General features: G+C 44.6%; 2 protein-coding genes and 1 non-coding gene across 5 annotated transcripts; 1 reads left to right on the top strand and 2 right to left on the bottom strand.

Moving 5' to 3' along the window:
- Nucleotides 1–27,360: 27,360 nt before the first annotated feature.
- GVQW3 (GVQW motif containing 3) lies at nt 27,361–53,965 on the bottom strand. 3 transcript variants are annotated; one of them, XM_026010450.2, is made up of 3 exons: nt 52,369–53,965; nt 50,700–50,806; nt 46,722–47,965 (listed from the first exon to the last, which is right to left on the bottom strand). In XM_026010450.2, the coding sequence occupies exon 1, from the start codon at nt 53,414–53,416 to the stop codon at nt 52,790–52,792; it is 627 nt and encodes a 208-aa protein (XP_025866235.1). In that variant the 5' UTR covers nt 53,417–53,965; the 3' UTR covers nt 46,722–47,965; nt 50,700–50,806; nt 52,369–52,789. The 3 variants fall into 3 exon arrangements, with proteins under 3 accessions (XP_072582064.1, XP_025866235.1, XP_072582062.1); XM_072725961.1 differs by having other exon boundaries at nt 46,722–47,916; nt 52,369–53,416; XM_072725963.1 differs by lacking the exons at nt 46,722–47,965; nt 50,700–50,806 and adding an exon at nt 27,361–27,649 and having other exon boundaries at nt 52,948–53,416.
- A 215-nt stretch (nt 53,966–54,180) lies between these two features.
- On the top strand, nt 54,181–77,887 carry THAP12 (THAP domain containing 12). The gene is made up of 5 exons (XM_072725952.1): nt 54,181–54,521; nt 65,518–65,638; nt 69,056–69,163; nt 73,397–73,433; nt 74,959–77,887. Exons 1-5 carry the CDS (start codon nt 54,433–54,435, stop codon nt 76,893–76,895), a joined length of 2,292 nt encoding a protein of 763 aa, XP_072582053.1. The 5' UTR covers nt 54,181–54,432; the 3' UTR covers nt 76,896–77,887.
- Nucleotides 77,888–92,585: 14,698 nt separating this feature from the next.
- On the bottom strand, nt 92,586–92,688 carry LOC112928773 (U6 spliceosomal RNA). The gene has a single exon (XR_003236782.1). It is a non-coding gene; the product is annotated as a U6 spliceosomal RNA (small nuclear RNA).
- Nucleotides 92,689–142,411: the final 49,723 nt, after the last annotated feature.

Genomic DNA, 142,411 nt, shown 5'->3' with positions numbered 1-142,411 from the left:
ATTCCCCACCCCCTCCCTGCCAACTCACACACACTATGAACGTGGAAAACACAAATTGAAGAACTCACCCAGTTTCACAAAGCTAGGAAATGAAGGGAGCTGGACTTTATAACCCCAGGTCTTGTAGCTTCCAAGTGTCTTCCTCTACAACAGATGTTAAGGTGACAGGCAATGGAGTAGAAATGGAAAGACAAGCTGCTTATAAAACTGACCCTGAACATAATAAGTAGTATGTAAGTCAAGAATTATAGCTTACTCTGCTTACCTGGAGCCAAGTATTATAAGCATCTCACATATTAATTCATTCAGTCCTTAAAATTTTATGAGGTAGAAACTTATTATGTCTAATTAAAAATGAGAAAACCAAGGCATGGGAAGGAGGTTAAATAGCTTGCCTAGAGTCACACATTATAAATAAATGGTAAAGCCAGGACTTAAACCTAAGCAGCTTGATGCTCTAGGCCAGTGGTTCTCAAACTTTCATGTTCAGTAGGAACTGAGGATCTTGTTAAAAATGCAAATTTTGGGATCCCTGGGTGGCGCAGCGGTTTGGCGCCTGCCTTTGGCCCAGGGCGCAATCTTGGAGACCCGGGATCGAATCCCACATCGGGCTCCCGGTGCATGGAGCCTGCTTCTCCCTCTGCCTATGTCTCTGCCTCTCTCTCTCTCTGTGACTATCATAAAAAAAAAAATTAAAAAAAAAAAATAAAAAAATTAAAAAAAAGGGGATCCCTGGGTGGCGCAGCGGTTTGGCGCCTGCCTTTGGCCCAGGGCGCGATCCTGGAGACCCGGGATCGAATCCCACATCAGGCTCCCGGTGAATGGAGCCTGCTTCTCCCTCCGCCTGTGTCTCTGCCTCTCTCTCTCTCTCTCTGTGACTATCATAAATAAATAAATAAATAAATAAATAAATAAATAAATAAAATTTTTAAAAAATGCAAATTTTGATTGAGTACATCGGAGTCGGACCTAAAATTCTGTATTTCTAAAAAGCTCTCGGGCAGCCTGGGTGACTCAGTGGTTTAGAGCCTTCAGCCCAGGGCGTGATCCTGAAGACCCCGGATTGAGTCCCATGTCAGGCTCCCTGCGTAGAGCCTGCTTCTCCCTCTGCCTGTGTCTCTGCCTCTCTCTCTCTCTCTCTCTCTGTATCTCTCATGAATAAATAAATAAATCTTTAAAAAAAAAAAAAAAAAACTTTACCCTCAAGAACTTCTCCTACCCTTGACTTTCCCTCTAGCATAAGACAGGTACTCCTGCCTCTACTTCTACACATTTTATGACAGAATTCAGAACATTTAGGTTTTGGTCATTTGTTCAAAAATCTTCCTGACTAGACAAAGCTCTTACACTCCAGTGACTAGTACATAAAAATAATAGTTAACACTCATCGAGGGCTTTCTCTATTCCAGGTGCTGCTTTATACATTAGTGTGTTTAATCTCCACAATAGCTTTATGAGATATACTATTCCCATTTTATGGATGGAGAAACTGAGGCACAGAGAGATTAGGTAGTTTACCTAAGGTAACAAGCTACTGAGTATCAGTGCCATGATTTTAGGTAAGGCACTTTGAGTCCAGGAAACGTGTGATAAATGAGAGCCATCTTCCACTTTCAAAAAAGAAAAACTAAGACTTACTGTCCTACTAGACATAAGTATAACTGCCTATACTCTGGAAAAATGTATTGGAGTATGATATTTGTCTCAAACTTTATTCCTCTATTGACCAACCAGGTTAAGCAGGTTTCTGGAAACAGACTTCTTCAAGATGCCTACCATCCACCATTCTAATTTTGTGGTGCTGTGTTGTAGACGGTGAATTTCACAATTATCATGAAAACATCTGTTAAATTCTCTATAATATTGTACAGGTAGGAAAGTCAAGGTGGATAATACCTTAGATATTTCTTTTCAACATGAAAAAACAGATATAAAGATGTCAAATGAATTAACTGGAATCATACAGGAACTTCACGGCAGGACTGGGACTGGCAACCAGCCCTTTTGATTTACAGGCTCTTTCCACTGTACCACACTGCCCTTAGATTCTTACCTTCGGAAAGTTGTATTACCACAATGGTATAGCCAAGGTATATACTAAAAATGAGAATAGCAAAACCAAAAAAATAAATTAGTAATATAAGTAGAATATAAAATAATAGATCAAGATAAGTAGATTTGGGGGACAGAAAAGAAAGAAGGAAAATAAACGGGGGGAGAGGTACTGGCAATTACATATCAAGATTTCATAGAGGATCCAAAATGCTTTGAACAATCTGGAATAGCTTCAGAAAGGAGATGAAATATCTGGACGCTGCCTTGTCAACTGTGATAACTCCTCTCCCTCACTACCCATTAAATTCTGTAGTTTCTTGCTTCCTGAATAGCCAGCCCCATTGTTTCAGTGGGCTGATGATGAGGCCTTGTCACCTGTGTGGAGTTGACCTTTTCCCCAACCCTCTTCCTCCAATAGAACTTTTCTACACTCCTTGCCTCGTACATCTACCGTGCTTCTACTGCTGTGAGGGTGAGCTTTCTAAAATACAAAGCTCACAATGCCAGTAACCTGCATAAAACTTTTCAGTGGTTCCCAGTTGCCAACAGAATAAAGTTCCAACTTTTTTACAAGCAAACTCATGACAACACAAAGAAATTTCCTTCCCATATCTAATATTTTCCCAGAGCACTGCCAGCACTTCTTTATCTTGCCTAAAATCCGATATTGTTCTAAAGTAAACTGCTTCACTTGAAGCCCTTTCCAATGAAGTTCTGTCTCCATTTTCTGTATCTTGAACCAGAAGTAAAGGCTGACATTCTCTTCACCTTGTTAACTACAACTTCCAGACCAGCTGCCTCTGCATTGAGGCTTTTACTATCAAGCTATGCAAACTCCATTCCAACTTCATTCCATCTCTCTGGGGATGATGGGATCTTAGAAGCTTTTTAACTGCCTGCTATCATCAGTTTATGTTATATCCCCTCTGCCTTTGTCCTCAACAAAAAGGTAAAACAAAATAAAACGTTCCCCAGCACTGCCCTTCTACCACCCATTTCTTTGATCATATCCTGTACTTTGTTCTCCAGAACTGTTCCACCTCTGAAATCAGTAACCAAGGTATTCCACCTTCTAAACAAGACCTCCTTTTATTCCAGTTTTTTTTTTTTTACTCCTTTATCCTCACCAAACCTGTTCTTCAACTTCAGTGAAATCTGTAGTTTATAGTCTACCAGTCCCAGGTTTATTCCCCTCCTCCAGCTTTACACTCTTCCCTTTCTAAGTTGGGCCCTGTGATCATTTATTTCAAACTCAGTCTCATTGGCAGTTCAGCCATCTCTGTCCTTCCATACAGACCCTAAAACAGCCCTCAACCTTGGATCAGTTCCTCTCCTACATCCCTTCCCATGTTGATATAGCTATTAGTTAAGTATTGGTGCATAATAAATTATCCCAAACCTTGGCTTAAAACAATAATAAGGGTTTGTTTTATCTTTTTTTTTTTCATTTCATACAGGTTTTGCAGTTGTTTTTTTTTTTTGTTGTTGTTGTTGTTGTTTTATGATAGTCACACACAGAGAGAGAGAGGCAGAGACATAGGCAGAGGGAGAAGCAGGCTCCATGCACCGGGAGCCCAACGTGGGATTCAATCCCAGGTCTCCAGGATCGCACCCTGGGCCAAAGGCAGGCCACCCAGGGATCCCGGTTTTGCAGTTTCTAATTGGAATCAAGTTAGCTGGGTGCTTCTGGCTAGGAATCTAAGTGGTTGCAGGCATGATGTCAGCTGGGGCAGCTGTCATCTGAAGACCAACTAGGGCTAAAGGATTGGCTTACCAGGTAGTTTCTTCACATGATTGGCACCTTAGCAAGGGAAGAGGTCTGTTTCTCAGTGGACTCTCTATAATGCTGCTTGAGCATCCTCACAACGTGGTAGGTGACTCCCTTAAAGAAAGTGAGGGGTTAGAGCAGTTGTGCCTGCCCATTTGTGTGTGGACAAAAATCAGGTTTTAGGGGTTTGTACAAAGCAGCAAATCTAGGACAACTTGATGGAAGTAAGCTGAAATACTACTAAGTAGCATTTATAAAAAGAGCACCTTGTGTGTATTACCTCATTTAAACCTCCCAACATTCCCATGAGATAGTAATCATTATCCATTTCATAGCTGAGGAAACTAGGACCTTGAGAGAAAAGTAATTTGTACAATGTCAGCTATCACTACAAGACTTCCCAAGAACACACAAATATTACAGAGTTCTGGTTATCTGTGGTTGCATAACAAACCATTCTGTAACTTAAACAATTTATTTCACTCCCATATCTTCATTTTGGTAAGACTTAGTGGAGACAGTTCATCTCCACTCCTTTGGCATCTACTGGGGCAGCTTGACACCTAAGATCTAGAATCACTTGAGGTCTCATTCATCTGACCAGCAATAGATGTAGCCTGGAATCTTTGTTGGGATTATCAGAAGAACCATCTGTATGTGGCATCTGCATGTGGCCTAGGCTTCCTTGCAACATGTGGCCAAATTCCAAGGGCAAGTGACTGGAAAGAAAGTGACAAAAGAAAACAATGGAAATTTTAATGATCAAAAATTTTATTTTTGACTTTATAGAAGTCAAAATTGAATGACTTTGTGGAAGTCACATCATTATTTCTGCCATACTCTTGGAACAGTCAAGCCTACCCAGGCTCAAGGGGACGGTAAATAGATTCCATTTCCTAATGGAAGAGTGGTAGAGTTTTGAAAGAACACCTAGAGCCGGAAATACTGTTGTGGCCATTTTTTAAAAACCTCATCTGCCATAGTCAGCCCTCTGTTCACAACAGTTTATATCCTCACATGCAAAACACACTCATTCCTCCCCTGCCCACTCCAGGCCCCAAAGTCTCTTCGTATTGCCACAGCAGCATTGGGTTGTTAAGAGGCTAAGTGGTTGCAGTCCTACTGTGAGATTCCTTTTATATATAAAGTTCAAAAGCAACTTTATTTTATGAAACAACTAAGTTTTATGAACTAAGCAACTAAGTTTTCTAAAAGAAGTCTAAATAGTAAATAACTTTAGAGGAGCAACTACTTGGATAGAACATGTAGGAACCATGGAACTATGAATGTTCTATATCCTGATCTGGGGAAGGGCTATATGAATAAATATGCCTAGGTAGAAGTTTTTCAAGATTACATATCCTTCATGTAGTTTATACCTCAGTAAAATTAAAATCATTATATGGTAATATGTGTCATTACACATCTGTCAAAACCTGTAGAATGTACACTACCAGGAGTGAACACTTAGGTAACCTATGAACTTTGGTTGGTAATGACACCTCAGTGTAGGTTCATCAATTGTAACAAAGGTACTACTCTGGTGTGGGATGTTGATAGGGAAATTATGGCGGGGGAGGGTGAGTGGAGGGGCCAGGGTAGGGCTGAAGGTGTGTTAGGACTTTTTATACAGTTTCACTGTGAACCTAAAAGTGCTCTAAAAAATAAAGTTTATTACTTAATAAAAACATAAGTAAAAAGGATTTTTTTAAAAAAGATTTTATTTGTTAGAAAGCACAAGCAGGGGGAGCAAGAGAAGGAGAGAAGGGAACCCGATTCAGGGCTCGATCCCAGGACCCTGGGATCATGACCTGAGCCAGAGGCAGACACTTAACCAACTAAGCCACCCAGACACCCCCGGAAAAAAACAACTAAAAGTGTGTGTCGAATGAAAGAATGGATAGATAAAATGTTTAAGGAACAGTAAAAACGTTTGGTTCACTTTACTTAAAACTAAGTCTTAGAGTAGTTCTGGCTATAGGTATTACTGAATCTAGAGTATCTCCAGCCCTCAGCTTTCTCTTCTACTGTGTTGGCCTCATTCTCAGGTTCCATGTGTTGAATCTTAGTGGTTCCAGGCTTTTATCCTCCCTGCTTGTAGCCTCCGCAGAAAATCACATGCCATCTCTTCCAACAATCTTAAAAGTCTTGGTCTGTTGCTGTTGATTCCATCCTGGTCACATGCCCACCCCTAAAATATGGCCAGGGAAATGTAATGCCCTAACTTGCCAGGCGCTATCCACATGTTAATCTCTGGAAAGGAAGAAGCTGGGTGATAGTTATTTCAAAGTACATGGAGTAGGGTGGGGGTGGGCTTGGTTTCCCTTAGGAAAAATAGGGTACTGCACGGCAAAATCACAGATGCTTACTAAAATAAGGCAGAGCACTGTGTGAGTCATAAAACTGTTTATACCCTTTGATACAAGATTACCATTTGTGGGAATAACCCAAAATATGAGAAAAGTTATATTTACAGAGATTTTAATTTCAATGCTATCAAAAAATTGACAACCTAATTATCTTACAATAGAAGAGTACTTGTATATCCCACTTACCTACTCAGTATGTGGTCATTTAAAATGAAAATTACAAATAGTTAATATCAAGAAATATGCTTATGATAAATGGAAAAGGCATGTACTTACATGTATATACATATACTTATGTAAAAAGACACATGTAAATACGAAAAAAAATGGAAGAAAACATGCCAAACAATAACTTAGAGTGTAGTACTATGGTTGATTCTTTTTCCTTTATTTTTCAAGTTTCCTCTTAGGTCATTTATGTCATTGTTAGGATTTAATAATGGATTTTGTAAAATTTCTTAGCCTCTTAATAGGAATACCCCATTCTCCTAAATGCTATGGAGTAGAACCAAAATAAAGAAACTGCTACGTCAGTTTACTGATGATTCTGATTAAGGTCATAGACCCTTAGAGTAGAAACCTCAGAGATACTCAGTTTAATGCCCCATTTTATTTTATTTAATTTTTAATTTTTATTTATTTATGATAGGCACACAGTGAGAGAGAGAGAGAGAGAGGCAGAGACACAGGCAGAGGGAGAAGCAGGCTCCATGCACCGGGAGCCCGACGTGGGATTCAATCCCAGGTCTCCAGGATCGCACCCTGGGCCAAAGGCAGGCGCTAAACCCGCTGCGCCACCCAGGGATCCCTTAATGCCCCATTTTAAAGAAGAGATACCAGACCCAGACAAAGTAACTTACATAAAGTCACACAGGAACCAAGGACAGGTCTCATGATTTTCAAGACATTTCCTACACTGATTGAACCAATCAGTAAAGATACGGATTTTTGTGAGATTGTTTTCCTGAAAACAGATCCTCAAGTTCAAGTTGATATCTGGCCTTACATTATTAATTCAAAGTAAAGGAGCAATTACCACTTTTTTGGGAAAGTGATGTTCTTTAAAAGGATGTTAAAAACTAATATCAGGGCCTTTTAGGTCCTTGCCTTGCGGATCCTTGCACATCTTTTTTTGGAAGCAACTCAGTCAACAAATAACTGAGGAAGTCCAGATCTGACTAAATTAAATGGACCAATGTCCATACTTTTGGATATCAACCTCTTCATTTATTCATTGAATGAGTGTTGGGCCCCATGCCAGGCCTTGGAGATAGGAAGATATGAAGATGAGTAAGATAACATGGTTATCATCCTAGAGCTCACAGTTGAATGGGGAGGTTGGACACCTGCAGATAGCCCTGTATATCATAGAAGAACACGAAAAGACAGAATGTTCATAAAGGTGTTTAGGAAGTGCTGTAGGATCAGGGAGAAAAATATTTTATGTTTTCATCACAGAAGGCTTCATAGCAGAAGTAGCATTTGGGTTGGGCCTCTTGAGTGGGCAGGATTTTACCAGGCAGAGAAGTGGGGAGGGAGTATCAAGAGTACCACAGCAGAGGAAATAAGAAGCAAAGATTGGAAGCTTAAAGGGACACACAGAGTGGCAACATCAAGGAGTCAAATGAAGGATGCTGGACTCTTAGTGGTCCTCAACTGGAAGTACTTAGCCTAATTTAGGGAGCTCTATCAAATTTCCGAAGATTATAATATATACCTTTGGCTAAAAAACCTTAGATGGCTCCTGAGACCTTGTGAATACCCTCAAGGTTTTTTGGTCTGTGATTACCACAGTAATGAGAGAGCACCAGACTGAGTAACACAAGTTACTGCCATTTAATCCTTATTGGAACCCAAATGGCAAAAATACTGTCTGTGCTCTGGATGGTGTTTGACACTGATTAATGACTTGATCATTTGAAAACCAAAGGGAATTGCAAATGAAAATAGAAATAAAGACATAATATCACATACTGAGTTTTCTCTAGTACGTATTTTTGAAAAAAGAATTTCAGGTTCACCCAAATGCTAAGGCGCCTCAGGTGAGGAGCTGTTGATAATCAGTAATTATCCAAGGTGAGATCCAAGATATTTCATAAAGATGGAAATAATAAGCCTGTCGGAAATAGAAATCAGCTATCATGGAGGAGGGGGCTATAAATCCAAACATAATATCCAACTTGTCTTCACCTCAGAGAGTTTCCAGCTGTTTATGACGTTTTGCGGTGATTTGCCAGAGATGAAATGCATTTTTTTTAAACTATACTCCAGCCAGATGAGCAAAAGGCTTGGGAACCATATTCTCTTTCAAGAAGTGTTGAAGTCTGTGAAGTCTGCAGAGAAATGGTACAAGGTGTCCACTTTCTTGTCAGTTCCAATGAAGATCTTTTCCTTGCAACCCTAGGATGGATCATTATTTTCTAAGGGAGCTCGTGGAAGAGCAGATGAAGTCTCTCAGGTTGAAAGGACACTTGCTGAGACGCTATGAGCTTTAAACTTGTCACGTCAAGGCCAGTAGTTCAAATCCAAGCCTTGCTAAAGGCAGAGGTAATAAAGGAACGCTGCTTATGGAAAGCCTGGGAAATGTATTTGTTGAGAAATTGTGGGAAAGAAATGGTCCAAATAATACTGCTGTGAGGATGTGCCCCCCCCACACACACACCTAAGCTGGAGCATACAAGGCCATCTCCAATCATCTTACCAGACTGATTGTGGACACTTTCAAGAACAGAGATTGAGTTCCAAATCTCCAGTACTATTGAGTGAACTAACTACTGGATGACATGTGGAACTTGAAAAGACAGTGGTATGGGCATGTGGCAGTGTCTTTCCACAGTCACTCCAGATGGCCTAAGCTTCTCCAGACAAACCTTGCACCTTCATGTCCTGCTCTGAGACTGTTCTCCCATCCTTCCTTTGGAATGCTTTTATGCCATCCCTTCTTGCACCCTCTGGCCTTTTGAAGCCTATTAAAATCTTCATTCTTTACAGTCCATCTCAAATGTCTTTTGAAAATAATTCAGCCACAGATCAGAGAAGGGAATGTTCTTGGAAGTCAAATAGATCTGGGTTTGAATCCCAGTTCTACCTCTTTCAAGTTCTTGAGCAAGTTACCTCAGTTCTTTGTACCTCAGTTTTCTCCAGATGAGTTTTGGAAAAGGTTAATGTGATAACATAAGTACAGTCTTAGCTCAGTGAGCAGCACAGGATAGGTAATCAGAGACTGTTAGCCCTCTCCCCTCCTTCCCCTTCTCCCATGAAACCCAGGTCTGTGCTATTTTTTTAGGATTTTATTTATTCATGAGAGACACACAGGCAGAGACATAGGCAGAGGGAGAAGCAGGCTCCCTGCAGGGGGCCTGATGCTGCATTCAAACCCAGGACTCTGGAATCACAACCTGAGCCAAAGGCAGACACTCCACCACTGAGCCACCCAGGTGCCCCCAGGTCTGTGCTTAAAATATGTTGTTTCCCAGGGCACCTGGGTGGCTCAGTCAGTTGGGCAGCTGACACTTGGTTTTGGCCCAGGTCATGATCTTAGGGTCATGGGATCCAGCCCGTGTCAGGCGCACTGAGTGTGGAGTCTGCTTATCCTTCTCCCTCCCCCTTTACCCCCTTTTCTCTCTCTAAAATAAATAAATAACATCTTTTTAAAAAATGTTGCTTCCCTCTGCCTATACATTCTGTAACACTTCTTTCCCCCTTCCCACCACCAGTTATATGCTCAGATATAATTGCTCCCTCCTCTGTTCCATAGTGCTTTGCTCATGTCTCTTTTCTAGCACTTATTATAGGTTGACTTGTGCTATAACTCGTGTTTCCCTCCCACTTTGGCTGAAAACACCTCAGCAATATTTCCAGCAATTAGCAGAGGGACTAGTTTAGGGCAGACATTCCATAAATGGTTGTCTAATTGAAACAACATTTAACCCAGCTTTCCAGGAGGCAAAGTGAGCGTGTAACATGTCTTCTCCCAACAAGTGCTGAATGGTCTAAGTAGCAAGGAGGAAATTCCCCTGCAATTAAGTGGTTCAAAGTTGATTGCTGTCTGTCTTCCACTTCCAGATGTCTTTGTTTCTCCCACTTCCAACCCAGCCAGGCCAGAAGAGCATTCCCCTAAGGGTAACCCAATATATCTTTGTTGGCTGATTTGATTAGAGTGTGAAATACTTCCTTTGGAGAAAATCCACAGGAGTGAAGTTTTTCTCTGTTTTTGCAAGGGACAGAAGGTGAGGGAGAGAGAGGGCAATTGAAGCCAGAGGAAAATCTCTTATACCCCTGGAGATGAAGAACACACAGCCAACACAACAGATAATGTCCTGGGCTAGACTTTCAGAGCCTGAGCCATAAGTGACTCCATATCCTTGCATTAATCTTAGGGAACAAATGAAAGAAGCAAGAACAAAAAACAACAGAAAACTCTTCCCCAGAAACTATTCTATGCAATGATATTTGTATCAATGAAGAACCAGAAGGAACCTAAAAATTCAACAAAGTTTACTGAACTTCTAAGTGCAGGGGCATTAGAGTTACGGAGATACTGGTAAAGCTACACTTCTAAACTTAATCTATTCTTCTCTCCACTCAATTATTTTCATCTTTGGGAAAAGCACAGTATTTAGTCAGCATTAAGCTAAGGAAGTAGAATTGCTATGAGTTGTGGGATAAGGGATTTATTAGAGAAATTAGGACTTATACAATTGTGGGAGGGCCTGAAAGGGGGGCAGTTAGGGGAGTCACCAACCAGTCAATTCCTAAATCAGGCACACCCAGCTGGCAGGGTGGCTGTGAAGGGGAAGCTGACAGAGAAGTCTACAGGAGAGAGCTGTGGTCCACAGCCAGGGTCTGGTGGTGGGCTTAGAGCTTCTATTGACAAGCAGAGTTAGCAGTTAGGAAGAGTTGGGTGTGGAGTGGAAGATAGTGAAGACAAGCTGGAACTTGCTGGAATCTCCACATCTTTCCATGACTTCAGTGATCAATGGCTGCTGATTTATTTCTGCTTCCCAGATCTCAACTATCTTTTTAAACCAACTGTAACCTAAAACCATGCAGTTTGCCGTGTAACCAAGCCGGCACATGTAAATTTCCCCCATCACCATAAAGTCATTTCTGTCTTCTTCCAATTTCTACAATGGAAAAATAATGGGCTTTTAAGTATGACAGGCCTGAGTTTCTTTCTTTCTTTCTTTCTTTCTTTCTTTCTTTCTTTCTTTCTTTCTTTCTTTCTTTCTTTCTTTCTATTTTACTCATGAGAGACACACAGAGAGAGAGGCAGAGAGAGGCAGAGACAAAGGCAGAGGGAGAAGCAGGCTCCATGTAGGGAGCCCGACATGGGACTTGATTCCAGGTCCCCAGGATCACACCCTTGGTTGAAGGAAGCACTAAACTGCTGAGCCACCCAGGCTGCCCCAGGCCTGGGTTCTAATCCTGCCTCTGCCCTCTCCTCTAAATGTATGACCTCAGGTAAATTACCATTTCCAGACCTTAATGGATCAGGAATCCTTCCCCTGTGTTACTGTAGAGCCCCCTGTGCTTATCTCAGTTGTAGCATCTACTTTGTTTTTTTGTCATTATCTACTTATGTGTCCATTTCCTGCACCAGACCACAGGCTTAAGCACAAGGATTATATCTGATTCTGTTCTATAGTTAGGGTGTCTCATGGTGCCTGACACAGAATAAGATGCTCAATAAACGCTGGTTGAGGATGAATCCTTGAAATGGAGAAGAGAAACTCACCAGACTATCAAACTAACAACAGTGGAGCCCAATGCTAAGATATTAAGGCAGTGAGACACTCCTCTGTCCCTATCACATTCAGTGAGCTCTATAAACAGGCTCCAGACACCCTGACTTCATCCATAGCTTCTATCTTAAATCAGTCCACTTACCAACCTGTTTTAATCATCCTGAATCTTGGCTCTTGGGCTTGTCTTATGTTTATCACCTGCTACCACCTCTTGGACCTATCACTTTAAATGTTCAGGCCCCTGGCTTTCTGTCTTTTTGAATTTTTAATTTCCCCTTTGATTAAACTACTTTCCTTTTCTGGGCATATTTCCCACCATCCTACCTGAGATTCTCAGGTCAGAGACCATGAAAGTTCCTGATCTTGGGGAGTTCTCCAGCTGGTGAAAAACAGACAAGGAAACCAGCAATTCTAGGACAGGGTGGTAAGAGGTCTGCTGAGGTATGTTCAGGGTACTGTGGGAGCATAGAAAGAATGAAGAGCACCTAATCTTACAAAGAGAAGGAAGTATACATTGATCCAAGTCTTGAGAAATTGCTTAAGAGATTCCCAGGTAGAGAAAGGGAGGGACATGTATTGAAGACAGAACCCAGCAATGCAGAGGTGTGAAGAAAGGAGAGACAGGGTCTGGGAGGCTACAGGTGCACTGATGTGGTAGGAAAAGCATGTAAGCACAATTGAGAAGTGGAGGGAGAGGAACCAACATTGTAAAATTGGGAGATTTCACATGAAATTCTAGATTTCCAGTGTCTATTAAAAAAAATCAGAAGAGGGCAGCCCGGGTGGCTCAGTGGTTTAGCGCCGCCTTCGGCCCAGGGCCTGATCCTGGAGGCTTGGGATCAAGTCCCATGTCAGGCTCCCTGCATGGAGCCTGCATCTCCCTCTGCCTGTGTCTCTGCCTCTCTCTCTGTGTGTGTCTCTCATGAATAAATAAATAAAATCTTAAAAAAAAAAATCAGAAGATCTGGCCATACTGGGCTCTCACTCTCATATGAGCTGAGAGTTGTTCATCCTTATTAGATGCCATGCATGCTTTGTTTTATTTTGTTGTTGTTTTTTAAAGAGTGGATATTTTAGGGACCTGATTGGCTTAGTCGGTAGAACATGTAACTCTTGGTCTCAGGGTTATAGGTTCAAGCCCCACACTGGGTATAGAGATTGCTTAAAAAATAAATCATTTTTTAAAAGTTTACTTTTTAAAAAGTAACTCTAGGCCCAATGTGGAGGTTGAACCCACAACCTGGAGATCAAGAATTGCATGTGCTACCAACTGAGCCAGCCAAGGACCCCACCATATGTGCTTTGTAACTGGCTTGTCTCCACCACACTATTTGGTTATCATACTTGCACTCTTGGCTCTGTGAAAAGTGGGGGAAGTGGAGTTTAGACACAAGAGCCAGGCATTCCAAAAATTGGGACTAGCATGTTTCTTATGGAAGCAAAGTAACAAATGTATCTGTCTGAGGACTGCAACTTTCACTTAAACTCAGTCCTCTTCACTGATTTATTAGTTACCTACAAGGTTTGCTACATAGAATGATGACTTCATGGGGCCCTTGTACTTTTCATAAAACCTTGCAGTGTTTCACAGACCATCAAGAAGGAATGTGCCAATAGTGTTAGTCTTAAAGAGGGTGTTGTAGGAGACATGTACATATCTGGCTAGAGCTTGTCAAAGAGACGCCAGTGCTGACTCTCAGAGCCTCAATGAGGTGATGAATCAAGTAGAAAGAAATTGAGGGGACTCAGAAAAAAGTTTGTCTATGGTCCAAAAGCAGCTAATGGCAGGAGTTGTCTGCAGCCAGTGACAACATGGAGGAAATGCAGTGCAACTCTCCCTTCCAGGTCCAGAGCCAAAAGACTAAGGTGCTTCCAATAATCATGCAGAACTGGCCCAGCTTCTTAGAAGGTTACTTTAGAATCCCCCCCCCCCCCCCCCTTGGTCCTCACATTCTACGTAACTGCACTGCACTCCCATGTAGGTACAGCCTCTAGCCTTCTGAGAACCTGGAACTCCTGCTCTGAGTTCTGAGTTCCTTGCAGCTGGCTGAGTGAGAAGAGACTGCCTTAGGCTCCTTTGGGGCCTCTTGTTTTCAGTGATGATTCTCTGTAGCTCGGCTCTGGCAGTCTTACCTCGTCTCCCTGTGTAACTGATCCCCGTCCTCTGGCTCTGTCAGCACCTCTGCTGTGTACACCATGACATGTGTGAGTTTCAAGCCAGGCAGGAACCCTCAGAGTGAGGTGTGAGTTTCTTTGCAAGCCATTGAAGCTGCCTTTTTGTACTATGCCAGACATTTGGGCTCTGCTAGTTGGCAAGCAGTGCCTTCATGAGGTGGTCAGGGAGAAGGGACTCCCAGAGTCTTCAAATTGAACTCTCCATTCCCATCTTTTCCCACATAAGTTCTGCTCGTACCTGCTGCATTAATTAATATATATTGAAGCATAATGCTAAGTATGTTATACTTCTGATGAAAAGCTTTCATTGGCGCCTCATTTCCCACCAAATTCAAACTAAGTCACCTGCCCTGGCATTTTGGACCTTTCCCAGGAAGACCTCAAATGCTTTTTCTAGGCCTGTCTCCCACTAGAAACTCCAAATACTCCAGCCAGAATGATAATTGCCATTCTCTGCAGACATGGAGTTGTTTTGCCTTGGTTCTTCTCTTCCTTCCTCCCTGATCATTTCCACCTGTCCAAAGCCTACCCATTCTACAGATCTCATCTCAAGGCCACCTTCCATGTTCCTAATGGCTCCAGTCACATGTCACCTCTTCTTGCTTGAAGTTCCTGCCACCCATTGTGCTTTTCTTGTTAAACTCCAGGCATAGTCTCTTCATTTTAATTATATGCCTCAGCCTTCTTGCTAGACTGAGATTAGATGTGAGGGATCATGTATGTTCCTCTATATCACCATGTCCTAGGCAGGGCCTAGTACATGTGATATGCTCAGAAGTACTTCTTTGAATTGTGTTCCTCCTTCCCACTATATATATATATATATATATATATATATATATATATATATATATATATATATATATATATATATATTGTAGATTCAAAAAAGAGCTTCCTGATACCTCTCATGGAATCCTAGACCCTTCAGCAAAGGAATAGATCTTAGCTGTCATTTTGTCCAGCCCTGCATTTGGTGATAGGAATCTCTTCTTGACATCCTTGCCAGAGGCTAGTGCCAAGCAATTTTCCATTGGTGCAGTTGAAAAAGTGATTAGGTCCATTCAGGTGGAACTAAATACCTAGGGCAAGAGAGGAATTTCATGTACAGAAGCACCAGTTGTGTCTCATTGGGGAGCCAGGCTGTCCATTTCAACAGATGTTCTCAAGCCCCAATGGCAAGAAAGGTCCAGTCCACTGGTAACAAGGGGACCCAGGTCGAGCCAACTCATGAGTCTGTACCCTTCTCACTTGCAACCGCCCTGCCCTTCATCCTGTGGCTGCCCCTCCTCATTCTAATGAGGGCCATCATATTTTAAATGCCATACATTATGGAGTCAAGTTTCTGAGAATTTCTTTCCAGAAACTGGAAAGCTTTGTACTGTGGAGGAAAAGCATGGCCTTTGGAGCCAGCCAGACCAGATTCTGTTTTCATTATCTTGTTTGTTTGTTTAGGATTTTATTTATTCATTCATGAGACAGAGAGAGAGAGGGAGAGAGGCAGAGACACAGGAGAGGGAGAAGCAGGCTCCAAGCAGGGAGCCTGATGTGAGACTAGATCCCTGGTCTCCAGGATCAGGCCCCAGGCTGAAGGCGGCGCTAAACCGCTAAGCCACTGGGGCTGCCCCATTGTCTTGTTTAATATGACCTAATTAAGAACTCTGGCTCTGGAGTTATAACCAGGTTCAAATACTATTCTGCCATTTCCTATTTCTGTGACTTGAGATAAATTATCCAACTTCTCTATGAGTTCACTTTCTTATATGTAAAATAGGGACAATAACACCATTCACATTGATTTTGGTGACAATTAAGTGGCAAAGTACATGGGTATCAGCTAGAATGTCTTCAGTTGCAAATAACAAATAATAATTCAAAATGTTGAAATAATAAGGAAAATTTATTATCTCATGTAACAAGAAGTCCAGAAGTAGGGAAGCTTCAGGATTGGTTCTTTCAGTAAGTATCTAAATTTATTCTATCTTTATACTCTTCTAACCTTAGTTTGTAGGCTCTCCTAAGTTAGATTTCCTTATAGTCATAAGATGACTGCCACAGTTCCAGGCATCACATCCACACACTATAATATGCAACAGATGTTGCATATTATGCAACATAATATGCAAAGGGTCATCTCTTTTGTATTTATTAAAAGTAGGGCAGCCCAGGTGGCTCAGCGGTTTAGTGCCACCTTCAGCCCAGGGTGTGATGCTGGAGACCTGGGATCCAGTCCCACGTCGGGCTCCCTGCATGAGGCCTGCTTCTCCCTCTGTCTGTGTCTCTGCCTCTCTTTCTCTCCATGTCTCTCATGAATAAATAAATAAAATTAAAAAAAAAAAAAAAGCAGGCTCCATGCCCAGGGTGGAGGCCAGTGCAGAGCTTGAACTCACATTCTGAGATCAAGATCTGAGCAGAGATCAAGAGTTGGTCTTTTAACTGAGCCACTCAGGCACCCCTTTTTCATGTTTTTTTTAAGAGTGAGAAAACATTTCCCTTGTCTCTCTCCTCAAAGTCTTCACATATGCTACTTTCTCACTGGTGGCCCTCCCATATCTTTGGCTGGAGCTGAGTCGCAAGCCCAGCTCCATAAGCCTGCTGGAGCTGGGTCTCAAATGTTTTAATCTAATCACAGACAAGAGGGAATAGATCACAACGATTGGCTTGCACAGTCACATTGGAGATAGAGACCCTTTTCATGAAGGACGGATATCTGAACAAAATTAGGAGTCTGTGAGCAGAAAGATGGGATGGTTGTTGGGTGGGTAACCAACAGTCTACTGCAACATGGAATCTGGCACATGGTAAGTAAGCATTAAATATATGTTAGCTATTGTTATTAATTCTTACTGTGTGAACTTACTCAAATCATGTATCTCCTAGAGCCTCAATTCCTCATCTGTAAAATGGGAATAGGATTATCTCATTTGTTGGACAGTTATACAATTAAATGAGGTGACATATGTAAAGCCTTAGGTGCTTAGAAATAGATGACTATTTATTATAATTGTATATAATTATTGCCAGAGTACTGGGCAGCAGTCTGAGGTCTCCAACAAAGAGCAGAGATTCCTAGGGTTAACCTCAGTCCGAAAAGGCCAAAAGCATGAGTACTAGAAGCAGTTAATATTTAATGTTCCATACTTGTGGTTATGAATATCAATCTGTGATCCTAAACTGTCACAGATTCGGAATGGTTGCCCCCGTCCAATAGTTCCTTGGTTTCAAGAAACCTAGTAATCAACAATTCCTGCTAAAGTGCCTACTCTCTTGGTGCTCTTGCCCTTAGAGGGCACTAAGGCAATCCTGCCTTCCCTACTACAAGGATTTGATGGCCTAGAACCAACAATTCATCCAAAAGTAGATGTCACTTCTTGGCCTTTGAGTCCTCAACTTAGGATGGGAGATTGATGGTCAGGAACCATCTATAGTCTCCTTTGCATTTCCACAGCACCTAGGACTATAGCTTTGTCGGATCCTGGTTCCCATCCCAGCTCTACCACTTACTAGCAGTGTGACCTTAGGCAAATCTCTTTATCTCTCTTGGAATATCATTTTCCTCACCTATAAAATAGAGATGATAATATATCTATTTCATAGAGTTTTGGTAAGGGTTTAATTAGATGATAGCTATGTACAATGGTTAATGGTGGCTGTGTTCCTGTAGTTACTCAACAACTATTTGCCAATTGACTATAGAAGGTGAATTTGTGCACACAGCACTTCAAGACACTGTTAATTAACATAGATCCAAAGCTTACACTTTTACAAATTAAGTTTTCCCAGTAGAGGTAGAAATTAGCCGTATCCTAATTTTTACACATGATAATACTGAAGTTCAGAGAATAAGAACTTGGTCCAAATCACACAGCAAATTAGTGACAGAGCAGAGATTTAAACCCATGTATCTCTGGTTCCAAAGCCCCATACTCTTCCACTGGCTCATCTTTCTCTCTTAAACCACACATTTAATCTCCTCTCTGAAGTCAGAGACCCTCACTGATCACACCTCCCACATCCCTCCCAGCTGGTCTCTGTAGCCTCCGAGCTTCTAGAGCACTTGCCTGAACCTCTCATTGGTTCATACTTAGGAGTACCTCCAGCTAGCCAGCCATATACTTGAGCTCACTCTTGACTCTTCCCTCTCCCTCACTCGTCATATCTAATAGGTTAATAAGGTCTGTCAACTCTACCTTTTAAATTACCCTAAAATTGTTATAGGGTTCTCTCTTCCTACTATCACCATCCTGTTTTAGAACCCCCCCCCCCCCAAACATCTCTTGGAGTAATGCAGCAGCCTCCTGACTAGTTTCTGTGTCCCAAGGTCACCCTCCAGAATGACATTTCTGATAGAGAAAGCTGACCATGTCATTTATGCACTTAAACTCTTTCAGAACAGGTGGCCCTGCTCTCCTATGCACCCTCATCTTTCATCACATTCCCTTCAGATTCTGACCACTAGTCACCTGGAATGACCTGCCATTCCTGGATAGACCACACTGTCTATCCTTTCCAAGCCTTTGCACTTGCTACTTCCTCTGCCAAGATCAATGCCAGCCCTACTCCCATTCCTGCCTGAAAACCCCTCCTCATCCTTCAGGATGGGGTTTAGGAAAACATCTCTTTCTCTACCTCCTGTCCACAGCTCAAGTGATGTTGAAGCATCTGGTACTTATTTCTTCCATTGCATTTCGATCATTGCTGGATTGTAACTGTCTTTTACTTTATTTTTACCACTAGACTATAAGACTATGAATAGAGGGCAGGGTCCTGCAACTTGTTCATTACTCTATCTTCAGAGGAGTAGGGTGTTAAAGTGTTATTATTAAACTGAAGTCTTATCAATGAAGGGGAGTTCTGCAATTTCCAATGAAGTTGTCATGGGTGTGGTATGGACCTCAATGGCACCACAGAATCATTCACCCACCCTCCCTCTGCACCCCCAGAATCCTAATCACAACAAAATAACATGATGACTTACTTCCTTGGGAGACTTTCAGCAAGTGGAGCATTTCAATAAACAAACAATAAAAGTGTGGGACAAATGGGAGAGGGAACTGTAGGCCCCCAAGAGGAAGACTGGAATTGAACTTGGCTAGAGGCTATGAATGCTTCTAAGATTGTCAGATTTATGATTGAGAATTTTGTGTTTCCACATGGACTTTCCCTGCCTTTAGCATACTAACAGACACAGAGTCAAAGTGATTTGGAGGATGTAGGATCCCTAGATTCATTTGATTTGGAATGAGCTTTGAGTTTTTATATTCTATCTTCAAACATAGGGGTGCTGAATGGGCTTAGTGGAGTATAGGTACCTTTATGCACAAGTGTGTTCTGTGCTCTCCCTTTCTTTCTTACCCCCCCCCCTCCACTTCACATACATACTTCTGTATGTAAGGATTTTTTTTAAAAAAAACTTTATATACTTACATGCTTTTTCAAGAAATTAGATAGATAGAAAAAAAGACCCATAAGCTTCTTTTCTATTTCTCTGGATCTCAAGGATTTAGGTATTCAGATTCTCCTATTTGTCTGCATCCAACCAAATGTCTCCATTCCAAGTCCCAGGGTCCCATTCCTCCCCATTCATGCCTTAACTTTCATCTAAGAAACCTGGGAACTTGTGAATTCTAACATAATTCTACAGCCACAGTTTCTAAGGTTGGATGTGATTTTCAGTTATATTAGTCCTGAAGCTATAATACATAAAAAATTATCTTAGAGCCGTAGTAGAAGCTCTTAGGTTCTCAGAATGTGCATAGAAGTTCTTAGGCTCTCAGAATATGTATAGAACTGAAAGTTCAGAATTCTGAGCTTGTAATTTTCTTCCAATAAGCCCTCCACTGCAGTCAGAAGCAGTCAACCCATCTCAAAATCCTTGTAGTCACAGTTCTTACCATAAAAGTCCATTTCAGCAACAACTTGATCTCCCAAAGACTTGGTTTAAGAAAAAATTTTATTTATTTATTTATTTATTTATTTATTTATTTATTTATTTATTTATTCATGAGAGACAGAGAGAAAGAGGCAGAGACACAAGCAGAGGGAGAAGCAGGCCCCATGCAGGGAGACCGACGTGGGACTCGATCCTGGGTCTCCAGGATCACACCCTAGGCCAAAGGCGGTGCTAAACTGCTGAGCCACCCAGGCTGCCCAAGACTTGCTTTTTGATAGGCATTTAATCCCAGGAATTCACAGGTATAGCTTCTAAGTAACTCTTTTGCCATTGCATGCCATGGATTACTAGTTATTGGAAGAGGCAGTCCACCAGGGATCCCAAATGTCCCTATACATCCTTGTTGAGTGTGCCAAACTGTAAGACCTAACAATGTAAGTCCCTGAGTCATTTCCATAACTAGTCTCAAAGGCAATTGAGTAGGTCCAGGTGGTCAAACCATGACCACTGTACAACTATTAACTCCCCAGAGGAAGAAGACTGGCTTGTTGGCTGCATGCTATAAAAGGTTCTGAGCCCTTGGCAGAGGGTTCCTCAGCTATGGTGCAACTGCAATGCATGGGCGGCTGCCATCTGGGCCCATTGCATTGTCCCATGGGACTTGAGGGCAAGGAGCCCAGTTGTACCATGCTGTTGCCCCTGCTACTGGCAGTGCTGTGAAATAAACTGTGTTTCTCCAATCTGATGAATCTTGTTTCCTTACTTTCAGCACCTATACAGTGTGGCAAGCCAACATAGAGTCCTGTTACTCCTTGCCATCTTCCATGAGGTAGGGGCTCTTCTGTGGCACAGTATCCTGTTTTTTACTGGCAATGAGGTCATTGCTGAATTCAAGCCCATTCAAATCACATAACAATTCCAGAGTTCTCTCTTTGAGGGTCAATTTTCCACAACTATCTTCCATATCAACCACTATATCAGCCAGTGTACCATGAAATAAAAAACAAATTATTCTAGATCTGTGCTGCCCAGTGTGGTAGCCATTAGCTATTTGTGGCTATTTCCATTAAATTATTAAAATTAAATGAATTAAAAAGTCAGTTCCTCAGTCACACTAGCCACATTTTAAGAGCTTAGTAGCTATATATGGTTAGTAGATCACTGTATTTGACAGTACATCAGGATATTTCTGTCATCACAGAACATGCTATAGAACAGTACTACTCTAGATTATTTGAAACCTAAAAGGATTTAAAGCAGGCACTTGTTTACAGAGATGTTGGGCACATGGGAGTAGTCTAAGGAAGGAACGGCTTAGAAGAATTAGAAGAGAAAAAAGGATCTTAACAAGGTGCTGCCACCCTGGGTAAAGGCTGGCGAATAGTAGGTACTGATCTGTTAGGGGTGCTGCTGCTGCTGCTGCTGCTGCTGCTGCTGCTGGACGCACCATAAAAAAGCAGAACTAAACAATGGCTTCTTCCCTCCACACCCCTTCAGTCTCCTGCCAACACCTTCCATCTGGCAAGAGCGTCTAAAAAAATGTAATTTGCAAGTGTCCATATGTCTTATAATACTATGGAAAGCAAAAAGGGTGGGAATGTATCTTAAGAGAGACAAATAACTGCAGAGAAGGGATTTTTTTTAAATCAATAATGATATTATTAAGGGTGGCAGGATTCCTGCTCTGTAGCTTACATCCATTCTTATTTCTAGCAACTTCCCCCTACTCTGTATGTCCCAGCCATATGGAACTACTTTTTTTTTTTCAAAGATTTTATTCATTTATTCATGAGAGACAGAGAGAGAGAAGCAGAGACACAGGCAGAGGAAGAAGCAGGCTCCATGCAGGGAGCCTGACGTGGTACTCAATCCTGGGTCTCCAGGATCAGGCCCTGGGCTGAAGGCGGCGCTAAACCACTGAGCCACCTGGGCTGCCCCTGGAACTACTTTCAATTCTGTTCTGACACCTTATGCTCTTGCTCATCCTCCACTCTTGCAGATACTATTCCCTCTGCCTGAAACATGCCTTTCCTTACTCTTCGCGTAGTTGGCTATTCTCATCCTTCGAATATCAGGTCAGATGTTACCTCCTCAGAGAGACTTTCCATGACTTTGCCAATCTACCTAAAATAGCTTAATCTTTCTGACATTCCCTTTCAAGCCACCCTGTTTATTATATAGTCCTTGTTTCTATTGAAAATTATCTTCTATATTTATTATCTGTCTTGTTTCACTAGAATGTAAGCTCAAGGAAGGCAGGGCCCTTGTTTGTGTTGTCTGGTGCTGCGTTCTCAGCATTTAGAACAGGTTCTGGCATGTAAGAGAAATTCAATAAATGTATGCTGTCTGAATGATTAGTTTCTAGTCATTTTTCAGGTCTGAAATCTTTCCTATCTCTTCAGCTAGGTGAGACATTTCTGCTATGTGTTCCCCCATAGAACCCATTCTTCTCCCATTGTGACACTTAAAACAAGAATAATTACTTATACCTGATCCCTTGCTAGGCTATAAATTCAGTGAAAGTAGGGACCATGTCTTTCTTGTTCACAGTTGCACCCCCAATGCATAGTACAAGTGCCTGGGATAAAGTTGGAAACAAGAAATTACTTGATGGATTTGGCCATCATATTATTCTATCAAAGAGTTTGGGAGATGATTTAGTAATAAGTATATTGAAACAAAGCAAAAGAAAACAGCAAGGCAATTATTAACTCTATGAAAAACCAAAATGTTAACAAAAATGGAGATATAATCACAAAGCCCTACATGGCTTGGTTGTGAATAATATTTACACAGTCATAATCAGGACAACAGGGCATATTGGTTATTTTAGACTTTATGAGTTGTTGACATCTTTCTGAACTGGTTAGTAAATAATAATTATCCCAAGCTCCCTGAGAACCCCACTGCTATAGCTCCAATCGTCCTAACTCCCTGTCTTAGAACTCCCTGAACCTTCCCAGGATCCAGCAACTAGAGACAATACCTGGCATAGCCAGGGCCTCCAGAAACCTGCTGGGAGGCCAGCATCTCTTTGGGTCAGTCAGTGCTTATGCCAATAAGTAGTCTCCAGCTCCTCCTGGGCACTCTCTTTGTTTTCCCAGAAGGTTTACCTCAGCCCTACTTGCTATACCTCCCTGGGCCCAGGGAGCCAGCCCCATGTGGGAGCCATCCAGAGTCATCAGACTGCCAGCCAATGGCTGGCCTGCCCCACCTCCTACACATCATCCCCTGTCCCCAAGTGTTCTGCCTTTCTCCAGCAGGCTCAGACCTTACTAGGAGAGACAACAGTCCTGGAGGAAAGCTGGCATCTCAGAGGGCAAGTATTTTTAATGATATTTCTGGTCATGATATGTAAATACCATATGATTTAACCAAAAATTGTGATACAATTATATCAGAAGATAGGATAGAGAAATGGTGTTAGAGAAATCTTCCATTGCTCAAAGTCAGCAGGTAATGTCTGAACTTAAAAATCACAAAGCAGCAGTATAGGTATATTTTTTGGAGAATGGAAGTAAATACAAAAATCTGGAAGAAGTAAAACTGGCTAGTTGACTCTGAGGTGCAGGGCTTGGTGGGGGGACACATGGGACAGGAATCTACTGTCTCTTATTATAAACATTAGAGAAAATTTGACTTTTGAACCATGTACATATTACTTTTTTTTTTTTTTTTTAACTTCTAGGAGACTCTTGCAGGAATCCTGATCAGCAGTTATGGCCAATGGTGATGGCAATGAGATATGTGGATCCAACATTATGATTACATTGTGAATTGACATAACTTGGTAACTGCTGGTGCAGTAAGTGAGATAAGGGAATCACATAGATTAGGGCATATAGTTAGGGTTAGGGAATGACTGTTTCTTGGTAAGCACTTGGATGAATGCCAAAGGTCCTTCAAGTCACCACATACTGCAAGAGTGACTAACTCTGCTTGGAGGAATTGGAACTAGTTCAGAGAAAAAGGGGGTATTTAAGCTAGGTCTTGCAGATAGTATAAAAGCTTCCAGTTCCATAAAGGGTGAGTTGTATGGTGAGAAGGCATGTTGTATTCTCTGGCAAGGGTGATGGAGGATAATAGGAAGTACAAAGGCACAAAAGCATGGGAGAATAATTTGGCGGGGGGCAGGGGAGTGAGTCATCCCATGTGGCTGCAGTATGGGAGGCATGTTAAGGGGAGAAAATAGTGGGAAATAAAGCAGGACCAACAGTCTGTGAAAAGCCCAAGAACCTATAATGCAATCCAACTGGTCCTTTCCCTTGAGCTGGTGGCAGAGTAAAAGGCACAAACCTTGTGAACAATAATTTGGAAATACATGTCAGAAGCCATTAAAATGATTCTAACCTCTGTTCTAGGGATCCTGATTCCTAGAGATTGTTCCTAAGGGACTACTTTTTATAAAGGATCAAGTGAGTGATATTCGTTAAGATATTTATTGCATCATTATTGGAAATAGTGAAAAATTTGGAAAACAACCAATGTTTCCATCAAAGGAGAATATTTAAGTAAGAGATGGTACATTTACCCAATCAATAATATGCAGACCAGTATGTCTGTCAGAATTTAGATGGGCTAGCTCAGGAGGCCTGCTGGGCCCGGGGGAGGTAAGAAAGGTCCAATGTGGGCAAGAGAGAAAGGGTAGAAGCAGAGTGGACCCTCAGTCAGCCCCAGCAAGGGCATGGGAAGGGGAGCTACCATTCATTGGGCATTTCCTTTTTGGTATCTCATTACACCCTCACAGCAATCCTATGAGGTGATACTAAATACCATCCCCATTTTATAGACAAGGACCTGAGGCTCAAAGAGATGCAGTGATCTGCTCAGTCCATCTGGCTTTGAGGTAAAGGGCTGAGATTCCAATCTATATCTATGTGATGAGAAAGCAGTCAATGTTTTTCGTCTACACCATGATGCCAGTTGTCAGTGACGACAACATTATCTATGAGGCATTGCTTTTACATGCCCCGGCCATCTTTCTCCCATCTTGGGGAAACCATATTAAGTCTGTGTGGACACCAGGGGTTGGCAATAAGTAGCAAAATGGAAAAAGCTGTGTGATACAATGTTGAGCATAAAAATAGAATAGGTAATTGTATCAGTGATGAAAGCAGCCAAGAGAAAAAATTTCCACTACTGACACCAGCAGGAAAGGGCAAGGAGAAATGGAAATGGATAACGTGTGAGTGGGTGCTCTTTCCTCTTTCTCTTATTTTTGGGGTTTCTGTTCTTATCGTCATATTATTTGCACAATAAAACCCAATTTACAGTGAAAAATGGAAAGACTGGGAAAATATGAGCCTCTGGGGTGGGCCCATGGCCATGCCTTAAAGTCCAGCTGCAGCTCCAAGCCTTCCAAGCCATTCTGACGACAGCACTTCTAAAAGAAGAAGCTGGCTTCTTCTGGACCAAGGAGGAAAGGAGAGCAACTTAGCATCTGACTCACGCCAAGGGGCTTTGGGTCTTTGCCGTCATACTCCAGAAGTTGGTGTCATTGCTACATCCCAGGTGGAGCTTTCCCTGGAGCTGAGGGAGGGTGGCTGTGACCAGAGCTCTCTGGCCCCAGCCTCTTTGTCTCTGATGGTTGTTGCAGTTCCATGTTCCTTTGCTGTGGGCTTTCCTGCTGGGGGTTAGGTTCAAACTTGCTGGAGGAAGGGTTAGTAAGAGATTCTTTCTGATTGAGGGACAGAGGCCAAGGTGGCCCCAGCCACCAAAAGGAACAGTGAGATAGTAACATCCATGACTGGGTCTCAGAGCTAGGGCCCAATGATTCTGCTTTTGTTCATGCTCACACCCCATACTTCACTTGATTTCACTGAGACTTCTAGACCACCATTCCTTTCACATATCATGCATTTGCCTGTGCTCTTCCCTCAGTCTGGAGTGCCCTTTCTTATGCTTTCTGACAGAGCTGCCCATCCTTTCATACCACTTCCTTGATGAAACTCCCCAGTTTCCTTTTGGGGAATGAATCATTCCATCCTCTGGGTCCCACAGCACTTGATTTGTATCTTTCCTATGGCCATTGTATTTTTCTGTAGCATGTTATAGTTAATCATATCCATTCTGTTTCTCCCACTAAATGGTGAGCCTCTCAAGGTGCCAAGGAATTTGTCTTATCTCACTCTGACTCCTCACACAGCATGGCCGACCTCTGGCACATGGTAGGTGTTGAATCTATGTGTGGAATGACATTAAATTACTATGGCTGAGTTCTTCTGCTTTCTATGTCATGGACTCTCTGGGAAGGCTGCTGAGGTGGTAGACAGACGACCAACGTGTTTTATAACCATTTCTTTCCTGTGCATTTTGAAAGGGGCAGGAAGAGGAAGAGAGTTAAAGCTATCTGTGGATCCATATTCCAGAGATTTCAGCCAGGGATTCTAAAGTAATAATACATATAAAAACTAACACAGGGATCCCTGGGTGGCTCAGCGATTTAGCACCTGCCTTTGGCCCAGGGAGCGATCCTGGAGTCCCGGGATCGAGTCCCACGTCGGGCTCCTGGCATGGAGCCTGCTTCTCATTCCTCCTGTGTCTCTGCCTCTCTCTATCATAAATAAATAAATCTTAAAAATAAATAAATAAATAAATAAAAGCTAACACATGTAGAGATGCTTACTTACACTTACACACCCATTAACTCTGCTGGGTCTCACCAGGACTCTAGGAAGTAGGCTGGGTGGCAGCATTTGGCTTGTCCCTATGTTATAGTCCAGAAAACCAAGGCTCAGAAAAATGAAGTGATTTGCTCAAGATTCCACCAACTCAAAGTAGAGCTAGGATCTGTTGATTCCAACCCCATGCTCTTGATACCATAGAGGTGATAAGGACACAGGCTCTCCTCCTCTTGATAAACACTGGCAGAAGGAAACCCGTGGCTTAAGCCTTGATAAGATATATTAGCAGTTGTTACCCTCAAGCATAGTTATCTAGGGTTTAACTCTTCAAAGGTAAGGGCCATGCCTATTCTTTTTCTTTCCCACAAAAGCCTCAGGTCTTTGGCAAACCCCACACGTTTGCTGGATCTTAGTTTCCATGTCTGTAAAATGAGGAGGCTGAGCTAGAAGTTTAAATGGGGTCACATTCCCGCCAGTACCCAGCACAGAGCCTGGCCCACAGTGTCCACCACCTTCCCTGTGGACGACTCCCAGCTCCGACACTAGGGGCCTCCAGGCCTCCAGCTGACATGATGGAGTGTGTACCCTGCACGTTGCAGCCTCTTCCCAGGCTGGCTGCAGAGACTGAGTCTCCTCCAGACAGCAGGGCTGCTCTGCTCACACGGATCAAGTTGGGAGCCTCATTAGTCATGTCAGATGACATAGTTAACACTTGGGGCCGGCACGGCCAGTTCATCAAAAGCTCCTATGTGCCTGGCTCCATCAGGGCAGCTGAGGAACTACTGTATGTGGAACAGGCAGCACATCAGAGGAGCAGCGCCAGAGTGCTTCCAGATCGGTTTTGATTAATTGCATAGACATGTCTTTAATTGGTGCCAGGGTAGCAGCCAGAGAACTTATGGGAAAGCAGGATGTTATGCTTTCATTCCCTGAAGTCCCATAAAGCAGTGAAAGATGAGGAACAGAATCACTGCTCGTTGAAAATTTATTGACCGTGCAGACCCAGAAAACACAAATAACTATCTGAATCGAAATCTAACCTCATTTTCCCAACTCACTGGAAGCCATGCATGTTCCTCTCTGCACCCCTGCCTGCCCACCGAGATGTATGACTGAGCAAAAGGTGTGATTTCTAAGAAACGAGTGCTTTAGTACAGAGACAGCACACTCAGCTTTCCCAGATGGGCGCAGAGGTATCTGGGAAAGCCCCTCCCCTCAGAAATGTCTCTGCCTCCAGCCCATCACCGTCCTATGAATTGGTATTAGAGGCTGATTGGCTTTGGGTGAAACATTCATTTGTACCTTCCTTCTTTTCCTGGAGATTTGAGACACATAGTATTTACTAAATACAAAACACTGTTCTGGTGTCAGGAAGAACAGAGAAGGGAGTAAAGTACAGAAGCTTCTGTCAAGGAAATGGTTATCTAGAAGAAAAGAGAGGACAGGTCCACAGATGAACTAATGCTTGGGATTACATCACACAGAAGGTGAAGTCTTGGGATTTGGCATCGAGAGGACTTGGGTTCAACTCCTAGCTTTGATTCTCATTACTGAGCCACCTCAGAACTCATTCTGATTCTCTGAGTTTTAACTACAAAATGATAGTAGTAACAATTACTGTACATGTCGGTCTTGAGGCTTATAGGAACAAAGTTGCAAATCCACAGCATACCGCCTGGCACTGATCAATAAGTGGTTGCTTTTTCTGAATAAGTGTCACCAGGGTGGTTCTGATAGAGTGCCATGTGAAAGCTCATATATTCGAGGAACAAATAAATGTTTACTGATCACAGACTCTGTGCCAGGCTCCATTTAGATAGGAAACTCTGCCCTTGATGCAACTGAGGTCCCTGGGAGAGTGGCAATGCTATAGTATGGAAGGAATGGCAAATCGTTACAAGTATGCTGACCAGAAGTATACTCAGTGACAATGGGGAGGAAAGGGGACAGTGACTTTGACCTGAGGAAATCAGGATAGATTTGCCTAAGCAGGTGATGCTTGAGCAAGTCCTAAAAGATAAGATTTTCAGTTGTAGATAAAGCAAGAGAAAGTATTTCATACACAACGCCAATTTCTGTCTTTTTGTTCCTAGAGCAAGCAAAGGTTATCCCCTTGGATCTTGGAATCAGCTGCTTTCTTTGTATAGAAAGTTCTTCCCTCAGATATTCCCAAAGCTGCCTCCTTCATGACCTGATATTTTCTTATTTGTTCCTTTGTTTATTGTATGTCTCCCCCACTAGAACGACAGGTCCTTGAGAACATGAGATCTTGGCTGTCTTTTTTTCCACTCTATTACAACATCTAGAACATTGCCTGGCATAGTGTAGGTGTTGAATATATGTTGGTTGCATAAATAAACAAAAGGAAACATAGGAAGGCACACTGCAATCAAGGAATTATAAGCACAGTGGGTGGTGCACAGTGGGCACTGAAGTTTTCTCTCATAAAGTTGAACAATGAATTATGCCTGAAGCATACCCCAGAGGAATTGAGGGAGGAGGTAAAAGAATAGGTGGCCTCTGAGCTGCACCTTAAAGGGTAGAGAAGGGTGACAAAGGGATGGGAATATCGGGAAAAGGATCAGCAGGATTAAATAAGATAATTTACAAATCCTTTCCAACATTGAGCTTTTAAAGATTTCTTGCAAACAGATCATCTCTTGCCACCTTTCCTGGTCCCCTCACCCACATCCCTCCTTTCCACTCCACCCTGTCTGGAAGCTGTAAGGGCATCTGACACGCCATTTCCTGCCAATGTAAATCATGGGCTGATGTGTGATGCTCATTCTTGGTTTTTACCATCCCCCAGGTGGAGATAGTCCCAATACTCAGGGTGGAGGCCCCAAGCAAAGCCAGCCTTTCCACAGGGTAGCAAATAAGGGGGAACTGTTTACCCACTAGCACCTTCCTGGCCCTGCTCCCAGATAATTTTATGTCCCTGGTCCTGGATCTGCTCCTTAGTTGGATGCACCTCAGTTCACTTGCTGGAGCACTGATGTGTGACTGTTTAACTGCTGTTGCTTCCTGTCCCAGGGATCCTGGGCTTCAGGGAGCATGGGAAAGAGACAAGAAAGAGAGCTTTATATGAGGTAAGCTTTGACAGTAATAATAACGGCCAAAAACTAACTTACACTTACACAGTGCTTAACAATTTACAAAGCCCTAGAGAACTCCTATTCATCCTTCAAGACCCTGTACAAATGTTACCTCTTTTCACCAACCTTCAACTCTCCCAGGCAGAGCTAATCCTTCCCTCCACACTTTATAAAACCTCTATTATACCCCTAACTACCTTGTAATAAATTTATTTGTGTACATGTCTCATTTCCTCCATTAAACCATCAGCTCCTCAGGGGCAGATCTCTTCTCTCCTAGTAAAACCCATTTCTTTCTTTCTTAAAAAGTAATTTTCATTATACATATTTTTCTAATTATAAAATTAATACTTATCATTAAAAAAATACTTATCGTTAATGATAAAAAATTGTTATATAAAAGTAAAATGAAGAAAATTTAAGGATACCTGGGTAGCCTAGTTGGTTGGGTGTCCAATCTTGATCTTGGCTCAAGTCTTGATATCAGGGTTGTAAGTTCCAGCCCCACATTGGGCTCCACACTGGGTTTGGAATCTACTTTAAAGAGTTACCAGGGCTTTTATCTGGGTGATAAAATTATAAATGACTTTAAATTTTCTTTTCTTTTTTTAAAGTAGGCTCCACAACCAGCATGGAGCCCAGTGTGGGGCTTGAGCTCATGATCCTGAGGTCAAGATGCGTTGAGATCAAGAGTTAGACACCCAACCATCTGAGCCGCCCAGGCACTCCAACATTGATAATATTTTGAGTATATCTTGAGCCCTTTTTTTAGCATATAGAAAGTAAAAATGGGTCTATATAATGTATGTAGTTTTACAGTTTTATTTTATCACCTACTCTAATGTGAACATCTTTAAACATCATTGATGATTCTTTAAAAACATCATTTTAAATGACTACATTATTTCCTTTAATGAATATACCACAACTTACCTGACAATTTCCCCATTGTGGGACATTTGGGTTAGTTATTTCTTTTTACTATTTTGCAAATAAAATGAATCACTGTATATGTAAATCTTCATCTGCATCTTTGGCTATTTCCCTAAGAAAAATGCCTAGAAAGGGAATTTCTAGGTTAACTGGTTTAAACTCTTTAAAGGTTCTTGCTGCTTGCTGCCAAATTGCTCTGAGAAGGTGATACCATTTACAATCCCACCAATACAGGAGTGGGCCCAATGTCCCAGTGCCCTGACCTGCATTAGGTATTATCCCATTGGTATCTTTACCAAGTCCAGTGGTCTTCTTACAATGCTCCTAAGGTGAATAATTTTTCTTAGACACAGCAGAAATTATACGGCCCATTCAGAGTTGTCTTCTTCCAAGATATCAAGCTGAGAGGGCATATTTATTGCAACAGTGCTTCAGCTACTTTAAACATTTCTGTAATTTGATTTGAAAATTGCCTGCAAAGCAGATAACTTGTGCTTTTACATCTAAATTGCAGTACAGTTCTGTCTTTGGAGAATGGCTTTTTTCACTTTTGGCAATAGTCATAAGTCATTTGGAACTCATGGTAAATGAAATGAGGAGCTGCAGCTGGAGTTGCGGTCGGAAATGAAGTCTAATTTTATAGTAATGATTGAGGTCTTTTCATGACTTGCATAGGGGAGTCCCACTAGAGTTCTGGGCAGTGGTGGCACTGTCAGCACAAGTGCTGAACCTCCCAGTGTTCCTGTTCCAAAGTGGCTGTGCACACAGGCAGAGGCATGAGTTTAGCATGTGTAATGATGGAACCTCTTCTCATGACTTCATGGTTACTCTGTGTACAGCCCCAGGATTAGGTGCCAACTTTTATGTTAGAACTGATTCCTTTCCACCTTTTCTCTTCATCAAGCCTGCTTGGGCCTGACAGGTCTCCAAGACCAAGAGCTTAGGGCCAGTTTAGTACAGGAGGGAGCAGATGGTGTGGTAATGGAAAGAGCCCTCAGAAGGCAGTCAGAAAGAACTGGGTCTGAGGCCTAGCTCTGCCTGTTACCAGCTGTGTGTTAGGTATCATTTGTAAAAGATCTGACTTCATAGGACTGTTAGGAGAAATGTATTGAGCACTTTCCCTCTGTGTTAAGGACTGTGTTTTATATGTGTGCAGCGTATCTTTTTGTTGGCCATCCAGAAGCCATTTTTCCTATGCTACCTCCCACCACCTCTCCATTGTTGTTAGGGGTGGTCGTGTGTCCTGTTCTGGCCAATGAGATTTAGGTAGAACTCTGCTAGGAGTTATTGGGGGAGCTTCTGCTTTCCTGATGAAACAGGACTGCTGAATCTGCACTATCTTGAACTTGGGGATGAAGGCTGAGCATTACAGTCATATTGTAATCAAGATGGAAAGGACAAAGGAGCCCCTCTGAAATTCTTGGTATTGTTAGAAAATTACCTATTGGTTTAAGTCATTGCTCACCATCATTACTTGCAGCTAGAAATATTCCAATGCATATCCATAAAAAGTGTCTATACATAATAGATGCTCAATAAAGGGTTTCTATTTACAATCTTTTAAAAAAATATTTTTAGCATTTATGGCTACTTATTGTCCACGTGTCCATGGCTCCTGCTCTCACGAACAGACCTGCTAGGGTTCAAGTTTCTCTTCATCTGGCTCCTGGTGACAATGCTCCCCACTCTGCCCCTTTGCCTTACGGGAGGCAGGCTTTCCTGCTCTTGCTAAGTTCTGGGATGCCTCTCTGTCTCCTATCCCATTATCTGTGTAACCAATCCATCTCTTTAAGGCCCCTCTATTATACATACTTGAAGTATCTTCTTTTTCTTTAGACCTGAACCAATCTCCATCAATCTACCACACCTTTGCAGGGCACCTACTCAGGGCCTCCGTGCAAGATGCACAGGGAAAGAGGTTCATGGAATGCTGGTCTCTGCTGAGACATCACGGAAACCCAGCAGAACTTACAGGTGAGTCTTGCCATGACCTGGGCTGCCTTCTGCTTCCAGTGGCAAGCAAAAAACAATATGCAGGATCCTTGTATGTCCCCTTCACTGTGTACTGCACAAGGAAGGTTGAGGATACTTCTGGATGGTGGGGGAAATGTGTTTTGGCTTACACACCCTCCCAGCCAAATGCTCCTACCAGTGGCTCTCAGGTTTAAAAGAGTCCAGCTTCCACAGCTTGCTTTCTACTTCCTCCTCTTCTCTCCCAAACAGCCTTACCTAGGTAGCAGGAGGAATCTTATCTAGAGTGTTTGCTTCAGCAAAATGCCATGGGTGAATTGCCCATAAAAGCTAACAATGGAGGTACCAGGCTACCTTTTAGATGACTAGATGTCTTGCATGGGATTTGTGGACAGACTGAACACAAAACCTGTTTCCCCACTTAAACAGTTTTTATGGCTTTGGCAATTTAGACAATTGTTCTGAGCTTCACTTTTCATATTTTTCCATTGGAAACAATAAATGTCTTCCTCACAGAATTATTGCTTTTGATCTGGCAACTTCCAGAAACATGACCAACTCTGCTAATACAGATAGGTTTCCCATCCCACCTTCTGCTACAGACACATAGAGATGCTGGGTGAATGATAACAGAAATGTTTAATTTTTACTACCAAATTTGAAAATGTAAAGAGAAATCCCCAAATGTCAGAAATGAAAAAGAAATGAAAACTCAAAGCCAGAACAGGGATACAGGGGATGTGCCTTAGCAGCACACAGGGATTTCACTTTAGCTATAGATCCTGAGAGCTGCAGGCTAGGGTACCACTACACACCAAGTAGGAGATGGGGCTTCAGTCCCAGCCAGGTGAGGAAGCTGGAACGGAGCCCCCTGCAAAAAGCCCTGACATTGGAAGCTCCACCTTCATCTGTGAAAAGGAGACTGGGAAAACCGTACCCCAGCTTTAGCGAAGCTGCAAGGAAGCTTGATGTCTGAGGAGGACTTAGGTGGGGAAAAATAACACTCATGAGAAATAAAAACTCTAATCTTTGCCAAGTCATTTGGGGGTCTAAATTTACTTTGCCCATTTGGACAGGCATCTACTGAGATAAATTAACATAAAAATTGGCCCAGATCATTAAAATTCTTAGGTTAGGGCTGAAGTAAGACCTATTAAAATTCTTATGTTAGGGCTAAAGTTGTATTCAAAACAGCCCTGTAAGGATGCTTAACAATCCAGGGCTTGAGGAAGCCACTAAGAAAAACAACCAAGGAAGATGGTCACAAAATGTAACAAGCCACATGTGGAAAGAAATGATAAAAATGGAACGTCAAAACACACAACAAACTAGATAGAAAAAGGGTAAAAACAGAACCATCTCAAAGAGGCTATGAATTCAGATGATTAAAATAGAGATAAGGGAAGGAATAGACGCATTAAAAAAAACACAGAATAGTATGAGAGAAAGAGTGCGGAGATTTCAAAGAGATCCACATTGAACTTCCAGAAATGAAAAACAGCCCCTGAACTTAAAAACTCAAAGGGTGAGTTAAACTACGTGTTAGATCTAGCTGAAGAGGGAATCAGAAGAGAGATTTAAGAAAATCACCCAAAATGGAGTACAACTAGAAAGGGATAGAAGACCTGAATAAGAGTTTAAGAGATATGAAGGATAAAAAGAGAAAATCAAACATATGTCTAATACAAACTCCAGAAAGATTTAATGAAGGGAATGGTAGAAAGTCATTATTAAAAATATTGTGGCTGTATTAGTAAGGGCTCTCCAGAGAAAAAGAACCAATATATGTGTGTGTGGATATGTATATGTGTATGTGTATATGCATATGCACACACACACATACACACATAAATTCATTATAAGGAATTGGCTTACACAGCTACAGCCGCTGACAAGTCCCAAGATTTGCAGTTGGCAAGCTGGAGACCCATGAGACCTCATGGTATAGTTCTAGTCTGAGTTTGAAGGCCCGAGAACCAGGAAAGCCAGTGGTGTAAGTTCCAGTCTGGAAGCCAGCAGGCTTGAGACCCAAGAGAAGCTGATGTTTCAGTTTGAATCTAGAGGCCAGAAAGGGCCAATGTTTCAACACAAACAGCTAGGCAGGAAGAGTTCTTTCTTACCCATTGGGAGAATCAGCCTTTTTGTTCTAGTCAGACCTGATCAGATAAGAGCCACCCACTTGGGGGGGGGGGGGTGGGGGGGCAATCTGCTATGTGTCATCCCCAATCACTATCACAGACACACCCAAGATAAAGTTTGACCAAATATCTGGGTTCCCCCTAACCCATTCATACCCCAGTGAAATGTAAAACCACAAGAAAAAAAATAAAAGCTTTCAGTGAACAGGGACAGATTACCAAAAGGAGGTGTTAACTACAATGACAGCAGCCTTCTCATCAGCAACAATGGAAACCAAAAGACAGGAGTATAATATTTTCAAAGTGTGGAAAGAAAATTAATCTCAACATAGAATTCTATACAGAATTCAATTCATAAGTGAGAGCCAGATTTTCAGACATTTTCAGACAAGCAAAGCCAATGAGTTTACCTCACACAAACTCTTGCTGAAAAGAGCACTAGTGGATATACTTTAGGAAGAAAATTCAGTCCAGAAAGAAGTTACAAGGAGCATGATACAAGTGAGGTCAGGGCCACAGCCAGCTCCCATCAACCCAGAGAGCCAACTGCTAAAATTTCAGCAATTTTGAGAATTGGTTGTTAAACATGGTCATTATTAAGCATTAAGTTATATAAACTTACAATTAAATGAATTATTTTTTTTAAAAAAAGGTTAAAAAAACCCCTCACAACCTATCACTTCTTAATTATTTTACTACAGTGTTGCTATTATCTATGCTCTTGAGGTAATTCATATCCATATCTGTGTAGTAGAAGCACTACAGAAGGGTGTGTTACTGTGCATTTCTTCCCATCTCCATATTTCAGTGATGTCACATTGGCAATTTGAGCACTTACACTCCACAGATCAACAGGTGCTACAAATCAGGGCTCCCTTTACCCCCTATGACATAAGAGCTGGTTGTTCAATATCTATCAGCACACCACTGAATATAAGAAATATTCCTATATCCACTCCTATATATATCCAAGAGAAATGAAAACATATGCCCACAAAAGTTGTAAACAAAAGTTCATAGGAGCATTATACATAATAGCCAAAGGTTGGAAACAACTTAAATGTCCATCAACTAATGATTAGTAAGTAAAATGTGGTTTATCCATACAATGGAATAGTATTCAGGCATCAAAAAGAATGAAGTACTGATACATGCCACAACATAGATGAATCTTGAAAACATCATGCTACATTAAAGATGCCAGACATGAAAAGCCATATATTCTATGATTCAATTTATACAAAATTTCTAGAATAGGCAAACCCATAGACACAGAAAGTAGTTTAGTGCTTGCCTAGGGCTGGGGATAGGAGGGGATGGGGAATGACTGGTAATAGATATGGGATTTCTTTTGGGGATGGTGAAAATGTTCTAAAATCAGATAGTTGTGATGGTTGCACAGTTTTGTAAATATACTAAAAATGACAGAATTGTACACTTAAAGAGGGTGAATTTCATTGTGAATTACAAATATATATTTATTTTTAGATATTTTTAGATTTATTTTTAAAACCTTTATCTTTTACTTTTTTTTTGAAGATTTTTAAATTTTCATTTATTTATTTAAAAGAGAGAGAGATGGGGGCACCTGGATGGCTCAACTGGTTAAGCATCTGCCTTTGGCTCAGGTCATGATCTCAGGGTCCTGGAGTCAAGCTCCACATTGGGTTCCCTGTTCAGCAGGGGAGTCTGCTTCTCCCTCTCAAATAAATAAATAAAATCTTTTAAAAAGAGTGGGGGGATGGGCAGCCCTAGTGGCACAGCGGTTTAGCGTCGCCTGCAGCCCAGGGCATGATCCTGGAGACCCGGGATCGAGTCCCACGTCGGGCTCCCTGAATGGAGCCTGCTTCTCCCTCTGCCTGTGTCTCTGCCTCTCTCTCTCTGTGTGTGTGTGTGTGTCTCTCATGAATAAATAAATAAAATCTAAAAAAAAAAAAAAGAGTGGGGGGGGGGGGAGAGAGAGAGCAAAGCAGAGGGGGAGAGAGAGAGAAGCAGGCTTCCTACTGAGCTGGGAGCCTGATATGGGGCTTCATTCCAGACCCTGGGATCATGACTGAGCTGAAGGGAGATGCTTAACCGATTGAGCCACCCAGGCGCCCCTAAAAAATGTTGGTTTTTTTTTTTTTAAGATTGTATTTATTTATTTGAGAGAGAAATAGAGAGAGAGCATGAGCAGGAGGAGAGAAAGAGAGAAGCAGACGCTCTGATGAGCAGGGAGCCCGACATGGAGCTCAATCCTAGGACCCAGGATCATGACCTGACCCAAAGGTAGATGCTTAACCAACTGAGCCACCCAGGGGCCCCTAAGATTTATTTATTTGAGAGAGACAGAAAGAGAGAGAACGAGGGTGGGGGTCGCGTAAGGACAGAGAGAGAGGGAGAGAGAAACTCAAGCAGACTCTGTGCTGAGTGTGGAGCTGGATGCGGAGCTTGATCTCATAATCCTGAGATCAGATCTGAGCTGAAACCAAGAGTCAGATGCTTAACTGACTGTGCCACCCAGGTGCCTCATGAATTATATTTCAACAAAGAAAAGGGACCAAAGAAAGGTAGGCAAAGAAATCAATAGACTGGCTTGTAAATCTAAATAAATACTGACTGTTAAATCATCTGATGGGGAGGGGAGGGTGGTTAAAAGTAGGTTAGAACTAAAACACTAAAACTCAAATAACTTGGAAGATAGAAGGGGGTGGAGACCAGTACTAAATAATTCTAAGGATCCTGGAATCTTCACAATGAGCTAGAGATAGTGGTAATTTAATAATGTTAAGTATGCATGTTAATAATGTAAGAATACCCACTGAAGAAACAGAATTAGAATGTATAACTTCCAGACCACTCACGAGAATAAAAAGGGAGTTAAGAAAACAACTAAACCAAAGACGGCAGGACAAAAGCATAAAGCAAGCACATGGTAAACAAAACAAAACAATGGAGAAAATTCCCAATATATCATCATAATGAGAAATAGAAACATGACTCAGAAAAGGCAAAGATTCTCAGATTGTTTTAAAAATCCAGCTATATGTTGATTTAAAGAATACATTCATAAGGTAGTGACCCAGAAATGTTAAAAGGCTGGGGGGAAATACACTGGGTAAACACTAAGGGAAGTAATTGCAATAATAATAGATTTTAAGGCAAAAAGCATTATTAGAGATACAGTCATATACTTTAGTGACAAAAGGGACAGTTCATCAGGAAGATATGACCCAGAACCTCTCTGTACCAACTAGAAACACTGCCTCCAAACATTATGAAGAGAAATGGACAAATCCACATAGTGAGAATTTTTAACACCACTCCCTTAGTAGCTGATTAAGCTGACGAAATATTTGTAAGGCTATAGAAGGTTTGAAGGACATAATAGTCAAACTTTTCCTTTGCATCTTTCCATACACACACTCCTAGCTTCGAAAGTTCCATCTCCCTGTTGCTGCACACTGAGTCAATTGCCAGAATTTGTGGATTCTCACAGTACAGTGGGTTGGTTCTGTGCCAATCCCCTTTCTTCATCCTTAGCTAGTTCTTGGCTCAGGCTTTAGTTGCCTCTTCCCTGAACCACTATAATTGTCTCCTAATTGACCCCCTCTCTGTCTATGGAGAATTGCCCAAATGACATGTGGTTCAGTAGTTTCATTTTGATGCTATAAATTTTATCTTTGGATTAAGCCGGACTAAAGGTTTTGTGATACTTCAGTCACAGTGGAAGCACTTTTACTACACTGAGCTCTAGTGTGAAGTTATTGGCTATTTGGAGGGACAAAATCCTAGGAAACTCTCTCTGGCTGGTATATCATTCTAGGCACATACAGTATTCTATTTATGAGGAATCTTGAGGGGAAATAGTATGAAATATGTATTTCTCTTGTCCAACCAATTTGTTTTTTTTTTTTTAAGATTTTATTTATTTATTCATGAGAGACACAGAGAGAAAGAAGCACAGGCACAGGCAGAAGGAGAAACAGGTTCCAAGCAGGAAACCCGACGCGGGACTTGATCCTGGGACTTCAGGTTCACACCCTGGGCTAAAGGTGGCTCTAAACCGCTGAGCCACCAGGGCCAGCCATGTCCAACCAATCTGTATATATTTTATGGACACTGAATCAGGTAACTGATATTTCCACTTTGTTAGGGCCATTAGGAAGCTCGCAGTCAAATTTGCTGGCCACTTTTTTCTTTTTAAAGATTTTATTTATTTATTCGACAGAGAGAGAGAGCACAAGCAGGCAGAGGGAGAAGTAGGCTCCCTGCTGAACAAGGAGCCCAATGCAGAGGACCCCAAAGGTAGTGGCTTAACCAACTGAGCCACCCAGGCATCCTTGTTGGCTGCTTTTAACAAGTATATAAATAACTAATATTTATTGAATATTCATTTTGAACCAAGCTCTGCTCCAAATGCTTTATATATTTTAATCAATTTAATCCCCATCTCATGCCAATGAAATATGACCATTATAGGCCCCATTTTAAAATGATGAAATTGAGGCCCAGAAAGGTTATATAATTGACCCAGAGTATACAGGCAGTAAGATGGTAAGCCAGAATGTGTACCCAGGCAATTTGGTTCCAGAGTCTATATTCTTAACCATGATACCTCTTTAAGTCTTATATATGCATGCGGGTGTGCTAATCATAGCCCCTGGCTCTATTAATTTCCTATGTTTATATTACGGCTTCTGGCCAAGATGTAGTAATAGGGACTATACTTACCTCCTACTCAAAGCAGCTACAAATCTGGACAAAACATATGAAACAGTGATTTTTAAGGCATTGGATATCAAGCAACTTAAAACAGTGATACCTGAGACACAGAAAACAAGTGAGGTGAACCCTATGGTTGTCCCTACTTACCTCCTAGAGAGGGTTTCTAGGCTATATTGCTGAGAGAGTAAACCCAGGTGGAACCCAGCAGTTTTCCTGAGTTGAAGAGATGGAGCTACGAGTCTGGGGAGGTCAAGGTGGCAGGGAAGAGTGCCAAAGAGAAGAAAGCCGCACAAAAAGAAAGCTCTGGCTATCTGCTGAGGTTCCCCCTTTAGTCTTCAGCATGCGTGTGAGGAAAATACCCGAGACCAGAGAGAACCATCCAAAGGAAGCAGAAGGAACAATTCCCAAAGATTACCCAGGTCCAGTTCCTATTCTCAACATTCAGAGGGGTAGGTATATTTCACAAGGCATTAGATGAGCTTTGCCACAATAGTGAGGCACATTTAGCCCTAGACTAATGTTGCTGTGGTTCTACCTAATGTTTATTTTTTAACAATTTTTAATAAAGATTTTACTTATTATTCATGAGAGACACAGAGGCAGAGAAAGAGGCAGAGACAGGAGAAGCAGGCTCCATGCAAGGAGCCCGATATGGGACTCGGTCCTGGAACTCTGGGATCATGCCCTGAGCTGAAGGCATTAAGCTCAACCACTGCGCCACCCAGGCGTCCCTCTACCTAATATTTAAAGGTAATAGCCAAAAGCTATTTCCAAAAGTTCAAAATTGTTCAACTGAAACTGATCAAGATAGGTAGAATGGATAGCTAAAAATATTAAAACAGTAACAACTGTATTCCATGTGATCAAAAAGCTGAGAAAAGATTAAGCTTGTTAATTAGAGACATAGAAGATGCAAAAATCATCAAAGTCACAATAGCAACAAACACACTCACTGCCCATATCTTGGTTTCTAAATACCATTCTCCAATGAAAGGAAACAGAGTTCTTTGAAGAAATGTTTGACTGCAGATCTAGAACAGGAAAATACAAGATGATTCTGGAGCATGCAGCAGTACTAGAAAGAAAGGAAGAAGTGTTCAAAAACAAAAGAATGGGAACACGTTGAAGAGACAAAGAAGCCAACCTGAAAGAGCATCCAATGGCCAAAACTGGAACAATATGAGCAACAAAGTAAATAATATAGCTTTGGGTTATAATGCAAAATGGCAAATAAATATACACACATCCAAAATGATATCAATAACTGACTGAATAAATAAAATGGGGAGAAAGGTAGTTATTCCATACAGAATTCCAAATAACATGCAGATACTCTCCCTTTGCAGGAAGTGGATGGAACTTAATCATTCCCCTTCCCTTGAGGTGGGGTGAGCTAGGTGACTTGCTTCCAAAGAATAGAGTATGGAAAGGGAAAAATGGTCTTCACAGTAGAAAAATCTATCAAAACTACCTTAATCAAATGATTAAAGTGAAGGTCCCCCATGATGTCATGTGGGTATCATGTGTCCCCTAACTTGATATAATAACAAGAACACTTTACCTTTTCTTCTTTCTCAAAACCCGTAACCCCAGTCTAATCATGAGAAAAACATCAGACAAACCCGAATTAAGGGATACTCTATAACATATATGACTAGTGTTCCTTAAAACAAACTCATTGGGTATCTGGATGGCTCAGTCTGTTAAGCATCTATCTGCCTTTAGCTTAGGTCATGATCCCAGGGTCCTGGGATCGAGCCCTGCATCAGGCTCTCTGCTCAGCAGGGAGCCTGCTTTTCCTCTCTCCCTCTGCCTGTCATTTTCCTTGCTTGTGTTCTTTCTCTCTCTGACAAATAAACAAATAAATCTTAAAAAAAATTCAAGGTCATGAAAAACAAGATAAGACTAAGAAATCGTCATGAGTCAGAAGAGACTAACAAGACATAACAAGTAAATGAGATCTGATATCTTATAGATTCCTGGAACATAAAAAAAGACATTATTGGAAAAGCTTTTGAAATCTCTACAAAGTGGGGGGTTTCATTAATAGTCATGCACATAAGTTGGTATCTTAGTTTTGGTATTTTGGTATAAATACATGCACCACAGTAAGATAACATTGGGAGAAACTAAAACTGGATGAGGGGCATTTGGGAATGCTCAGTACTATCTTTTACAAATTTTCTGTAAATCTAAAATTATTCCAAAATAAAAAATATGTTTTAAAAAGTCAATTTTTTTGAGATGGAAACCACTGTATTTGAGATGAAGAATATGCAAAATGAGATTAAAAGAGAGTAGACATTTCAGAAGAAAGCATTAGTAAATTTGGGGATACAGCAATAGAAATGAAAAGAAAGATAAGAAAAGGAAAAAAATTGACCAGAGTATCAGTGAGCTGTGGGACAACTTCAAGTGGCCTACTATACAGGTAATTGGAGTCAATAAAGGAGGGAAGGGCAGAGAAAATATTTGAAGAAATAATGTCCATAAATTTTCCAACTTTCATGAAAAGTTCAGGCCTACAAATCTAAGAAGCTCAATGAGCCCCACGCACAAGAAACACAAAAAATACTATACCAGGGCATATAAAATCAAATTGCTAAAGTTAGTAATACAGAAGAGGTCTTAAGAGCAGCAAAAGAGTAAACAGTACATATAGAGAAACAAAGATAAGAGTTACAACAGAAATAATGTAAGCCAGAACATTGAAGCAAAAACTTCAAGGTACAGAAAAAAAAATTTCAACTTATAATTTGAAAATATCTTTCAAAAACAGATGTGACAATGGGAAAAGAAGAATCTCTTCAATAAATGGTGCAGGAATAACTGGAGATCAACATGCAGAAGAATGAAGTAGGGCACTTATCTCATACCATATACAAAAACAAATTCAAAATGGATCAAAGATCTAAATAGCTAAAACTATAAAATTTTGGGGAGAAAACATAGGGATCTTTATGACTTTGAATCTGGCACTAGTTTCTTAGCACAAAGCAACCAAAAAAAATACAAATAAATAAATTGGACTTACTCAAAATTAAAACTTTTCTGTATCAAAGGACACTATCAAGAAAGTGAAAAGACAATCCACAGAATGGCAGAAAATATTTGCAAAATCATACATCAGATAAAGGTCTAGTATCCAGAATATATAAAGAGCTCTTTCAGCTCAACAACAAAGACAACCCAAATAAAAAGTGGGCAAACGGTGTGTATAAGAGATACCTCTCCAAAGATATACACAAGGCCAGAAAGGTCACCACAACATGCTTGACATCATTAGTTATTAGGGAAATGCATATCAAAACCACAAAGACATTCTACTTCACATTCACTAGGATGGATATGTGTGTATATATATATATATATATAAATATATCAAGAGAAAATAGTAATTGGTGACAAAAACATGGAGAACGTGGACCCTCACTTCATACATTGCTGCTGAGAATGTAAAATTGGCAAAAGATTCCTCAATAAGTTAAACACAGAATAACCATATAACCAAGCAATTCCATTTGTAGGTACGTACCCAGGAGAATTAAACATAGATGTTCAAACAAAAATATGTACACATACACATTCATATCAACACTATTCATAATAGTCAAAAGGTAGAAACACAAATGTATATTGACAGATGAATGGATCAACAAAATGTGTTATATCAATAAAATAGAATATTATTCACCCATAAAAAGGAATGACATACTTATCCATGCTACAACATGGATGAATCTTGAAAATACTATGCTAATTGAAGGAAGCCAGACACATAGGCCATGTATTACATGATTACTTTTGTATTAAAAATTCAGACTAAGCAAATCTGTAGAGACATAAAGTTGATTAGTGGTTGCCAGGGGCTTGGGGTAATAGGTGAATGGGGAGTATCTACTTAATGGACATGAGATTTCCTTTTGGAGTGATGAAAATATTCTAGAAGTAGACAGTGGTAGTGACTGTACAACACTGTGAATACACTGTCACTGAAATATACACTTTAAAATGGTTAAAATGGTGAATTTTGTTATATGAAGTTTGCCACAATAAAAAATTACCATAAAAGTCTATTCTTTTATTCATCTCTCAAACATTTATTGAACAATGCAGGCAAGCTTTATTCTGGATGTAAGGAATACAGAGAATAATCAGATATGGTCTTCACTTTTGAGTTCATAGGCTGTTGAGGGAGAAAAAACATTCTGCAAACAATTAAGTTCAATTAAGTGTTAAAGTTTCTTTGACTTAAGAGTGTGTATGTACACTGAGGGTGGCCGGTTTGCCATTGTAGAGAACAGCAATGGTAAGTTTAAGTCTTGAGTGCTGAGTAGGAATTTGCTGGATAGATGGCAGCAGTGAGGGATTGCACACAGACCTTCCTTAGGTGTGACCTAAGGAAGCTCAAAAAGCTGGAGTCCAAAAGCCTCATTTTCAGCAAACTCTAAACCATACAGCACATGTGCAGCAGTGTACGGGATGGGCTTCAGGACAGTGAGGTGATAGGTGGGTAACCACTTCAATCTGGTTGCAGTAAGGAATACGAAGAAATGTTCGGGTAATGACATGGACCTCACTGAATGTGAGGGTCCAAGAAGTGTGATTCCATGATTACGCCGCTTGGGTGGTGGCTACTGCATGTCCCTAAGGTGGGTCTGCAGGACATTCTGTTCTTAGAGCACACCAAACCAGAATTTACACCTCTCTTCCCCATCTGATGTATTCTATTGTTTTTAATGATTTTTTTTTCATTTGAAGCCTACTTCCCTTTTCTTGGGCTTCCTCTGTTTTCCTGTTTGAAATATGTGTTACTATGGAAATGTCATGGCACAGTATAGTGGCATTTACAAGTGAAGTGTAAAGAATTTTCAGAACATCTAGAAACACAAGTCCATGGCTTAGGAATATAAACCCTAATGATGTGATAGCATTCATGCCTTCAGACACCGTGTCATAAATATAAACATATCCGGAAATTTGATACAGCATAGAGGAGATAGTTGAGAACTTCATTAGGATTTATGTGCCCAGATTTTAAAAATATATATGAGAAATATTAAAAACATAAAACCTAACCTACCACTTGGGAAGGACATCTGGAAAAAAATGAATGACAGAATGCCAGCATTTACTTATGAATATACACCTCTGGAAGGAGGACCAGAAGGCCTGGATACCCCCAAGGAAGCTTGGAAAAGCCTTTGTCCTACTTCTATGCTATAAATATGTTTCCTAAAAATTGCATGTAAATCAACTGTTGGTAAATCATATTTATCAAATGTGAGGTTGAGTGCTGTTTTAAAGATATCTTAGCAATGTACACATTAGTAAAGGCAATTATTACCAGTGGAGTAATGGAAAAAAACTCACTGGGCTGAGTGAAATTCAGCCTTATTATCCTGGCTCCACCACTAGCTAGATGTGTGATTCAAGAAAAATCACTCAACCTCCCTGGGCCAATTTCCTCATCTAAGCTGAGTTGTAATTCTGAATTTTCACTTATTAGGTTCTTAAAGCAAGAAGGTACAGGGATACTAGCCCACAGCCTGACATCCAGTTTCTTCTGAGAGGTAAAATTTCACACCGCATCTTGGGGATAGTAATAACCAGCAGGCCAGTTACCATTGCTCTGTGTGTTTTGCCTTTTTATACCTCTACTTTCTCATTCCCACAATCACCCTATGTGTGATCATTCTAACTTTCTGTCCCAAATTCTTCTTTTTTTTTTTTCCTGTCCCAAATTCTTTATAAAATTTTGTTACTTACAGCTATTCTTTGGGAAAGATGGACAGTCTAAGGTGGGAGCCCATTCTTAGTGGTCTCTCTACCTCTGGCCCTTTTCCTATGCCATGAGGCTGGGCACAGCCTAAGGGCAAGGGCCCAACCCTCTGTGCCTCACACAGGCTCAGACCTGAAGAAGGAATTCAGTGCATGAAAGTCCACTGGATGTTCCTGGAGGAAGATGAGGCAGAGAAATGGGTCTAGTGAAATACCTGAACCCTAGGGGTGAACTATTGGCTGCTGTTTCCCAACATTCCTGAACCCTGCAAAATTCCCACAAAGGGGCAGAAATATAAACATACCATAAAGCATTAAACCCTCTTTTTCCTGGCTTTCTGTCAATGCCTTGGCCTCCCATAAAAATGCAAACTTTGCCCAGTTCACCAGCTTTGGGAACAGGACATGGGACACACATCTTTAACAGAAACAGCCATTACAGTTTCTGCATCTGTTCTGCTGAAACAGCAATGACACCATGCATTTGTCTTTGTGGACCTAACACCTGCCATCTAGCCCCAGGCTGAGACCCCTGCCAACTGGCTTCCGAAAAGGCCATCTATCAACAGTGTTTAGGCACCACCCTGATTAATCTGCCATGCAGGAAGTACAAAACACAACTGTAAGAATTATTTGTCTTCTTAAGGAAAAATAGGTTTAGGCCTTATTAACTGGCAAGAGCTAGAAGGCAATGGGTCAGGCTTTTTGCTGATTATTGCCATTTTGTAGAGAGATTCAAGAGCCATTAGGAAGGCTGACAAAGCAAAGGAAATCACTATCTATTGAGTCCTTTACTACATACATGCCAGGTTTTGTGCTAGGTGCCATCTACACTATTTAAAGTAAGCCTCACATCTAATAATCACTAACAGGCTATATTCTTGCTCTTGCTGTCTCCCCCACTTAAATGTATGCTCAGGATGAGGACTATTCTTTTGCCTCATTTATTGCTCTATTCTCAGTATCTAGAACAGTGTCAGATATATAGAAGCAGTCAAATATTTCTTGAACCAATACAACGAATAAATCTACGAGACAAGTGTTACTATTCTCCTTTTACAGATGAGTAAACTGGAGTGCTTCAAGGGTGCAAAATGAACTGCCCCAAGTCACATGGTTTGTTGAGGAGCCAGTACCAACACCCACTCTCACTCTTCTGTTCTTTCTACAGACCAAGAGACTTACACTTTGATCTTGAAGAACTCTCTCAACTTGACAAATCTATATATGCCTATAAAAGATTTACATACTCACTTGAAAATTTGAAGTTTTGCCAAAGAGATATAATTGGCATTTAAATGATAAACATTTTGCTAAAGCAACAATGAAGGACAAGTTTTCCCAACATAACAATTTCATCTATGGATAGGAATTATCTAAATCATATCTCACTTTAAAATCCCATAACATGATTAGTCTTCAGATGTGATTACTTTTCAGACAGTAAAAAGCACAGCAATTCCAGATTCATCAAAATAACATTTGCAAACTTTATTTTTGCAAGTTACAACATTAGGATGACTAATGACATGCTGTGGAATTATCAGTGTGGAATACCAAATATTCCCATGTACATCCGTGTTGCTTGAATGTCCTAGTGTGGGAGGAGGTAGAGCTTGGCACATCAAAAGCCATTCCTATCCTTAAAAAAATGATATGGGAGGCTCAAGGATTCTTCAGAGAATCAACTGTGATAAAATCAATTTTGAGAATATTCACTTTGTATGAAAGAATACAAGAATGAGGTTAATTTTGCTTGGGAGAGTATTCCATATCCTTTCCCATTGTCAGAACATACTCGATTTATGTGTTCTTTTATTTATCTAAGATTATGCCACAGGAACATGCCACTCATGGTTAACTTCTCTCACCTTGGTTTTTCTGTAGGGATTCTGGTCACTCGCCTTCTCCTTGGCAGGCCCTTTCCCCTTCTGTCCCACTCTTGCTACCAATTCAGTATCATAATGCTTCCATGTCCACCTAGCCAGTTTATTGTTCATGGACCAAACTAGAGGTTTGGCCTGTCTCCATTGACACCTTTTGGTGCTACCATTTTATTCTGATAGTAAAAGTGGTAATATTTTGGAGAAATTTTTAAAAGAGAAGAAGCAAAAAAAATTAAAAAACACTTATACCCCAACCACCCAGAGTCAGCATACCTGTTTCAGTCATTTAAAAAGAAACATCTTTGGATTTATATATACTATCCTGTGTACCACTCTTTTCATTTAACATTACAAGCATTTTGCCATGCTCTTTTAACTATTCATAAACGTTAATTATAATGACTACATAATAGTCTATTGTATGGTCATACTGTAATTTATTTAACCAATTTTCTACTGTTGGACTTCTGGATTGTTAAGCATAAATTCTGCCCACATTTTAGACTATTTCTTTAGGAAAGAGTCCCAGAAGCAAAATTAGAGGATCAGAAGATATAAACATTTTTAAACCTCCTGATAGATACTGCCAAATTGCTTTTCAGAAAGCTGTTGCCAATTTACACTTCCAACACCGCCAGCGTTTTTTCTACCAATACAGATCTGTCTAAAGGATAATAAAATTTAAGTGGAACATACAGTCCTCAAATTATTCATGCAGTTGGAGAGGCTTCATGACCGCAGCACAGAGGTCTCTGGCAAAGGTCAGACCTGTTGCCTGGTATTCAATGAACAATGAGTTACTGTGAGCACATGGAAGAGGAGTTCTATAAAAATGAAGAATAATGACATAATTAGATTGCAGACTGTCAGATCTAAGGCCTGTGTCTGTTTGGTCCATTGCTGTACCCCAGACATAGGACAGTGTCTGGTACATAAAGTCACTTGATAAAAACATGTTGAATTAACACAGACTCTTCTTTCAGATGCATTTTTTCAGCAGCTATAGGAGTTAATCACTCCTGGATTCAAGGGAAATTTGACTGGCTAGATTATAAATACCCTGGTTGCAACTTAGAACTATTTGCAGTATGGCCCAAACTGTTTCTGAGATATTATAAGAGCATAATATAGATATTAATCTGTGTTTATCTCATTTTTAGTCAATACAGTTGAAATTAACTAGTCAATCATTCAGTTCTAGTTCACTCTCCTGGCATTGTAAAGATTCCCTTCAATATTCCACAATTTCCATTTGTAACTGTCAGACACTGCTGCATCAATACGACATTAACAACGTTATTGATGGGAAGGGGTCAATCATCTGTCATTTTATATACACACTTTATATACATTGGACCAGAGGTAGACAAACTATGGTCCACGGGCCAAACCTTGCCCACCATCTGTTTTTCTCTGGTGTATAAGCTAAGAAATCTAAGAATGGCTTTTCAAGTTTTTAAACAATCAAACAAAATCAAAATAGTATTTGTAACATGTGAAAACCATATGAAATTCAAATTCCAGTATCCATAAATAAAGTTTTATTAGGACATAGCCATGTTTATGTGTTTCTGTATTAGTTAGGTCTGCTTTTGCAATGCTGAGCAGTTAAACACAGGCTATATGGCCCACAAATCCTAAGACATTTCCTCTACAGAAAAAGTTGACCCCTTCACTAGACCCAAGAGTCCTTGGAGGTAGTGAACTTTCCCACTATAGATTTTTTATTTCTAGTTATTAATACTGAGAGAAGGGTGATGCAACTGGGACAGTATTCACAAGAATCTGATAAGGTAGAGACTAAAGCAAATAAATACAATTGCCTTGGATGGTGTGTAAAGCCTGGTAAAATCTGAAAAGTCTTATCCAACCAAGAAGCAGTTGGAGAACGCAGGTTGTATATATAGTCCCAGCAGCAAATGAACCTTTTGTTCCAGTAGTAAAGGAACCTCTTGCTAATTGAGCTACATGAGACCCTGGTAAGACCCAATCCCAAGGAGCCTCGTGAGACTTGCTGACAAAATGCTCTCCAAATAGCAGGCTGGCTGGGCAGTGTATGTGATGCAGAGACCGACAGTTCCCCAACAGTACCCCCTGTCCTTTACTAGATGTCCTCAACTCAGTTGGTACCCAGATTGATCTGGGCATCTCTACTGGCAAATCTGAACTCTAAGAAATGGATCTGAAAAGAAAGCTCTGGAGAGCAGGCCCCAGCTACACATTCTTCCCAAACAATAATCTTTCAATGAGGATTCAGAGCCAGGGGCAGAATTCAGATGTTTTTTGAAATCAAAGATGGGTGAATATTTCATTTTGTTTTTGCTGGTTACCTGTGGGGCAGGGGAAGGCAAGGTAGGGAGAGGTGATAGGCAGAGGAAGAATGAGATAAAATCACTGTTGGGATGATCTGCCCTGGAAAGTATCTATTCTCCTAGACTTTCAGCTGTGGAATATAACATTCCATGTGGATTTTGAACCAGAATGGGATGTAGAGGACAATCAGCTTGAAAGCCAAAGAGATTCATTAACTGTGTGTTGAGCTTGAGAATTACAGTCAAGGCTTGCAGATGGCCAGCTCTCTTCCTGATGTCTTACTGAGAGCCAGGCTTCATCTTCTACATTTAGGTGGAGCTTACCCTGAGAGAATGGGATTTTGATACTGTATTTCTGAAAAACTTTCACAACTCCTTAATGCCAGAGATAACTAAATTGCCTCCTTAATAAACTTGTTACACTGGTTGCCTCTGGGGAGTGGCTAAGGGTGGGAGGGAGCTTTTCTTCTTCCCAGTATATCTCTTAGAGAAAACAAAAACAAGCATACATCCCTCCATGTCCTCCCACCCTACTTCTTGAGGATAGGAAAGCAACTTGTGGCCAATTTTCTTGCTCAAGACTATAGGGCTGAAGTGGAGAATTGGAAAAAGGATCCAAAAATTAGAGAGAGTTGTAAGTTGAATGGAAAATCTTGACCATAAGGGAGGGAGGTGTGATCCTGAACCAGAAAACAAAGCACCTGTGTAACAGAGAAGAAAGAACAAACTGATGGGGAATAAACAGAGGTGTATGAGAAAAGCCAAGACAAGAGCCTGGGACATGATGACAGGTAGGTTCTTGAGACTACAGGATCAGGAGCTCAAGAAACCTGTGGGGCAGGTGGAAGTGCAAGATACGGTTCAGGGTAAATTTTGTATCAGCAATAAAACAGATTTGGTGAGTGTGTACATAAGGGGTACTGTTTTATGAGAACTGTCCCATTTAGGGATACTCCTAGATCGTGCTCTGGCCTGGGGTTTAGTGAATCTGAGCAGACACACATGGGTAGTTTGCTGTGGATGAGTGTTAGGGCAGAAATTTTACTTCCTCAAATCTGAGCCATCATAATAGGGTCTATTATCATTTCATTTAATATTTTCTGAGAAGTCTTGCAAATGGGCAATGGGTTTTAATAGCACTGTGGTTTGAACTGACTAGTACTCAGCACATGATCTAAAGTAAAAAATTAAGCCCTTTTCATTATTATAGCTACTTGTAACAATTTGAATTCACATTCTTAATTACCTGCTTCCAGTTGCTGTGTCCAAACCCTGTCTGGGCCAACAATGCTTCTGGTACCCTATGCTCCAGCATGGTCTTGGTCCAGCATCTTTGGAAGGCTCACTCCAGCCCTGTTCACAGGACAGGAATAAGTCCAGAAGTAAGTTCTCTCAGGTTGGAGATAAGGCTTAGAGATACTGTTGTAGGATCCTGGCCCTGGCCGAGGAGCATACAATTCTCCAACAATTATCACTGAGCCTAGCAAGAATTAATATGAGGTTCCGCCACCAAGTTGCAATGGCCAGCTATGGGGGCTTTGTTCCAGAAGTGCAGTGTCCCTGGTGGCAAGTGCTTGTGGGGAATGAGAGCCTTATCTGATGTGGAAGATGTTAATGGTCCTGAAACGGAATGTCTACAGATGGCTAAGTAGGTGGAAGTCTATAAGCTGTTATTTGGTTTAAGAGTTTTCTTGCACAAGATCTTTTATTTGTGGGATAAGGTCTAGGTTTTAGGGTACCTCAAAATTGACAGGTATTAATAGGGAACCTGTCATTTTTTGAAAGGAATAGAGACAGTGAAAAAAGAGAACTAAACATAACTGCGTTGTTAAATAAGTGTTGGGCTTCTATCAACCAATATGGTTTACTAATTTAATAGTTAACTAATAGTAGCCATTACATGAAAAACCCTTCGATAAAACAGACATTGGCTAATCCTGTGAAATGCTGTTTCTAACCATCCTTCCACTGCCCCTCCATTAGGCATTTCTGAGATGTTTCCAGTCTATGTGGTATTACTTGGAATCCACTTGGGGAAAGTTCCATTCCATAAGTCCTGGCAGGGAGGCAGAAAGAGATAAAGGAGTTTGAACTTGCAGAGATGGCTTTTTTTTTTTTTTTTTTGAGGGGGGGGGGTGTTGATGGGAAAACTACATAATCAAATAAGTGAGCTATTTATAAACCTATCCACAGATTAAAGAGGAGCAATTTATAAATCAATGGCATAGTTAGGAGAGAGGAGAAAAAGCAAATCATCCCAAATTGTTCATCTTCTGCAACAGCATTATCTTCCTCCAGACTTTGCTATTTCAGCCAACAGTGCCATCATTTTCATACTGATGCAGGTTCAAAGCCTCATACTATTCCCCTTGCTTGGGAAGCTTTCTCTAATTTCCTACCCTCCTGTCTCACCTTTCCTTATGGATCCAGTTCAGGAATCATCTCACCTGCACGTCACCCAGCCCTTGGTGATCCTGTTTTATACCTTTACAGTGTCAATACCCAGCAGTGTTCTAAAAACTGCAGGTGCTCAAAAACCACCTGACAGTGCTGGCATTAGTTACTAAAAACAGGAAGCTGTGTGGGAATCAGTACATAGAGAGCAGGCTCCCTTAATTCAGAATCTGGAGTATCACCTAGTTTACCACCTCACACATCACAGCCTGGGCCTGAGTCCCCCGGCTTCTATTTTCTAGGACCAAATCCTCCTCTTCAGCAGAGGGGATACCCAAATGGTGGGGTCAAGAGCACAGGATTCATGAAACAAATCCAGCTCTTCTGTAAGAGATAGATCTGTGAGGTTAGTATAGGTGGCCAACCCCTAAGTACTGAGGGGTTCCCACGGAGTCATTTGGGCTAGATATGCCCTTAGCATTGCTCACTAGGTCAGCATGCCACTGCCTTCTGTACCATACCTCAGGTCCGGCCTGTGAAGCAGGCTGGAATTGTAGGTCTTCTTTTGGGGTCCTCCCCAGAATATGCCTTCTTGGGCACAGAAGGACTCTGGGAGGTCCTGTTCCCACCTTTCAATAGAATGATCCCCTGAGGCAGAATGTTGAGAACACAGGAACAGGACAGCCGCAACAAGCTAAGATTTGGGCAGTGAGGAGATCCAAACTTGTTAAGCAAAAGAAACTGAGAACAAGCAAGTATCCTAAGTCAACAGCCAAAAGTTCCTCAAAATTGGAAGATGGCCCAGTAGTCCAGCAAGAGTAACGAGGAGGGCCATAAAATGTCCAGAAAGAGCAGTAAAGGCTGAAAACGGATGAGTAGCATATGAAGGTGCCTAACCCTGAGGCAGCTTTCTAGCTCAGGCTCAGCTACCTCACATTCCTTTCACCAGGGTGTGAACCAATCCTGAGCTGTCCTGGTGGGAAGGCTTGTTGATGAAGCCTGCAGAAGCTGGCTGGCAGGGCAGTGGTTCTGGGGATGAGACACGGGCAGGGTTAGTTCCCCACCAGCTTCACACTGGAGATGAGTCCACGTGTCAGAACTTGTCTTTTTCCTTACACACGAGCTATTCTTCCTACTTTCCTTTGAAAGATCAGACCGAAAGTCAAATCTCCGAGGTTTAGGTTCCTCTTTCAAAATACCGGACATAACTTTTGCAGAAACTTTCCTCATATTCAAGTTTTCTTTCAGAATGAGCCTAACGGTTTCTTTATCTAAATTTAACTCTTCGGCGATCATCCTCACCGTCAGCCGCCTGTTTGAACAAACCAAGTCCTTGACTTTCTGGATATTTTCATCTGTCCGATGGGTGACTGGACGACCACTTCGGGCGTCATCTCGAACATCTTCCCGCCCTTCTTTAAATCTTTTATGCCAGTCGAAAACTCGGGCCCTTGACATGACTTCGTCCCCATAAGCTTCTTTCAAAAGGTGGTGGGTCTCACTCGCAGACTTGTTCAATTTCACGCAAAATTTGATACTAATCCTTTGTTCTAGATAGCGGTCACTCATTCTGACACTTAAACAACACAGGAAGGTTAAAAGACCACAACTGAAAGGGGAAGACAGAGGAACCAATCTCTATAGGGCCCCAGGCGGAATCATGTCGCTATTAATGCTCCTCCAGAAGCCTCACCAGGGAAGAGTAATTGCTTTCCTGAGTTTTCGCCCCTCAGCTTCCGGGCGAGGCTGGGGAGACCCGTCCTGAGAAACTAATGGGGCCAAAGAGTAGCTGCAAAGCTGGGGGAAATAAAATCTCCCGCACGTCTCTGTTCAACTTGTGCACGCAGGTCTGCGGAGAGTGTGCAAATCAAGTCAGCAAGGTCTTCCCTGATTCCGCGGCCCTTCAGCGTCTATGGCGATTTCTGCAACAGAGGCCTACGTGGTGGCAACGGAAGCAAGCAAGGAGAGAGACGCCGGTGATACTCCGCGCAAGCTCTCCCCAGATCTGCAGAAACCCGCGCACGCCAAACCTACCGAAGGTACCGGGGGCTCGGCGGCTCCGGAGTCCCAGGAGACACGCCCGCATGCGCAGTGCCCACTCCTCGCGGGGTAGGCTGTGCGCAGGCGCACTGCGGCAGCCCGCGCCAGGCCCAGCCTCCGCCTCGCCACACCCGGGCCGGCGCGCTTCTTTGCGCGTGCCCGCCTGTGGAGAAGTCGGCGGAAAGGAGGGGCGGGGGAGGAAGGCTGAGGGAAGAGAGGGCACCCCCGGGCGCCAGGGTGCATTGTGGGAAGGAGGCGGCAGCGTCCCGGGCGGGCGGGAGGTGCACCAGCGGCAGCTGCGGCGGCGGCGGCGGTAAATCCTCCCGGCCGCTCACAGCACTGTGGAGCCGCGTCCCCAGCCCGGCCTCGGACCGCGGCGCCCCTCCTGCCCCTCGCGGCTTCTCGCCCGCCGCCCCTCCCCCCGGCGCGCCGGCCTGGCCGAGCCGGCCGGCCGGCCTGGCTCCCCTCCCCGGCCCCGACGGGCGGGCGGGCTGCCCTGAGGAGGCGGGGAGGGGAGGGCTGGGCCGGCCGGCGGGTGGGCGACGATGCCGAACTTCTGCGCTGCCCCCAACTGCACGAGGAAGAGCACGCAGTCGGACCTGGCCTTCTTCAGGTTCCCGCGGGATCCGGCCAGGTAAGCGGCGGGCGCGGAGCCGGCAGCCCCGGGCCCACCCCGAGGCGCGCGCTGCCAGCCGCCGGCTGCGGGGCTGCGGGGCTGCGGGGCTGCGGGGGGAGTGGGCCGCCGTCGTCGCCCCCAGCTTCGGCCCGAGGTGGGCCACAGGCCTTGCGCCGCGGGCCGGTGGGCGCCCGGGGGCCCTCGGAGCACGTGCGCCAGCGGGGGCTCGGCGCGGCGGCACCACCCGAAACAAGGGGCAACTGGGGCGGCGCGCAGGCGAGGTGAGCCGGGTTCGCCCCTGGTCGGGTGCTGGTGACCTCGGGCGGGTCGCTCCGCTCTCTAGGCTTCGGTTTCCTCAGCTGTCAAAGAGGGACTTGGATTCTGTGGTCGGGGTCACCAGGGCCCTTCCCTCTCCTTGCCGCCACCTCTGCAGCGGGGTTGCTTTTTTAGTCTGGTCACCTTTGATCTCGTCAAGTCACAGTTACTTCCTACAGCGCACTTGATGTTCCTGGTTCAAATTATGGCTCTGACCGTTATTCATTGTCTCACTTGGTTAACGGGGGGGGGGGGGTGGATAACGGAGGGTAGGGTGGGAGGCGTGGGGTGGGAATTGATACTGAGCCCTCTTCTTTGAAGGGAACCCGCACGCTCTGACTTACGACAGAGTAGGGACTGCGGGAAGTCTGAAGAATTTTCCTCGGTCTCTTGTTGATCCGTTCTTTTCAAACCAGCACTGACTGTGTGCCCACACTAGTGTTAGGTGTCAGAAATTCAGACGTGAATTGAGACAGTGTTGCTGCCTGCAGAGAGCTCACAGTCTGTTGAGACAGATGTAGAAGGCGATTGTAGTATAGCATCCTATATTCCACAAATATTTTTTTTAGTTTCATAAATATTTATTGGAGGCCTACTATACGCTAGGCATTGCTCTAAGCACTAGTGCACAGATGAACAAATCAAAGTACCTGCTCCTGAAGTTTATATCCTAGTGGAGGAAGACAGACAAATATGTATATACAGTAGGTCATGTGGTAAATACTATGGAGAAAAGGCAAATGTTGCAGGCTGGAGGAATAAGGAGTAGCAGGGGAGGCACAGTTGCTATTTTAAATAGGGTGATCAGAGAAGGCCCCACTAAGGTGAATTTGAGCAAAAACCAGAAGTAGTTGAGCGGGCCAACCGTGGAGATATCTAGGGGAAAAGTGTTCCAGTCTGTGGAAACAGTAAATGGGAAGTCAAGGCATGCATGTTACAGGTACAGCCAGAAGTCCATGGACGGTAGAGCTGGTTTAAGGAAGGAAGGGAGAGGGGAAAAAATGAGACCAGAAAAGCGTGTGTATATTCGTATGGTAGGGGCAAATTGTGTAGGACATTGTAGGCCGTGTAAAGCACTGTGGCCTTTATTCTCAGTGAGACACAAAGTCATACAAGGGTTTAGAGCAGACTGACTATATTTATTTTTTAAAAGATTTTATTCATTTATTCATGAGAGACACACACAGAGAGAGAGAGAGAGAGAGAGAGAGAGACCCAGGCAGAGGGAGAAGCAGGCTCCATGCAGGGAGCCTGACGTGGGACTCAGTCCCAGGTCTCCAGTATTCTGCCCTGGGCTGAAGGCGGCACTAAACCGCTGAGCCGCCCTCGCTCAGTAAAATCTTTTTTTTTTTTTTTTTTAATTTTTATTTATTTATGATAGTCACAGAGAGAGAGAGAGAGAGAGGCAGAGACACAGGCAGAGGGAGAAGCAGGCTCCATGCACCGGGAGCCTGACGTGGGATTCGATCCCGGGTCTCCAGGATCGCGCCCTGGGCCAAAGGCAGGCGCCAAACCGCTGCGCCACCCAAGGATCCTTTTTTTTTTTTTTTTTTTTAAGGCAATTGCAGTAATCCAGGTTAGTAGAGGAGGAGGTTAGGTAAGCTTCTATTTGAGATACTTTTTTTAAAAAAAGATTTTATTTATTTATTCATGACAGAGAGAGAGGCAGAGACACAAGCAGAGGGAGAAACAGGCTTCATACAAGGATCCTGATGTGGGACTTGATCCTGGGACTCCAGGATCACACCCTGAGCCAAAGGTAGACGCTCAACCGCTGAGCCACCCAGGCGCCCTTTGAGATATGTTTTGAAGGTGAAGCCAACAGAATTTGTTAATGGTTTAGATGTAAGTTGTAAGAAAAAGGGAAGTCAAGAATGACTCAAGATTTTTTAGCTTGAGCCTTTGTTACTGAGCTATGGAAGACTGGGAGGAGCAGATTCGGTGGAGACATGTTAAAAATTTGGTTTGGGATGTGAAGTTTGAGGGGCTTGATAGATGTTCAGGAATACTCCAGAAATGAACTCAAAATGGCTCATATTTAGATCAGTAACCTAAATATTTTAGAGCTAAAGATTGTAAAGATTGTATTTAGAGCTAGATTGTAAAGATTGGACATTCAGACTAGATTGTAAATATGGATGTTCTCAGATTATAGAGGACATCTAAAGTCATGCTCTGGGGTAAATAAAGCAGTGGATGTCTGGTGATTGAGCCCTGAGGCATTCCTGGTGTTTAAAGTTCAGGGAGGTGAGGAAGAGCTAGCTCAGAAGATTGAGGAATAGCTGTTGGATTCTGTGGGAGCAGAGAAGGTGAGCACCTGAATCTAACTGGGCCTTAACCCTTTAAGCATAATCTTCTTTTTACCCAAATTTTAGCCCAAGGGCAGTCTTGAGAGTATATTTCACTTGCATAATGAGGACAACATTAGTTGATTCTGGACCACAGGTCATTTGTGTTGATAAACTATAGCGAATGCTCTTTTCATTACACTTTTTAGAGGGGGAGTATGGCCAGTAGGGGTGTACAGTCTCAAATTTGGAAGGAGTTTTTGGATCTAGTGCAGTCTGTCCCCTTTGAGAATCTAACATAAGGACGTTGCTTGAGAAAAGACAGAGACACAATTTTGCATTCCACTATCAAGGTATTTACAGACCCTTTAGGGGCCCTGTGCATTCCTGATAGGGCCTTTGCTGAAACACCTCTAATGACTATTCTGTTTTGTGAAGGGAGACTTCAAGATTTGGACAGCTTTGGCTGTTGTTTCTTCCTTGTGTTAAGTGGAAATATGCCTCCCTATAAATTATGCTTTGGAGGTCCTAGTTTTGTTCCTACAGTCACACTGAGCAAATCTGTTCTATTTTCTATGTCAGAGTCCTTTGAATACTTTAAGACCAAATTATGAACTTCTTTTTTTAACTCTTTTAAACATCTTTATTGAGATATAATTCACATATCATACAATTCACCCATTTAGAATGTATATTAAGTGCATTTTAATATACATTATACAGTATTATTGTATATTCAGTATATATTGCATTAAACATTTTGGTAAAACATATAACATAAAAATTGCCATTATACCATTTTTAAATATGTAATTCATTGGCATTAATTACATTCACAGTGTTGTACAGCCATCACCACTATCCATTTCTAAAGCTTTTTCATTACCCCAAGCAAAAACTGTAACCATTAAACAGTAACACCTTCCCTCCCCCCCCCACCCTGTCCCACCTACTTTCAGTCTCCATGAATTTGTGTGTTCTGTGTACTTCATGTAAATGGAATCATACAATTGTCCTTTATGTCTGGTTTGTTTTAGTTAACATAATATTTTCAGGATCCTAACTTTTTATCCAAACCAAATTTTCTCCAACTAAGGATTTCAAATTCTTCTGTATTTAATAGTTTCTTCTTTACTGTGCCCAGAGTGAAGTATAAGAAAGAAGTAGTTTTCAGAAGTGTGTATTAAATTAATAACAGCATTTTTAGGGTTATTAAGTATATTTTTTTTCTGTAAATGAGTTGTAGGGAAGGTTGATAAAAGATGACATTGCCAATCTATTCTTGAAAAGTTAACTACTGTTAACTAAAAATAAAGATAAATATATTTAATGCTATTAAATAGTACACTTTTTGTTATATTTATAAATGCATGGACACTTATGAACAGCTATTTGAAGTAATTTAAAATTTAAAATAAAGGGCACAGTGTGGAATTTCAAAATATGCTACCTATTATTGATTTAGAAAAAGTGGCATTAATGTGCTATTTACCTTTTTAAATTAATGTTTATGGTTTTTTTAAATTGAGGTACACTTGACACACAATGTTGAATATTAGTTTCAGGCATGCAATGTAGTGATTCAATAAGTCTTTACGTTATGTTATGCTCACCAGAAGTGTAGCTACCATCTGTCATCATACAGTGCTTTTGCAGTACCAATTGACCATATTCCCTATGCTGTGCCTTTTATCTATTATTTTTTTTAAAGATTTTATTTATTTATTCATGAGAGACACAGAGAGAGAGGCAGAGGCAGAGGGAGAAGCAGGTTCTTGCAGGGAGCCTGGCATGGGACTTGATCCTGTGTATCCAGGATCACGCCCTGGGCTGAAGGCAGCGCTAAACCGCTAAGCCACTCGGGCTGCCCAAAGATTTTATTTATTTATTCGTGAGAGACACACACAGAGAGAGAGGCAGAGACACAGGCAGAGAGAGAAGCAGGCTCCATGCAGGGAGCCCAATGCAGGACTCGATCCCAGGACTCCAGGATCACGCCCTGGACCAAAGGCAGGTGCAAAACTGCTGAGCCACCCAGGCATTTCCCCCCTTTAAAACAAAACAAAACAAAACAAAACAAAACTATAAAATAATCGAATCAGTTCACCTAATATTAAAGTGAAAAGAAAAAAACCTGCCTAAATCTGGATGGCCCCAGGATGGTCTGACTAATCTCAAGGCCTGGGGGTAGCTCATGGTGGAGCTCATCCCTAGATGAAGTGAGGTACAAGTAGAGCTAAAGAATTGCTCCTATTAGGGTAAGTTGGACAATTGAAGCCCTTTTCTTCCTTCTCAGGTTATTAGTTCTAACTCATTCCTGAGGTAGTAAGGTGTTCTAAGATTCTTTTGGCAGTTTAATCAAAGTTAATTGAGAATTAATATACTCTGCCTTGTAAAATGTAAAAGTGGGTTTGGGGGCACTTGTGACCCTTCTAGGGAGTCTACGAGATAAAAACTATTTCATGATAACTCTGACATTATTTGCTTTTTTGTATTCATTCTTTCAGGAGTGTGCACTGGAGTTTCTGAGAGGCTCCATAACATGGTAACATCATTGCTCTGATTAAGTTGTCTGGTGTATTTTCTAAAATTTTCTAAGTTTGATTATATACATGCCAGTGTTTGGTAGACATTTTCTCAGAAAAGAATGAAAGCCTGCTACTTCAAGGGAAAATTGACATTCAAGCAAAAATTATAATTTTGAAAAACTCATATGCACCACTTTGAGCTTGACAACTCTCTTAAGACTTTCCTCATGGGATTGATGGTGATATTGATAAATGTGACTTCTTAAATTGCATAATGGTGATTTGCATAACTGACTGAACTAATATTTTCCAAATTGACCAATTCATAATTTTACAAACACATGCCCAAATAAAAGCTCTATTCCAAGTGTAAGATACACCAATGAATTTCAATGTAATAGAGTGAAAAAGCTTATTGGTCTGGTTTCAAATTCCACGTCGCAATTCATCTTTAAGTAACCAACACTTGTGGAGTTTTGGTGTAGTATTAAAGAAGAATATCCATAGTAATTTGGGTAAGAGAGAAATATTGTAATTACCTTTTTAAACTGCATAGCAGCTTAAGGCCAGATTTTCTTCATATACTTTAACCAAAGCCACATATGGCAACAGATTAAATACAAAAGCAGGTATGAGAATCTAGCAATCTTCTCTTTAAGTTAGACATTAAAAAGATTTGCAGAGGTAGAAAACAGTTCCGTTCTTTTCACTAAATGTTTCTTATTTTGGAAAATGCATAAATTTTCATTAAAATATTATCTATGTTAACATGTAATGGGATTGTGATTTTTAATGAATTAATAAACATTTTTTAAATGTACTTGGTTTTAATTGCTGTAAGGATAAATACTGTTAAACAAAAGCTCTTTGGGTCCTCAATAAGAGTGTAAAGAGAGTGTGAAGTTTGAGAATCACCTCTATAAAATATGATCTTAAAGTGCTTTCATATCTCATTTAATCCTGTAGCCAATGCTGTGAGTTGCAATAATATTTCTTATAGAATACTTCATATTCTATATGCCAGGCACTGTTCTGCATATCTTATTTACATTATTTCGTTTAAACTTCACAGTAGGTTTTGTGATAGTCTGTGCTTTCAGATGACAATTAGCTAATGTGGTCAAAGTCCCACAGAAATACCTAAACCCCAAGAATAGGGTAAAATATGTAGTATTACCCAAACTTTTTGACCATGAAACTTTATTTCATTTTAATGGAACAGTTGATCACTGTTCCTTTAAATATGTTTTTGGAAATGCTGCAAGTAGGAAACCATCAAAGGGAAAAATAAAAAAACAATGTAGTACTGAAAGGGTGATTAAGATGAGGATATAAAGTGACCATTGGATTTGGTCAGATGGAAGTCATTCATAATCTTGAGCAGTTTCAGTGGAAAAGAGATAAAGCAGAAGCCTACTTGGAATTGATGAAAGAATGTGAGATAAGAAAATGGAGACAGTTGAATAGAACTGGACAGTGGATAGAACTGGAGGGTATTATGCCAAGTGAAATAAGTCAATCGGAGAAGGACCAACATTGTATGAAAAATAGTTAAAGGGATTAAAGGGGAAAGGAGAGAAAATGAGTGGGAAATATCAGGATGACAGAACATGAGAGACTCTTAACTCTGGGAAACGAACAAGGGGTAGTGGAAGGGGAGGTGGATGAGAGGATGGGGTGACTGGGTGACGGGCACTGAGGGGGGCACTTGATGGGATGAGCACTGGGTGTTATATGTTGGCAAATCAAACTCCAATTAAAAAAATACACAAAAGAAAATGTAGATAATGTGAAAAATAGCTAGTTTTGCTATGCAGAGAATCCAGGTTAACAGAATTTTTTAGATAGATATTAGGCGTGTTTATACTGATGGTAATAATATAGTAGGATAAATAAAGGATGTTGAGAGACCATATACAGAGAGGAAGGGGAATCCTTCCTGTGTGTGCATGTATACATACTCATATACATATGTATACACATCTGAATCAGGAAGTTTCCTTCAAGAAATAACATTTGAATTAAGATCTGAAGGTTGATCTTTGCATAGGCTTTCCTTAGCAAAGGAAGCGAGAAAAAAAAGAGGATACTAGGCTGAATAAACAGCATAGAAGATAGAAGTGATTGCAGTGACTTCATGAAACTGAAGTATGGCATGTAAAGGGGCAAAGGGACTAGAAGGGTGGTTTGTTTTTTTTTTTGTTTGTTTTGTTTTGTTTTTTTAAATTTTTTTTCATTTATTATTTATGATAGTCACACACAGAGAGAGAGAGAGGCAGAGACACAGGCAGAGGGAGAAGCAGGCTCCATGCACCGAGAGCCCGACGTGGGATTTGATCCCAGGTCTCCAGGATCGCGCCCTGGGCCAAAGGCAGGCGCCAAACCGCTGCGCCACCCAGGGATCCCTAGAAGGGTGGTTTGATATGAAGATCTAAGGGTAGACAAGGTCCAAATTGTTCAGGATCTTATGACAGGCGAGGAATTATTTCTTTATTCTAAGAGTTGTGAGAAGCACCAAAGGACCGTAAGTGGGCAAAACATTCTGAAATTAGCTTTTTGAAACATTTACTCCTCAGCATGGAAAAGGGGCTAGTAGGGAAGGGCCAAGACCAGTTTGGAAGTTAGAAGGATTCAGAGAGTCATTCTGCTAAGAGGAAAGGTTACAGAGTCTGGGGTATAGGGCACAGAACAATGACAGGGAGAGCTAGGAAAGGGGAGACAGTGGTCAGTTTGAGAGATAATTATGTATGTACTTAAAAGCATTCCCTTCATATAAAAGGCATCATAGATGTACTCCTGGCTCATTTTACTCCGCATTATGTTTGTGAGAGCTAGCTAGTTCATTCATTCCCATTCCCAAGAGTGCCACTACATTTGGTATTCTCTTTTACATTGTAATCATTCTTGAAGGTATGTAGTAATATTTTGTTATGGTTTTAATTAGTACTTCCCTGATGACTAATGAGATTGAGCCCTTTTTTTCATGAACTTTTTTTCATGTGTATTGTCCATCTGGATAACCTTTTTATTGTAAGTTGCTTGATCACATCTGAGGTCCATTTTTATACTGGATTGTCTGATTTATTTGCTAATGAGACATAGCCAATACATATCCAAAACATGTATTTAGGATATGAGTCTATTGTTGGATATATGTATTGCAGATACATTCTTCCATTTTGTAGGTTGCTATTTCACTCTTCAATGGCTACTTTTAATGGAGAAAAGTTACAAACTTCAAAGGAGTGAAATTAATTCATCTTTTGCTTTAGAGTTTGCGCTTTCTGTTGCCTTCTTTAAAATATCCTTGTTTATGCCAACATAATGGAGTTAGTCTCCTGTGTTATTTTTAGAAGCTTATTATTTTACTTTCCATAGATCTATAGTGCACTTGGTATTTATTTTTGTGCATATGGTGTGAAAGTAGGAGTCAAGATTAATTTTTTTTCATATGATCATCAAATTGACTTAGCACTATTTATTGAAAAAAACTTTTGGGGATCCCTGGGTGGCGCAGTGGTTTGGCGCCTGCCTTTGGCCCAGGGCGCGATCCTGGAGACCCGGGATCGAATCCCACATCGGGCTCCCGGTGCATGGAGCCTGCTTCTTCCTCAGCCTGTGTCTCTGTCTCTCTCTCTCTCTCTCTGTGACTATTATAAATAAAAAAAAATAAAAAAAAAAAAAAACTTTTGTCCTCACTGCTGCACCTTTGTCTTAAGTATCCTCAGCTCTCCATTTTGTTTCATTATTTTATCCTGTGCCAATACCACACTGTCTTACTAAACTTTATAAGTCTTAATATTTGATAGTGTAAGTCTTTCAACTTTTTTTGCCCCAAGATTATATAGACTATTCTTGGCCTTTTGAATTTCTGTATAAAAAGTTTTAGAATTATCTTGTCATTTCTCTCTCTCTCTCTCTCTCTCTCACACACACACACACACACACACACCAACTTTTTGGGATTTTGATTGAATGAGTAAATCAATTTGAGGAGAATTGATATATTTAGAATTTAGTATACCAGTTCATGAACTTGTATATCTCTCCATTTATTTAAGTTATTTAAAATGTCTTTCAGTTAGAGGGTTTTGCACATCTTTCACTAGATTTACTTCTAGGTATTTGATATGAAGACATAGATGTGTAGTTATTTGGGCTTTATTTGAGAGTGAGTGAGCAAGTGCAAGAGTGAGCTTGAGAGCATGAGCAGGGGGAGGAGCAGAAGGAGAAGCAGGCTCCCCACCTACCCTGGAGCCCGACGGAGAGCTGGAACCCAGGACCCTGGGATCATGACCTTAGCTGAGGACAGATGCTTAACAGATTGAGCCATCCAGGTGCCCCTGCCCAATCTATTCTTGATTGAATCTGAATGCTTGTGATATCAGAAAGCTGTCTCGACTTAGTTTAGACATAACACAGACAGTAGTATTCTGTATGGAAGGTGTTCAGAGATCTAAGAATTAAAAGCCAAACTTAGCTGTAGCAGTATGGCCAGGTATTTTATAGTGAGACAGACAGACAGTTTCTGTACCAAATATTTGGATGTTGAAACATGAAATGCTTATGAAATCATATTGCACAACTGTATGAAAACATTAAAATATGGACATTTGATATTACTGTGCAGTAATACTTCTTGGTTGAATGAAATGCTGTACAATTTAGGTGTGGTTTTAATTTCAGTTAGATAATCATTTCACCATGGTTTTACATATTGAGAGTGGAGATAATTAAGTATCAGAGTATATGTGTGTGGAAGAGTAAACTGTAATATTGAGACATAATATACTATGATGTGATTATAAAGTGGATGTCTTCAAATTTGTGACTTGTGACAATTTTTATTCCTAGAACTTTGAGGAATGAAGGAAATATCTAGTTTAGCAAATTAACATTTACTGTGCCTTCATTTCTTTATCTGCATAAGAGGAATAATGTACCCCTGTTGGAAAGGACTTAGAATGGTGTCTGATTCATACTAAGTGTTAGTACACATTATTCTCGTTGTCATTATTGTTTTTCTGCAGATATGTAAACACCAAGAGGGTGTTTTATTTTCCCTTCCCTATTTTCCCTTTGTATAGGTACTTTGTTTTATTCACTATCTTCAACACCTTCTGTTACTACATTGTATAGGTACAATGCCTGCATCCATGGAGCTTGCAATCTAGTCTGTACATATTGTAGATAATAAGTCATGTTCATAATAAGGCAGATGAATACAAGCATCATGCTCCTATAGGAAACTAATGAGGGATCCCTGGGTGGCTCTGGTTTAGTGCCTGCCTTTGGCCCAGGGTATGATCCTGAGGTCCCTGGATCGAGTTCCACATCGGGCTCCAAAACATGGAGCCTGTTTCTCCCTTTGCCTGTGTCTCTGCCTCTTTCTCTCTGTCTCTCTCATGAATAAATAAAATCTTTTTTTTTTTTTAAAGGAAACTCTAATGATTTATAGAACATCTGTTTACTGATTTTTTTTGCAATGACTTGTTTTATATCCTTGTTTAAGTTGAAATCCTGAAAGGAATGTTAGGCTGTGGGTCTCATCGTTCTGCAACTTTTTGCTTGAACTACTGATAATTGAGTCCTTTTTTGGTGCTAAGATGTCCTGGGAATTGAAAGACTCAGGTTTAAATTCTAGTTTTACTGCTGATTTTGTGCATGACTCTGAGCAAGTTACTTCTTAATCTTGTCTATAATTGAATGTACTGAATGATTTTCTAGCTCTCATTTTGTTATCAGTCAGCTTCTCCAAATTATATTCTGCAAGGAGAGGGGAGCAGGAATCCATTGCCTGGAATATATATTTGTCTTATAGCTGAATGCTGAAATATAAATGTTGAGCTCATATTTCATAATTGCATTTTGATTTATTTATAGATGCCAGAAATGGGTGGAGAATTGTAGGAGAGCAGATTTAGAAGATAAAACACCTGATCAACTAAATAAACATTATCGATTATGTGCCAAACACTTTGAGACCTCTATGATCTGTAGAACTGTAAGTAATAGAAGAGCTTCGATTCTTTGTTTTCTCTCTCAGTATCTGTTTGGAAATTGTAAAACTTTATTAATGTTTGAATGTATCCTTGCACCCCACCACTTTTTTTTTTTCCACCACTTTTTTTTAAAGATGAAGACGAATTTGGAACTGAATAGTATCTATTTTGTTCTTCAAAACCTGGGATTTTTTTTTAACCCCCGTTTCTGATGCCCCATTCCTACTCACCAGGGGTTGCCATTTTTACACTTCTTATTCAGCCTTCAGAGAATTTTGGATGATTATTAAAGTGTTTAAGGTAGAGTTTGTTTTTACTTGGAGCAGCTTCTCCAGAGCTTTTTTTATAAGTGAAATCTTCATTGATAAATGGAGCTTTTTGTTTTCATGTTTTCATATGTGCTGTTAGAATCAACCCTTAATTTTTATGTGCAAGTTACAACAAGAAGCAAATCATATAATTAATATGAAAAACATTTTCCATCAATAATTTGCAATTTCATTTCAAAACCTGGATCTCTAGCCTTACTGCTGTCAACTCTGTGAGTTTGGCCAAGTCACTTTCCCTTTCTGGGCCCCAGATACTAATAAGGATATTAAACGAGATAATTCCTGAGATCTAACATTTTTAACCCTCTGTAATTCTATTATTGCTGTGACTTATAGGAGACACAAATAAGGCAGATTTGATTGAAATAAAGCAGATCTGAAACACTTTAGAAACTAGTTAGGAAGACAGTTTTGTTAAATAATATATTCTTGTTTAGGTATAACTGATGTATCATCTCAGATATTGGGATAGACATAAACTTGATTTGAAGATACACTATATATTGTTATGCAGCAATGTATTTTGATATTTTTTTCAGATACATTTTGCAGAGGCATCAGAAAACTAAAGAATGATTGGGTTATTTTATTTCTCAAAATTAATTGAAGCAGATACTTGTGAAGTCATTGGGAGGTGAGCCAATTCCGGTTCAACAGTTTAATCACAAATATTTGAGGGATATTTTTGCCTTGCTGTGTAAGAGGGTAATAATGATCAACCAAAATAAGGGATTTCTTGTATTTAAAAGGCAAACTACTTTTATGTTCTTGACATTAAGTAAAAATATCCCAAATTATTATTTTAAAATACAAGCCATATGCATTTTTATTTTAGTAATAGATATAGTCTCTTAAATAGATAATTCCAATAAGATTAATGTGAGAAATATAAAATTATAGTTTAATCATATTCATGTTTAGTCAGAGCATAGGACAGAAAGAAGAGCTGTTTTTTTAAATCTCCATGTTTCTTCAGTCTTGAATAACACAAATACGAGAAAATGTTCTTTCTACACGTGTAGAACTTCTTCATGTAGTAGTAAATTTTTTTTTTACTGCTATTGCTGGCTTATATGATATCTATATCCAAATGTTTGAGAGTTTTGGCTTCATTAGTTTGGTGTTGAAGGTCTCATCAGTAGACATTCATAGTTAGTTCAACCAAAGCCTAATAGAATCTTTGATGGTAGAGTAACATCACTGCTTTATGCTCAAACTTTAGTTCAGCAGTTAAAGATTAAATCTTGATACTGAGTTAAAACGATCATGCACATAAACTGAATATAGTTCTTTTTGGCATATAAACTTATAAGTAAATATTTATGAAAAGCAACATGTTTTAATTCATGTTCTATCTTTTGATTTGTGATAGCTTTGCTTTTTATATAGCAAATTAATTTGATTTGAATTTAAGAAATTCATTAGGAACATTTTATCCCTCCTCTCCTTGTTGAATAATTGGTAAGATATCAAGAGTTGACTGTGTATGTTGTGACATTTGCTAAATGGGGAAGATGAGATGTTTGGGGTATAGTATAGTTTTTGCTCCCTTCAGTGGTTGTATGCCTAATCAATCTCCGATTCAAACTTCCTAGTAGACTCAGGATGCTTGGACTTCCAGACTCAGCACTGGAAGCTGAGTGTCATTAAGAAATAGATTTTTTTTTAAAAAAAGTTGTTTTCTTCTTTGTGTTTTCTGTGAGGTGTGGGGTTGAACTAGAAAATATTGAATCTGAATAGAAGTACTTCCCAAATGTGTTTAGCAACTCTTTAGATAAAACCCGCGATAGTGTGTTCCCTTTAGTTATATATGTTTCTTCATATCATTCTAACCTTCCTTTCCTGGGTGAAAAAACATAGGAGTTGTTATTTTTGTTTGGCATATGAACATGCTTTAATAGTCAGCTTTGAAACAATCAGTGCTCCAGAGAAAGCTTTTTAAAAAGAATGTTTTGTCTTTGTCAATGCAGACATGTGAAGAAATTAAGGGCACTGTTTCTTTGCACTAGCTGGGGGGAATGTATGCAGTTATTCATCTGTTGCTCTTCCTGTTAATAAACCTCTTGTCCCTATCTGACCTCTGGGTTGGCTGTTGAAGACTGTCAACATCTAAGTATGCATCCAGCTTCTGGCCAGGTTGGATTAGGTTAACAGGAATTAGAATAGAGAATGGTCATCCTTCAGTGATAAAAACATTAGAATTAGAAATTTAGAAATACCTAGTTCAATGTTTGCAAAAGTCCGATTATGCATATCATGATATAAATGGATTCAAGTGGCACAGGAATCAATTTTTATCTTGGGAGTTTTACAGTATGTGTTAAAAATATAAGTAGCTCATCAAAATCATTTTATAGTTTAATGCTAACTTAAAAATGAGTAGATTATGTAAAAGTGCGGGTGATGGTACGCAAGCATTATCATTAGCATGTGAATAATTTCATTTTGGGAGATACTGGTCTAGTTCAATACTTGAATTTTATCAGAAGAGGAAACTGAGATCGAAAAAGGGAAAGTAAAAAAAAAACAAAAAAAAAAAGGGAAAGTATTCGGCCAGGATCTCCTAGTGAGTAACTGGTAGAGTTTGGACTAGTTCCTAGGTCTCCTGTGTCCCACCCAGTCCAATATTATTTCACTGTACCTTGATGCTTCTTAGTAATAGTAGTGAAAGTAGAGTGAACAGCAGGTAAAGAAGAAAAGAATTATTAAGAACACATAAAGATAGATTGATAAACTTTTGTGCCTGCTGTAGATTTGGTGGCTCATGGAAGGGCAGAACAGATGGAGTTGATGGGAGGATGAATTAGAAGTATATATGCAAAATGCAAATACATTTAATTTTCTGTGCCTACCATCAATTCCATTCCTTAATTTAAAATAGTAAGATTACCAGAAGGGCAAAAATGCAAAAAAAAAAAAAAAAGAAAAAAAAGAGTTAGAAATGATAAGCTTATCTAGACTGACATCATCAGTCTCTACACTTTAGAGCTAGAGTTGGAGGAGTACAGGGAAGTCATTAACAAAGCATTTTCTTTATGTGTAATATATTTTTGCAGACTGTCTCTGAATTAACACATTTTTCTTTTTCAGAGTCCTTATAGGACAGTTCTTCGTGATAATGCAATACCAACAATATTTGATCTTACCAGTCATTTGAACAATCCACATAGTAGACACAGGAAACGAATAAAAGAATTGGTACGTCAATGTGCTTTTGGCTTTCCCACCTCCTGTAATACTATGAAATCAAATATAGAGGCACTAATGTTAAAATTGAACCCAAGTTACTCTCTATTTCAAAGGTAACACAGGAGGTGAATGCTGTGGTTATTGAAGTAGCATGGATGTAAGATGATTAATTTAGTATTTAAATTGGAAAATCTTTCTCAAATTTAGCCTGTTGATACTCATTGACTTGGGCCAAAGTGTGCTGTCAGCATGAAACCACTAGTACATTCCTTTCCTGGGGAGGAAAAAAAAATAACAAAAAACACTACCTTTTCTTTTGTAGTAAGGAAAGTGGAGCTGAGGGATATTTCCAGAATTCAGCACAAAGGGATAAAGAAAGGGAAAGTATAAAAGTTAAGACGTGGATACTTTTACCTAAAGGTAACGGTTCTATCACTATTAAGTACTGGCAGGGTTAGAAAAAGTTTTTAAATCTCTGTATATGACATCATTTATGCATGTTTTTATATTCCTTTGATACTCTTTAGTTGTAATGATTGAAACCTACCTGTATTTTGTTGATGTTAGGTGAACAACATTAAATTACTGAGACTCCTTAGTCTGTGACATTCTGTCATCATTGCCACCATCAAGACCCTTATTTTTCTTCCCCTTCCCACTATTCCCATTCCCATTTCCTCTCCTCCTTTTGGTATCCATGCTAATGTATTTAATATTTGTCATTTCAGTCTATCTACTGTGTGCTTTCTTAAGACAACATTTATCTAATTTTCTCATCTTTTCTGTTACTATATTTACCTTTCATATTTAGATCTTTGATCCATTTATAGTTTGTATGTCTTTATTACCATAGCTTTATAATAAGTAAGGTTACTTTCAAATATAGTGATTTAATAACTGTTCTTTTTCAAAGTTGTCTTAGCTATTTGTGGACCTTATTCTTCCAGAGGAATTTGAGAATTATTTTGTCAAGTTATAGAAATTGTATGGGGATTTTCATCATGAATGCTTTGAATTACCATTTTTCCAATATTAATTAGTTCTATCCATAAACAAGAAAACAGCTATCAGGTAATAACAGTCATTGACAAAACTGAATATTCATTCTTTGAAAACATGATTAAAATACTTTTAGAGGCACCTGGGTGTTTCAGTGGGTTAAGTGTCTGCCTACAGTAGGTCATGACTGGAGGGTCCTGGGAATCACTGCTCAGTGGGGAGTCTGCTCCTCCCTCTCCCTTCATCCCTCTCCCTGCTCCTGCTGACTCTGTCTCAGATAAATAAAATCTTTAAAATAAAATAAAAATACTTTTAGGAGTGTACAAAATCAAAAATCTGAAAAAACTTCAGGATTTTTGCTGCAGTTCTTTAAAAGATAACAATATGGGGATGCCTGGGTGGCTCAGTGGTTGAGTGTCTGCCTTCAGCTCAGGGTGTGATCTTGGGGCCCCGGGATGAGTTCCACAGTGGGCTCCCTGCATGGAGCCTATCTATCCCTCTGCCTCTCTCTCTGTGTCTCTCATGAATGAACAGATAAATAAATGAGGACAATATGTACATCTTCCTTAAATTACTTCCTAAATTCACTATGGTTATTGTTGGTATAGATTATGTATTCTGGTTGAGATTGTTTCTGGCAATTTTGAAGTCCCCTTTTCATTCATCCTAATAGTTCACCAAGTTTTCTATGTAGTTGATTGTATCATCCTCCAGATTTGCCTCTTCTTCCAGTTCTCATAATTTAAAATTTTCCTGTTGCCTGTGTTACTGTTTAGTCAATCCCCTAATGTGTTGAACAGCCCAGGAATGTCACAGCTGGTTCATTTGCCTCGTTGCATTAAGTGTGACATTTGTTGATATTGTTAGATAGTTTTATCAAGTTAAAGAGATTTCTTTCATTCTCTTTTAGTCCTAATGTTCAGAATTTTTATCATGACTCATTGAACTTAGAAGCTTTCACTGCATCTATTGAGTAGAGAAGTTGACTTCTTTTTTAAGGCAGTGAATAACATTGATGGATTTTCTGCTGTTGAATCATCTTTGCGTTCCTGTGATGAACCCTAATTGATTGCAGTATCTCTCTTTGATTTAGTTGGTTAATATTTAAGATTTTGCATTTATAATTTTAAGTGTTGTCCTGTAATTTTCTTTTTGTGTACTCCTCTTATCCAGTTATGATACCAAGATTCTATTATAAAATTAGTTGGATAACTTTCCTTTTTGTCCTCTCAATTTTTCTAAAAATACTTGTATAAGGTATATACTATCTGCTCTTGAAAGTTAAACCATAAAACCATCAGAAGGCTTGGGGTAGATGAGGGAATGTTTTGATTGCCATTTTGATTTATTTATTGTTTTTCTCTTCTTAAGTTTTATGTATTTTCAAGAGTTTATGAACTGCATGTAGGATTTTGGAATGCTTGTTTTTTTTTTTTCTGAAACTAAGGTTTTAATAGTGTTTGCAAAGAAATAGTAGTTACTTTTATCAGTGATTGCTGCACTTGTGGGCTATTGTATTGGTTTCTTCTTGATGTAGGAGATTTACTTTTTGCTCTTTTTCTGGCTTCTTGAATGTTCAGCTCATATTTATGTGTATTCAAGGCTCAGTGTGTTTTAGCTGTATCCCACAATCATAGAGGGCTTTCATTGATTAGCCAGGAGTGTTTTATAATTCCCCTAGTTCTTTAACATAGGATTATTTTTGTTTTTAGTTTCCAGGTATTAGTTTATTTTTAAAAACCATATTGTAGGGACGCCTGGGTGGCTTAGCAGTTAAGTGGCTGCTTTTGGCTTGGTGTGAGCCTGGAGTCCTGGGATCGAGTGCATGGGCTCCCTGCATGGAGCCTGCTTCTCCCTCTGCCTGTGTCTCTACCTCTCTCTCTCTCTCTCTCCCTCTCTGGGTCTCTCATGAATAAATAAATATAATCTTAAAAATATATATATTGTTTTTATTTGGAGTCTTGTTGTTATTAAGTGATACATAGAGGATATAGTCTATGTGATACTGATTCTTTTCTACTTTTTGCATCTGTTACTGCTATTGAAGTCTGATGCCAGCCCAATTCTTGTTCTTTTTTGAGATGATCTGCTTTTTTCCCTCAAAGTCTTTATTTTTTTTTCTCTATATTTGACATTTGTGTTAAGTATGTCTAAATGGTTTAATTATCTGGACTCACATCTCTCATATCTTTAAGTTCTGAGAAATCCACAGTTTTTATTTCTTCATGCATTTCTTTCCCTCTGTTTGTTTTTCTGGTATTTCTCATAGATGAGTGCTGACACTCCACAACAGTCTTCCACATCAGCGTTCTTAATAATATGTAGTAGGGGTGAGGCACTGGGCCACTTACCACTCTGTGTCTCTCGTTTCCCTGTATTCTGCCCCAACTCACATGCCTTACTACAGACATACTCTTGCAGGTCCACTATCCTTGCTATTGCAGCTCACACGATTAGGAGGGAATGTTCCAGATTGGCTAGCCTACTGACGTCTCTTGTCAGCAGTATTTTGTTCCCATATTGCCTACCAGGTACCCTGTTAACTCCAGCTGTCACTGGTTTTGCTGCTTCTTAGCCCCAGGCTGATAATTCTAGTAGTCAATGTTGCCCTAAAAATTGCCTAAATATGGGCAAAATGGGGTGGGTTGTGATTTAAGCATTGTGAGGGGTCAGAGGGAGATAAAAGGACACAACTGGAAAGTTCTTCCTCAGTCCTGTAGGACTGTAGGACCCCTGTAGGTATGTACCACTTGGCCCTCTGCTGCTGTGTGCATCCATTTCTCTTCCATACTGGCTCTGTGTTACTCTCTGCTTCCCAGGGATTTCTCATAGCTCTTGTGTTAGGTTCTGGGATCCAACAACTCTCCCCTACATGGCGTGCCCCACTATTGGATTGAGAGGGACATGATTTGTGACCCCTTGGAATGCCCATCTTATACTTTCGTGCCTTTTATTAGCCAGCAAACACTTATAACCCAAAATGATGATGATTTAGGTATAAAGTAAGTTAAACAATGTATTCCTTCCCCTCTGGTATTTTATCATGAGCTTGGAGTTATTAGGTAAATTGTAGTTCTGGCTTTTATGTCATCTCTGTTTAAAGAATGTTTTCTTTAGAAGGAATTTATGCTCTTAAAGGAATTAAATTTGAATCAAGATATGCTTTTTACTTATGAATCTATAGTGATGAATTAGAGTTGTTTTCTTAAAGGTGTTTTTTTTTTTTTTTTTCTTATCATTTAGAGTGAAGATGAAATCCGGACACTGAAACAGAAAAAAAGTAAGTGATAGTGTTAATGACTCAACTTCTGAATGCCTTTTAAAAAGGCCTTGACCTGGTAAGAACAAATAAATAAGTTTTATATCCAAAACCTACCGTGAGAATGATGTAAGAGTGTAGTAGGCATTGTCTCATGGTCTAGAATTGTCTGAGACTGAAGTGTTAGTTTAGTTTCTTGATTGAGAGCTATTGTGCCATACACTTTGCTTCTCCCCACTAGGGCTGTGTTCTCAGTGTGGTAGGTTCTCAGTGTGGCACACAGAGTGTCCTAATGTAGAGAAGGGGAGTCCACAGTAACGACAAGAGCAGAATTTTTGTCCACCCAATGTGCGGTGCATATTAAGTTCTAGATACCTTTTTAAGGAATACATGTTATGGGAACACTTAACCCAATAGAGGGTAGGAGCCAGAAGTCTTTCTGTAGGTACTGATGTCTGACCTGTGTCACCTGAGAATGAGGACTAGAAGTCATTTTTGTTCTTGTCAGTGGTTACTGTTATTTCTCCTTCTTTGTCTTCTACTACTACTGTGTTGCTATTATTATTACTATCATTAACATAACTGTGTTGTACTAAGTCTTTATTCTAAGTGCTTTACTTAATTGACTTAATTCTCACAGTAGTCCTAGAGTAAGTACTGTTATTTTCCCCCTCTGTTATATGAGGAGACCTGGAGTTGGGCAAAGGAGGCAAGAGTATTTTGTGCAGAAGTAGAGTGGTTTGAAGCAGAGTGCCTGATATGGGCAGTTATACTCACTTTGTTATTGGAACTTCTAATATCCCATGATGTTCAGAAAATGAACCTAGAAGGGATCACAGGCAGGGTCCAGGATTGTGTGTATGACAGTGGGCAGGGCACTAACCTCAATGCCTCGGTTTTCCTATCCAAATACAAAGAGATTAGGCTGATAATTCTAGTAGTCAATATTGCCCTAAAAATTGCCCAAATATACTTTATGTTTTTTTGGCTTGTGTAACTCTTCTCTCCCATATAAAACTCTAGCTTAATTTCACAGAAACTGCATCAGCATGGGCCTTAGAGTCAGACAGGCTTGGATTTGAATTTTACCTTCATCCTTCTAACTACATCTGTGACCTTGGGCAACTATTTACTTTCCTCAATTTGTCAAATGGGGTTGATAGCACCTGCCTGTAGAGGGAGTAATGTGATCCATATAAATTGCCAACACTGTGCCTCAATAAATATTAGTTCTCTTCTTTTTTCTAAGAGCTCAGACTGTTACTGCTTTTTATATGTTTTATGTGACGTGCCTTGTTAAGCTTATCATTTCTTTATTAACAGCATTTACGTGTAGGACTAAAATATATCTATACAGTCTTTGTCTCCTCCACTAGAATGTGTCTTATTTTAACCTCTATATCCAAGTCTGTGATCCAGTATGTGTCTTGTGAATGTTGAATGGATGAGTTTGTGAATTTTAAATATTTAACCAATCAAAAATACAATTTTTTGTTTGTATGTTTCTTCATGAGCCTGTTTATAAAATCAGTTCTCTGTTTTCTAGTTGATGAAACTTCTGAACAGGAACCCAAACATAAAGAAATAAACAACAGCAATGCTCAGAACCCCAGTGCAGAAGAAGGGGGTGAAGAACAGGATGAAGACATTTTACCTTTGACTCTCGAAGAGAAAGAAAACAAAGAATACCTAAAATCTTTATTTGAAATTTTGATTCTTATGGGAAAACAAAACATACCTCTGGATGGGCATGAAACTGATGAAATCCCAGAGGGTCTCTTTACTCCTGATAACTTTCAAGCACTGCTGGAGTGCCGGATAAATTCTGGTGAAGAGGTTCTAAGAAAGCGTTTTGAGACAACAGCAGTTAACACATTGTTCTGCTCAAAAACACAACAGAAACAGATGCTAGAAATCTGTGAGAGCTGCATCCGGGAGGAAACCCTCAGAGAAGTGAGAGACTCTCACTTCTTTTCCATCATCACTGATGATGTAGTGGACATAGCAGGGGAAGAACACTTGCCTGTGTTGGTGAGGTTTGTTGATGAATCTCATAACCTGAGAGAGGAATTTTTGGGCTTCTTGCCTTACGAAGCCGATGCGGAAATTTTGGCTGTGAAATTTCACACTACAATAACTGAGAAGTGGGGGTTAAATATGGAATATTGTCGTGGTCAGGCTTACATTGTATCTAGTGGATTTTCTTCCAAAATGAAAATTGTTGCTTCTAGACTTTTAGAGAAATATCCCCAAGCTGTCTACACACTTTGTTCTTCCTGTGCCTTAAACATGTGGTTGGCAAAATCAGTGCCTGTTGTGGGAGTATCTGTTGCATTAGGAACAATTGAGGAAGTTTGTTCGTTCTTCCATCGATCTCCACAACTGCTTTTGGAGCTTGACAATGTAATTTCTGTCCTCTTTCAGAATAATGAGGAAAAGGGTAAAGAACTGAAGGAAATCTGCCATTCTCAGTGGACAGGCAGGCATGATGCTTTTGAAATTTTAGTGGATCTCCTACAAGCACTTGTTCTATGTTTAGATGGTATAAATAGTGATACAAATATTAGATGGAATAACTATATAGCTGGTCGAGCTTTTGTACTCTGTAGTGCAGTAACAGATTTTGATTTCATTGTTACCATTGTTGTTCTTAAGAATGTTCTATCTTTTACAAGAGCCTTTGGGAAAAATCTCCAGGGGCAAACCTCTGATGTCTTCTTTGCAGCCAGTAGCTTGACTGCAGTGCTGCATTCTCTAAATGAAGTGATGGAAAATATTGAAGTTTATCATGAATTTTGGTTCGAAGAAGCCACAAATTTGGCAACTAAACTAGATATTCAGATGAAACTCCCTGGCAAATTCCGCAGAGCGCAGCAAGGTAGTAACCTGGAATCTCAGCTCACCTCTGAAAGTTACTATAAAGAAACTCTAAGTGTTCCAACAGTGGAACACATTATTCAGGAACTGAAAGATATATTCTCAGAACAGCACCTCAAAGCTCTTAAATGCTTATCTCTTGTACCCTCTGTCATGGGACAGCTCAAATTTAATACATCGGAGGAGCACCATGCTGACATGTACAGAAGTGACCTGCCCAATCCTGACACACTCTCAGCTGAGCTGCATTGCTGGAGAATCAAGTGGAAACACAGAGGGAAAGATATAGAGCTTCCATCCACCATTTATGAAGCCCTACATCTACCAGACATCAAGTTTTTTCCTAATGTTTATGCATTGCTCAAAGTCCTATGTATTCTTCCTGTGATGAAGGTTGAGAATGAACGCTATGAAAATGGGCGAAAGCGTCTCAAAGCATACCTGAGGAACACTTTGACAGACCAAAGGTCAAGTAACTTGGCTTTGCTTAACATAAATTTTGATATAAAACATGATCTGGATTTAATGGTAGACACATATATCAAACTCTATACAACTAAGTCAGAGCTTCCTACAGATAACTCAGAAACCATTGAAAATACCTAAGAGACTTTAAAAGTAGGCTTTCTCTTATGTTTGATATTTGGAAAACTCTGTAAGAAATTTGAAACATCTTACAGAAAGAAAAACTGTCAGGTGTATGTAGGCCACTTAATCACTGAATATCTTGACTTATTGACCTCTCATTAAGTACATTAGCCATTGATAATCTGCCTATTTAAAATGGCCCCTGATTGAACTCCTGTGCTTTGGAGACATAACTGTTCTTCCAGAAGATAGCATTGAAAGTGCCACATTACACTTCTACAGGATCTCTGCTAATAGCACTTGGGAATTGTTTTAGTTAAGTCATTTTAGACATAACATTTATTATCACTGGATCCAATTGTCGGGTATTTGAACTATCAGTTCTTAGGAGAAAATAGATTTTCAAGAGGTGTCGGAAGAAGGAGTACATTTTGTAAAATGTTACAATGAAGCTCATGAGTGACCTTTGAATAGTAGGGGTTTTAGTATGTTAAAAATCTATAATGGAGTTAAGGGAGTTACCAGAGAGAAAAGTGAGCTTGCCAAGCAAAGATTTCTGTGTAGATTTTGTCTTTATCAAATGAACTTAAAGGAACAAGTTATACTTAAGGTTTGAATGAGAGAACCTGCTATTGTTCCACATTGGGTTGTTGCTGTTTACATTCCTTTGTTGAGCCTACATCCTCATGAGTTGTTTAGCAAGTATATGTTGAACATCTATGTCTTCGTAAGCTTTTTAGCAGGTGTATGTTGAACACCTCTGTTCATGGTCAAGACAGGATCAGAGGCCATGGATACTGACAACTGATTTGTCTGTTTTCCTCTGTCTTTTTCCATGACTATATCTACTGCCTCGTCTTGATTTATAAACAAAACCTGGAAAACCTACAAAAATAAGTCTTTTGTGGTTATCTAGGAATAATACAGAAAATATTGCTGTTATTTTTGGTGAAGAAAATCAATTTTGTATAGTTTATTTCAACCTAAATAAAATGTGAATTTTGTTTAAAGTTCAGGTACATTATTTTTGGTGAGAGACAAAATGGACTCATGGTAAATTCTTTTTTCAAAAATATCACCTTCACAATTGAAGATAGGTTTTTTTGGAGGGGGGGCATTTGGTGGAGTGGGTGGTCATATGGTTTACTACTTGGAGTATATAAAAGACAGTTAAGAAATTACTAAATCATAAGGTTTCTCTAACTGATATTTTTAAATATGTGCTATATGACCCCATTACAGGTTTTCAGGATTTGTATAATTGTTGATGGCTAAAATGTAGATGAATTAATGTAGTTGCAGAGATGTCGTTGAATTATTTTATGTGGGATATGTTAGTGTTAACTTGAGTTTCTGAAGACAGAATGGGGTGCATTTGCAAAGTGCAGGCCTTAATGATAGCTGGCAGTGCGTTTCCCTATCATGGACAAGGCTGGCAGATATGTCAAATCAGGACACATTACCCATGTACATTATAAAAAAGATAACAGAGTTTATCTTAGAGCCAGAGCTCTAAGAAGTGCCTCTGTCTTTGGCAGAAAGAACTGATCAGGTTCATGGTGGCAGGATGACAATGAAGGAGACAGAGCTGGCCTTCTAATACCTGCTTCTAGTTCTTAGGACACTTGGGGAGCCTAGGTGGGGCTAAGTGGGTTGGGCTTCTGAGTTGAGCAACTGACTCTTGAGTTGAGCGACCGACTCTTGATGTCAGCATCATGAATTTAAGCCCTACATTGGGCTCTGTGCTGGGCATGGAATCTACTGAAAAAAAAAATGGTGTGACCTTGGTAGATTATTTAACCTAGGTATGTTTCCTCAGCTATAAAAAACCCCACTTATGGTTGTGCTGTGAAAGGGTAGATAATTCATCATCGATTACCTATGACTGCTTAACAACATCCCAAAACTTAGTGACTTAAAAAATGTTTGTCATTTCTCAGTTTTGTGGCTTGGTTCTTTTTCTAGTCTCATGTGGGCACTCTGCATTCAGCTGGCAGATTGGCTGGGGGCTGGGTGGAACAGCTGGCCCTCTCCAAGTGGTCTTTTATATCTTGGGCTTAGTGGTCTCAGAGTACCAAGAAGGCAGAGGCAATGGCATCAAAGCCTGAGCTCAAGAACTCACAGAACACTACTTTTACCACATTCTTTTGGTCAAAGCAAGTCATAAGGCTGGCCCAGATTCAAGGGATGAGGAAACAGACTCCTCGTCTTGATGAGAGGAGCTGCAGAATACAGCTCTGTTTGCTGTCCATCATAATAATGTATGCAAAACAGTCCTGCAACTAGCATTGGTTAAACAAATGCCCATCATTTGTTTTTATAATCTGTGTATGTCCTCTAAATTAATATGAGAATTTGTTAAAAGCCCCCAAACCGTAATTTATTTTCACAAACTGATGTTTGAAAATAGATTGAATCATTGGTGGTCTCCCCACACACAAAACTGAGATTGTCGTTATTACAAGATTAGATAGAAAGTGGTAGGCATTGTGACTATTTATTCCACAAATATTAGATGAGTGCCAGGTTTAAGTGCTGGCAATAGCAGATGCACTTTCTTACGCACTGGAACTTATATTCCTGAGTTGGTTCATAGGACTACAGTTGTACTTATTTGTAATGACACAGAGTTAAGTGGATCAAATATTCTAAAATTAAAAGAGGACATGTAGGGTATCCATAAAAGCCTGTGCTTTAAAAAAAATTTATATTAAATCTAAACAGTTTGCAAAATATACTAGAAAATAGATTTAAGACTTAGGAAATCTAATTGGAGAAATTTTTGCTTTTGACATATCCACTGTCATTTTTGAGGGGGAAAAAAGTTACACAGTTGAAGCCTAGTGTAGGATTTGTTTCCTTAAAAATAAATGAGAACAAATGCTTTATTAGTAATTTTGTGTAATTTTTATTTAATTCTTAACAAAAACCTTGAGGTAAATAATAATTCACTGAGTTGAAAGAGACCTCTCTTGAGGCCAGTTCCTCTTCAGTAACTTAATTGGATCTGGTTTTTATTTCATTTTAGGGACAGCTACTTTTAAAGTTCTATTTAAAGTGAGTGATTCATAAAACAGGAAAATTGTACTTGCAGTGTTTATTAATATTTATATGATACTTAGAGCTTACAGAGGGCTTTGAATATATCATTCAAGTTCTCTAACTCAAGCAACTATTATCCTCATTTTTCAGTTGAGAAATCAAGCTCACAGAGGTAAATGAATTGCCTCAAATTATATAGCTAATAAATGCCAGAGCCAGGTACTTCAATCCTTCAATCTTAAAATTGATTATGAAAGCCACTTCATTCTTATGGTTTATAAAAGAAATATTTGCTTTAGGAATAGGCTCCTTTTATGTTCCTGCTTTATCCATTGCCAGCTTTCAGCACAGCATCTCTAAAATGTGCTCATTATAGTCGACGTGGATTCTTGAAAAAAAAAAAAAAAAGCCCGAAACTTCTGAGACTTCACGAACTGGGTGTAGAAATGCTGCCACCTTTGTTTGGCTGCCAAGACACTACCACAAAGGGCTGTAGATCCAGGTCCATTTATTTCACAAGAGTGAGTGCAGCTGTCTTTTTGCTGTAATCAAATGCTCCTCTGTAGCCAGCTTTTTGTGGCCAGAAAAAGCAAAGTAATTTTTAGTACAGATTAGCATAAAAATCTCTACTAGATCAGTTTCAGGAAACAATTACTAGCTTAGAAACAACAATAATTGTGATCTATAGGTTGGTTAAAATGGCAGTTAATATCCAGACTTTTTTAAATGCCATTTATTTAGTACTGTGAATACTATATAAATAGAATACACTACCTGCCACTGTATTTGGTTTCATAAATTATTTGGACAGGGTGAACAACAGACTTCAAAACTAAGTAGAGGTAGTAAATCTGCCCTTTTTAATGAGTTTGAATTTACAGTAGTAGTTTAAACATCTGGAAGTTTAAAGTCTTAATTCATTCCAAATGTTCAACGGGGATATATTGCAAAGAGGATATTGTAATTGGGGATCAAGAAAACTACTATTGACTCAATCTGAAGCCTTCCTAATTTTCTATATACACATTAATCACTTAAAACTTGAGAGGCTGACAGTTCAAAGAGAGTAGAGATGGCTCCAGATATCTGAGTAGGCATGTTTCTAGAAGAGTAGCTTTTAAAAGAAGACATAGTTACAACAAGGATAAGGTTTAAATGCTGTTAACATATCTGAAATATGGCCCAATGGTGCTGCTATGTTCTGTGCTTCTTAATGAGTATGAGGTGGGCTTTGTATAATTGTTCTTAATACTGGACTAAGGGGAGTTACAAGTCCCTGTGACTTAGAAACTGTAATTTTGATTAATGCATCTTGTAATCCAAGAATCTGGTCTGTAGCCAGCACCAAGTATGAGACCAAGCATTCATTTAGTGCGCACTTACCGAGTCCCTGCTGGATGTTTGTTAGGCGTTGGTTTGATTTTCTTAGAGCAAAAACGGTTGTGGTAGCAAGAGGAGGAGTGATCACTGTTTGTGGTAGCTGCTGCTAACAGTGCTCACTCAATGCAAGTCCTGTGCTAAAGTACTTTACCAGGGATTGTCTCATTTAAAATTACCCACCTTGTGAAAAAGATATATCTTCCCTCTTTCTTCAGGTGCAAATGTAAGGATGAGCAGGTTGTATAGCTAGTGATAGTTGGAACCAGGATTTTAGCATGACATAAAGACTTATGAATCTAATTTGTTCCTTGTATTTGCTTTTCATGCTAGTTTCAAATATTGTCTTGAATAGCTGTAATGGTCAATCTATTTAGCCCAGGCATGTAGCTAGGTGTCATAAAGATGAATGAGATGGAGCCCATGCCATGGATGCAAGGGTAGATAAGATTGAGCCCATACTTCGGTGAGCCAAGTCCTGGGGAAGCCAGATCAGCAAGTCAGGAACTGCCAGGAACTGAGTAAAAGGTAGGGTATTGGTATAAGGTCATCCCAACGAGGGTACTTGTGAGAGTGTAAGGAAGCACTTTTATTTACTTTTTATTTTTAAAAGATTATATTTATTTGTTCATGAGATACACAGAGACAGAGACATAGAGGGAGAAGCAGGCTCCTCACAGGGACTCAATCCCAGGACCCGGGATCACACCCTGAGCCGAAGGCAGACACACTCAACTGCTAAGCCACCCAGGCGTCTCGGGAAGCACTTTTAATCGTTAGGCCAGAACAACAGATAAACTGGGACTATCCAGAGCAAACCAGTACTTATGGTCACTCTAGCTAGAGGAAACCTCATGGTGTGAGTGGAGCAGACTAGAGGGGTGATCTCCCCTGCCCCCAGGTACACCTAGACTGCAAAATGTGAGACCTGTTCTTGTCTCCAATCATCACCCTTACACCCTTGCTGTTTGCCCTCCAGTCCTCAGCGTAGCTGTCACTTTTCTGGAGGCTCTCTATTCTTGAAATCTGAGTCAAGTAGCCCTTACATGTGCACCCAGGCTTGCCTGGCTCTTCATAGATGTAAGCCCTGTGAGAATCTGTGTGGTTTCTACATGTCTTTCCATTTGGAGCTAAGAATAGAGCTAAGTAAAGAGTAGACAACAGCCTTTGCAGAAACCTATAAAAAATAGCAATATTTGTTTCCCCAGGTATTGCTTCATTTAATTGGTGATGGTATATAAAACTAAGTGATATTCACCAATAATTGCCAGTAAGTCCAGTTGGAACAGGTTTGAAGCCACTGAGAAATTGAAATTTGCTAAGAGTAGATCCACCTTTGAAAATTGTATGTGGGACTTCATGACTCTAAATGTTTTTTTGCTAGTCTCTTCCTTCTCAATGAAAACATGACTTGTTATTTTAGGATTAGAAATATACCTATAGGGCAGCCCAGGTGGCTCAGTGGTTTAGTGCTGCCTTCAGCCCAGGGTGTGATCCTGGAGACCCGGGATCGAGTCCCACGTTGGGCTCCGTGCATGGAGCCTGCTTCTCCCTCTGCCTGTGTCTCTGTCTCTCATGAATAAATAAATAAAATCTTTAAAATAAGAAAAAAGAAAGAAAGAAATATACCTATATACAGCTGACCCTTGAACAATGCAGGGATTAGCGGCACTGAGTCCTCTGCCCATTTGAAAATCATGTATAACTTTTGACTTCAAAAACTTTATCAATAAAAAAAAAAACCCTTTATCAATGGCCTCCGGTTGGCCAGAAGCCTTAGTGATAGTGTAAAGAGCTGATTAACATTTTTGTGTATGTTATGTTATTATATACTATACTCTTACAATAATACCTAATTTTGTTGGGGGGAGTTTTTTGGTATTTCTAAGTTATACAGTTCATCTGAATATTTTCAAATTGCCACAGATCTCCAAAAAAATTTCCAATATATTCATTGAAAAAAATTCACTTGTAAGTGGGCCTATACAATTCAAATCTCTATTGTTCAAGGGTCAACTGTAATAATGTTATACACTTCCCCCCCCCCCAAAAAAAGAGTAAGTGATCATTGTGATATTCAGTATCCTATTTAAGGTTTCAAGATATCTGATTAAGATGTATAATATTTCTTTCTCTAACCAGTATTACACATATTAAACTGTAAAATCTGCATGGCAGTAGAGTTTTATAGTTGGAAGGAGTTTTGGAAACTATATAGACAACCTCTCATTTTACAGAGGACTGGACAGGACATCTTGCTCAGGATTACACCACTCGGTGGTGGCGGAGGCCAAGGGAGGACAGAAGTGTCCCAACAGTGTTGTGCTTTGTCATACCACACAGACATAACTGAAGATGGAAAGCCTGAAGGAATCATTTCTTGGCAGGTGAGCAATGTCCACCCTTTAAATTTACTAATGTAAACGGTAATCCTACAAGTATGTCAGCTTTATAGGCGAGAGATTTATTAAGCAGGCTAGGGTATGGGGTTAGTTCTTGGCACATTTCTGGTTTGTGTTACCATAAAATTTGGTTTTGAAAGTGTTTGGTATTGCTTACATCTTATTTGGCAATTCCTATTCTTGGTATGATTTTTTAGAAGAGGACATGTGGTTAGATAATGGATTTGCAAAGTCTTTTTCCTAAAAAATGAAAAGTTGAAAGCTTTCCTTATAACTGCATCTTGTGGGATTTAAACTTCCTTGTAGTAATAGCAGCTGCTGTATGTCAAGCACCTACTATGTAATATGTCCTGTTAAGTACTTCGTATGCATCAGTTATTAGGTTCACCATAACCTGGTGCAGTAGCTCCTGGTATCAAAAGTGACTTGTCCAGGGCCATTCAGTGGTGGAGTAGGATTTAAACACTGACCAACTGATTCTGGTAGACCAGTTTAAGAATGTATATGAAAAGACTTGGAGGAAAGCACATCAAAATACTAATGATTAGGGCAGCCCGGGTGTTTCAGTGGTTTAGCACCGCCTTCAGCCCAGGGCCTGATCCTGGAGACCTGGAATCGAGTCCCACTTTGGGCTCCCTGCGTGGAGCCTGCTTCTCCCTCTGCCTATGTCTCTGTCTCTCTCTGTGTGTCTCTCATGAATAAATAAAATCTTAAAAAAAAAAAAAAAAGTAGCCTACTGGGACACCTGAGTGGCTCAGTGATTGAGCATCTGCCTTTTGGCTCAGGGCATGATCCCAGAGTTCTGGGATCCCTGCAGGGAGCCTGCTGCTTCCTCTGCATGTGTCTCTGCCTCTCTCTGTGTCTCTCATGAATAAATAAATAAAATCTTAAAAAAAAAAAAAAAGTAGCCTACCTTTACTAGAAATTTGGTCTTTGCATTACTTGTATGTAAGTTTTCTAAGGGCTGAGACCTTGTCGTGCTCACTGCAATTGTCTCCCACTGCCTGAAACAGTGCCTGGCATGTAATAAGTGCTTCGTATTTGTTGAGGGAATGGGCAAATGATGTGTTCTAGGACTAATGGGAAATTTGGAGTGGCTAGAGGATTAAGAGGAGGGAAAAGCAACTGGAGATGAAGATGGAAAGGTATGTGGAGCTGTCCAATCTCTGAAAACCATTGAAATTCCTGCTCAGGAATTAGCCATCACCCCCTGGTCTGGGCATACTTCCAAGAGATACTAAGCCTAGACCTCTTGCCTTTGTGAACTGCCATAGGAGCAGTCTTTCATAGGTGCATAGATGTATGTGGCAGAGTCCAGACTGCAGTTTCTGGGCATGTTTAGAAAATGAGAGAACATACTTGAACTAAAAAGCAAACTCCACATTGGTCACTGTTAATCATAATTAATAACATCTGTGATTTTTGTAGTCTCCCAAAGTGTCCCAAGTCTTGAGACATGATCCCTTTAGTCCCCACCAGGCCCTGCCACAATAATAACCTTGGCATGTGACTCCCCACTCTCCCCTGCCATATATACCCTCTTATTTATCACCCGTCTTACCCCTTCCTTTCCAAGTCAAGTAATTTCTGCTTTGTTTTTTCTTCTCTTCCTTCCCTTCTCAAACCACAACCCATATAATTTTCACTACCCCCTTCAGAACCTGTTTGTGTCTCGGCTCCAGCCTTTTTATAGAGAAGGGGAGGGAGCAGACCTGGAACAGTATGGTGAAAAGATGTGTACTTTTATTTTTATTTTTTGAAGGTTTTATTTATTTATTCATGAGGGACACACAGAGGCAGAGACACAGGCAGAGGGAGAAGCAGGCTCCCTGCAAGGAGCCCAATGTGGGACTTGATCCCAGGACCCCAGGATCACACCCTGAGCTGAAGGCAGAGGCTCAACCACTGAACCACTCAGGCATCCCAAAATGTGCATTTTTAAATTACCTCCATTACATAGTGGCATTTTCCTCCAGGCTGCAGTTCCTTTTCCAGTTTTGCAGACTTCCTGGGTGCTAGATGATTAAGCACGAAGGAGGCTGCTTGTGCTTTAAAATCATAAGCGATCTCAGTGTTCATTCAAGATTTAAGTCTCTACCCATAGTATGAGATTTATCAGTTTGCTTAAATAATAGAATTAAGGTAATGGTTTCTGCTATGCTTCATATGATACTTAGAAAGGAATTTAATACTTAATGAATGCCTCCTTATGCCAAGCACTGTTATGAGGCACTTTATGTATATAATCTCATTTAAGACTCACATTTTGATGAAGTTGATACATTATCCCCACGAGAGAACTGAATTTCAAGGAAATCATTTGTCTGCAGTCACATGGTCCATGTCCATCCAAAGCCAGAACCTGTGTCTCTACAAAACACTATGCAGCTAGTCTCAACTCCACCACAGCACTCGAGAATGTACCAAGGGTCTTCACAGATGTTGTGTCATCTCAGTTTTCCTTAAAACCTGTGAAAATGGTGGTATCATCCCTAATTGACTTGCCAAAAGTCCCAAAAACCACTGAGACTCAACTTCATGACTCTTCTAGTTCTGTGATTCTCTGACTCAGTCTGGTGTTTGGGCAAGGGGTCCCATGCACATCACTCTGCTAAATGAGGGATTTGAGTCCAGCTCTAGAAGAGCTAGAGCAATGATGGGCTACGCCAGAGGGTCCAGACCACAACCCCTGTGACATCAGTGAGAGCAGGGAGATGGGTGGTCATTTCTTTGGGGAGGTCTGGATGAGATTGCCATCCCTTTTCTGCTGATGAGAGTAGAGGCAGGCTGGGCTGGGACCTGAAAGCATCAGAGGAAGAGAAAGGGCAGGGTTGGACAAACCAGCTATAAGAAGCAGAGGTTTGGTGTGAGGACAACCAATCAGTGCTGCTGCTTGGGAGCTGTATGGCATTGGGTAAACCATTTCATCTTCCTGACTCTGTTCATTGTGCAGTCACGGGCAAACCTCAACATGGCTGGGAATGCCACTTTGTCTGAGTGAAGGCTTGGCTAACCTGACTGCTGGTTATGGGAAACTACCCCAGAACAAGCAGGAAGTACTGATGATGATAAGAACCTGGAGATTCATTTCTCTTCTTTGCCCTTAAGAGAGAGGTTAGGCAAGTTGTTGCCCCCATCTGGGCCTCAGTCTTTTCATCTGTAAAGCAAGGATACTACTATTTCCATGATTTTCTAAAAGATTTTATTTATTTATTTGAGAGAGTGAGCAAGAGAGAGCGCATTAGCAGGAGTAAGGGGCTGATGGAAGGGGAGAAGCAGACTCCCAGCTGAACAAGGAGCCTGACCTGGGGCTCCATCCCAGGACTCTGGAATCATGACCTGAACCAAAGGCAGATGCTTCACTGATTGAGCCACCCAGGTGCCCTGCTAATATCTCCATGATTAAGGAGAAAATAGTCTGCTGTTTATGCTATCATGTCACTGAAATGCTCTGATAGAAAAAAAGCTTCTAGATAAAATTAGGAAAGAATGAGCTTCATACCAAAGGACCTGGAAAGACTTCTTGGAGGAGTGTGGTGTGAGGTAGGTCCTGAAGGCTGGACAGGGGTCAGCAGGGAGGGATGCAGAGTTTGGGTGGACAGCCAGGTCAGCAGACCAGGTGTCCTCCCAGACTGGGAGGCCACTGCTCTTCTCTTCCTTCCCATTCTGACTCCATTAGGGTCTTCCACATTCATAGCTCCAGCCCTCAATGCTCAATTCTAAGAGGCTATTAGTTATGAGACACACTTTTAATTAAGTAGCAGCTTTTAGGAGAATAAAAAAAAAAAACTCCACTATAAACACACATTGGTTTTAAGGTGCATCTCGGTTTCAAAACCATTAGTTGTTGTGGGGAGAATGTGTATCTTAGAAGTGAGAAAATACTGAATATGTCACTTCAAAATAAATACTACCCTAAAAAGTTCGTTATATAGACCTTGAGACCGATATTCATGTTCCTGTTTTACCACATAACCACTATCATTCTGGGCAAGTCACTCGATTTCCTTAAGCATCAATTCATTTTTTAAATGGCCTGTAAATTGCCTGGGCATAGGAGGTGAGCAGTTAAGGTTATTTGAATCTGAATGTTGACTCATTTTGGAAAAAGATCTGTAGAATATATTTGGTCTAAAATTAGGGGTTGCCATAGTTTTTAATAAAAAACCCATATATTGTCATTTTAGGATAGTATAACACAAAGCAACAGTTCTCAACTGGGGACGATTTTAACCCTCAAGTGACATTGGGCAACATTTGAAGGTGTTTTGGTTGTCATAATGGGGTGGCGGCAAGCTTCTGGCACCTAGTGTGTAGACAGTAGGGATGCTGCTGAATATCCTCAGTGCACAGGAACCCACCCCCCACCCCCCACCTGAACAAAGGACATTCTGGCCCCGGATGTCTATAGCATGAGGTTAAGAAACTCTGATACAGAGATTAAGAATGTTGGGGGGCACCTGGGTGGCTCAGTCGGTTAAGCGTCTGACTTTGGCTCAGGTCATAATCCTGAGGGAGTTCATGCTCCAGTCTCACTATCTCTCTCAAATAAGCAAATAAAATCTTTAAAAAAGAGAGATGAAGAATGATTGTACATTTGAACCCTAGGTCTACCACCTACCAGCTGTGTGTCCTTGGGTCAGTCACTTGACCTCTGTCATCTGGGGGGAGAAAGTAACAGTTTCTGCCACAAGACGTGGTTATGAGGATTACTAGGACTTAATGTGTGTAGAGAATTACCAGTGGAGACCAGCTTCTAGGAGGCAGCCAGTGAGTGTCAGATGTTAAGGAGTTTACTAGACTGTGAATGTACCTGGTGACCAGTACTAGGACCTCAGATAAGCAAGCTAACTCCTTGTGCCTCAGTTCCTCCACTTGTTAAAAAGAATGTTGTAGAGATCAAATGAAATCTTATGAGATCAAATGAAATCAAGACTATGTAGCACACTGGAAACAATGGAAAATTTTACACATTACATTTGTGTCGTTATTATTACCTCAAACTCCAGTAAGAGAATGTTGTGGGCGGGAGCAGTAAACTCTCCTGGGCCAGGCTGTAACTCAGAAGGAACAACAGTGAGAGGAGGCCCTTAGAGCAGCACGTTGCAGGCCCAGCCACAGCTAAGTACATCCTCAGCTGTGCATCCAGGAAGCTGCCTTTATTGCATAGTTACATGCAAACTGCACCCAGGCTCCACATACCACTGTACCCAGAGGAGTGCTTGGCGAATCAGCATACACGCCTGTGCTGCAGGCTCTAAACTCAGGGAAAAAACTACAGCTTAGATGGAAAGAGAATCCTGCAAACCCTTAGCCAGGGATCTGTTCTTGTTCTGCCTGTGTCTTCTTTGGCACTTAGATGAAGGAACTGGATTGCTGGCCTGGACTCCCAAGTTCTGCCTAAACTCTAACCATACTGGATTGAGTGAAGATTATTATCTTTGACAATTATATCAGCAAACGATTATTCAGCAGAATTGTGTCAAGTGATTTACATAAATAAACTCGTAATTCTCAGAACAACCTTGTGAAACATTGAGTATAATGTCCACATTACTGATGATGTCACTGAGACTCAGAGACATTAAGTAACTTGCCCAAGAATGCATAGACAGGTCCATACTACTGTTGACTAACACTCTGCAGTACCCCAAGCCAGAATGTGCAAAGGGCCTGGAAAACACTAGGCACTTAATATTTGCTCATTCAGTTTAAAGAATGAATGCCCAAGAGCGCATCACAAAATGCTTGCCCTTTCTCCAGCTCTGTCCATCCCTGCCTCTCGTCACCTCATCCCCTCTCCTTGCCTGGGCTCCCAGTGCCTGCTCACTCTGGCCAAGAACTTGGCACCCTCTGGGCAGTAAGTAAAATTGTTCTTTAGGGGACCTTCAGTGGCAAGGCAGAAACTAACTTTTCCCACCAGTCCATCATTCCAGGCATGAGCCCACTCTGTGCCAAGCCTGGGGGGCTTTGGAACAGAGAGCTGAGTCATCCTTAGCGCCTTGATCTGAGAGGGAGGGCCCACATGTGTGGGAAGCTGGTGGGGCCAGAGGGAGATTGATGAGAATACCAGCTAGTTACGGGCAGAATAATAAAAGCAACTCTTGAAGGGGAAAGGCTCAGGGAAGCCTTTCCTGGGGGTGAGGCTGCTTTGAAATTTGCATACCTATACTTGGCATAGACTACACAGCTGCCTTCTCATCCATCTCAGTCTATCCTCCATTCAGCGTCCTGGCACCACACAATTGAAAACTAAGAAATAGTCTCTCCAGCAGTTCAGAATCCACACTGGGGAAGAAGGGAGACAAAAACTGCTGCTAAGTACCTACTGTGCCAGGAACTTTCTTCTACTTTATTTAACCTAATACTCTTAAGTGGCCAGTGAGGTAGACACATCCATTGTAGAGTTAAGGAAAATGAACTTCAAAGAGGTTAGGCAATTTGCTGAAGGTTCCAGAGGAAATTGCTTATAGGGATAAACAAGTCAACTGGCCTCTTCCCATTTTGGATTCCTGTGTAGGTCCACCCTCATAGAGCCTCTGAGAGGGGCAGCGTTGGGGTGTCCAGTGGGCTGCAGTGTCTGGGTGGGGAGGGAGGATAGCTCAGTTTCTGTAGACCCCCCACAAAGTTCTTTGATCAGGGGAGTGCTCACCTTCTCCGAAGTGCCTGTGGGGACAATCTAAAGGGCAAAGGCACATACTGTGGCAAGACACCGGGAGATTCATATCCAGAGAGGGGCATTTTTCTCAGGGGCTTTGGACCGGCTTAGGACCCTGTGGAGCCTGTGGAAGAGGCTTAGGAGAGAGGGACGGCTCCATCATCCCTGGGACTGCCCAGGATTGGGCCAGCAAGCTGCTTTGAGAGCGTCAGACCTACAGAGTCCAAGTTCTGCCTGCACCACCCACAATGAATAGGATTGTGGACACAGGTATAACAAGCTCCTGTATGGCTCACTATTAAACCAAGCACAATCATCCCTATTAATGTAATCTTCCGCCCTCTATCCCTCCCTCCGTCATTTCCTCTATTGCACTCAGTAATTACTTCTTTCAATAAGAGTCTGGGGACACTTGTCAAGCATCTTTAGAGTTTTGCCAGAATCCAGGCACCCCCGGTGGCCCAGCGGTTTAGCGCCGCCTGCAGCCCGGGGTCTGATCCTGGAGACCCAGGATCAAGTCCCGCGTCGGGCTCCCTGCATGGAGCCCGCTTCTCCCTCTGCCTGTGTCTCTGCCTCTCAGTCTCTCTCTCTCTCTCTGAATAAATTAAAAAAAAAAAAAAAAAAGAATTTTGCCAGAATCCAAAAAGCCACCATCATGGTACATAAAGCGTACACAAAACTCATCCATAAAGGATGAGTTAAAACTTCGGCAGGTAGAAATGGGTTAAAACAAAAAGCAGTCAGATGGAATAGATGGTGTGAGCAAAGACAGAGAAGTAATAAAATGTGGAAGAAGTGTGAGCAATAATTTGTCATCACTTAGGCAGTGTTTCCCAAGAATGTTTGACCATGGAGCATCTCATGAGATTAGTGACCTAAGAAATGCATTTCAAAAAAAGGCTGCAGCATAGAGTGTGTGTATGTGTGTGTGTCAGAGAATAGAATAGTGAGTGCAGTGGCATCTGGGCTTGCTGAAAATCAGCACCTCTTCCACAGAATACTGGCCCACAGAGGTTCTCTATAGTCCTGCAACAAGCATGGAAAATACAGTGTCGTCCTCGGGATTCAGGGGAGGAGGCACAGAAGCATATTAAAGACCACTCCCCCACCCCACCAGTCTTGCAGCAAAGATACTTTAATGTTGTTTAACCCTGTGTGGAGCAAACTTACTTCACCATGAGTCCATTTGTTTCAGGGAACATCTTTATTTGGGGGACTAGAGGGCTATTTTTTTTTTTTTTTTTAATGTTAACATGTACCTATGGTTTGAAAACAGAGCAATGGAGTGTGCTGTGAAAAGTTTTCTTCCCAGCCTTGGCTCCCTTAGACTCCTAGTTTTCTTTTTCCACAGGATAGCTCTTCTGTGTCTTTCCAGAGAATTTTAGGGTTCACAGGATATATGTGTTTTTTTTCTTTTTTTCTTTTTTTCAAAATGCACATGGAGGGGATCCCTGGGTGGCTCAGCGGTTTAGTGCCTGCCTTCGGCCCAGGGTGTGGTCCTGGAGACCGGGATCGAGTCCCACATCAGGCTCCCTGCGTGGAGCCTGCTTCTCCCTCTACCTGTGTCTCTGCCTGCCTTTCTCTCTCTCTCTCTCTCTCTCTCTCTCTCTCTCCATGAATAAATAAAATTTTTTAAAAAATGCACACGGAGGCAACTGATAAGCACATCTTTTCTGCAGGCATATTCCATCCTAGGGATATGAGATATGTGTTTAGGCATTCCTCTAGTGATGGCATCAAGATCACTTCTAGTCTTTTGTTCATCTGAACTAGGTTGGTAAATATGGCTTGCTGACTCAATCCAGCTCACTAGTTCCTTTTTTTTTTGGACCTTATGGTCCTCAAACTAAAATCATTACTGTCTGGTCCTTTGCAGCTCCAAACAATGCTGTAATGAATATCCTTACCTATTACTGTGAACACATGCAAATAGATCTCTCATAAATATATCCTATTCGGTCTAAGCCAATCTGAGGGGCATAGATCACTGCTTAGTTTATTTTTCTTCTGTTTTGGGTGAGATTAAGCCATCTTTTCACAGATATAAAAATGTTTATTTTTCTCTTTTTTGTAAATTTTCTTTTTTTTAATTTTCTAATTGGATAAAGAATATGAACAAAGGTATTTTTCTTATTGCTTTATAAAAATATTAAAGGAATTAGCATTTTGTCTTCTGTATAAATGTTTCCTCCATTTGTCATTTGTCTGACTTTGTTTATGTTTTTTTTTTAAAGATTGATTTATTTATTTTTCATGTCATCCTTGCACAGGGGCCATGCTAATCTTCTCTGTATCGTTCCAATTTTAGTCTATGTGCTGCCAAAGCGAGCACTGATTTATTTTTTAGAGAGAGAGAGCATGAGCAGTAGTGAAAGGGCAAAGGGAGAGGGAGAGAAATCTTCAAGCAGACTCCCCACTGAGCACGGAGCCTAAGGCTGGGCTCGGTCTTATGATCCTGAGATCATGACCTGAGCTGAAATCCAGAGTCTGATGCTTAACCAACCTAGCCACCCAGGTGCCCCTATGGATTTTTTTTTTGTTTTGTTTTGTTTTTTTGTTTTTTGTTTTTGTTTTTGTTTTCATGCAGTGTTCTCATAAAAGTGAAGGTGAGTTCAAGTACTGACAGCATAGGGGTGGGAGGACCTGGCCTAAGCAGGCAGTTCTTGGTAGAGGAGCTCCTATTTTGTTCCAGGTCCCAGTCAGGTATTGGCAATCCAGTGGTGAATAAGATAGGCAGAGGCTCTGCCATGGTGGTGATGATGGGAGAGTAGGACAGTACTCAGTGGGACTGTCACAGAGATACCTCCCCCAGTTGGACCAAGGAATGAGGGGGGACTACCCAGGGGTCCAGGAGGCAAGAGGAGAGTTCTGAGCAACAATTCATGCAAGGCTAGACCTCAGAGAGATGGCAGTTTCAGAGTTCAGGTTCCTGGAGCCCAACCTGTTCTGGGTGGTGATGAGATAGCTGTCACAGTGATGCCTGGCCATTAGGGAGCAAGGACAAGATCCAGGGAGTCTCTTTGAATTCCTGCGTGGACAGAAAATTGCCCTAGCAGGGCCTACCCAAGGTAGGAGTTTTGTCTCTTTGTACAGAGGAGAAAAGTTACTCTTAGGGCTCAGTCATGGCCAGTAAAGACTAAACTGAAGTCAGTGGTTAGGACTGGTTGGGGCAGTGGTAAAGTGTTGTTCTAGGAGCAGCAGAATATGGGAAGAAAATGCTGACCTCTCCTGGAGTGAAGGCCTCTCCCTGCTCATCCACAGTCCTGGCCTTGTTCACACCTCTACAGAAGAATCAAATGGACAGTGAACCACCTGTGCAAGACAGCATGGCAGCCAAATAAGGAAGAAGAGGAGGCAGGAGGGAGAAATGATGAGAGAGAGGGGCTGAGACTCTCAGGCCTTGAATGCAGGTAGGGTGTCTAGAGGCTGATGGAGGTGATGAGGGCCAGGACACCTGGAAGCTGCTTTTCTGCCTGGAACCCCACTCCCCAGGCTCCTTGTAGGCAATGACAAGAAAGAGGGGAGCCGTGGGGAGAGCCAAGAGCTCACAAAGGTTCCGCTGTGCTTGGCCAGGGCTTCCGCCAGAGCCCGCTTGCCTGCTTGCTTGTTCTGAGGGAAGGATCTGATTCAGAAAGGTGGTTGCCCAGGGCTCAGGGCCAGGCCTGCTGGCTGCCAGCCTAGCACAGCGCCCTCACTCCAAGCTCCCCATCCTGGGGCCTCTTCATTCCTCTCTCTTTTGGTGCTCCCTGTTAGTGAAATTCCACAGCCTTATACTGAAGATTTACTCAGTGCTGGAGGCCACTGTCTACCTGAGGACCTGGGAGAGGGGGTGCACAGGATGGTCCAGTGGACACTTCATAGAGAGAGACACATGGAAGCTGCCCTGCACTGAGCACTTATTATATGCCAAGCATTGGGCATTTGTAGGGTTCGTATTTAATCCTCCCAACAAACCAGCAAGGTAGGTATCATTATTTCCATTTTACAGATAAGAAAGTCCCAGAAACGCTAAGTGACTTGCCCAGGGATGATAGTAAGTCAACAGCAGCGCTAGAATTCTAATTCAGATCAGCCCTGCCTGTGAATCTAATCTCTACTTAAACCCTGTAGTGCTTTGTGCAGGAAATGGCTCTGAGTCTTGCACATGTCTGGTACAGAGTGAGGTTCCCATGAAAGTTGACTTCTTCATGTACTTTCTCTGCTGGGCCTTGTGAACTTCACAGCAATTCTTTAGGTCAGTAATCTTCCTGTAAATTTGACAATGGAAGTTCAGAGAAGCTGAGGAACTGCTCAAAGTCACATAGCTTGCAGCAGAGGATGGGGAAGTTGGGGGAAATTCAAAAGAAGGGAGTGAGTTGGAGTGAACTAGCCTAAGTAATGACAGTGATTTTCAAGATGCTCAGGGTGCCAACTGAAGATGGGGAGTATCCCTGGATGCTGAGTAGTAGTGCTGCTCATGGGGTATTCAGCCCTGACTTTCAATGGGCTCTCATCAGAAGAGCAGTGCTCAGGGGTGCCTGGGTGGCTCAGTCAGTTCAGTATCCAACTCTCAGTTTCGGCTCAGGTCATGATCTCAGTGTTGTGAAATCAAGCCCTGCTTTAGTTGGGCTTCATACTTGATGGGAGTCTGCTTGAGGTTCTCTCTCTCCCTCTCCCTCTGCCCCTACCCTTCCTCCAAAATAAAAAATAAATAAATAAATCTTAAAAAAAAAAAAAAAGAGCAGTGTGCAAATGGCTGGGCTCAAGACACACATGGCCCCATGTGTTTTTTATGATACTGCAGCAAGAAAGGGCCTTAACTGGGCCTATTTCCTTTTCTGTCAGATGAGGACAGCTGGACTAGGTCTTTGATTTTATTTTTAAGCAGTGGAACTTTTCTTTAAAATAATCTTAAACTGAAGCTCAATACTCTTTCATCCATTCAACAAATATTGATGGAGACCTTCCACGTGCCGGTGTGTGGTTGACCGGATTTTCTTCCTATTTTGAGGCACTCTGACATATGGTAGAGAAATTAAGGATCCCCACCCCTCTGCTCAGGATTAGAATTGGCCACCTGAGCTACCAGAAATCTACACCCTCATCTGGGAGCCTACCCACCAGAGTTGACTTGAGAGACTCTCTCTCTATGCCTACAGGAACTTAAAGATACTTACATACAACCAACCACATCACAGATTAGATGACCAGGCCATGGCTCCTTGAAGCAGTCTTTTCCTGGCATCATTAATCAGAGTCTTGGCAGAGTTGTTAGAGACTGGGCATATGTGTGAGGTTGGAGAAGCAGAGAGGAGGCATGGCCTAAGCAAAGCCCTCGAGGTGGGAAAGAAGCTTTCTTGCAGACACCAAGCACCTCCTGTAGGCAGAGCCTTCTGAACAAGCCCCCCCTCCTTCACTCATCCCTGCCATCCTCTGCTCAGATCCAGGGTGCCAGCTTAGGTTTGGTGACAGCAACCCCAAAGGAGGTGTTGGATGGCTGAAGCCCTCCATTGTAGAAGCTCTGGCACCTTCCACAAGCCCAGTTCGCCAAGTTGTCCTTCTGCCAAGCTGGAGAGCGGCTGGCTCCTGAAGGGACCCTCTCCAAGCAGGTAACTTGATCTTCCACAGCCCAGCCCCAGCCCATCTCTGAATACCAGAGCTGGAGCCCTGAAGAGTTTATAGCAACATGGCAGGACCTGGGAGCAGTTTTCAGGGTCAGAAGGAGCAGCTACCAGGAGCCCCAGAGCCAGGGTGAGTGGCGAAGAGATGGGGCTAACAGGCCAAAGACCTGGGGTCTAGCTCCAACACTTTACTAACTTGCTCTGTGACTTTGGGTAAATCACCTTGTCTCTCTAGGCCTCAGTTTTCTCATAAGGAAGTCTGATAGAGGGTTGGTTCCCAGAAGTTTACCATTGGACTGGCCTGGGGCTCCGACACAGGTCTCCTTGGTCTATGGCATCCCTTTCAGGTAAAGGTCTGATTGCACTGGGTGTTCAGGGTGCTTGCCGGTTCTATGTCCCATGGTCGTCAGCCTCTCAGCTCTCACGGAACATTCTAAATGCAATGGAACTCCATTGGATGTAGTTTCCATTTCCTTCAAGATAATCAAGTAAAACAGGGTTTTCGTCAACTGCAGTAAAGCTTAAGAAAAAGCTAGATACAAAACTCTTCCTGTCTGAATCTCTAAATTGACAAAACCAATGTGTGAGTAATATTGTAAAATAAAATTTTGATTGTTTCTCTTCTGGAATTTTTTTCCACTACCATATCATTCTTTTGCTATCATAATTTTTTACTATCTTTTTTAACACCATTTTTAAAACTTTCATCATATCAAGTATGCTATTATAAACTTAGCCACTGTCCTTTATGAAGATTATGCCTTTCCCATTTTATATGCCACTTATAGCATTAAAATGTCTTTTTTTTTTTCAGATGAAATGATGGTGTGATAGTATATGGTAGTTCTCTGAGTAAACTTTTCACAAAATCAAATACATAGAATATTCATGCTCACATGTGTCTAGCTTGATGTGTTGAACACACTCACTGAGTAACCATCACTCAGATCAAGAAACAGAACATAGTTATAGTTCTTTTTTTAATGTTCTTTCCCAAGCAAAATAAGAAGTTGTGAACAACTGTACATTGTTCTCCCTATCTGTAAAATCTAGCATTTGGGGACCTTCTGGGCTAGATGATCTAATGTCCCCATGCAGTGTGAGCACTCTGCCATTCTTTCTGAGCTCTTGGAGCTGGTGTCTTTGGATCTACACCAACCAGAGGGAAGTAGGCCTGGCCTGGAACTCTGCCCAACCAATGCCAGGGGATATGGAGAATCTGGCCAAATATCCCTCCAGATGTAGAACTCAGCACTGCTGGCTGCTGAAAGCCAGGGCCAAGGGATAGTGAAGAGGAGTGGCTTTGGGCAAGAGATGCTGGGGGATGAATCATTTCTCCCACTCAGGCCTCTCTCCAGCCGCTTTTCATTAGCCATTCTTCCCTTCCACCCACTCGCCTTCTTGGACACCTAGGAATCCCTAAGGGCTCTTTTGTGCACCAATAGTGCACCCCTTCTACCCCCAACCAATTCACAGGCCATGCTTCCCAGACCCAGGAGATCGTTCTCCACCTGTTATATCTCTTTAATGATACACGAGGAAATCCTAGCACCTTTCTGAAAGGATAAGAACTTTTTTCAAAATCACACAGCCAGCTGAGAGTCCATGAGGGCACATCCACTCTACCAAGGTAATGCACATTTATCAAGGATGTGCTTTGTGCCAAACACATAGGAAAGGGTAATTGTAAGGAAAAAAGAGCCTTTCTGTTCAATAAGTATTGAGTATTATTCTGTTCAATAGTCATGTACCCAGCCCTCACTGCATACTGATCATTCACACATTCAGCAAATATTTATTGAGCAGCTTCTCTGTGCCATTTGGCTGCAGTCACCATCCTTGGGGAGTTCACAGCCTGGTAGAAAGGTTAAGGCCAGACAAAATATCTACAGATGAAGCTAGACAGTGATCACAGTAATAAGAGTGGAATAAGGGATGGGGGAAAGGAAGTGTCACATGAGGTGGCAGGAACCATGGAAGGCTTCCAGAAGGCATGGTATTTGAATTTGCTCTCAATAGATGAACTACATTCCACCTACTCAGCTCCCTAGAGTCCCCCAGAATGTTCCTCTCCCTCTAGCATTTCAGTATTGGTCACTAAGCCTTCTGCCAAAAATGACTGCCCTCCTGCCACTAGTGGCCTTGGCTCAGGGGCTTGTTGTCACTCAAATTAAAAAAAAAGTAGTGTGCACACACATAGTTTACTTTAGAAAGCCTACAAGGCTTGTAATATAAAGCAGCAGTCTCCCTGCCTAAAACACACATGTACCCACACCCGAATTCTCTGCTCTACAGAAGCAACTGCTTTCAATCCTATTTGCTTACACTGCTACTTCTTGATCTTTTAGTTTTAGGCTTCTTTCTCCTTGCACTCTCCTGTACCCACATGTCCATTTTGTGTCCCTCACCATTTGTCTTGTCCAGAATAATTACATCACAAGTTTGGTTGGAAGAATACTCACTGTTTGCATTACTAGGCCATATAAATGCTGTTGACAAGTGAATCGTGTAATATTCTTGATTACTTTTCCTTTCCTGCATAACAGTTACAGTTATGTAATCTCTCAATATGTTTAAATGTGTTGGATAGTCTACCAATTTCTTTTTCTTGCAGAAATTTCTTCCAGAGTCTTCCGTCCTGTTCCAATCAGGATTAGTCGCTTTCTATTGCACAACCATTGGCCTGGGAACTCCTCTGTCCTTTATGGCATCTTTTCTTCCTTAGATACCATGTGCTCTGCTTTCTTGGTTTACTCACTTGCTCATTTCTGCTGAAGTACATCTTCCAGCAGCTTCCTGAGAAAGTATGCAGAGACTTCACATGACTAAATATGTCTTTATTCTATCTTCACCCTTCATAATCATTTGGCTAGGCATAGGATTCTGGGATGGAAATAATTCCCCTCAGAATTTTGAAAGCGTCTTGCCATTGGCTCCTAGTTTCCATCTTGCTATTAAGAAATCCAATGTCAGTACAATTCTTAATCCTTTGTATGAAGCCCACCTCTTTTTTTCTTCTCTCTGGAAGTTTTTGCGATCCTATCTTCTCAGAGTTCTGAAATTTTGATGTCATGGTATCATCTATGTTCATCCACAGTGCTGAGTCCTCAGTGGGTCATTTCAATCTGACATTCATGCATTTCAGTTTTAGGACATTTTCTTTAATGCTTCTTCCTAGAATTCCTGTTATTCCAATGCTGAGTTCCCTTAAACCAGCCCTCTAGTTATCTTGTCTTTTCTGCTTTCCACTGCTTAGCTTTTTTGCTCTATTTTCTCAAATTTATAGTTCTTTAGAGTTTTCCATTTTCTGTTATTACAGTTTTAATTTCCAAGTGTTCTTTTTGTAGTGTCCCATTCTTGCTCATGGATGCAATCAATACCTCATCTCTTAGGACGTTAATGATGGTTTTCTCTTTCAAGTTTTCTATTTTTTGCATAGTTGCTGTCTTCCAAGTTTTTTCCACCTTGATGTTTATTCATGAGGGGCTGAAGGTAGCTGTTTAACCAGCTGAGCCACCCAGGCACCCCAGTCTAATTGATTTTTTAAAAAGATTTTATTTATTTATTCGAGAGATACACAGAGAGAAGCAGAGACACAGGCAGAGGGAGAAGCAGGCTCCCTGTGGAGAGCCCAATGTGGGACTTGATCTCAGGACCCTGGGATCACAACTTGAGCCAAAGGCAGAGACACTCAACCACTGAGTCACCCAAGTGCCCCTAATTTCTTAAGTAAATTTTCAAGCAATCTTCCCATTTTTAAGCCTACCCACCCACCCAATTTCCAGAAGTACCTGGTACAACCAACTCCTGAGCCATTTGCGGGTTTCACAGTGTAAATTGGGCTGCTTTTCAACTTTCTTTATTGCCTGTTTAGGATTCAGTCAGTTACTATTCTTTGTTGGCTATGTCTGGTTTCTAATATTTTGATAAATTCCTTTACTGTTGTTTTAGTTGGTTTCAGGAAAGACCACAGTGTGTGCTCAACTTGCTATCCTTATCCTATTTCAATTTTTAAATGAATAGAAACAACACATTTTAGAGCAGAAATTCTCTGCTGCCAATTTATAGAAGTCAACAGTGTAACCATGGCGTATGGAAGAGAGCCTTCCGCACTGGTTCTTTACCTCTCAAATCCCAGGCCAAAAGCCACCTTTTGTGATGCCTTCCTCAGTCTCCCAAACTTGTATCTGGTTTTACCCAAGTTGGGTATACTGAGTGATAGACATTATAGAACCTTACATACATTATTCCATTTAGGCCTTTATACTTTACACCTATGGAGATGCAGGGGCCTCCACAGACCAAGATCCCACAGCTAATGAGTGACAGGAGAGATTTGAACTCAGGTCTGTCTCTACCACCGAACACCTTTTGACATTATTGTTAATTTTGAGGAACCCCAAAGGTGGAGCCCATATTCTGAGGGGGCCAAAAAAAAAAAGGCACATATACTGCAAAGTCAGCCCAGGCACAGGAAAGGAGTACCAAATGGGAATAAAGATGTTGAGTGGTGTGCAGTTCAGAGAAAGGAGGGCTTCATCCCAAGTCACTGAATCATGGTGGGCCTTACAGAGGAGGTGGCCCCTGAGCTCATCACCACCTCAGGCTGGCTTCTCTCCTTGCCTAGAGGATTGGAAATGACAGCAAATAATAAAGATAGTGGTGGTTTAGTTTGCAAAGCACTTTTACGCAAATCTGTTTGATATTACAGAACCTTGTGGGCTGAATGTTATTTCCACATTAGGCAAGAGAAAACAAGGCAAAGAGGTTAACCACCAACTCCTGGCTACCTAGCAGAAAACCAGAATTCAATCCCATCTTGTCCAAGTTCAGGCTGCTTCCCCTACCCCATCCATGCTTGCTTGCGTTGGTTGAGAAGAGCCTTCCTATTCCAAAATATCTCTTCACCAATATTTCCCAATATGTGCTGTATGGCCTGTTTGTTCTGGGTCCCACTCTAGGCCTGTGTACTCCCTGGAAGATGGGGTCCTAAAATTTGCATTTTAACAACCGTTTTGCGATTCTCAGGCTCACCTGAGAGTTGCCCTCGGCCTACAGTGATGCCAAATGGCGCAGTGGTCAGAGCACCGACGCAGGAGCCAGCACCGCGCTAATCGGCTCTCTCAGGACCGCCTCAGTTTTCCTCCTGTGAAGTGGGCCGAGTCCCTGAGCGTGGCGGGGTGTTCACCCCGGCAGCTCCGTGAGCGCCGCTCCTGCCTCCCACCCCGGCCGGCCTCGCCGCCCCACCCCGCCGGAGAGGAAGCAAACAGCTGGAGGCTCTCCGCCTCCAGGCTGCGGTCTCCTCCTAATGGGCTGCGGACGGGCCCTGAGATGGGGGCTCGGGCCGCTTTCCGCACGCGCCGACCCCCCGCCGGCGACCGCAGGGGACCCGAGGGCTCGGCGCATCCCGCCCGCCGGGCAGTCGCGGCCCGCGCCTCCCTCCCCCGCCGCCCCCCGGCAGCCCATAAATATTCCCTGGGCCCAGAGGGGGCGGAAACGGACTTTCCAGCGCGCCTTCTGGCACTGGCCCACCTTCCCCCGCGTGGAACCTCGCATGCAGCAGCCTGCACCGCGGTCCGCGCCGCTCCGCCTCACCACCCGCGGGGCGCTTGCGCGCGGATCCCGGGCGGGGCACCTGGAGCGCTCCGGTGCGGCGGGCCTGGGCGCGGACCTACCCGACCCGCAGCGACAATTTGCAGGAGGGCCCCCGCTCCACCCGGAGGTCAGGGAAGGCCTCCCGGAGGTATTGAGGCTTAGCTCGGAAAGATGAAAGAATGCGCTGGGCAGAGGGACAGAAAAGATGAAAGAATCCAATGGGCCCAAGGAACAGAGTATGCAAAGGCCAAGAGAGTGGCGTTTGGAGGAAATTACCATTTTTTATGTCACAGAAGGACTGAGTTCAAGGCCAGTGAGACCATCAAGAGCCAACGAAGCAGGGTCTTGTAAATTATGCTAGGCAGGTACTGTAGGGTTCTAAGCAGAACGTGTGACGTGGCCAGATTATTTATTTGTTTTTAAGAAAGACCACTCTGGCTTGGTGTGGGAGGTGGAATTGAGGGGTTGCAGGGACATGAGTGAGAAGTCTGTAGGCAGAGGTCATGGTAGCTGGGCCAAGGTAGCTGCAGTGGGAATGGAGAAAAAAGGATAGACTGGAGAATTTCTTAGTGGACTGGGTGGGACTCTGTGATATGACAAACTGAATGTGGGGATCAGGAAGTGAGTGATGGGTGGATAACCCAGCCTTTCCCGAGTAGGGAGCAACAGGGAGGATGGTGCCTCCTTCCACAATGAGTCCCTCCTGGAAAACCCTCCTCTTTCTCTATTGGTCCAATTTGGATGTAGAACCTCATTCAATGTCCTACCTCACCACCTCCAGGAAGCCTTCTCTGCTTTCTTATGGATCTCAGAATATCAAAGCCTGTATTTGGTTATTTCTGTTTTGATTAGTTCTAGAACAAATTTGTATGCATCAGTCTTCAAGGGAGCACTGCATGGTGGTTAAGATCACATTAGGATCTTAGCTCTCCTGCTGACTGTCCTCTGTGACCCGGGAAAGTCAGTCATCTGAGCCTTGTTTTTGGCTGTATATTGAGGATAATAATCCCTCCCTTGAAGGATTAGGATTCTATATGACTGGCATATGGTATATGCTCAGTGAGTGAGCTTTTCTTTTCTTTTTTTTTTTCCCCCACTTGGGTTGATCAGCCTGGAAAACAAACAAGGTCCTCTACAGTGTCCCCTGAAACTTCTTGTCTGGGCGCTTTTGGCTAGAGGTAACAGAGTGGGGTAACAAAGATTGTAAGGCCAAGAATGGGAAGGCATGGGTTCCTGCTGAGGACTTCCTGTTTAAGCAAGTGAGGACCCCGTTGTCTACCTTGGATAACAGGGAATGGGCTGGATGGCCTCTGAGATCCCACTGCTGCCCTTGGTCATTCAGTTCTGGTGGAGTTCCCTAGCTCCCAGAAGGCACTGAGCCCTGTGGGATAGCAGTGCTTCAATCCACTGGGACCAGTTTAGGTCAGAGCCAGGCCCCTGGGACTGGTGGCGGCTTCCCAGGTGGACAGTAGGTGGCGCTGAAGCTCTGTTTATCCAGCCTGAGGGGCGGGGCTACCTGCCCCTCACCTAGGTGGGTGAGATCCTGTATTCTGCTTGACCCTGGTGCTTTTGCACTCTATCTTCTGCTGATGAGGCTCTGAGAAGGGCTGGTCTGGTCTGGGCTTTGTCCTCCCTCCCTCCTCCAGAAGCTGGGAAAAGCCACTTGATTGCTTTAGAGACCCACAGGATGTGTGTGCAGGGAGAGCCTCCAGGACTCTTCTGGCAGAAGGGAGGGGCTTGTCTGAGGGGGTTAATAGCTGATGGGTGGTTCCAGTGGGCTGGATATAACAGGTCATCCCGTCCTTTCCTCCTCCAAAGGCCCTCACCAGTTCACCTCCTCCCTGCCATCCTGCCATGCTTTCCCATCTCACTCAGTCCTCAATCATCTGCTCTGCCAGGACCATTATACCAGGCTCCTCACAGGTTCCTGTCCTGTGGGTTTCTTCTATGGCTGCCTGGGCTTCTCCCCACCCCATCCAGCACCCCACACACACACACCCCCGCCATTCCAAGAATTTTCTCACACATAGATCTAACCCCCACGTTCCCCTGCAGAAGCCCTTACTTGCCCCACCACCCTGGAGGTACATTAGTCCAGCAGTCCAGGCCTTTGCAGCAAGGCCCTCTCCCTCTCCCAGACCCTCAGCCATGCAAGGGTCTCTGCCTCTGCTCTCAGCCCCTCACACCTTCACCCAGGCTAATCCTCCCTTCATTGCCTTACTGTCGAACTCCTGCTCCTTCTCTACAACTCAGTGGGGCCTCTGAGATGTGGGGGCTCAGGTGCTCCTCCTAGGCTCCTGTGGCTGTGACTGCAGTATGTGACTGGGCGCCCCTGTGCCTGTCTCCTCTGCTAGGTGGAGGCTCTGGGTGGGGACCCTGGCACAGGGTTTGGCCTTCTGTTGGAGCCCAGTCTTTTTGGGTGAATGACAAAGAATAGGTACACTGGGAGGAGCATTACGAGATATTTGCACACTGCTGTGGATCAGGCATGGTGTGTACACACAGCCTCACAATCACCACAGCATGGACAGGTCAAAGACTACAATTATCATCTCCATTTTACAGAAGAGGAAATGGAAGTGCAAAAGGTCACATGGGCCACTGAGTGAGTGAGTGGAACCTAGCTCAGCAGGCTGTGGGCAGAGTAAGGCCTCAGGCCACTGCTGAAGAGGGCTGCAGGGCAGTGGGAGCCACATGTACCCGAGGATATGAGTAAGGCTACTGTGGGGGTGATCAGGAGACCACTTGGGGCAGAGGGCCCTCAAGAAATAAGGCTTCCACCCAGTCTTAGAACACGGGGAGCCCCCTGTTATTCTGAGCCAGGCAGGGACCTAGGGCCTGAGTACCAGAAGTGTTCATGTGGCATCTAGGAGGCAGAGACCAGAGGCTGGAAGCCAAGGAGGAGGTTGACTTGGTGATCCAGGGAGAGGCAAAGCCCAGCTTAGCAGGAGGCTCATGGTCTGGGATCAAGCCGGGCCAAAATAACAAGACTTTCCAAGGAGCCCTGTGGTCAGCAGGCTGGAAGCCAGGAAGCCAGAGGTAAGGCTGCCCACAGAAGGAGGCAGGATAAGCTGCAAATATTTGCTGCAGAGAAACCTAGGGGCTGAGGCCAGTGAAAAGAAGGGGCCTATAGACTTTCTCAGGTTTCTGGGTCACAGTGTCAATAATGGGATGGTCTTCAACTTGCTGTATGACATTGGTGTGGTCTAGGTGTCAATAAGGGAAATTCTAGCTGGGAGTCCCCCAAAGGGCCCATCTGTCTGGGTGCCCAGTCTTGCAGTTACATGGAAGTCAGAAATAGAAGGACCCTGATGCTTAAGCCTGAACCCTTCATTATCTGAAGGAGAAACTGAAGTTCAAAGAGGCAATGTCTGCACAGTCTCATAATAAGCCGGGCACAGAATCCAGGTCTCCTGATTCCCTGTCTGATTTGATGGCGACTTAAAGCACATTCCCTCCTGTTGTTCCAAGACTTGGCTCAGGTTCTTTGGAGGAACCCTTTGGACATCATTTGGTATAACCCCTGGGCAGCCCTATCTTAACCCGCACCCCCTAGGAGGGAGTGTTCAAAATGTCTTACTGGCTTAAATTCATTCCATGTAGTGCTAGAGAACTTCCCTCTAGCTGCAGTCATCTGCTTGGGGATGTACTTGGGGCAGGGCAGTGTGAAGAGTTGCTGGTTAGGAGTAGGGTGTCTGCCTGGCGGCAACACCCAGCTCAGCCTGACGCCTGCCTGCCCGCTGGCATCACACCAGTTTATGAGGTCATCCTCTCCCTGGGAGGCTTGCTCCCAAGGGCTCCCATGGGGTCCTAGTCAGGTCTCCCTGACTTTGCCAAGGGGTCCAGCCACTTCTGGAAGGTAACTCTTCTCCTGGGTCATCAGTGTCAAGATGGATCACCTCTTGCAGACACCCAGTTCTGGATCATGGGGCCTCTGGTCACTGCTCCCCAGAGGCCACCAGCTTGCCTCAGGGTTCATGAGGGGCAAAGCATCATCCCACCCCAAGTAGGGAAATCAGGCAAGTTTTAACAAGCCCCCAGAACCTCTGTTCATGGCCTCCTGGCTCTTCCTCAGGCCCTGCCTCATCCCTGAAACATCCTCTCCCTTCCATGGAAGGGGCACGCTGACGGTGCTCACCCACTGGTCAGGAGGAGAGGAACAAACATTTACTGAGCCCCTGCTGTTGCCTGGTGTAAATTCCCCCTCACAGAGCTACTCCACGTGATGTGGGTGACACCATCACCGATGACCAGCTGAGCCTCCAAACTGTCAAGCTGCTTAGTGGGGGAACCAGAACTTGAATGTCCCTATTAGTATATGGGGAAAGATCATTATGTTTTTTTCTTAAAGTGATTGTAACTGGCAAGAATAACCATATATTTCAGCTAACACACAGTAGGGGCTCACTAAATATTTGTTGAAGGAATGAGTGAGTAAGTGCACTTGTTCTCAGTGGCTGAGGGCGCTGGATGAGGATCTGCCCCTATTGGCATTCATGCCCCTGCTCAGAAGGCAGAGCCACCCTTGTTTCTCACAACCAACCGGGGTGTCATTTCCTCTCCCTTTGTCCCCCACCATTGAAGGGGTGGCATGGCAAGAGGAAGAGGACCATGATTTGGGTAGAGGCTGAATTACCAGTGGGGTATCCCCTCCATGGGCTCCTGTGTCTTGGCCTCCTGCATGGCTCTCCTACTTCTGTCCTCCTGCTCAGCTGGGAATGCACCCCTAGGAACCCCTCTTCTCCTACAGACTCTACCTGTTCCAGGGAGCCTCCTTGTACCAGAGCCTGGAGTGGGCCTCTGCCGGGACTCCCCCAGCCTTGTGAATTGTCACACAAGCTCCATGTTGTCATTGACTAGTTATGTGGTTGTTTCCCCATCAGACCAGGGAGTTCCTGAGGGCAGGGCTTGTCTGCAGCTCCCATGACAAGGCCAGGAAGGAAAGTTGTTGAACCAGTGAAGGAATGAATGAATGAACAAATGAATGAATGAAGAAACAGGCAGGGCAAATATTCCCACTTGGCCAGCCTGGGGCCTCAGTTCTGCTACCAGCTGGCTGGTTGACACTGGGCAAAGCGTTCCACTTTGGTTTCAAGTATCCCATCTGTCCACTGGGGTCAGGGGACCTTCCAGCCGTCCCTCAGAAACCAGGAGTGAGGGCTGGGCTGAGTGCATCTGCAGATGCTCAGCATGGAGCCGCCCTGCTGTCCCTGTCCACTTAGCCCTAGGCCCCACTGAGGGAGGTTGTCAGGGGAAGGACCCATCAAGTTTCTTTAGCCCCACGCCGCTGCATATCGCCTCATTCCAGAAATGCTCCATCTCAGCTCTGATCTCTCTGCCCCGAGCAAGCCTGCTTGGCCAACAGACCCATTGACATCAGCCTGGGCTTGCTGGGGGCAGACTCCATACGCCTGCCCCAGGGTCAGACAGCGTCTGCAACACTCTGCAGGTTACCAAGCCGCTCCCCACCCAGTCTCCCCACATCCCAGGGGGTCAGGCTCTCAGTCTTCATCTGGTCACCAAGGAAAGTGGGACCTGCAGAGGGAGGGGCTGGACTGGTCTGGAGTGCCCAGTGCCCAGTGGCCTAACTGGGAGTCCGAACTCAAATTGTAAACTCCAAACTGGTTTATTGTAATCACCAGTGCCGCCTGAAGGTGTGAATTTGGGCAAGTGGGTAATTTCTTCTGGGCCCCATTTCTTTATCTGTTTTGGGAAGATAACTGGCCCAGTAGCCCTGAAGGTTAAGTTAGAGGGGCCACTTGTGGACAATGTCTAGCCTGGTAGCCAGACTGGGCTCTGCTTCTCTCTGAGCCTCAGCAACCTATCTGTACAAAAGGGGCCCGGGCTATCGCCTCACTCCCCCTATCCACTCCCCCACCCCCAGCCTCACAGCCAGGGTTGTGTCTATAGTAGCAGCCTGTGTACCTGCCACTTTTCAGGCCTGGGTTGTGGGTGTCACAACCTGAGAGAGCCTCAGGCTCTCTCGTTCACACAGTAGGTCATTGTCCCAGGCCTAGGCTATGCTGTTATTGCAGAGCAGACCCCCACAGGGCTCTTGCCCTAGAAGACTCACAGCCCATCTCCAAGCTGCCCCCCACTTCTCTGTCCCCATCCTGGACATTTCTTCCCAGATCCAGATTCTTCTATTTCACAGGTGCCTGGACTTCAGCCCTGGGGGGTCTCACAGACTCCTCAAACTGGAGCACTGGAGCACTACCACACCCGGCCTCTTTCTCTTCCAGCTTTCCCCAGGCTAGTGAATGACCCCTGAGATCTCAGCCTCTTTCCAGATTCCCTTCTCCCTCTCCCTCACCTGGGACACCTCAACAAACAAGCAGTCAACTCTGAGGATGCTACCTCCAAATAAGTGTCTACTATTTCTGTAGTTTTCTCCAGTTCCACCATCACTACCCTCATTGAACCCCCATCAGTAAAGTTTTCCGGTGATTGGGACAGTTGCCCAGCCAGTCCCTCTCATCCATCTTCCATGTGGCAATGGGATGTCTTTACAAAATGCAGACTTGACCATGCCTGTTGAAATTCTTCTAGACTTCCCATTGCCCACAGATGAACACCATACTCTTTGGGTCAGTGTCTAGCAGTGCCAACTTTCCAGCCTTCTACTGTGTCCCCTTGCCCTTTATGCCTGGCCTTCTTTCAGCTACTCAAACTCCTGCCTCAGACCCTTTGCCTGGAAGAAGATGTCTTTCTACCCTCTACCTCCGCCTCCACCCCACTTCATGTTATCCACTGCTGGCCAGTTTCCTCCCTCCATCACCTTCCCGGAGCTGTCTTACCTGACCTCCTGAATCTAGTTAGGTTCCTCTGTGTACTCTCTGACCTCCTCCCTCTCTCAAGGCCATCCTAACTTCTCCATTTCCTACCTTCCATTCCTCCGCCTATGTTTATTAACTACTACTACATACCAGGCATAGACATACAGTGATGGACAAGAATAAACCTGGCTCTTGCCCTCATGGAGCTTGGTGTCTAATGAGGAAGACTTACATTAGACAGAGAACACCCAGTAAACAACTACACATCAGGACAAGCATTTGTCACATTTCACATGGCATCTGTCATGGATTGGCTTCCTTGAGGAGTGACCCCTGGAGTGGACACCAGCACACAGGCTATTTATTAGGAATGCCTTCGGAACTCCCTGTTGTAAAAGGGGAAAGGAAATAGCAGGACTGGGCAGGAGGAGAAGGCAGGCTGTGATCTAGTCTCATGAGGGCCTCAGCTGACCCCATGGGGGCTCTGGAACTAGAAAGAGGATTTGAGCTGTCCCAGTTTGGGGTGAGGAGCTGGGCTGGATTGGTTTTTGATAAAGCCTGGCCCTAGGAGGGGGTGTGACCTCGGGGGAGATGTTTGTCTTCAGCAGAGCTGGTCTCCCAAAGGGCTGAGAGCAGAGGCAACACTCTCGGCCCTCATTCCTGAAGAGGGACCTGGCTGGCTCAGCACAATCCATGACACATGGGGAAACGAGCTCACAGAGGTTCCCAGGTTTGTCCCTGATTGCTCTATGATTGCATGGCTTCTCAGCCTCAGCTTATCTGTCCACTTCCAAATGTCCTTTTTGCCCTTGGCATCTGCTTTACCCTGGGGGAACTCTGGAGGCATCTGAGCTCCAGTGGATCTCAGGGGTACTTCAAATAATCCAATGATCCAGTGCAGGGGTCGGGAGGGGGTGGTCCCTCCGTCATGTGGGGACCTGGCACTCAGCAGGTTGTGGCAGAAGTCACCTCTGGGGCACAGAGGGAAGGGCGAGATCTTGGGCCTCCTGCTGGTGTTAACTCATAACTATCCTCACTCAGCCTTCGGTGCCATCCCTGGCCTCCCATACCCTTTGGAGGCATGGCCTGGGTACTGGCTGAGAGCCAGCAGGTGATGTAAGTAATGTGTTTTAGGAGAAAGGCAAGCCAGAGCTAGGCCCTGCCATTCCCAAGCTCCTGGTTTAGGCAGGCTAAACAACAAAACAAAACAAAGCACCCAATTCCCCAGCCACCTGGGAGGATTTATCAAGCCCTTCACCTGTGTCTGTGTACATTGCAGGTAGTTCTCACAACTTTGGGAAGAGGTATAGTTTATTACCCCATTCTAAAGATGAAGAGACTAAGGCTGAGAATGCTGAGCTGTGGTGACTTACACAGTGATGTCCAGTGAATAAATGGTGGGTGGTAGGCACCTAGACAGGAGAAAAGAATCCCACCTGAAAGGTAGGAGTGGAAGCTGGGAGGGAGTCCCTGACCTGAGCCACTGCCTCTTTCTTAGAGCCCTGGCAGCTGTTTGGGAGGGCAGAGAGAAAATCCCCAGGGCCCAGGACCAGCCAGGGCAGCTAGAGCCTGTACTTGGAGGTGTGCTTGGAGGTAAGACGGGTTAAAGTTGCCTCAACCAAAGCCCTACATGAATCTTGTCTGACCCTTTCTGCCCGGCTTCTGCTGAGTCCTGGGGGTTGAGGGAAGGGAAGAAAGTGGGGAGTAGAGCCACTTCTCCCATCTTGACCACTGACTACAAAACACAAGTTGCATCTTGGGCCTGATTTCCAACTACCCTGCCCCATGTGGAGATTCTTCTTTCAAGGGACAGGGGTTTATGATCAAGAAGACTCTTCTTACCAAAGGTTGGGACTTGTCAGAAGCTATTCGAGTGTTGTCCTGGCTTAGCTCTGGGGCTGAGTTCAGATGCTGCTTTAACTGTGGTGCACCTTATGTGTGCTGAGCCCTGTGGGGGTGTTTATAAGTCGGTGGCCTCATCCAATTCACACAGGGGCCCATGGGGAGAGAGGCTGTCACTTGCATTGCTCTGGTGGGGAGACCGAAGCCCAAAGAGGTGAAGGGACTCACCCAGACCTCCTAACTCTCAGCCTAGGGTTCTCTGGATTTTCGCTAGCAACATCCATCTCCAAAAGACAGTACCTGTCTCTTACAACCCTTGAATTCGGAAGCAAATTCTAGCGGGTGAGAGCCTTTGGTTTGGGTTTCATGCCTGTTGGGGAGAGATTTTGGTTGAACCTGCCAACTCTCACTTTCCCCATTTATTAAATGGGTATTAATATTAGGAGTGGTGCTAATAAACAAAAGTGCCTTTCAGGATGCCGAATGGTTCAGGGGTGAGCACAGGCGGAGGGCCTGAAGCGTAGGAGGGCCCTATAAAGGTCGGTTGGTATTTTAGGGTAGGTAGGGGAAGAAGTAGACAGGCCAGTAAATGCTTGGCCTCCCCACCCCCTTTAGGGCCTGCATCTCCTTGCCTCTTCCTGACAAGGTCCTCAGTACTGCCTGGGCCGCCCTGTGGGGTGTGGTGTGCACACTTGCATTCATGCATGGGTGTGTGGCATCTGCCCTCAGACCAGGGTCCCAGGGGCCCCCAAGGCCATGTCTCCCCTCCAGATTGGGGCTCAGCCCAGAGGGTTCTGTTCATGGTGCCTGATTGCTTAATGAGCTTGGCATCAGGGTTTGAATAATTGCACCATAAAGTATGTAAATCTAATCATAACAACACCACACTGGGCAACCTGCATTCTCTCAGCTCTCAGGTGCCCTAATCCTGGGACAAAAGTTCTGTGGGAACCACACTGCCCAGCTCCCTCCCACTTTTCTGAAATTATAACTACGCTGTGTACCTTGGCCTCAGCAATTACAGTTGCACAAAGGACTCCCCGCCCCCACACCGCTGGAGTCTCACAATAACAATGAGCGAACATTTACGGAGTGCTTGTGACACGGAAGGCATAGTTCCAATCGGTTTACATCTATTAACTCGTTTAATCCTCCTAATAACCCTGGGAGATTCCCGTTTCACAGATAAGGAAACTGAGTCTCTAAGGGGCTGAATAACGTGCCTAAGCTACTCAAGTGAGAAGGCCAGAAATTTGTAGGAAGGGAAAGAAACTGAGGCTCAGGAAGAAGAAATGGACTTCTCCAACAACTCGTAGTAATCCAGGGTTCACCCAGGTCTCTCGGGGCCTCCTCAGCTATGTCTGGGGTCCATAAGGGCCAGAGTGTCACCCCAATGTGTGACTGTGTGGCTGGAGTATGTATGTATTGGAGGGGTGGACCAGGGCCTCATTCTGGGAAAGTCAGGGGACACAGCCAAAGCAAAGAGCTATTTTAAGGCCTCCCTTGCCTTCCCTGCTCCCCACGTCGCCCCTCTGCTGAGCCCTGCTGCAGGGACCCGGGGCCTGGGCCAAGCAAGGAGAGCTTGCTCGGAGAGCAGAGTGAAGTCTTGGCTCCAGGACGTTCACACCCAATGAATTACTTCAACGCTAGATTAGACTTGCAGGCTTGGAGCAAAGTGATAATAGGGCTCAATTAAATTAATTTATATGGACTCTATGCTCCGGGCCCCTCCCTCGGTGTCGGGGCGGCCCTCACAGGCCCAGCCCACGCTGGGAATTTTGGATAGCCCGCGGCACTGGGTGCGGGGGCTGCTCCTTCATCGGTGGGAAAAGCAGTGGTGGAGCCGCAGGTGGGAGAAACCAGGATGGTTGTTTTGTGTTGATTTTCAGTCTGATGTGCAGGTTGGGAGAAAATGACCCTAATGAAACAAAGACTTCAGGAAGCTCACCCCTGGTTAGAGAAGGTAAGGCCTGGCAGGTCTGGATGAGGCCTGATTCCCAAGGTCCTAGGGAGGGACCTTGAAGAGATCACTTGGGGAGGCCCTTCATGACCTGGCCTGTGTCCCTCACCATCCCAGGCAAGGGACATGTGTCTGTGAGCAGCTGGGGATGTGACAGGGCCTGCTCTGTGAAGGATTCACAGAGTGCTCCCAACCCAGCCCCTGTCTGCTCCCCCCCCCCCCCCCCCCAATTCCCCCACTTCATCTCCTGGCCCTCTTCCTTCTGTCCAGCATGACTGCCACCCTACTCTCTAGGGGCAGATCTGATCAGGATGGGGCCTGGCACAGAGGTGACATTGGGAAAGTTTAGATCATCTCGAGTGTCCTACAGCACTAATGCTGTGACTCTATTATGGTCTCTAGCCCAGGCCCAGGGTGATCGTTCAGCTGCACGAGCTGTACTGGGTAAAGAGCCCTCGTTCTCATTCACTGGCCTGAGAGGAATTACTTGTTTTCCATTAGTTTCAGTTTCCCATTTTGCAAAAAGTGGGACTTGTTGTCCTGTTTCTGGTGCTCAGGGACTCCAGCAGTTTTTGGTCTTGCTACACCAAGTAGAGGCCGGTGCTGAGACCATAAAGCCGAGGAGGACAAAGGTGGGCCCTCTGAACTGAGTCAACCCTATAGACTGCTTGAGGGATTGCCCAGCACTGGGCCTCTCTTGCTGTCTTTTCTCTGAGAGGCAGGGCTCATCTCACAAATATCTGTCAGGTGCCCAGTGTGCATTTGTCCTGCCTCCACCTCTGCCACAGATCCTCCACTTTGGGGTCCCAGCTGCCATCTGCAGGACTAGAAGCTTCTGTAAGGCCTGCATGGCTCTGAGCCCCAGAGAGTGCCCCAAAGGGTCTGGGAGTAAAGGGTCTGACCTAACCTCCTGTTCTTTTAAATCCAGATCAAGGAGTTTAAACTTCATCTCAGAAATGTGGGCATCTGTGCAAAGCAGGAAATGGCCTCATGGGCTGGGGGCTAGGGCAATGAGCCGGTCCTGAGAGGCCTCCATGTGGGGTCCCTGTGAGCAGGCTCTGCTTACCCCAGGGCAGGCCCATCTCTTCCTCTGGCATGGACGAGCTATTTTGTCTTCTTCAGACTTTCCAACGAGCATTTCCAACCCTGGAAAAACCCACCCCACTCCCATCCTCCCCCACCACACTCCCACCCCCTAAGGATGCCAGGCTTTTTTGGGGTTGTAAATTTATGACGGAAGCTGAGGGCCAGGCCTGGCAGACTTTGAACCTCAGCCTCACACTCAGCACCCACCAGGGGCCTTTCCTCCAGCCAGCAGGAGGAGCAGGCCTTTGGCCTGGAAAATGAAAGGCCTCTGTGGGGAAGCAGGAGCCTTTGTAACTCCCCCTGACCCCCAGCTCACCCCTCCAGGGCCCCAGAGACAGGCCTTGCTGGCTGGGCTGCAGGAAGGGCTGGCTTGAAAGCCCAGAGCCAGCTCAGGCCCTCCACCTCCACAGGCTTCCTCTGCATCTTTCTTTGGTAAGGACGGCTGATGGGATAGAGATTTAAAGCTTAGAGTCACACCCTTCCACCTCTGTCTTCTCTGCGCCTCAGTTTTCTCTTCTGTGACAACAGGGGGTTAGATAAAGTCATCAGTAAGTTTCACAGAGGGTCTAATGTTCCACTGCATTCCACATTCCTTTCTGAGCCCCTGTTTTATGCCAAGGCCAAAGTCAAGAGAGATGCCCAGGCCTGCTGGTGGGTGGGAGCGGGGAGAGGGACAGGGAGTGGGGCTGAAGAAGTCCAGGACCAGCTTGCTCACTCTGGAGGCAGGAGGAAGGAAGCCAGCATGACTTCCCACTGCGGATGAGAGCTGAGTAGAGTGCTGGAATTACTGATACATTCATGTATTGATTAGACAAACATTAGGAGTGCCTACTGTATGTTGTAAAGTACACTAGATGCTGCTGCTGCTGCTTCTACTGCTGTGTGTGTGTGTGTGTATGTGTGTAAAACAATGACCATGAAAAATGTAACCCTGAGAATAGTAGTTTTCGTTTTATTTTTTATTTTATTTTATTTTATTTTTTTAGAATAGTAGTTTTCAAATGGACACAGAGGGAGGGCATTACAGGCAGAAGGGGCACGAGGCAAAGACAGTGACTCATGAAAGAGCATGAGTTTGGGTTTGGAAAAGGACACAAGGTTGTGTGTGGCTGAAGCTGGAAAGAGCTGTATGCATTCTGGTGTAAAGGGCTCTGGAACCAAAGAGACACAAGATCAAATCCCCACTCTGCCCTTACAAGCTGTGAGACTTTGAAGGTTGTTTGATTGGTCTGAGCCTCAGAGTTTGTAATTCTTACTTCTCAGGGTTGTAAGAGTCACATGAAAGGAGGTAGGGAAAGCACCAGCCCAGCGTCTGGCAGAAGTCAGTGCAGATATAACCAGTGGGGGCATAACCAATAAAATTGCCTATCAGTCAGAGTCTTCTTACTATGGAAGAAGCTGCCAGATGGGGCGTGAGCTCCCTGTCATGGAGGTATATGAGCTGGACTAGGGTATATGTCAGGGAAGCAATGAGAGAAGATCTTGAACCAGAAATTCCTAAGGTCTTCTAGGTCTCAGGTCTGTAATTCTACCAAACATGTATGGCCATCTATCCTGAGACATCCTTGTAGAGGTCTGAAACTAGCACCTTTGTCCCACATTTGCTTTTCTCCAGACTGACCTGGCCCAGAAACCTCAACATTCTCTAAGTGTTCTGGGTACCAGAACTGTCACCTGCCTGGTTACGTCCTCTGACTATAAAGCTCCACTCCCACATGGGTCACCACTCTCTAGGAATCCAGTCAGTATGAAATAGATTGAGAAAATCACCTCCCTGGCTTTGGGCACAGTCTCTATTGATGTGGCCAAAGAAGTCAGTGGTTGTTTGGCAGCCTGCCTTTCACTCAGCTGCAGCAGCAGCAGAGACCCACCCACTTTGGCTAAATGCTCTCAGACATCTCAAGATTTGTAGAAGCACAGAGCATTCCAGGGAAGTGATAAATCCTTGTGGGATGAATGAATGAAGTGTCTGACTTTTGGCTCAGGCCAGCCCTGAGGAAGGAAATCCAGAGAATTAAGGGGTGCAGAAGGCTCTTCGGCTGGGGGCCATGTTGCAGTTTTTCCCTGGGAGCTCAGAATGCTTCCTGTCTCCCCATTCATCATCACCCCACCCTGCTGGATGCTTTCTATCTTTACAATGCCCCTCTTTGGGGGATGGAGTGGCAGGCTAATAGACTCATAGAATCCCAGGTTGTCAGTTCTGAGGGGCCTCCACAGAGAGTTCCATTCAACCTCCTCATCGTATAGATGGAGAAACCAAGACCAGAGTAGAAGGAGACTGGCGAGGTCTCCCAGAATCACCTAGTGAGTTCCTGGTGGAAGACAGTGCAGGCTGGGATAAGGATCATGTGGGTGATATAAGTGTGAGTGGCTCCTGACCCAGGGGGACAGCTGGTTCATCCTATTAGTGAGGTCTTTAGTTTACCCCCATCTACACCACCACCACCAAGAACCCTGCAGAAACTAAAAAAGTCTCTCAGCTCAGTGACCCTGGCAGAGTCCCAGACCCCAGACCCCGCTGGAGGACCCTGGCAGGGGACCATGGGAAAGCATGCATCCTGGGATGTGATCACAAGGTTGGTACAGGGGGACAGAGCTTCCAGTTTAGATTCTGGTTCTGGCTTTGCCTCTGCTCTCTGTGGGCCCTGGGCAGGATCTACCCCTCTCTGGGCCTCAGTTTCCCAACTGTGAAACGTTGGTGCCAAACTGGATTCACAGGCCTTTGAGCTCTCACTGGCTATTTATCTGAATGCTTTAGCAGGGAGGAATCTGAACTCACCTTCAGCATTTCCTGCCTTGGCACACACCAAGCCCCCTATCTAATCCTGGGGTCCCAGGCCTGCCCTCCAGGGAGAAATTGCTGTGATTTAAGGTTCCAGATTTCCTGGACCATTAGTGTCATGATACCTTATATCTGGGCCTCAATTGCTTTTTAATTAAAAACGAATCCCTCCCAATCCGTGGTTTTCCGTGCGTCTCAGGGAGCCTGTGGAGACTCCATTCTGCTTGATGCTTTGTGTAGCCCTGCTTTCTGCTCTTTTTCCTCCCTTGTTTTAGGAAGAGAAGGGTCTGGGACTATCTATGGATGCCTTCTCTGTGTTAGGTGCTGAAGCCCCAAATTGTATACCACAGATGCCTAGCACCCCACATTTGGAGGCAGCTATGCAGGAATGGAAAAAGGGATGGTCCCAAACTAGTTCTGTGATGGGCACTCATTTCCAGCCTAAGTATGCAATAAAGCAGGGGCTGGAAGGCCAGGCTTGGTGTGCAAGGAGACTGTCCCCTCCTCATGAGAAGTCCTGGAGTTTGGAAGCTGAGAGACTTGTGTCTGATTCTCACCTAAAAACACTGTCTGAAGCCTTGAAGCTGGAGGGAAAAGAAATGGGGCTTCTTGGTCAACACTGCTTTGCCAGAGTTTGGCAGGCAAAGAGAGAAGTTTCCTACGGGCCAAAGTGGACACTCTGGAATAGAGTGGGGCACAAATCATTTAGCAATGGACCAGTCCAGGGGTCTGCTGCCTGCCAGGGACAGGTGACCTCCACAGAAAGTTGGGGTTGAGGGAAGGATGGAAGACAGCTTGGAGAGAGGACATCACCCATGTCAATAAATTATCTCTTAGCAAGGAAGGGAACTCACTGAAAAATCCACAACACACCCCAAAAAAGAGAAAGCTGGGTTTTGAACATTGCCATTGGGAGAGAACCCCTGGGCCAAATTCCAGCATCTCTGGGTAAGCCCTGTGATATCATGTCCACTCCTCACCACTCCCCAATCTAACTCTGACTCTGGAGGTGGAGAACCACACAGAGGAGTGGAAGGAGGGAGGGAGTAGAGGAACCCCACTACCTCCTTGCCCTGCCAGGGGCTAAGTCCAGAAATGTGCCTGAGCTGGGGCAGGGGGGTACTTGAATTGGGTGTGAGGGTGACCTACTGAGGTCAGATTGGGTGCACCTGTTACACCTGAAAATAAGACTGTCACTTAATGCCTAACATAGAGCCGGAAGGCTGGGGTCCACCATAAGTCCTTTCCAGGGGTGGAGAGGGGGAGCCAACAGGGTGAGTTTGAGAGACAGTGGTGAAAAATAGTGATTTTATTTGCATGCCACAGAATCCAGCCTTTTCCACGTGATATACATACATTCAATGATTCAATTTCATTGAATCTTATAGCCATCTGCGGGGGCAGTTTTATCACTTCCAAATTACAGGTAAAACAATGCAGGTTCAGAGAAATCCCCTAGCTTGCCCAGAGGCCCTTGATTCAGGATTTGAACAGACTCCAGTGTCTGAGTAGGACTTCCCAATCTAGCATCTCTCTTTAGCCTTCAGGCTCAACTCCCAGAGATTCAGGAGATCAGGAATGGGACCAAGGACTCTGCATCTTTCTTTCTTTCTTTCTTTCTTTCTTTCTTTCTTTCTTTCTTTCTTTCTTTCTTTCTTTCTTTCCTTCTTCTTTCTTTCTTTCTCCTTCCTTCCTTCCTTCCTTCCTTCCTTCCTTCCTTCCTTCCTTCCTTCCTTTTTTTCTGGATAAAATAGCTGCAAGTATTTTAATTGCATAACTGTTTCAAAAATGTAAAGAAACTTCTCAGAGGCTAAAAACAAGAGCGATCCATACAACACCCAGTGCTCATCACAACAAGTGCACTCCTTAATCTCTGACATGTATCTCACCCATCCCCCCCTCCCCTCTGGTGACCTTCATTTTTCTCTCCATAGTTAAGAGTCTATTTCATGGGGCACCTGCGTGGCTTAGTGGTTGAACCTCTGCCTTTGTCTCAGGGCATGATCCCAGGGACCTAGGATCAAGTCCTGCATCGGGCTCCCCACAGGGAGCCTTCTTCTCCCTCTGCCTATGTCTCTGCCTCTCTCTCTCTGTGTCTCTCATGAATAAATAAATAAAATATTTTTTAAAAGAAGTCTATTTCTTGGGGATCCCTGGGTGGCTCAGCGGTTTAGCGCCTGCCTTTGGCCCAGGGCATGATCCTGGAGTCCCGGGATCGAGTCCCACATCAGGCTTTCTGCGTGGAGCCTGCTTCTCCCTCTGCCTGTGTCTCTGCCTCTCTCTCTCTGTGTCTCTCATGAATGAATAAATAAAATCTTAAAAAAAAAAAAGAAGTCTATTTCTTGGTTTGAAGGACTCTGCATTTTCACAGGTACCTAGGAGACTTTAGTACAGGTAGTTGGTCTGGAGGGCATGTACTGGAAAATACCACTCCTGATGTTTTTATGGTAAGAATAGCACTGCAGAGGTGCCTGGGTGGCTCAGTAGGTTAAGTGTCTGATTCTTGATTTTTGACTCATATCATGATCTCATGGGACTCTGGGATTGAGTCCTGCATTGGTTCCCCGCAGGGAGCCTACTTCTCCCTCTGCCTATGTCTCTGCCTCTCTCTGTGTGTCTCTCATGAATAAATAAATAAAATCTAAAAAAAAGAGAGAGAGAGAGAGAGACCATTGGCTGGACTGGGATAGGCCCTAGAGAGAAGCAGCCTTGTTGACAACAGGATGTGCCCATCCATTGGGTCAGTGGTTGGTGCTACCTTGCCTAAAGGGCAGAGCAGGGACAAAATAAAAGCTCCTGTTGGGCACCTTGATGTCATTTGGTCCCCACAACAACCACATGTGGTAGAAATAGCTGCTTTAATTATTCCCATTGTAGAGATTAGGAAATTGGGAGCTGGCTTGCTGAAGTGCCCTGCTTCTGGTCACAGGGCTAATGGCAGAAATAGGATCAAACCCGGGGCTGACTCTGAAGCCTGCATCTTTAACCATGGCGCCCTACAGAAAGGAAGCAGAGGGAGGCCTCTCTGGCTCCCTCCCTATTTTACCTCTCCGAGGACCACACAGAGGTCAGTCCAATTTAGGAATATAGCCAGTCCTTCAGATGAGCAGTCTTGCAGCTCCTCCTCCATCAGACTGGCTAGATTGAGAGCCATTCCCTTGCATCTCTCAGCCACAGGGGGAGCAGAGGGTTTTATCTTGGTAGTCCAATCACATGGACCCTGGCAGCTTTCCCTTGGTTTGAGGGTACAGTTCCTCTCTGGAGAGCTCTGGGTTCCCTGGGTAAGGGGATCCCGGGCGGTCTCAGGGCTTATAAGCTGTCTGCAGTGACTTTATGGGGCAGCTGTGTTCGCTGGGCCCGTAAAACACATGGAGTTTGAGGCCCTCAGAGTTTCCATGTCTCCTAGGCCTGAAGCCAAAGCATGAGGAGTGGGGAGCCCCAGGTAGCGGTGCTTTGTAGGGCGGCTCCCTGGGCTGGCGCCTGCCCCGGGGGCTCAGAGGCTGCTTTGGGCAGGAGCAGTGCCAGGGCGGGCCTCCCCCGGGCCCCTCAGCCCTCGTCACCCCCGGGGCAGGAGGGACCCTTCCCTTCTCAAGAACGTGTTTTGGTCTGCTTGGATTTAGTAAAATAGTCTTGTATCCTCATCTCACAGAAGAGGAAGCTGGGACTCAGGGAGATGAAGAGACTTGAAGAATGAGGTGGCTGGGGAAGAAGATGGGCATGGGGAAGACGAAACAGCCCACAACGGGCCTGTCCCAGGGGCCACCGCACCCCCCAGCACAGAGGGGGGTTCTTGTACCTATGAAACTATATTCAAAGCAGAGTTTATTTTTCCCCCACTGTATATAAAAGAAGTAATGTGAACAAGGTTTTAGGCTACAAAGCAGGGGGAAGGAGGAGGAATGGTGTGGCCTCAGAACAGCTCTGAGAGCAAATGGGGCAGGTGAGGGCACTGAGGAGATGGCCCTCCTCGAAGGCCCACGGTGAGCTGGTGGCAGGCTGGCCCGGCCCAGTTGGGCAAGAAGGCCATCTGGTGTGGAGGCCTCTATTTCTCAGCAGCCTCCCTGTCTCCTCACCTCCTCTGGACCTTCAGGGATGTCACATTTCAGCTGGCTGATCTCTGGCCTATAAATTCTTCCTCCTTCTGATGGGAATCAGCTCTAGTTGCCAGCAGCTCTGTGGAAAGAATCTCAAAACCAGAGACACCAGGTCTTCAGGAGGGAACCCTGGCTCCAGCAATCCCAGCCGAGTGCCCTCCGCTGGCTGATTCTTCCACCCTCCCCTGATGGGGAGCTCACTCCTCCGGGGGTAGCACCTTTGTGGGGCTGTTCCACCTGGGAGAAGGTCCTTCCAGACCCTGGTTCAAACCATTATCTCACTGTGCTGCCTCTTTCTTTCTTTCTTTCTTTCTTTCTTTCTTTCTTTCTTTCTTTCTTTCCTCTTTCTTCTTTCTTTCTTTCTCTCTCTCTTTCTCTCTCTCTTTCTCTTTCTTTCTTTCTTTCTTTCTTTTCTTTTCTTTCTTTCTTTCTTCTTCTTTTTTCTGTGTTTATTCATGAGAGACACAGAGAGAGGCAGAGACACAGGCAGAGGGAGAAGCAGGCTCCCTGGGGGAAGCCTGATATGGGACTTGATCCCAGGCCCCGGGGATCATGACCTGAGCCACTCAGCCTCCCAGGCATCCCACCTGCGCTGCCTTTCTATTGGCCCTCACTTTACCCACTGGGACCCCACTCCCTTAATGTTTCTCTTCCTCCCTCTCTCCTCCTTTCCTCCCTTCCCCTCTTCCTTTCTTTCTCCTACAAATATCTGTGAACCTACTGTGGGTAGAACCTATGGCTGCCATTCCCTCTGACCAGTCAGCCCCTCTGGGATGAGTACTCTGACCAGTCCTCAGGAGGCTGCCACCCAGCCTCAAGATTAATCACCAATTCTTTCTCTGCCCCTACCTTCCTGTCACCTGGCTGCCCCTCTGAGCAGTTATCAAGGACCCACAGGAAGCTATGGGTGGAGTACAGCCTGGAGCGCCAGGTGGGGCATGAAGGGCTTGGGTGACAGGTGCAGCTCTGTGTCAGCTGCCCGTGTCCCCATGTGATAAATGCCTTTCTTCTATATAATGGGGAGTTTGAAGCAGATGGTATTGAGGGGGGTCATCCATTTTCCCTGGCTCTCAAAGCCCTGTACAAAGGCCACCTCTAGCCCTCCAATGCTCCAGCTCATATTCTTTCAGTTCCTTTTCTGGGAATGATTACCTCCTCTTATTTCAGGACAGGTGATAGAGCTTGATCCCTGATCACAGCACATGCATTCTCTGTGAACTTGAGCAAGTTTTTAACCTCCCCAAGAGTCAATTTCCCCACCTATAAAATGAAAATAATACTCAGAGGCAGAGTTGAATAATATAAATATGTCTTATTATTATAGGTATCCAATACATTATATTGAATTTTATTATACAATATATGTTATTATTTTATTCTATTTTACTTTTCCCATATAGGGCCCAACACTTCTTTCCAGAGGTATCTGTGCATTCTATGGGAATGTGCCCAAGGAACGTAATTGTATTGAACTTACCTTGCTTTGGCTGGGCACTCACTGTGTGCCCGGTCTGTCATATTAGGCTCCTAACCATGCTTCCCAAGCCTCAAGGGCCACACAGAGTGGGCAGCCAAGCAGGCTGTGTGGCCAGTGGCTGGCTGGTGGTAGTAGACAGGCCTTGGAATGCCCCGTTGTTGGAGGCCTGGCAGCCAGCACGGGTAGGCTCAGGGGGGCCAGGCCGCCTGCCAAGGTTGGGCAGGCTTGATTACCTCCACCCACCCTCCTGGCCTGGCCCAGTTAAAAGGCTCTGCCCTACCAGATTTGGAGTCCCTGGGGCTGAGGAACTCGTGGGAGAGAGAAGGCCTAAGCTTAGGCCAGGCTCTGCACACAGATGCCCCCACCTTCCCAGCTGCTTCAGTTCATTCTCTAGCCCTTTCTTGAGCACCAGTAGTGCTCAGGGCCCTGGCTGGGTGCTTTACCTGTGTCATCTTACTGCTTCACCAGTCCTTGGGGCAGGAGTTATCCTTCCTAGCTTGCAGATGAGGCTCAGAAAAGGAAAGTGACCTACCCAGGGCTACCCATTCTCTAAGCTCTGGAGCTGGCACCTGAACTTGGGTGTGTATGATTCCAGAGCCAAAGTGTGCTCCTGCCACTGCATCATGAGTGAGTGTTGGGTTATGACACAGGCCACTGCCCCCTCCACTTCCTTCTTTCTGTGAACATGTCGAGGGAGGGTGCTGGGTGAGCACATATGGCCCCTGCCCTCAAGGAGCTCATCATCTAGTGGGGACAACAGACAGGAAGCCGACAGTGCATGAGGAAGGACAGGAAGGAGAGATAGGGAGAGGGAGAAGATTGTGAGGAGGGCTGGGCTGGGAGAGAAGATGTGTTGGTAGGACTCTTCATACAACTGACTTTTATTAAACCTTCAGATTAATTAATTTCTGGTCTACCTCATTGCAAAAGGGGAGTGACCTGCAGACATATGTAGAAAACCACCAGTTTTTAAAGGAAGAATGGACAGGACCCTTGGGTGGCTCAGTGGTTGAGTGTCTGCCTTCTGCTCAGGTCATGATCCCAGGGTCCTGGCATCCAGTCCTTGCTTCTCCCTCTCCCTATATCTCTGCCTCTGTCTCTGCCTCTCTCTGTGTGTCTCTCATTAATAAATAAATAAAATCTTTAAAAAATAAATAAAGAAGAAGGGACAATATGGACAAAAAAAAAAATACCAGGATACAGGAGGTGAGGTCAACTCACAAAATACCAGATGAAAGATTCTCCTCATCAAACATGAGTCTGGAACACAGCTCTGGCCTTCTGAGAACCCACGTGAGGCAGGAGAGACACCTGTGGCTTTCTATCTAATTTTTAGCATTCTGTCTCATTTTCCAGATGAATTCTCATACAGAACCCCAGCGAATATGCTCTGGTTGAAGGGAGAGCAGAGAGCTTGGGACCCCAACCATTCAGCCTTCCCTTAACCCTCATGGCTGCTCCTGGGGCCCCTCATGGCTGCTCCTGGGACCAAGCTATAGTCTTATTCTCTGTTAGATGAAAAGTGAAGGGAGCTAGGGGACCCTCGCTCTGGCTGACATTGGGCCCGAGACAATTCTGTGGGACGTCCTCCACGCTAGGTTTGTACTGAGCACTGGGGACCCAGATGAGGCCAACCATTGTTGCCTGGGAACCTCCCCTTTGGCGGGAGAGACAGATGTGTGACAGGGACATTGGCTGGCTGAGCCAGTATTGACTTTGCATCTGCCCCTATACCTGCCTCTATGTATATGTTTGTATTTGCAACATGGGTAAGAGATGCTGGGTTCCACTGTGGGAGGAGGAGTAAGACTTTGACTAGAGTCCTGGCCAGAGTAAGAAGACCAAGCCAGAAATTTCCAACACTTACTGAGTGCTTACTATGCGCTAGACAAGGTCAGATCCAGTTTTGGGGAGCCTGAAACCTCTGCAGATTTTGAGAGCCCTCTTTAAGAGGAACAATACAAAATCAAACCCAAAAGTGAATCTTTATTTCGAACAAGAAAATAATTCACAATCAATGACCCACATTTTTAAGAGTGGAAGACAAATTACCACAATCATCACCAAATTCAGAACAATAATATTTTTCCTAAGTGTCGTAAGTACCTCTGTAACACCTTTTTCTTATAACTTTGGACTACATACTCTTTATTGGCCTCCTCATATTACAATAATTTTCATAATATTTTCTCTAGAAAGACAATTGAGTCTTTTCTCTTGTATGATTTTTAGTTTATTGAATATTTATTTGTTATAAGTGATGGTTGGGATGCATAAAATATGCCACCTTAAATACAAATATACTTGCTGTTTGTTGTGCTGCTACCAATTGTGCCTGACATATACAAAACTCCTGGTAAGTTCTGTTTCACACGATTCCCATCAAGGAGGAAGGATGTATTTATAATTTCTAATTCCATTGGCTTCATCATCACTGACAGTACAGACAGGAGAGTTTCTGCTTTGATAAGGCCTGAATTATTTGCCGGCAGTTCAGCACATCTGATCAGAATTTTGAAAAAATATTCCACTGACTAACTTCCAGCTCCATACATTTCAAACCTTGTTTCTCTTCCACCACCCACATACCTCCAGGGCCGGTCACAGTTCTGACGCTAAATGAGTCGGCACAGTGGGCAGCGGGGATCTTCGTTCTGGAAGCTGTTTCTACACTAGGTCAACTGGCAGGAACTATACCCATAAGTGATTGTGAAGCATATAAATATAAACTACTAATCCCAAATTACTGTAAATGTGTCCTCAACCTTCCTTTAGCTAGATTTTCAAAATGTCTCAGCCTCACAACACCCCTCCACAGGAAAGAAAGATGGAGGGGGAATCAAGGTGAAAAGAAACAGTGTTGTCTTCCTTTAGGGCTAAAGTATCCTACATTTTACAAAATTTCACCAGGACATATGGCCGTGGGAGCACATTTTGAGAGTGTCTCCCAGAAAAGGGACAAATGCAAGCAAAGGGCCTTGAAATGCCGACTTCATTACCTTCTGGGTGAATCTGCTTCAATGTCAGGCACTGTTCTAATCAGTTTACAGGTGTTGTCTCGGGGAATCTTGTACCTACCCTGTGAGGTAGAGTTTTTAATAATGAGGCTGAGAGAGATGGAGAGGGAAGCCAGAGGTCATACAATGGAGAACAGTGTTTTTTTTTTTAAAGATTTATTTTTATTTATTTATGATAGACATAGAGAGAGAGAGAGAGAGGCAAAGACACAGGCAGAGGGAGAAGCAGGCTCCACGCAGGGACCTGATGTGGGACTCGATCCTGGGACTCCAGGATCACACCCTGAGCCGAAGACAGATGCTCAACCACTGAGCCACCCAGGTGCCCCCAGAGGAGTTTTAAATTCAGAACCATGTGACTCCAGAACTTGTGCTTGTATCTTTCCTGCACAGAATCTTATTGGGCCTATTGTCAAGAGATGGGTAGATGGGTGGAGGCGGAGTTGGGGGGGATGTATTCCCGTCTTATCCTCTGATGCATTGGGTACCCGATTGCATCAGATTTCATAAACTCTCCAAGGGCAAGACTTCCCTGGCCTCAAGAGCTCAGCACAGGGCTTAGGGAAGGGTCAGGCCAGGACCAGAGGGCTGAGGAGACCCAGATCCCTATGCTCAGCAAGAGTCGAGGCAGAGGTGGTGTGTCAGAGAGCCATGCCCTCTGGGCACTAGTGCGGGCTTCTGCCGAGGAGGCGGCATGCAGATGAGCCCAAGGTCTCCCCTCATGCCGTGTTGCAGCCCGTGGGGGGCGGGCTCTTGTATGGACTGGGTCGGGGGTGGACAAATGGACTTCTCAGGTCCTGAAGTCTTGCAAAGCCATCCTTGTCCACTCCTCTGCTCTGGGCTCCAAGGTCCTGCCAAACTTCCCCTCTGGATTTTTCCAAGATGGCTAGGGAATGAGATGCCCACCCAGGTGGCCCATTCCAAGGTCGAAGAGCCGGAACGGACGATGCCAGATTGCTCCAAGCCCAGCTCAGTTCCGCTTGAGGCATTTTATGGGCCCGGCCTGGGTAAACACGGACCTCATTAATGTACCGGGGGTTCCACCTCTGTTGCTGTGAGGCTCCCCTCCCAGAGCCACAGGCGTTGGAGCGTGAGGCCCCAGGGCAGTGCCGAGAAGATGCAGCCAGGGCTGAAATGGCTGCATGGCAGGCACCCTCACTTCCTGGTCTCCATTCATAGACTGAGGACTGAGGTTTGGGCGGGGGGCACAGGGACCTACTGAGGCAGAGCCTGAGCCTGAACCGCGCCCCTCCTCCTCGAGTCTGGCGACGTGGCCCGCTGTGTCCCCCACGACGAGGTCCCGTGCCCTCCCATAGATACAGATGATGCTTTCCATAAATGTCAGTTGAGACACGTGGCCTGATGGTGTCTGGGTACTTATGGAAGCACCTGGACAGGAACTGTGAAATCATAACCACCTTGAAAACCCTAGGCCTCTCTCTTCACTCGTTTATCACTGAGTTCCTTCACTCACTCCACACACCTTTCCTGATGCCAGCTCTGCTCCAGGCCTTGAGCTGGGGCTGGGGACCCCAAGATGAGTCAGACCTGGCCTTTGTCCAGGATGAGGTCACGGTCTGGTGGGGAGACGGGTGTGGATACAGGCAATGACAGTGACAAACTGGTGTGTTCAATTCTGGACACGGGGAAGCTCAGGGGCTGTGGAAGCCTAAAGAGGGGCCCTCAGCATAGCCAGAGGTCGGCAGGGTTGGGGAGTTCCCTAGGAGGAGAACTCAATTTTAAAGATGAGTTCATCGGGGGATGCCTGGGTGGTTCAGTGGTTGAACATCTGCCTTTGGCTCAGGTCGTGATCCTGGGGTCCTGGGATCCAGTCCCACATCAGGCTCCCCGCAGGGAGCCTGCTTCTCTCTCTGCCTGTGTTTCTGCCTCTCTCTCTGTCTCTTTCATGTATAAGTAAATAAAATCTTTTTAAAAAGTAAATAAATAAAAAATAAAAATGAATTCATCAGGCAACTAAACTATGGGAAGGCCCCTAAGGCCAAGGAAATTGCACCTGCAAAATGACAGTCTTTCAGAGGGTACAATATGGTTGCGTGAGAGGGCCTGGCACATAATAAGTGCTCGATGAATACCTTTTCAATAAATAAGTATTAAGAAGTTTGATGTAGCTGGAGCATGATAATTTTAGGGGCATGGGGGTTGGAAGACACTGGAGAGGGGTGAGAAATGGAGTCAGTCTTACGGACCATACTAAGGAGTTTGTGGAGGTGTCTTGTGGCCAGAGGGGAGCTGGAGAAGCAGGAAAGGGATGTGGCCAGATTCACCTTTGAGAAAGGCCACTCAGGAGGGTAGGGTTGGAAACATGCTGGGGTAGAGTTTCAGATAAAATACAGGATACCCAGTTCAGTTTGAATCTCAGATAAATAATAAGTAATTTTTTTGGTGTTAGTGGGCTTGGCAACCGTCATGTGGAGCAGGGGTGGAAGGAATGGGGAAGTAGACCCAGGAGGAGAGGGCCCAGCAGACGTCCAGGGGGAGGTGATGTTGGCCTGAATGCTGGTGGAGGCCTCAGGAGGAGAGGAGGGGACAGTCAAGAAGGTTAGGCATTTGTTTTAACGAAAACTCGTTAGTGAAGCAGAACATGCACACAGGGTGAACACACCTGAGGGGCCACCGCATAGGTCCAGAAACAGAACAGCGCCCTGTGCCCTGCCCGGTCCCAGTCTTCCAAAGGGGCCTCTATCATGTCTTTTGCCACTGTGGACTGATTTTGCCAGCTTTGGGGCTTCTCTGTTCAGGATGTGCTCGTGTGCGTGCGTGTGTGTGTGTGTGTGTGTGTGTATGCGGCTTCTTTTGCTATGTCCTTGAGGGTCATCCAGGTGCTGCAGGTCATCACAGTGTCTTGTTCACCCCCGGTGCTGCGTGGGATTCCGCTGCATGACTAGAGCACAGTTGATATGCCCTCCCTGCTGCGGGTAGGCATTTGGCTCTCGGGGCGGTGGCTGTGGCTATTAGGAATAGTGCTGCTATGGATATTCTAGTCCATGTGTGTGAAATATATCCAAGGGCCACTCTGTGCATCTCTTCCCAGCTCTGCGTCCAGTGCCATCACACTGATGACAGGCTGCAAGGGCCGGAGTGGGATTATTTATACCACAGGAACTGGCAGGTGCTACAAATCAGCGTGCTTTTTTATCCCCCCAAGATCCTGTGTCAGCATTTACCAGCACACCACTGGGTAGATCCCTAAGAGCAGATCGCTGGCCCATTGGATATATTCAGCTTTAACAGCAACACAGTTTTCCAAAGTGCTTTTGCCAGTTGGCACTCCCCCGCGGTGTGTGAGTCTGAGGGGTTCACGGTGGAAAGGCTTTCATGAGATGAGGTCGCCAGAGCTTGTGGCCAGGCTCCCAGAGGGGTGAGAGGTTGAGATGGGAGCCCACACTCTGTCTAGGCTCCTGGAGGGTGGGAGAGAGAACACTGGGGGAGCCCCGGGGGTGGGGGGCGGGACCTGCAGGGTTGGGTCTGCAGGGCCTATGAGATGTCCGGGGATTGTTAGATGTGTGGGTCAGCAGCCAGCGCAAGCTCTGGGGCCTGAGGCTGAGTGTGCTTCACACCTCTACTCCCTGCTCCCCCATAACCCTTCCTCAGCGCCCCACACTTCATCCCGGTGCCCCCACCTGGAGCAAATCCTCTGCATGTCTTCTCACTCCTTTTCCACCTGCCTCTTCCCCTTCATCTAGTGTTGTGGGGACCTGGATTTGGAGCCCCCTGCAGTCCCAGCCACTCTGAGCCACACTAACTCAGTATGGGCCCAGAGACAAGATCCTGCTCCTCTCTAGACCTCAGTGTCCCCTTCTGTACATTGGGGAGCCTGGGGTGGATGACCCCATGGAGGTATAGGGGGCAGTTCTCTAGGTTCCCGCCCTAGGGCTCCAGGCAACCTTATCCACTTGTGCAGCTCTTCAGCATGTCCCAGACCGAGTGGTTCACCGAGCATCGGGTATTTGGGGCCCATTAGTCTGCTTACTAACTAAGGCCTTATAGGGTTCTGCAGTGTCCAAGCCCTGCTGGGAGCATCTAGTTGCCTCTGCTCTTTCCCACAGCTCTGCACTGTCTGCACTCAAGGAGGGCATCCGGGGCTTTGCCTGGGGCCACATAGCCAGGGGAGTGGCCAAGTCACTGGCTTTTCACAAGGCTAGCTTCCCTCCCTACCTCAGGGAGCAAAGTCTTAGGACAGGGCCAGGGCAGCCTACCCATCACCCTCGTGCCCAGCCCAGGCCCCCACATGGAAAAGATACTTAATGGAAGTCTATGGAATAAAAGAATGTTTTACACCTGCCCCCAGTCCTCTGAACAGGGCTCTCCAGACAGGAGTCCTGGGACCAAGCCTGTGGATGGGCTGGGTATGTGCATCTGGGGGGGAAGCATTTGAGTGGGGGGGGCAGGTAGAAGGTAGGCGGAGTGGGCAGGGGAGAGAAGAGAAGGGGACGCATCCCCGACCAGCTGGGCTGTGGAGGTGCTAGTACACAGACTACTCTGAGACCATGGCCCATTTCACCTGGGCAGTTCTCTGCGAAGCCAGGAAGTGGTTTGTATTTTCAGAAGGAAATGAGTGGGTTTTACTCATGGGGAGCAGACAGCTCTGGGAAACAGCTCCAAGGGAAACAGGCCACGGGACAGGGGCAGGGGCTGAAGGCCAGAGCCAGTGGCTCCCCTCCTCTGCAAGGCAAGGAGGAGGGCAGGTGTCAACCAGCAGGCTGACAGATGAGCTGACGGTGTCCCTTCCCTGACGCTGTCGAGAGATGCCTCTCCCGAGGGGGTTCTCTGCCATGGAGACTCTCAGAGGAGCCCAGGGACCAAGTAGGAAGAGGAAGGGGGTCCAGACTCTTTTCCTCACCTTGGGGGCCCCACAAATCAGGGCTGGTGACGGGAGTGCAAGACCCACTGCTGTCTGGCCTGGGAGGCCAGCGCAGGGGCGCCAGTGGGGCTCGGGAACTAGCTGGAGGCCTTTTGGAGGTTGGACCGTTCCTTTGGTCACTCTGTTCACCCGCCATCCTTCCACCAGCCACCGGCCTGGGTTCTGTCCTCCCTTGGCCCTGGCTTCTCCACAGGTGGCCCACCAGGAGCCACCCCGGCTCTGTCAGCCCCTGGACACCATGACAGACTCTGGAAGCCATGGACAAGGACTCAGGGAGGCTCAGCTCCCCAGCCTGGATGGGAGCGGAGCTTTGCAGGTCCAGGTGAGGGTGAGTGACGAGTTGCCCAGGAGGAGAGATGCCAGGAAAGTATGGAGGAGGCTCAGGCCAGAGCTTGAGAAGCTCCCATGAATTAGCCCCCTTATTCCCTCCAGGGTGGGGCTTGGGCTGTGGCCCTGTCTGTCCCTGGGCCTCCAGGCTTGCCCCTTCCTGTCCATCTCCTGCCAGCAGCTAGGAGGGTCCTTATCCCTCCAATCAAGTCCAACTGTGCAGAAGCTTCCCAGTGCCCGATCTGGCTCATGGGCCCCTTTCTCTCCAGGCCTTTCCAGGCCTCCCCTTTCTCCTGGATCTTCCACCCTGCACCCCTCAGCTCGCGTGGTGGTGTCAGCCTTTGGGATTTTGCATATGCTTTCCCACTGGCACCCCTTGTCTATCTGAAGAATTGTACTCATCATTCAAAATCCAATTTAGCACCACCTCCTCCAAAAAGCCTTCCTTGACCAGCCTCTTCCTCAGCGGAGTTAAGCCCACTCCCCTGGGTGGCCCCTGGCCTCCACCAAGCTCAGCTGTGTTTCAGGGGGTGTCATATGCCTGTCTTCTCAGCAGACTGGGAGAACCTCAGGGCAGCTTACGGGGTGGGAGGTCAGACGGGGAGCCGAATTGTCAGGCTGATAATGCCTCTGGTGAGCCAAGACCCGGTGTTGGGGAGTGGGGTGCATACTGTGCTAGGTCCACAGTGGATGCTCCGCCAAGAGAATAAGCAGATGGGCATGTCAGGGTAGGGAAAAGTCAGTATGGGCTGGCCTGGCCCAGTGAGTCTCTGGGGAGACAAAAACTTTGGGGGAGGGCAGCCCGTGTGGCTCAGCGGTTTAGCGCTACCTTCAGCCGAGGGCGTGACCCTGGGGACCGGGGATCCAGTCCCGCATCAGGCTCCCTGCATCGTGCCTGCTTCTCCCTCTGCCTGTGTCGCTGCCTCTCTCTCTTTCTGTGTCTCTCATGAATAAATAAATAAAATCTTAAAAAAAAAAAAAAAGACAAAAACTTTGGGGGAGAGAAACACACCAGACAGGAGACAGTCTGAGGAAAGGCCAGGAGCTGGACCACATGGAGAGTCAGTGATGGGGAGCAAAGCTCAGCAGGGGGTCACACAATGAGGGGGACTTTGGGAAGGCCCTGTGGAGATGCCTGTTTTCCCTGTGAACTCATGGTAGCCAGGCCATGTGCCCAGCCTTCTGTGTGTGTTTGTCCCGGGCGGCGGTGGGGGGGGGGGTTACCTAGCTCAACTCAACCACACAGCCACCTGGGAGGTAGGTGCTAGCATCATTCCCATTTGACAGAAGGGAAAACAGAGGCATGGGGATGTCTGAGCACCTGCGTAGGTCAAAGCCTATGATTTGTTCTATTCCAAAGCCCAAGCTCACGACCACCATATCCTGCTGTGTCTGCTCCACTTTACAGAGGGGGAAACTGAGGTCACAAGAGCACAGTGGCTCAGCTGAGGCTGCCCGGCAATCCGAGGAAGAGCCTGGCCTGGGTGGAGCAAACCATTCTGGCCAGGCCTCCTAGCTGCAAGCCTCTACCACAGGGCCCTTCCTCAGAGCCACTGGAAGAACTTCAGAGGACCTGAGCTGGGAGAGCTGGGAGGGGAGTGGGAGGGATGTGAGGCTTGGCACCTCTGTCTAGACAGACCCTAACCCCAGCGGCCTCTTTGAAGGAGGCTGAGGGCAGGGGTGGGGGCTGCAGAATCCTTGGAATGTTCATTGTCTCCAGAGCTCCAGGCCCAGAGAATGATCCCAGGGGTAGGGCTGAGAACAATGGGGGTTTGGGGGTGGGAGCTTATGGGACAGATGAGGCTGGGCCAGGAGGGGCAGGGCTGGGCACAGGCTTTGCAAGACCCTCAGGGTATAGTGGCTCAGATGAAACCACAGAGCAGACGGGGAGCAGCCACCTTTCTCCTTGGCCCGGGAGGTGCGGAGCACACACATGAAGCCTACACCCTGGGAGGTGCTGGTGGGGACATCCCAGCTTGTGCAGGATACTTGGAACACCCATAAATGCTCCCACCCTACGGTCTCTGCAGGCCCCCGGCAGCCTGTGGGATAGGCTTGGTGGTGATCATCACACCACTTGACACCACTTGAAACTAAGGCTCAGAGAGGCAAGAATGATCCCCACAGCCACTCAGCGTGTTTGGGACACACACCTCTGATGCAGTGTTTTGATGACAGCACACAGGGCTTCCTTTTTGGACACTTCTCTGACCAACTCTTCATCCTGTCCTCACCTCAACTCCACAGAACCTGGGGGGAGGCCAATCACCTCAGAGCAGATACCAACATCCCCATGAGGGCCCGATGGGTTCCCTGGACCCGTGTCAGAGACCCAGGCAGCCAGGTGGGCTCCCATGTGCTCCTGATAACTCCGCCTCTCCCTCCCCTTGCCCTTCTCCACATCCTGAGACTGTTTGCTTGGGTTGCACTCAAGGCTGCAGAGCGAGTCGCCCCAGTGATACTGTGATCTTGCCTCTCACTTTCCCTTTTGGGGAAACCGCCCAGAAAGAAGGAAAGAAGGTGGGTTTGGGGTCAAGTCCACATGAGTTCAAATCCCAGCTCAGCCGCTTCCTGCAGTGTGACCTTGGGCAAATCACTTCACCTCTGTCAAACCTCCCTTGACAGCGGTTAGGAGAATTTCACTAGATGCCATACGTGAAAACCCTAGATCACAGGAGCCCTGGTTGTGGTCTCTCTCCCCATCCCCATGTCCTCCCTCATACCCTCCTCTCTGCCCCTCCTTTGCCCTCAGGGAAGTCAGCAGAGTCAGGCCAGCAGGGGCAGAGAAGGGTCAGCCCCAGCACAGGCTTCCAGGCTCTACCCCTGGGGGGCTGTCTGTTGGGGGTCCTGCTGGGGTCCCCAGTGTGGTATCTGATACAGAGAGGACGGCCATCATTGGCCTAGAGCCTGTCTTATGCTTCCTGGGAATTCTAATGTGTTGGAAGAGGGACACAACTATGTGTCCTTCATGTGGATCACCCTCATGACCTCACACTACTGAGTACTGTCATGTGCTCCCTTATCCTTGATGGGAGCCAGCCAGCCACCAACCGGCCTGCACTGAGTCGGAGTGTAGCTCCAGGCCCAGGGCTGGGGAGGGGAGAGAGAGGAATCACACCCAGGAGTCTCAAGCCTCATGGTGACCTCGGGCGTACTGGGCAATGGGTGCGGACTCAGACATTGCCTGCACTGCATGATCAGAGCTGGGAAGCCCGGGGACTGTGGGACTCCAGGCTGGGGGAGAATCAGGAAGGCTGCCTGGAGCAGAGGTTGGTGGTCTGAGTCTTAAGCCTGGAGATGAGTTCTGGGGACCTCAGGGAAGGAGGGCTGGCTGGCAGGAGATTTCTGGGTGTTGGACCAGACAGATGGGGGAGATGCGGACACACTCAGCCCAGGGCTGCTAGAGGAGAGGGAGGGCTTCCCATTGCACACTGGCTAACTCATCTTGGGGCATGTGGTGACTGCCTCTGCTCCAGGCCCCACCCAAGTGGATTGTCCTAGACAATCCACTAGGATTTGCCTTGATCCTGAGGCCCCCGAGCGGTGAGGGAGCCCACCCTCAAGGCTGCACTGGGCCCACATGTGGAGGCTACTGAACACCAACGCCTCCCTACCTCTGCCCTGTGGTGGGAGACGCTGGGGCCCAGCAGAGCCCCCATCCAGAGGGGTGGGCACCCATTCTCTGGGCCATCCGGACACTTCTGGCAAGGCTCTGGAATTCCTCCCTTCTCTCCCAGCCATACTCTCCAGGCCCACTGTCCCCAGCCTCCCTTGGCTTGTGCTGCGTACTCCACACTGCGGACTGAGAGCTCCTTCCTGGAACAGATGGGCCTGAAGGAGCAAATGTGTCCTGTACATGGCCTCTCATATCACAGGCCTTTAACTTGGCATTCAAGGCCCTCTCAATCGGGCCCCAATGCCTTCTCCAACACTGTGCCCTGCTACTTCTGTCCCCACCTCATCTTGGTCCTTGAGCCACACCAGTGATACCCTGGGGCCCAAGTGGGCCAGGACTCTTCAGGCTCTGAGCATTCTGCATGCTGTTCTCTCTGCCTGCATTCTGTGCCTTCAGTGAGCACCGCTCGGGGGCCTCCTTTATGCCAGTCACCCACAAGAGACCTCCCCTTGAGGAGCCCAGTTTGTGTGGGGCTGATGCCTGCACCCCGTGGCAGGAGTGAGGCAGGGAGCCTGAGGGATGATGTGGTGCAGTCCAGCTGAAGAACATGCAGAGGCAGCCCCCCGTGGGGTGAGGCCGCAGTGAGCTGAGGAGGCCTGAGCAGGCGGTCCCAACTCTTTGCTAGGCCTGTTGCAGCCGCAGAGCTCTTTGAACATTAACTCCCAGCCTCTGTCAGAATCACAGATCTTGGAGAAGTAGGGTCAGAAGTAAACTCTGTGTTGTACAGATAGGAATCCGAACATCCAGATAGGGCCAGAGATCTCCTAAGTCACAGAGACAGAGCGCTTCCCAGTGTAGGCCAGCCCAGCCCAGCCCCTTCCAATGCACCGGTGACGCCCTCCCTACAGAGGCCCATCCTAGTGGAAGGCTGGGAGCACCGTTAGCTGAGACCAGTCCCATGCCCAGCTTTCCCAGTGAGTGTCCTCATGGAGTCCTCGAGGATGCAGGCACAAGGGCAACTGGTCTTCACCGATGCCCCTTGCACTTTGCCATCTGGGATTTCTGGCAACAGGAAGGAGCAGCCCCAATTAGTATTTTCCTAGCTCTCCTGACTGTTATGATGGCCCTTGTAATCACTTGGGGCACCCCTACCATCCTGTTAAGGAGCCAGGGGGCCCCTTATCTGGGCAGATCACACCTCTAGCCCTCACCTGGAACCCTGCTGGGACATGGACCCATGGGCGTCCTGAGGTCACCTACCAACAACAACAACAGTAAGAAGGCAAGCAGGGGACCTCTCCCACCACCACTACCACCAGTGGGGTTAACACACACATTGTCTTGCTGGACACTTCTGCTAACCAAAGGGCCATAGGTGGAAACTGAGGCTCTCAGAAGGCAAGGGGCTTGCCCAAGGCCACCCCCTGGATCCCAAGTTTGGAGGCCCTCAGCTGACACACTTTGCTCTGCCCCCAGCCCTCCATACACGTGCCCTGGGGTTCCTCTGGATCCAGGAGCTTCCCCGGGAGCTGCTCTTCCCTTGCCTCGTTCTGGAGCTATCTTCTGCCCAGCTTTTGCTCACTTCGATGCAGCTGCAGAGCTGTCATCTCAGCCTTTGATGACATCTTCACCTGTACTCTGTTGTTTAAGTGTCCCATCTGGCCGCAGTCTTCTCCCCCAGCCTTTGAACTTGACCAGGGTTGGGGCTGGGTCACCCACAGGCTGAGCCTCCTCACAGGTGTGAAGCTTCCTTCCCGAGCCCCTGCCCCCTGCTTCACCTCTGGTGGTGCACGCAGACACCTGCCGAGTGGTCTTCAGTGACAATGCATTCCCTGGGTCAGCAAATATTTGCCGACTCTGCTCCAGCCCACCTGCAGGCCACCCAGGGTAGGAGCAGAGGGGTTAGTGGCTGTGAGCCAACAGTTCCAAGCTATGGAGGATGCCCGTAGCATCTCTGGCTGCATCACTGAGAAACATGGGGGCTGGGACCATGGAGAAGATGCCCTATTTTGGAAAAGTGCCCACAAAAGTGTGGCTCCGTAGACCAACTGGAACTTATCCAGAGGAGACAAAGTTGGCTAGGTCCCCAAGTGCATCCTGTGACATCTGCCTTGGATGGTAGGCATGGCCACCTAGAGAAGGGCAGACTTAGAGGTGAAGGTGGGAGCCACCCCTGCTGGCTCTCTATGGATGAACCATGAAAAATGCCTTTCTCCCAGATGGAGCCAGTCCACTGTGCGAAGGGGGCTTCCCTGTGAAGGTGGGCTCCGTCCACGGATGGTAGGCAAGGTGATAAATGTGAATTCCTGCCTCGGGGGGTTGACTGGTCATGGTTGGTGAGTCCCAGCGGGCAGCTGGGTGTGGGGAAAGAGTACCAGGCAGGGAGTCTAACACATGGCCTCCAGGTCTGGCGCCATCCCTGACAGTGGGGTCTGACGTAGGTCCCCCGGCCTGCCCAGCCTCAGTTTCCTAATTGTCATGTGGGCATGTGGGCATGCTCATGCTTACCTCCAACAGCTGTGTGGTGGCAGAGGAGATGGGGTCCAGCACACAGTAGGCGCTCTAGAAATGTCAGTTTCCCTCCACTTCGGACAGAAGCTGGATTCACGAAGATATTATTCCTGCTTGACAACACACTTAGAGAGGTGTGGGGATCTGTCCTCCAGTCCCCTCGGGGGCATTGCTGCTGCTGCTCCCTGGCTGAGGGATGCAGAAGCCGAGTGCTACGGACAGGCTGGGCCTCCCTGGGAATGGGCAGGGGGACTACCCGGGGATGTGCCTCCAAACACACTCTCTCCTTGGAGGGAAGTCCTAACCTGTCGGGGGGGTACAGGGCATGAAGTGAATGAGCAGCCCTGCCCCAGGTCTCCCGCCTGATTCTCCAACCCTGCTCCTGCTGAAACCCCCCGCCCCCATCTGGCCACTGTCTGCTCCAGAACTACCTGTGACTGCCCAGTGCCCACGGCATTCTTATCAATTTAGAGGCTACCTGGCCTCCCGCTCCGGCCTCCCTCCCACGGCCCTCTGACTGCAGCCCCCTTCCGCACCCCTAACCTTGCTCTTGCTGCTCCCTTCACCTGGATGCCCTTCCGGCCCCACCTCAGCCTGTTAAAAGCCATCGCCTGGGCCTGGAGGGGCTTGAACTAGCTGCTGTGGATAGAGTAGAAAGGAACTAATGAGGTCTTTGGAGTTTGGATCCGTGTGGACTGTCTGGACGCGGTGGTAGGAAACTGTAGTGAAAGCAGTTTGCCCTGCTGTGTGACTTCCTCCTGCGACAGCACAGGCTGTTTGGGTCTAGGCATTAAAAAGCCGTCAGGGGCAGCCCGGGTGGCTCAGTGGTTTAGCGCTGCCTTCAGCCCAGGCAGGGCCTGACCCTGGAGACCCGGGATCGAGTTCCATGTCCCCTCCCTGCAGGGAGCCTGCTTCTCCCTCTGCCTGTGTCTCTGCCTCTCTCTCTCTCTCTGTGTGTCTCTCATGAATAAATAAATAAAATCTTAAAAAAAAATAAAAAATAATATAAATAAAAAGCGGTTAGTTGGGTTCCTCCGCTGTCAGATGCTTTTTAGATTTGGTGAGAAGGAAAAAGGCAATGGATTTGGGTATTGGCGAGAGTGTTGTTGAAACGGTGGACTGTGGATAAGGAGGGAAGCAAAGAGGAGGAAACAACTGGAGGAGTCAGAGAGCCGATGGCTAGTGGGACAGTAGCACAGACAGTCTAGGGAGGGGACTGCAGCAGAGCTGGGGTGTGAGCCGGTGATCTGGAAGGTGGTCTTTATGGGCCATGGTGAGGCCGCGGGACTGGAGCCTGAAGGAAGTGGAGATGATGGTGGGAAGTGACAGGCAGATCCCGGCCGTCACCCAGGATGGCCCCAAGGCCAGGGCTGGACAGGACAGCCAGATCCTAATAGCAAAGCCGTGGGCGTACCATGCAGGCTGAGCAGGAGATCAGTGCACAGGGCTCAGCAAACGTTTTAAGGACAGATGGTAAACATTTTAGGGTTTGCGGTCCACGTGGTCTCTGCAGCGTGCTCACTTCTGCCTGCAGAGCAAGAGCAGCCACAGGTAATATGTGAATGCATGGGTTGCCCCAGTAAATCTTTGTTTACTGACACAGGCAGTGAGGCAGATTTGGCTTACAAAGTAGACAGATAACCCCTGGGTTTGAGGGTAACAGCTTTGAATTGGGGATTGCCTGGTCTTTTTTTTTTTTTTTTTTAAGATTTTATTTATTTGAGGGATCCCTGGGTGGCGCAGCGGTTTGGCGCCTGCCTTTGGCCCAGGGCGCGATCCTGGAGACCCGGGATCGAATCCCACGTCGGGCTCCTGGTGCATGGAGCCTGCTCCTCCCTCTGCCTGTGTCTCTGCCTCTCTCTCTCTCTGTATGACTATCATAAATTAAAAAAATATATATATATATTTTATTTATTTGAGAGAGAGAGAGAGAATGAGTAGTGGGGAGGGGTAGAGGGAGAGAGAGAGAGAGAGAGAGAGAGAGAGAGAGACAGGCTCCTCACTGAGCAGGGAGCCCCATGGACTTGGGGCTCCATCCCAGGACCCCGGGATCATGATCTGAGCCAAAGGCAGAGGCTTAACTGCCTGAGCCACCCAGGCGCCCCAATGCCTGGTCTTTCTTGAAGACTGTTACATATAGCTGGCAGTGCTTGACACAATTTTAGCTGATCTGTGAAAAACTTTACAAACTTAAATGTGGGAAATTTAAAACATGTACAAAATTATATAGAACAGTATAATGAAATCCCATGTACTGATCACCCAGCTTCAACAATTATGAATATACGTCCAGTCACCTCCACCTCTGGCATGAAGTTTTCCCCCACCCCCAACATTCTGGCCACAGCATCGGCTTCACCAGGGATCCTTGAATTCATGGAGAGCAGGGACTAAGGCTGTTCCAGGTGGGTCCCTAGCCCACACCAGGGCCTTGCTCAATTTAGGTGGTTTCAAGATCCCCTAGGGAAGGGGAAGGAACATGGTCTTCTAAGGACCGAGCCTGGTTAAGGACTCTTCCATGTGTCATCTCCCCATGAGGGGAGGGCTGTTATTCTCATTTCCCAAATGAGGAAATGGAGGCACAGAAAGGTTGACTATCTTACTCAAGGTCACACAGGTAGAAGAGGTGGGTTGGGAACCTACATTTGTTTGGCCAAAAACCACACTACAGTCCTTGTCAATCCAGCCCCAGAGAGGAAGACTTTGGCATATTCTGTTTTTTGAAGGGAGGTGGATTTAGGAGCAGCCTGGGGTGTCCCAATCCTGGTCTTCTTCTCATTGTCCGAAGGACCTACTAGAAGCTCCTACTAGAAGGAGCTGCAGTCAGCTGGGCAGGTGACATGGTACCCACCCACCCACCCACCCACAGGAACCCCCCTCCACCTCTGTCACTCTCCCAATGTCCTTCCTTCCTCCCCTCTGGCAACGATCACCTGTCCTCAGCCCTGGACCTGTGGGTCAGCTGTATAATCCTACAGCCAGTGCTTCCCCCCAGCAGGGCCGGAGGAGGGCTTAGGACAGGGTATGGCTAAATCCTCAGGGACTTGGAGATTTACTAGGTTGACCCACTCACTTTGCAGATGAAAGACTAAGACCCAGCAAGGGGAAGGGATGTTGGAAGCAATCCTAGGGCAGCTCTTCTCATGCAAACACTGCTTCTTTGTTGAAAGGAGACCTAGGTCTTAATCCCAGCCCTGGCCCAGACTCAGGGCTTTGTGAGGATTAGTGGTTAATTGTCAGAACAACCTGATGAGGTAAACATTGACAGCAGCCATCAAGGTACTGTGTATCAGCTGGGACCCTGAGAGGGGAGCTGGCTTGCCCAAGGTCACACAGAGGTGGCTGTGATTTGAACTTGTTAGTGTGGGTCCAGAGCCCCCACGCTAAGCTATTCTGCTCTTGTTAGCTGGAACAGACTCAGTTTGCCTGCTGGCCTTTCAGGGGGTGCTGGGGAATGCTGCTGTCGGCCTGAAGTTCCCCTGGTCCCTCTACTCTACCTCCCCCCACCCCTGCCTGGCTCCCCACCCATCCACCTGCCCCAGCAAACTGGGCTTTGATGCGCTGTGTGCTCCTATACTCCAATCAGAGGAGGGGGAAGCAGGCGGCTGGGTGGGGGAGGGGTGCTGCTGTCTCCTCTAGCTCTGCAGAGAGCTCCCCCGCCCACCTACCCAAGGAAAGAGTCCGTGGCCCAGGCCTGTCTCGCCCCAGGTGGGCCTCCCAGTTCATCCTGCTCGCAAAGCCAACAGACCGTGGCATCTGCAGACCGTGACCTCCTCCCAGCAGACTGCAGCTCCGTCATCATCACCAGCTCCAAGCCTCGGTGCGCTTGGCGGGGCCCAGCCTCCTGCCTCCCTGAGCCCACCCATGTGAGCCAGAAAGGGGCTGGGGGTGGTGAAGGAGGCCTGCAACAAAGAGGCAGAGAAGGAAAGAGAGAGGAGAGGTTCAAGCAGAGAGGGTTCAAGCTGGCGTTCCTGGCTCAGCTGGGTCACCACTGGCTGTGTGACCTTGGGCAAGTCACTTGAGCTCTCTGAGCCTCCCTGGCCTCACCTATTCTCTTGCAGGTTCAGTGAACCAAGGTGTGGAAGTAGGCTTTGCACGGGTAAACCGCTGTGCAGGTGGGAGGGGCTGCCAGCCATTATGCTCGTGCTCTCTCCCATGACCCATTTCTCCTGCCCTTTCCAAGTGACCCCTGTGGTCACGTCACATTGACGAGGAATGCTCTCGTGAGCTTCAAGGACCATTGCCCTGGCTCGAGAGCCGAGTCTGCACTCACTCCCATGTGGAGAACCCAGGCCGTCCAGGCAGGGGGGGGGCCGTGAGGATCCCTCATCCAGCCCCTGCTTATTCAACAGGGGCAAGGGGACCTGGATGGAGAGCTCCCAGCCCAGGTGGGAGAAGCAGGCACCAGAAAGGCTGTGTGCTTCAAGGAGAGAGGTGGGGGCCATGCAGCAGGAAGAGCACAGTGAGCCAGAGAGACCTTGGGTCAGATTTTGGCCTGGAGACACAGGGCACAGGATGGCCATCCAGCCCTGCAGGTTGGCCCTGTGCCGCTCTAGGGGCCACCTTTTCCGTGACATCATCCATGATTTGTATAGTAAGACAATTTTCTGCTCTGAGGAGGGGGCACCTTTCACATATGTACAAAGACACCAGCTCCCTGCCTTTTTGTGATCTCTCTCTTCCTGCATTTCTTGCACCTGCCTGGAACTGTGAGAAGACAGGGACAACATCTGTTCACCAATACAGGGCTTGCCACAGAGAGAACTGTTTCTAAGCATTTGCTGCATAGCTGAGTGACCCACTGGGTGTGCCCTGCAGCTGAGAACCCTGTGAGGGCCTGAACCTCAAGCCCAGACAGATGGGAGAATATCAGAAATGCCCAAGTAGGAGAGTACAGTGGATCAGGAAGGGTGTTCCCCTAGCCAAAAGCCCACAGTGTGGGGGACATACAATGTGCCTTTCCTGAGGCACTCCTGCCAGGGCTGTGTGTAGAGGTGTTCAGGTTGTGCACTGCACAAAGAACCACCTGAGGGGCTAGGAGCTGTAGTCTCTACTGAGCTCCCACACCCTGGAGCGAGGCTGCACTGCCAGGGAGAAGGAGCAGATTATTTTAGTTTGTACTGAGACATCACGTGGTGCAGCTGCAACACTGCCCCTGGCCTTGTCCAGACCTAGACCTTCCTCCAGGGCCTCCAGGGCCTCCAGGGCCTCCAGGGCCTCCCAGGCCTCCTCATCATTCACCTGAGTCTGGGTTCAGCAAAATGGAACAGGGCTGAAGACTTGAAGTATGGGTAGAGTCACTATGATGCTAACATGTGACATAACAATATAGCAAGGGGAGTAACTGGGGGCTCTGTGGTCGGACAGATCCAGTTCAAAGCCCAGCTTTACCACTGGCCAGCTATGTAAGCATAAAAAAGTCACTTAACCTCTTTGAGCCTCAGTTTATTTTTTTTTTCTATCATGATATTTTTTAAAAATGGAAGTGCATTGATGGTAAGGTACACCAATCTTAAATGTACATCTCAATTGCTTTTTCCATATGTATATACCTGTGTAGCCACCACCTGAATTAAGATACAGATTTTTATCCCCCTAGAAAGTTCCCTTGTTGAGTCTGTTTCTTCATCTGCAGAATAGGAGAAACAAGAGAGTGTGGTGCAGATGAAATAGGTGAAGCTTACTGAGCGCTTATTTTCTTTCTTCTCTCCCTCCTTCCCTCCCTCCCTCTATTCTTCCTTCCTTCCTTCCTTCCTTCCTTCCTTCCTTCCTTCCTTCCTTCCTTCCTTTTCCCTCCCTCCCTCCTTCTTTTTTTTTTTTTTTGAAAGAGAGAGAGAGAGAGCATGAGCACAAATGGAGGAGGCGCAGAGGGAGAGGGAGAGAGAATCTTAAGCAGGCTCGCTCCATGCCCAGTGCAAAGCCTGACACAGGGCTTGATTCCACGACCCCAAGATCAGGACTTGAGCCAGAATCAAGAGTCAGACACTTCACTGACTGTGCCACCCAGGTACCTCGTTGAGCATTGTCGTGGTGCCTGGCATACAGTGTATGCTCAGTCCATGGCGGGCTGTTATGATTTCCTTCTCACAGTCAGACACTTAGCTATGTCTGCCTCATTTGGGCTTCTCAACAGGCCTATACCCCTGGGGAAACTGAGGCTTGATGAGGCAGGGGCCCTTGCTCTGCTGTGTGACCTTAGGAAACTTACCTCCCTTCTCTGGGCCAAAGGAATCAAATTAGATGCTCCCCTGGGTCTCATTTGACCTCTTGGAGTGTGTTTAGGCTCTGCAGTCTGAGGATAGTGGCCCTTGACTGTTTCTGCTCAGTCAGGGATCTAAGCCTCTGTGACTTGTGTAGGCTGGAGGTTGAGGAGGCAGCTGGCTCTTGGGCCTGCCCCTGGGGATGTACCTGCTGAGCCCTAGCTCAGCATGAACTTACTTCTCAGCCCCAAATTGCACACAAGGCACTTTGGGGGAATCTGTTTACATCC

This window comes from Vulpes vulpes, chromosome 11 (assembly GCF_048418805.1).
Source record: "Vulpes vulpes isolate BD-2025 chromosome 11, VulVul3, whole genome shotgun sequence".
Lineage (NCBI taxonomy): Eukaryota > Metazoa > Chordata > Mammalia > Carnivora > Canidae > Vulpes > Vulpes vulpes.
Note: the sequence above shows the minus strand (reverse complement) of the source record. Positions and strands in the feature narration are given on the sequence as shown.

Coding starts and splice junctions, on each gene's coding strand:
- THAP12 (XM_072725952.1), top strand. CDS start 54,433: ATGCCGAACTTCTGCGCTGCCCCCAACTGCACGAGGAAGAGCACGCAG. Junction 69,164..73,396: donor GGAAACGAATAAAAGAATTG/GTACGTCAATGT, acceptor CTTATCATTTAG/AGTGAAGATGAAATCCGGAC. Junction 73,434..74,958: donor GACACTGAAACAGAAAAAAA/GTAAGTGATAGT, acceptor TCTGTTTTCTAG/TTGATGAAACTTCTGAACAG.
- GVQW3 (XM_072725963.1), bottom strand. CDS start 53,416: ATGAGTGACCGCTATCTAGAACAAAGGATTAGTATCAAATTTTGCGTG. Junction 27,650..52,947: donor GTGTGTAAGGAAAAAGACAA/GTTCTGACACGT, acceptor CGATTCAGATAG/TTATTTGTGTTTTCTGGGTC.